Source organism: Schistocerca serialis, chromosome 1 (assembly GCF_023864345.2).
Source record: "Schistocerca serialis cubense isolate TAMUIC-IGC-003099 chromosome 1, iqSchSeri2.2, whole genome shotgun sequence".
In the NCBI taxonomy this organism is placed as follows: domain Eukaryota; kingdom Metazoa; phylum Arthropoda; class Insecta; order Orthoptera; family Acrididae; genus Schistocerca; species Schistocerca serialis.
This window is the reverse complement of record NC_064638.1, coordinates 445366926-445511104: the sequence shown is the minus strand read 5'-3', so window position 1 is coordinate 445511104 and position 144179 is coordinate 445366926.

Genomic DNA, 144179 nt, shown 5'->3' with positions numbered 1-144179 from the left:
CGTCATTTGCTACGACCTAGCAAGGCGCCGTATTCAATTGATATTTATTATATGAAGCATGTATCATCAAGAGCGATGTTCTACAGTTATGTATTAAAGTTAAGTATTCCAAGAACTACGTTCTTTTCTTTATAGGATAATTACTTTACTTTGTTCCAGACCTCACGACAATCTGCGTGAGCTTAAAAGCGTGTATTTCGGCCTCCTCTAGCAACACGGTGTTGGCTCCTCTGCCAACACTTCAAAACCAGTCTCAGGACTGAAGACCACAACAACAACAAACAACGTAGCAGGTGCCATGCATCCTGCGTTTTCGATCCGATTCATTCAGTTAACATAATAACATCTATGTGACAGTGTAACGTTATCGTTACATAAACACTCGAGAGGCGGCATGGCCCTGTCTCACTTTAACAACACTGTCATTCAGATTAACATTTACATTTTAGGGCATGATTTTGGTGTTCCCTTGGTATTACATTTGCTATTGTAGCTATTTATTTTTTTCTACATGAGGAAACTGTGGGCAGAATGTGTTGTGACTTGGCAAGGCAGCCAAGCCACTATGATGTGAAGCCGAAAGGCACGCGTTTAAGCTCACGCAGACTTGCGTGAGGTCTGGAACAGTTAAAGGAGTTGAGACTAGTAAAATAAGTACGTAGCTTCTGGAATACTTAACTTTAATCCATAATTGGTGAACATCGGTCTGACGGTACATGCATCACTAGATAAATAGCAAATGATAATGGCGCCTTGCTAGGTCGTAGCAAATGACGTAGCTGAAGGCTATGCTAACTATCGTCTCGGCAAATGAGAACGTAATTTGTCAATGAACCATCGCTAGCAAAGTCGGCTGTACAACTGGGCGAGTGCTAGGACGTCTCTCTAGACCTGCCGTGTGGCGGCGCTCGGTCTGCAATCACTGATAGTGGCGACACGCGGGTCCGACGTATACTAACGGACCGCGGCCGATTTAAAGGCTACCACCTAGCAAGTGTGCTGTCTGGCGGTGACACCACAGAATGTTCTTGTAACTGCAAGCGTAACATGTAGAAAGTTTGTATACGGGGGAGGGAGGGGGGAGGCGTAGTGAAAGCGACCACGAACAGGGAGCGAGATGAACTGGGAGCCTTACATTCTGAGCGCAGCAATCTGACTGTGTGAGTGATTCTGGGAAACATTGTTCAATGGTTATCTGCAGAGAGACTTCTGGCCAAAGTCTCGCCTCGTTCTGCTCGTGTTCAGACAGAAGAGCGCCGGTTCGCAAAACATTTCGCCTGGCCCAGGCACCAATCCATCACGGAAGACCGTCCGAGGTGGCACAGTGATGAGCACGCTGGACTTGCATTAGAAAGGGCGACAGTTCAGACCCGCATCAGCCATCCTGATTTAGGTTTCCTGTAAGTTCCCCGAATCGCTTCCGACAAATACCGGGTTGGATCCTTTGAAGGGGCACGACTGATTACCTCCCCCATCTTTCCGTAATCCGATGGGACCGATAACCTCGCTGATTGATCCCCTCCCCCAAATTAACCTAACCAACCATCGCGGAAAACGGCTGGTGTCTGAAAGTCGGCGGAGAAAGCCATTTAAGACACTGTTGTAAAATGAGCTTTTGAGCAAATGATGTGAAGGTTACAAAATTCTGTGCATTCTCATGTTAGAAGCTGGGACGATACAGATAGAGAGGTTGGTGTATGTACCTAGTGGAGGAAGTACTGTAACCCCCCTTTCGGTCAGAAAGTCGCCAGATTCCTTTAGTGAGTGGCAAAAACATATGTATTTCATGGGTAATGGCTCTGAGCACTATGGGACTTAAAAGCTGCGGTCATCAGTCCCTTGAACTTAGAACTACTTAAACCTAACTAACCTAAGAACATCTCACACATCCATGCCCGAGGCAGGATTCGATCCTGCGACCGTAGCAGTCGCGCGGTTCCGGACTGAGCGCCTAGAACCGCGAGACCACCGCGGCCGGCATTTCATGGGTAAGCTTAACAGCCTACGATCAGAAATCCGAAATGATCAATCTGGAAAGATTCGCTCATTATGTAAACGAGAGACTGTGGCCCCATCTAATTGGATGCTTTTTGCCAAAACATGGCCATGCTTAGCATGAGCCGGCCAGTGTGGCCGAGCGGTTCTAGGCGCTTCAGTCTGGGACTGCGCGACCTCTACGGTCGCAGGTTCGAATCCTGCCTCGGGCGTGGATGTGTGTGATGTCCTTAGGTTAGGTTAGGTTTAAGTAGTCCTAAGTTCTAGGGGACTGATGACCTCAGATGTTAAGTCCCTTAGTGCTCAGAGCCATTTTGAGCTTAGCATGAAAACGACGCCTCTCCAATCGGTAGTCAGACAAGAGAGATTTGAGTCACTGATTGGCTCCTCTCACTGATACGCAAAGTAGAGGCTTGCTCCCCCAGCGTGGGAACCCCCATGGTGTGTCTGGATTGGCTACCAGGCCGACAGAACAGTCAAGAGGGGAGAATCAACGGGTAGAGTGTAGTTCGATTGGTTTGAACAACGTGGAAGCGGTTTCTTTCTTTTTCTAATTCAGCTCCCGTACCGAGGCTTTGTGAAAAGTGATCGCGATTCTTTGCGTGGCGGCGTCTTCTAATCCTCCCCGGTGGAGAGCTTCAGGTCTTTCTCTGGTGGGTGAGACTTGTAGCCTGTATCTTCTAGTGGACTAAGAACCTGTGGCAGTTTCCATCTGTACCGACAACGGAATTGCTTATCATCTCGGACATGATGATCGTGAGGAATTTTTGGCCGTGAAGCCCCATCCGGGGAAGTCCGGCCGCCGGGTTGGAAGTCCTGTATCAAATGACGCCACATTGGTCAATTTGCTCGTCGGTGATGATGATGATGCGGACAACACCACACCCAGTCCACGAGCAGAGAAAATCTCCAACCCGGCAGGGAGTGGAGCCCGGACTCACTGCATGGGAGGCAAAGACGCTGCCTCTCAGCTAAGCAGCGTCTCGGACATATCGTGTGTCACGAGTGTGACCTTACTCATCCTGAGTCGGTCGTCTGACGTTTGACAATTCCAGCGCGCACCGTAGTGTTTGTGAGTCAAGTTGGTTTGGCCAGACCAGCGAATGAGTTCATCTCACACTGAAATCTGCCGAGATTTCAGGACTCTGACGGGGAAGTTTCCCGCGTTCTGATAATCAGAATGTCAGACCGCGTAGTTTGCGTATGTTCGTGGACGCGTCAGAACATTACACCCACCGCAGCGACCGCTCCTCGCGCGTTTGCTGCTGCCGTCTGAATCCAGGTGAAAGGATAAAATACTGCTGTACCGGTGTAAGTTTGTTAATGATATTCATAGTTCCTTGTTCTGAGGTGAGCCTTAGCTTGTGGTATAGTTGATTGTACACTACTGGCCATTAAAACTGCTGCACCAAGAAGAAATGCAGATGATAAACGGGTATTCATTGAACAAATGAATATTATACTAGAACTGACATGTGATTACATTTTCACGCAATTTGGGTGCATAGATCATGAGAAATCAGTACCCAAAACAACCACCTCTGGCCGTAATAACAGTCTTGATACGCCTGGGCATTGAGTCAAATAGAGCTTGGATGGCGTGTACAGGTACAACTGCCCATGCAGCTTCAACGCGATACCACAGTTCATCAAGAGTAGTGACTGGCGTATTGTGACGAGCAAGTTGCTCGGCCACCATTGACCAGACGTTTTCCGTTCGTGAGAGATCTGGAGAATGTGCTGGCCAGGGCAGCAGTCGAACATATTCTGTATCCAGAAGGCCCATACATGACCTGCAACATGCGGTCGTGCATTATCCTGCTGAAACGTAGTGTTTCGCAGGGATCGAATGAAGGGTAAAGCCACTGGTCGTAAAACATCTGAAATGTAACTCCACTGTTCGTAACGTCCACCGTTCAAAGTGCCGTCAGTGCGAACAAAAGGTGACCGAGACGTGTAATCAATGGCATCCCATACCATCACACCGGGTGATACGCCAGTATGGCGATGACGAATACACGCTTCCAATGTGCGTTCACCGCGAAGTCGCCAAACACGGGTGCGACCATCATGATGCTGTAAACAGAACCTGGATTCATCCGAAAAAATGACGTTTTAACATTCGTGCACCCAGGTTCGTCGTTGAGTACACCATCGCAGGCGCTCCTGTCTGTGATGCAGCGCCATGAGTAACCGCAGCCATTGTCTCCGAGCTGATAGTCCATGCTGCTGCAAACGTCGTCGAACTGTTCGTGCAGATGGTTGTTGTCTTGCAAATGTCCCCATCTGTTGACTCAGGGATTGAGACGAGGCTGCACGATCCGCTACAGCCATGCGGATAAGATGCCTGTCATCTCGACTACTAGTGATACGAGGCCGTTGGGATCCAGCACGGCGTTCCGTATTACCCTCCTGAACCCACCGATTTCATATTCCGTTAACAGTCATTGGATCTCTACCAACGCGAGCAGCAATGTAGCGATACGATAAACCGCAATCGCGATAGGCTACAATCCGACCTTTATCAAAGTCGGAAACGTTATGGTACGCATTTCTCCTCCTTACACGAGAAATCATAACAACGTTTCACCAGGCAACGTCGGTCAACTGCTGTTTGTGTATGAGAAACCGGTTGGAAACTTTCCTCACGTCAGCACGTTGTAGGTGTCGCCACCGGCCCCAGCCTTGTGTGAATGCTGTGAAAAGCTAATCATTTGCATATCACAGCATCTTCTTCCTGTTGGTTAAATTTCGCGTCTGTAGCACAGCATCTTCGAGGTGTAGCAATTTTAATGGCCAGTAGTGTACTTAAATTTCATTTGAATGCTGTTGAGCCTCACACTGGATTCATGTAAACCAAGTCAGATTTCGTTGTAAAAGGGGTTCATTCAGGAGAGAATTTGTGCAGTTTCCACCCTAGTGTATGCTTTGCCTGTTAAACTCCATTTCCTAACTGATTTGGTTTCTCATTTTTTGTGTAAGGTTTATCAGCTGGTCCTCAAGAAATTTGTAATTACTAAAGGTTTACTGAAACTTAAGATTTTTTGTAAACTTAAATACGCCACTCTTCCCATTCAAACGCCCTCTACTATTCATTCTTTTTGTTTCGCGGCAGTTCATGTGTTCACCAGCAAATTAAAATGCAGTATTATTAGATTAGATAATTTAAATATTAATGTGACTTCTGAAAGAGATTACGTGCATAGGGCAACGAAAGTGCCATGAGTGTATTCACTAATTCGTGTTGGAGGCTCCTGTGAGTATCACACGATTTGAAGGTTACTGACAAGGTAATACTTTTGTTCATGTGAAGATAATAATGTTTAGCCTCACTCATACATATATTTATGATTAAATCGAGTAACGGCTTGCACAGTCTGTGTCGTTTTTGTATCATGTGTACAAATAATATCTGTGTAAGTCGCGCAACTTTGTTTGCGATGTTCAGTTATCACATGAAGCTGGTCTAGGAAGTAAAAGCTTGCTCGTGACCAAATAATTGGGAAGCGTTTATCTATTTAATGTTATGGTCTGCCGATAACCAACGGAAAGTTCAGTTTATCATGTTTCTTCTCTAATTGATGGAGATCGCTGTACATGCTACGACCTCGGACAGGCCGTAAGGATACGCACATTCACGAAACCAAAGCCCCGTGTCCGCATTCGATTCGCAGTCATACGTAGGCCGGTAAAGAGACTGTAAATCAGGCAAACATGAGGGCAGAGTGACAGGTTGACCAGCGGGCGAGATGATATAAACGTAGGCGGAGGCCGGCGCGTTTGAAGTGGCGGGCTGTTCCCTGCGCGCCGCGTGTAACATTATTATTGGAACCGCTGGCCATTAGGCGTTAGGCGCGCGGCGCGCAGTGCGTATTACGTATGCCCCGGGGCGGTGGCGGCCTGCGCAAAGGGCACGCCCTGGCCGGCCTGCCCTCTGTGTTGACGCGCAAATAAAGTCCGCCGAAATGCGACTGCAAATAACGCACCCGCGCCCCCCAGTCCCCGGTCCATTGATTTAGAGCGCTTTGCAATATACCGGCTGTCTGTAAATATAATGAGAAAATTAATCTGTGAGCTGCGAGCGGTCGGCTTTGACGATACATTTCCATTCCGGCACACTCTGCTGCGGGGACTGTGTACATACGAGAGCGTCATGTGTGAAAGAGTGTATGTTGAGAGACAGGACACGGGTCATATATTTTTATTTAGATTTAGCGGTCACACGCACCAGAAAATACTTTCCCCCCACCCCCCCCAAAAAAAATACACTTGTGAATAAACGCCGCTGTCCTCTACAAATATTGTGATCCGTTTGCCATCACTTACCGGAGATTTCATTGATTAGTATTTAACGAGAGAGGATTCAGTGACAATATTAACTCTGCTTCTACATCGGAATCAATTACAGGATAAACTTCTTCCAGTCCCGTACACGAACTTGTGTCTCTAGTAGCTCGTATTGCTGCCTAAGTGTTGTAGCCAGACAGAAATAAATACATAGTCACAACTTTCATGGGTTTAGGTGTTCCTGTCCAAAGGTATTTGACATGATATGAGCACATGCATGTAGGCGTGAGAAAGGCAGATGCTAGACTCAACTTCACTGGAAGAATCCAGAGAAAATGTAGTTCGCGAAGGAAAGAGTCTCTTGCAAGACTGGGGTTCGACCAGCACTCGAATACTTTTCGTCGGTCTGGAGCCATTACCAGGTTGAATTAATGGAAAGTATAGGAAATATTTTTAATAAAGGTGCACGATAGAGTACGAATTCATTTACTTAGCGTGAGAGTGTCACAGAAATGCTCAACAAAATGCTGTGGTGTTGCAAGTTTAATGGCTGTTCGTGTACTTCGCCACACCATCGAGATTATGAGTAGGTACAGAATGCACACTGATGCCAAATAATTATTCATGGAAAATTCAGTGGGTTTGCACAATACGTCGAATAGCCTCTCGGACTTCATTTAAGTGATAATCTCCTGTTCTCGTCTGTAGTTCAGAGACAAATATTACACTGCTTTTTTCCTACTGTGGGCTTGTCACGCCAGACGTTATTCCTCTCGCTGCTCGTTCACTTGCGCACGAACAACCGCTGCTGCTGCAGCTTCGCGCAGCTCTGCTAGTGATTTATTAATGATGACCTTTCATGTTAGATCCTGCTCTCTCCGCGCAGTTGTTCAGTACTACGAGCGCATTGAGATCAGAAACGCCTCAAGGTGATTTATCTGAATGTACAGTCCCCTACAACTACGGTGAACTCCGTGTCGTAATCTCGGACCACCAGACAAAGTGCTGGAATCGCCCTTGAACGTTTACGTCGCCGTGTGTCCGACGTCTGCAATAGAATTCCGTTGCTAAAACCCGTAGGCCGGCGATGACGTAGCCTGCGGAAGTGGACTGTACGACCAGTGTTAACTGCGGCCCTATGATGCGTAATCTCGGAGCACTGGTCACGGAGTGCGGGACTTGCCGTGTGAACGAGGCTAAAGGTGGCGAGGGGTGATGGATGCTGGCACCCAGGCGGCCGGCCGGACTCCATTAGCGGGGCCGTGGCACGGCGTGGTTCGATACCTCGAGGGCCATCCATCATCCGCGCCGCATTCCCCACTTGAGTGGCCGCGCGGAGCGGTGACTTACACACGACCCCTCACCCAGAAAACTACCCCAAACGCGGCGCACCGCAGTTTTCACATCGAGGTTCGCCTCTCATTTCGATCGCTATCCACGACGAAGAAGCGTCGGCCTATCGTTAATTTGCTTCCGCGGTCCATTTCGCTCGCTGTTTACGACAAAGAAGCGTTACACTAACATTGCCTTGCTTCTGGTAATTGACCGAGATAGGTGGCTGCTGTTCCGAAATGCAGTCATTTTAAATTGGAATAACGTGATATTTTCATTAAATTGAATTTTACAAATAAAATTATAGGGAAAGGTCAGGTAAGAGTAAGCCGTCTGGCAAGAGTCCGCAGTGAGATTTCCTCTACACTGGGAACGCTGACCGACAACGTAAAACTACATTCAGCCATTGGTTCTATATCGTTGCCATCGCATGTAATCTTGAAGAGGTCCGCCAGATTTGTTGGTGGTAGCTGGTAGAAGTTTCTGTCTCAAATTACGTATAGTGTTTCAGTTGTATGGTGTAAGCAGTAAGCACTGTCTAGGTATGAACTAGAAAATAAAATTACTTGTCAAAAGAATCACCTCTCTGTGAGGAGCACACCATGGCCCGACAGACAGCGCAACCAAGCAGACTGCCATTTATGATATTTTTTTGAACTGTGTGCCTCGTCGGTTAAGAGTACGCTCTAAGATAGCGAGAAACATTACACGCGATCTCTTAACCACCCCCCCGCCCCTCCACCATCACCTGGTTTTTAACGCTTACTAGCCCAGGAATACCCATTAGCCAAACAGATGTGCTTTGTTTCGAGCTGCGTATTCTAGAATAGCCGTAATCCAATAACCTGAGAATTCCTTCGAGTAAACAGGAATAATCCCGTTCAATCCTGATGTTTTCGCATCATAAGGCTTTGCTCCATCAGAAACCACAGAGACAGACGAATTTCCAACAACTCAAGAAGGCAAACGAGGTTAACAGGAGCCCACGTACAAATACTGTTCCTCACTGACAGATCATTTGTCTGTGCAGTCACCAGAAAAAACCGACAACGTAACTCAAATGTTCAGAGAGCTGATGTGCGAACAGTTGTGGGCCTGTCCAGTATTTAGTCACTGCCAAAATACCCTATGTGATCAAAAGTATCCGGACACTTGGCTGAAAATGACTTACAAGTTTGTGGCGCCCTCCATCGGTAATGCTGGAATTCAAATGTTGTTGGTCCACCCTTAGCCTTGATGACAGCTTTCACTCTCGCAGGCATACGTTCAGTCAGGCGCTGGAAGGTTGCTTGGGGAATGGCAGCCCGTTCTTCACGGAGTGCTGCACTAAGGACAGCTATCGATGTGGGTAGGTGACGCCTGGCAGAAGTCGGCGTTCCCAAACATCCTAAAGGTGTTCTATAGGATTCAGGTCAAGACTCTGTGCAGGCCAGTCCATTACAGGGATGTTACTGTCGTGTAACTACTCCGCCACATTCCGTTCATTATGAATAGGTGCTCGATGGTGTTGAAAGATGCAGTCGCCATCCCTGAATTGCTCTTCAACAGTGGGAAGCAAGAAGATGCTTAAAACATCGATGTAGACCTGTGTCCTGTGATCGTGCCACGCAAAACAACAAGGGGTACAATCCTCCTCTATGAAAAACACGACCACACCATAACAACATCGCTTTCGAATTTTACTTTTGGCCTACACATGCTGGCAGATGACGTTCACCGGGAATTCGCCATACCCACACCCTGCCATCGGATTGCCACATTGTGTACTGTGATTCGTAACTCCACCTTCTGTTCAAGCGACGAATGTTTACTCTCCTTACACCAAGCAAGGCGTCATTTGACATTTACTGACGTGATGTGTGGCTTATGAGTAGCCGCTCGACCATAAAATTCAAGTTTTCTCATCTCCCACCTAACTGTCATAGGGTTTGCTGTGGATTCTGACCCTGTTTGGAATTTATTTGTGATGGTCTGGATAGATGTCTGCCTATTAATCATTACGACCCTCTTCAAGTGTTATCGGTCTCTGTCGGTCAACATACGAGGTCGGCCAGTACACTTATGTGCTGTACGTGTCCCTTCACGCTTCCACTTCACTATCACATCGGAAACAGTGGGCCTAGGCATGTTTAGGAGTGTGGAAATCTCGCGTACAGACGTATGACACAAGTGACATCCTATCGCCTGACCAATTTCGAAGTCCGTGAGTTCCGCAGAACCCCCCATTCTGCTCCCTCACGATGTCTAATGACTACTGAGGTCGCTGATGTGGAGTACCTGGCAGTAAGTGGCAGCACAATGCACCAAATATGAAAAACGAATGGTTTTGGAGGTATCCGGATACTTTTGGTCACATAGTGTATGATTGACCTACAACGAACAAAAATATGTCAAAAAATCCCATAAAAAATGCTAAACCAGACAATACCAAGAAGAGACAAAATACCAGTACCAACAACGCAGAATGTCTAGGGATTATCTGGACATCACCGCGCCATCGTCTTCAGGAACAACCAGGTCTAAATCCATGAGGTATGTAATGTTCTGAACTGTCCAGGGCGTGGTGGAGTCTACAAGGAGCCTATTACGGAAGAGTGGATTAAATGTGATAATTGCTCCCAATGGTGGCATGAGGTATGCACAGGTTATGAAGAGCATGGTGATAATTCTTGTGATTTATGTTAGTGCGTACTCTTTGACTGCATGTTCCATAGTGTTACCAGACGATGCGGCTAACAATACCATCGAGCAGTATCTTATATATGTCGCAATTTAAGGTTTGTCTTAAAAGTTAGGCAGCTGTAACTGATACATGTTATTATAAATGAAGCAGCAAGTTTGTTTCAACCTTCTTATCTACTGGGAATGAGCGGTTAAATACCAAGTGCGTAATCTTTCTCGACATTACCCTACCGGATGTTAAAATACTGAAGAGTGGATTTGTTAATTTTGTACAGGGTATCTTATTTATCTCGAACACTTGAACAACACTTATGTTCAGACGAAAAATAAAAATGGTATTGTAATACCCCTTCTCTGAATGCTGTGTTTTGTAAAAAACATTTCTATAAAGATTGCGACCACAGAATCGATGTTGATATTGGCCTTATCTGTGTAATAAACGAAGGTGCGTCCTTCAAATTTTTCGAGAGCACCTAGCAGAATCCTGGTTGCTCGCACTTGTCTTCCTATCCTCAACTTCAGACACATAAACAGCGTGGACTGTAGTAGTAGTAGTTTCACAGTATACTAATTTATTCGGAGTTACTTAAGTGCTGTTTTATTATCAGTTAACCTCTTCACATGTTTAATTTCATTATTCATTGTATCATGAGTTTTAGTTTTCAGCATTTCTAACAGGGAAGATGCAAGACTCCGATATGGCCCAATCCGCCATTGGGGTGATTTTATTAGTAATTTTCAATGCCCATTCTTATTCATTATATGTGCGTAAACGGCTGTCAGTCTGAGAGGAAGTCAAAGTTTTTCAGATGAGTCAATCACCACAGAGCAACTACCAAATCGGGATGTGGAGATTACATTTACTGAAATTCAAGCAGTCCACATCCTCTGTTGCGCCGCTCCCAACACGAATATGGGGCCACAATCTTCATTCTGATTATGAAATTCTAACGTATTTCAGTAGGTGGAGGTGAAAGCCCAAACTACAATGTCAAGGAATGTTGTTTACCTACCAGGGAAACATTTGCTAGTACCATTGCCTTTCTTGTGTCTTTCATGATCATATGAACAGCAATAGGTCAAGTTTTTAAATAGCACTCTATATTTATTATTCGGTAATCCATTTCTTTTCCTCAACACCTGTTAAGAACATATCACGTATGCCATTCACGTAAACATGACATTGCTAAAAACGTAACACAGAATTGACTGTGACATTACAGTACATACGGACAATGCAGTCACCTAGGTATCGAGCTCGTACACTTATTGTAGTTGAGAGTAAACAATTTGAAATCACCGACTGTCATACTGTGTACGACATATCGCCTAAAAATACTGCAGTACTGTACTATGTGCCGGCCGGAGTGGCCGTGCGGTTCTAGGCGCTATAGTCTGGAGCCGAGCGACCGCTACGGTCGCAGGTTCGAATCCTACCTCGGGCGTGGATGTGTGTGATGTCCTTAGGTTAGTTAGGTTTAATTAGTTCTAAGTTCTAGGCGACTGATGACCTCAGAAGTTAAGTCGCATAGTGCTCAGAGCCATTTGTACTATGTGTATTCGTTGTTGTGATCTTCTGTCCAGAGACTGGATTGATGCAGCTCTCCATGCTACTCTATTCTGTGCAAGCTTCTTCATCTCCCAGTACCTACTGCAACCTACATCCTTCTGAATCTGTTTAGTGTATCCATCTCTTGGTCTCCCTCTACGGTTTGTACCCTCCGCGCTGCCCTCCAACACTAAATTGGCGATTCCTTGAGGCCTCAGAATATGTCCTACCAACCGATGCCTCCTTCTAGTCAAGTTGCGCCACAAATTTCTCTTCTCCCCAATTCTATTCAATACCTCCTCATTAGTTACGTAATCTACCCACCTAACCAACGGCATTCTTCTGTAGCACCACATTTCGAAAGCTTCTATTCTCTTTTTGTCTAAACTATTTATCGTCCACGTTTGACTTCCATACATGGCTACACTCCATACAAACACTTTCAGAAACGACCTCCTGACGCTTAAATCTATACTCGATGTTAACAAATTTCTCTTCTTCAGAAATGCTTTCCTTGCCATTGCCAGTCTACATTTTATATCCTCTCTACTTCAACCATCATCAGTTACATTGCTCCCCAAATAGCAAAACTACTTTACTACTTTAAGTGTCTCATTTTCTAATCTAATTCCCTCAGCATCACCCGACTTATTTCGACTACATTCCATTATTCTCGTTTTGCTTTTGTTGATGTTCATCTTATATCCTCCTTTCAAGACACTGTCCATTCCGTTCAGCTGCTCTTGCAGGTCCTTTGCTGTCTCTGACAAAATTACAAAGTCATCGGCGAACCTCAAAGCTTTTATTTCTTCTCCATGGATTTTAATTCCTACTCCGAATTTTTCTTTTGTTTCCTTTACTGCTTGCTCAGTATACAGGTTGAATAACATCGGGGATAGGCTACAATCGAGTCTCCTCACTTTCCAACCACTGCTTCCCTTTCATGTCCCCCGACTCTTATAACTGCCATCTGGTTTCTGTACAAATTGCAAATAGCCTTTCGCTCCCTGTGTTTTACCGCTGCCACCTTCAGAATTTGAAACAGAGTATTCCAGACAACATTGTCAAAAGCTTTCTCTAAATCTACAAATGCTAGAAACGTAGGTTTGCCTTTCCCTACTCTATTTTCTAAGATAAGTCGTAGGGTCAGTATTGCCTCACGTGTGCCAACACTTCTACGGAATCCACACTGCTCTTCCGCGAGATCGGCTTCTACCAGTTATTCCACTCGTCTATTAAGAATTCGTGTTAGTATTTTGCAGCCGTGGCTTATTAAACGGATAGTTCGGTAACTTTCACATCTGTCAACCCCTGCTTTCTTTGGGATTGGAATTATAATATTCTTTTTGAAGTCTGAGGGAATTTCGTCTGTCTCATACATCTTGCTCACCAGATGGTAGAGTTCTGTCAGAGCTGGCTCTCCCAAGGCCACCAGTAGTTCTAATGGAATGCTGTCTACTCCCGGGGCCTTGTTTCGACTTAGGTCTTTCAGTGCTCTGTCAAACTCTTCACTCAGTATCATATCTCCCATTTCATCTTCATCTACATCCTCTTCCATTTCCGTAACATTGTCCTCAAGAACATCGCCCTTGTATAGACCCTCTATATACTCCTTCAACCTTTTTGTTTTCCCTTCTTTGCTTAGGACTGGGTTTCCATCTGAGTTCTTGATATTCATACAAGTGGTTCTCTTTTCTCCAAAGGTCCTTTAATTTTCCTGTAGGCAGTATCTATCTTACCCGTGCTGATAAACGCCTCTACATCCTTACATTTGTCTTCTAGCCATCCCTGCTTAGCCATTTCTTACTTCCTGTCGATCTCATTTTTGAGACGTTTGTATTTATTTTTGCCTGGTTCATTTACTGCTTTTTTGTATTTTCTCCTTTCATCAATTAAATTCAATATCACTTCTGTTACCCAAGGATTTCTATTAGCCCTCGTGTTTTTACATACTTGATGCTCTTCTGCCTTCACTATTTCATCTCTCAAAGCTACCCATTCTTCTTCTACTGTATTCTTTCCCCCATTCTTGTCAATCGGTCCCTAATTCTCTCCTTGAAACTCTCTACAACCTCTGGTTTAGTCAGTTTATCCAGGTCCCATCCCCTTAAATTCCCACCTTTTTGCAGTTTCTTCAGTTATAATCTACAGTTCATAACCAATAGATTGTGGTCACAGTCCGCATCTGCCCATGGAAACACCTTACAATTTCATACCTGGTTCCTAAATCTGTGTCTTACTATTGTATAATCTATCTGAAACCTGTCAGTATCTCCAGGCTTCTTCCATGTATACAACCTTCTTTTATGATTCTTGAACCAAGTGTTAGCTATGATTAAGCTATTCTCTATGCAAAATTCTACCAGACGGCTTCCTCTTTCATTCCTCACCCCCATTCCATATTTACCTACAACGTTTCCTTCTCCTCCTTTTCCTACTGTCGGATTCTAGTCACCCATGACTATTAAATTTTCGTCTCCCTTCACTATCTGAATAATTTCTTTTATGTCGTCATACATTTCATCAATCTCTTCATCCTCTGCGGAGCTAGTCGGCATATAAACTTGTACTACTGTTGTAGGAGTGGGTTTCGTATCTACCTTGGCCACAATAATGCGTTCACTATGCTGTTTATAGTAGCTTACCCGCATTCCTATTTTTTATTCATTATTAAACCTACTCCTGTATTACCCCTATTTGATTTTCTATTTATAACCCTGTATTCATCTGACCAGAAGTCTTGTTCCTCCTGCCACCGAACTTCACTAATTCCCACTATATCTAACTTTAACCTATCCATTTCCCATTTTAAATTTTCTAACCTACCTGCCCTATTAAGGGATCTGACGTTCCACGCTCTGACCCGTAGAATGCCAGTTGTCTTTCTCCTGACAACAACGTCTTCCTGAGTAGTCCCCTCCCGGAGATCCGAATGGGGGAATATTTTACCTCCGGAATATTTTACCCAAGAGGACACCATCATCATTTAACCATAGAGTAAAGCTGCATGCCCTCTGGAATAATTACGGTTGTAGTTTCCCCTTGCTTTCAGCCGTTCGCAGTACCAGCTCAGCAAGGCCGTTTTGGTTAGTGTTACAAGGCCAGATCAGACAATCATCCAGACTGTTGCCCCTGCAACTACTGAAAAGGCTGCTGCCCCTCTTCAGGAACCACACGTTTGTCTGGCCTCTCAACAGATACCCCTCCGTTGTGGTTGCACCTACGGTACGGCTATCTGTATCGTTGAGGCAATCAAGCCTCCCAACCAACGGCAAGGTGCATTGTTCAGAGGGGGGGGGGGGGGAGGTGTATTCTTATAGTAAACAAAAAAAGGCTTTCAACTAATGACCGGTGCGCATTTTTCTTGAGGTGCCATTTGTTTACTATTAACTCTAGCAAGTGGGAGTGTTGCGTTACTTTGGTACTTGCTCTGTTTGCTATTAGAGTAGGACGAAATCAGTTTTCCGTTATGTTTTTAATAACGTCACGACTGCGTGAGTGGAACCCTGTGATACTTTGTCGAACAGGTCTTGAAGAGAGGAACTGGTTTAGCAACTAAAACGTGCCTTTTGTGGAGGTGATAAATTGAGGATAGGTTGTTGATAATTGAAAACATGTTGCATGGTCAGACGGGTCTCATTTCAAATTCTCTCAAGTGGTTGGACGTGTACAGGTATGGAGAGAACCTCAAGAATCCATGGACGCTGCATGTCAGCAGGGGACTGTTCAATCTGGTGGAGATTCTGTATTGGTGCAGGACGTGTGCAGTTGGAGTGATATGGGAGATCTGATACGTCTATATACAAGTCTGACAGGTGATACGTACGTAAGCATCCTGTCTGATCACTTGTATCCATTCATGTCCACTGTGCATTTCGATGGACTTGGGCAATTTCAGCAGGACAATGCGACCCTCGTACGTCCAGAATTGCTTCAGAGTGGGTCAAGGAACACTCTTCTGAGTACAAACACTTCCGCTGCCCACCAAACTCCCCAGGCATGAACATTATTGAGCGGATCTTGAATACCTTGCAACGCACTGTTCAGAAGAGATCTCCACGCCCTTGTACTCTTACGTATTTATGATCAACCCTGCAGGATTCGTCGTATCGATTTCGCCGAGAACTACTTCAAACATTAGTCGAGTCTATGCCACGTCTTGGCGTGGCACTTATGCGTGCTCTTGGGGCCCTACACGATTTTAGGCACGTGTACCGGTTTCTTTGGCTCTTCAGTGTTAATCGGAAACGGCACAACGTATTGAAATTTTTTCTTAATAGTCATATCTCAGTAAAGCGTCCTATGCAATACCATTACAAGGTTCGCAGACTGTTTGTGACCACCATGCACAGAGTGGCACTTAGAAAAGAGGTATTGTTGCTTATATCTGCGTAACGGACAAACGGTTGAAGGGTCCCTGACAGCTGAATCACATTTGTTTTCCGAGAAAAAATTTTTGGGTTGTTACAGATAAATCGAATACCTTGTATACACTGAGAACGTTATTAGACTAAGAAACGGTATTTATAAAATTTTGTGCAGATATTCATCATACAGCTGTAAAGTGTGTTATATAGTTAATCTTTCGTCCATTCAGAACGTATGTCCACTATTAACATCAATTTGAGGTGTGTCCCTACACGTACGACCACACTATTCCTGTGCAGTTTAATGAAACAGTCTCCCAATGTCATCTTTAGGAATTTCGTGCCATGCCTGAAACGCATTTTGCGTCAGTTCACGGAGACTGCTGTCTGGAGGCAAGGGTTGCGGTGTGGATAGGATACAGCAAGGACTAAGACCTCCGGTACACAGTCATCCATTTCCCGTTCCAAAGGTACGCGGTTAATGGCACAGCGACCTGCAAACCGTCCCACACGCTACGTCAAAGTGCGGCAAGACGATGGTAACGATTCGTTGCTGCAGCACTGCGTCAGTCAGTGGTGAATGCTATCGCCGCCGAAAAGCCAGACAAATGGCCTCTGGAGCGTTATTTATACGCGCCGATCAAGCCATCCGGTGGCCATAACCAGGCGGCCCCGTGCTGTTGGACTCTTCAGCATCCGCAGGACAGCTGCTGTCGTTAGCAACGCGCATCTCGTACGCTGCTGCTGCAACAAAGAGTCAGCAAGGGGGTTATAACACGAAAATGTTGATAAAATACCTTCTGCACCATCCAAAATTTTATACCGTATAATATCTCTTGATAACTTGTAATATACTACTATTCCTGAATCTGTGAAGCTTTATTACAGAAACTATATTTAATACTTAATGGATGTAATAGTGTATTTATTTGTGAACATATATAATTGATTGTAATTACAATGTAAGTATTGTAAATGGCTGGTTAATCGCCAAAGGAACTTTATTTAAATGTGTCGACAGCAACGACGAAATGTCAGTAACTGTACCGCTCTTTATTTTTGCGTTTGGAGAGTCTCTTGAAATCGTTTGCTGGGCGCTTCTGCAGACGTACTGCAGAGCTACGATAGCGCTAATGTAGGCGCACCTGTTGTATCAGCCAGCGAGCATCAAGAACACTGTCGGAGTGGACTGCAACTCTAACTGTTGCCTGTTCCATAGTTATCCGTGGCTCTAGAGACGACTCGTGGTTATCAACCAGCAGCCACAGCACCAGCAGTAAAAATTTGGAAATTTGTAGTGAGATCCTAAGGAACCAAACTGCTGGGGCCAGGGCCCCTAAATTTACACATTACTTAACCCAACTTAAACTAAATTACGTTAAGGCAAACACACGCGCCCATACCCGATAGAGGACTCGAACCTCCGACGGGGGAGAGCCGCGCCAACCGTGACAAGGAGCCTCAGACCATGCAAAGCGTCACAAGGCGCCTCATACCGCGCTGCTGCACCAGAAGCGGCTCAGCATTGTCTTCGCCTACATTCTTCGTCGTCCGCATAGCTGCAACATCATAAGACTGTTAACTGACAGAGTATAAAGAAATGTTGTACTGGCATTAACCAGTGGCATTTCTTTGACTAACTTCCTTGAATAATAAGCTGTCATAGTTAAAAGCCGGCCGTTGTGGCTGAGCGGTTGTAGGCGCTTCAGTCTGGAACCGCGCGAACGCTACGGTCGCAGGTTCGAATCCTGCCTCGGGCATGGATGTGTGTGGTGTCGTTAGGTTAGTTAGGTTTAAGTAGTTCTAAGTTCTAGGGGACTGATGACCTCAGATGTTAAGTCCCATAGTGCTCAGAGCCATTTGAACCATTTTTCTAGGGGACTAATGACCTCAGATGTTAAGTCCCATAGCGCTCAGAGCCATTTGTAATAGTTAAAATCTTGTAAGGCACCAGTGTTGGCATTGCCCTCAGAAATTACTACCCAGCAGGGTCCCTTTTCTTTTCATGAAAACTGATTAACTATTAACTTCCAGTGTTGTTTTGTTTGCTAATGACCAGTTTGTCTAACTTTTGATGCCTCCGTAACTGTTCATTAAAAATACAGCAGATATTAAGAACACGCTATTTAATCTATTGTGTATTTAGCTTAGCGAGTGACTTCTGCTGGCTTGGTAGGTATTTTATTATTCTTATATTACAAGTAAATTAGTTACTCACACGCTAAAATGGTTCAAATGGCTGTGAGCATTATGGGACTCGACATCTGAGGTCATCAGTCCCTTAGAACTTAGAACTACTTAAACCTAACTAACCTCTGAACATCACACACATCCATGCCCGAGACAGGATTCGAACCTGTGAGCGTAGCGGTCGCGCGGTTCCAGACTGAAGCGCTTAGAACCACTCGGCCACTGCGGCCGGCTCACATGCTTAAAGTGAATTGAGTTCAATCTTTCAAAAATTAAAAGTAAATTGCTTGCTTTTTTCCAAATGTTGCATTGCGTTACTTTGAGATAAACGAAAGTCATTTTTACGTAAGAAAATTTCAATTATGCTCAGTCACTTATTCAACCAGCAACTTCATTTAACTTTGCTTTCTAAATTTAGTATTTCGGAATAAGTAACTGCAAACTCAGTGTTTTATGATCGTTGTTTTCTCGTGAACTGTCGAGTTGCGGAAAAGCGTGAGAATCTTCTGTTGGTACCCCAGTAATTATTTGCTTAATTTTCTTTGCCATTAGGATTTTTGATATTCATTCCCCTAGTGGGCAGCCCTCCGTTCAATTATTCCTTTTCGTTATTACTCAGTATTTTTTGTATTAAATAATTCATGGTACTCTTTTACCCTCTGTGTGATTCGTGAGCGACTGCACTAAATTCCACCCATTTCAGAATTATTATCAATGTTTGATTAGGTTTAGAATAGGTACTTCCTTCAGAAGGGTCTGTCCTCCTAGTAGCACGTATTACTTTCTTTTGGTAACGATATCCTTACTAACTGTAAAATTTCATTAGGCATAAGCGACCACAGTCATTTATATCGCAATCCAATAGGCCAATTAGGAAGGGGGAAAGATATACAAAGAGTTCCCCGATAGAGAACAGCGGCTCCGTGTGTAATGTCAGGCAGCCTTCTACGACCAGCACCCGACCGTGCTACTAGAGGTCCGAGGTTCGGCGCTACTAGACTACCCACGGAAGCCAGTGGAGCCTATGCGTCGTCACCGCCTGCTGTGGTAAGGGCAGTCACTACGGACTGCAAGAAGGCTGTGCTAGCTTCGATTGCCTGCAGTCACAATCGCTGCCACCAATGCCACACAACATCTTGTGGGTCTCTTCCTCTCAGCAGCATACATGACCTACTCTGAGTCACGCGAAAACAATACGCACATATACAGACGGAGGTAGTATGTCGTACACAAGGTATGAAATCACAATGCATTGCCAGAGCTGTAATTCTAATCAGATGACTCGTGTTCCCGATGTAATTATGGCCGCAAGACGGGAATCAACAGAATTTGAACGCAGAATGATAGATGCAGCTGGATGCATGGAACCTTAAATTTCAGAAATCGTTAGGGAATTAAATATTCCGAGATCGGTAGTGCCAACAATGTACCGAGAATATCAAATTTCAGGCATTACCTCTCACCACGAACAACGCGGTGGAAGGAAGGATTGTAGCCTATCGCGGTTGCGGTTTATCGTATCGCGACATTGATGCTCGCGTTGGTCGAGATCCAATGACTGTTAGCAGAATATGGAATCGGTGGGTTCAGGAGGGTAATATGGAACACCGTGCTGGATGCCAACGGCCTCGTCTCACTAGCAGTCGCGATGACAGGCATCTTATCCGCATGGCTGTAACGGATCGTGCAGCCACGTCTCGATCCCTGAGTCAACAGATGGGGACGTTTGCAAGACAACAACCATCTGCACGAACAGTTCGACGTCGTTTGCAGCAGCATGGACTATCAGCTCGGAGACCACGGCTGCGGTTACCCTTGACGCTGCATCACAGACAGGAGCGCCTGCGATGGTGTACTCAACGACGAACCTGGGTGCACGAATGGCAAAACGTCATTTTTTCGGATGAATCCAGGTTCTTTTTACAGCATCATGATGGTCGCATTTGTGTTTGGCGACATCGCGGTGAACGCACATTGGAAGCGTGTATTCGTCATTGCCATACTGGCGTATCACCCGGCGTGATAGTATGGGGTGCCATTGGTTACACGTCTCGGTCACCTCTTGTTCACATTGACGGCACTTTGAACAGTGGACGTTACATGGCACTACCCTTCATTTGATCCCTGCGAAACCATACATTTCAGCAGGATAATGCACGACCGCATGTTGCAGATCCTGTACGGGCCTTTCTGGATACAGAAAACGTTCGACTGCTGCCCTGGCCAGCACATTCTTCATATCTCTCACCAACTGAAAACGTCTGGTCAATGGTGGTCGAGCAACTGGCTCGTCACAATACGCCAGTCACTACTCTTGATGAACTCTAGTATCGTGTTGAAGCTGCATGGGCAGCTGTACCTGTACACGCCATCCGAGGTCTGTTTGACTGAATGCCCAGGCGTATCAAGGCCGTTATCACGACCAGAGGTGGTTGTTCTGGGTACTCATTTCTCAGGATTTATGCACCCAAATTGCGTGAAAATGTAATCACATGTCAGTTCTAGTATAATATATATGTCCAATGAATATCCGTTTATCATCTGCATTTCTTCTTGGTGTAGCAATTTAATGGCCAGTAGTGTAGATTGAAATAATAGAGAATTGTGAAGGTGGTTCGATGAACCCTTTTCCAGGTACTTAAATGTGCTTTGCAGAGTATCCATGTAGATGTAGATGTGTTTCCAGAGTTTTTGGTTCTTATACTTGGTTTCTGAACCTGGTGAAGATACGAGTATGTGTCCATGCTTCCTGTTGGTCTCTTTGGACTAAAAACTAAAACTTAACTCCTCCCGAAAAGGCCATGAGGGCCCAACGTTACCGACCGGCTGCCGTGTCATCCTCAGACCACAGGCGTCACTGGATGCGGATGTGGAGGGGCATGTGGCCAGGATACTGCTCTCCGGGCAGTATGTCAGTTTCCGAGACCGGAGCCGCTATTTCCCAATCAAATAGCTCCTCAGTTTGCCTCACAAGGGCTGAGTGCACCCCTCTTGCCAACAGCACTCGCAGATCGGATGTTCACATATCCAAGTACTAGCCCAGACCGACAGCGCATAACTTCGGTGATCTGACAGAAACCGGTGTTACCACTGCGGCAAGGCCGTTGGCGGTCTCTTTGGAATGCCTGTCGTTATATTCATGTAAACTGAATGGTAAATTTTAACGAATGTTCTGTTCTTGAAATGTAAGAAAGTTGATATTAATTTTTCTGGTATTATGTACATATTTTTAGAGAAAGCGTGGCATTCTGCAGGAGTGAGACGGGTAATACATGACGCTCTGAAAAGAAAACAGGTAAATAAGAAAAAAACAGGTAAATAAGAACTCCAATCCAAGTGACTTTCCGACGGTGATACTACATTCCGCATCCGTTAGGCGCATTTACGACCATCTGCATCCCTCTGTTTGCGTGTGGCTGTTGTTGGTGTGTGAAGTGATAAATTCATTGCCTTGCAGTACAAATACTGCTGTAAGTAATGTGTAACTGTTTTTATTATTCTATGTGATGAAATAAAATTTGTTCACAATCATTAAAATTTAATGATTATTTAATATACACTCCTGGAAATGGAAAAAAGAACACATTGACACCGGTGTGTCAGACCCACCATACTTGCTCCGGACACTGCGAGAGGGCTGTACAAGCAATGATCACACGCACGGCACAGCGGACACACCAGGAACCGCGGTGTTGGCCGTCGAATGGCGCTGGCTGCGCAGCATTTGTGCACCGCCGCCGTCAGTGTCAGCCAGTTTGCCGTGGCATACGGAGCTCCATCGCAGTCTTTAATACTGGTAGCATGCCGCGACAGCGTGGACGTGAACCGTATGTGCAGTTGACGGACTTTGAGCGAGGGCGTATAGTGGGCATGCGGGAGGCCGGGTGGACGTACCGCCGAATTGCTCAACACGTGGGGCGTGAGGTCTCCACAGTACATCGATGTTGTCGCCAGTGGTCGGCGGAAGGTGCACGTGCCCGTCGACCTGGGACCGGACCGCAGCGACGCACGGATGCACGCCAAGACCGTAGGATCCTACGCAGTGCCGTAGGGGACCGCACCGCCACTTCCCAACAAATTAGGGACACTGTTGCTCCTGGGGTATCGGCGAGGACCATTCGCAACCGTCTACATGAAGCTGGGCTACGGTCCCGCACACCGTTAGGCCGTCTTCCGCTCACGCCCCAACATCGTGCAGCCCGCCTCCAGTGGTGTCGCGACAGGCGTGAATGGAGGGACGAATGGAGACGTGTCGTCTTCAGCGATGAGAGTCGCTTCTGCCTTGGTGCCAATGATGGTCGTATGCGTGTTTGGCGCCGTGCAGGTGAGCGCCACAATCAGGACTGCATACGACCGAGGCACACAGGGCCAACACCCGGCATCATGGTGTGGGGAGCGATCTCCTACACTGGCCGTACACCACTGGTGATCGTCGAGGGGACACTGAATAGTGCACGGTACATCCAAACCGTCGTCGAACCCATCGTTCTACCATTCCTAGACCGGCAAGGGAACTTGCTGCTCCAACAGGACAATGCACGTCCGCATGTATCCCGTGCCACCCAACGTGCTCTAGAAGGTGTAAGTCAACTACCCTGGCCAGCAAGATCGCCGGATCTGTCCCCCATTGAGCATGTTTGGGACTGGATGAAGCGTCGTCTCACGCGGTCTGCACGTCCAGCACGAACGCTGGTCCAACTGAGGCGCCAGGTGGAAATGGCATGGCAAGCCGTTCCACAGGACTACATCCAGCATCTCTACGATCGTCTCCATGGGAGAATAGCAGCCTGCATTGCTGCGAAAGGTGGATATACACTGTACTAGTGCCGACATTGTGCATGCTCTGTTGCCTGTGTCTATGTGCCTGTGGTTTTGTCAGTGTGATCATGTGATGTATCTGACCCCAGGAATGTGTCAATAAAGTTTCCCCTTCCTGGGACAATGAATTCACGGTGTTCTTATTTCAATTTCCAGGAGTGTATTTGCTCACGTCAGATTTCACAGTGTTGCAAAAATGATAAAACTAAATTTTCGTTTTGAGAGTGTTCTTTATTAACATTTTGCAGTACAACTGGGTTTGGCCGTTTTGTAATATTCAAGAACTACTCGTAACGTATTCAAGAAACTTGTAAATATTAGACATATACACTGCAACTCATGAAATATGGTATGGGAAAAATATGTATGACACATTGTTAACGTCAGACCAAATAAGGTAAGCATATACTTTGCGTATATCGAATACGGGTCAGGTCATGAAGCACTTGTTACACAGAACTGAATGGTGATATCGGGCTGTACTTCATTAAATGTTGCCATCGATTACAATTAATTATGAATGTTATTTCACAACGTAACAGAAAAAATTAAGATTTTTGCTTGTGGTATTTTTATGATGCATGTTTACGTTATGTGGCCAAAATAATGGGACTCGTCTTTGTGCACAGGAATAATACGTTACGACACGACCTGACAGTGTAATTTTGTTTCAACTCAGAGAGTGATTTAAATGTTATTTTCACTTATAATTAAATTTGCAAAGATAGTGCCTAAATACTTATTGGGTAAATTTGCAAATATAGTGACTAAAGTCCTACTGACTACCACACTTTAATAATTATGCTATATAGACTCTAAGAAGCATACCATGCTCCATGATGAGGGAATTATCATAATGGGACGTAAATGGGACGTAATGTGATTTACATGTTACATGTACAGACGAACAGATGATTATAATACACTACTGGCCATTAAAATTGCTACCCCACGAAGATGACGTGCTACAAAAAAATGGCTCTGAGCACTATGCGACTAACTTTTGAGGTCATCAGTCGCCTAGAACTTAGAACTAATTAAACCTAACTAACCTAAGGACATCGCACACATCCACCCCGAGGCAGGATTCGAACCTGCGACCGTAGCGGTCGCTCGGTTCCAGACTGTAGCGCCGAGAACCGCACGGCCACTCCGGACGGCTGACGTGCTACAGACATGAAATTTAACCGACAGGAAGAAGATGCTGTGATATGCAAATGATTAGCTTTTCAGAGCATTCACTAAAGGTTGGCGCCGGTGGTGACACCTACAACGTGCTGACATGAGGAAAGTTTCCAACCGATTTCTCATACACAAACAGCAGTTGACCGGCGTTGCCTGCTGAAACGTTGTTGTGATCCCTCGTGTATGGAGGAGAAATGCGTACCATCACGTTTCCGACTTTGACAAAGGTCGGATTGTAGGCTACCGCGATTGCGGTTTATCGTATCGTGACATTGCTGCTCGCGTTGGTCGAATATGGAATCGGTGGGTTCAGGGGAGTAATACGGAACGCTGTGCTGGATCCCAAAGGCCTCGTATCACCAGCAGTCGAGATGACAGGCATCTTATCCACATGGCTGTAACGGATCGTGTAGCCACGTGTCGATCCCTGAGTCAACAGATGGGGACGTTTGCAAGACAACAACCATCTGCACGAACAGTTCGACGACGTTTGCAGCAGCATGGACTATCAGCTCGGAGATTATGGCTGCGGTTACCCATGACACTGTGGTATCGTGTTGAAGCAGCATGGGCAGCTGTACCTGTACACGCCATTCAATCTCAGTTTGACTCAATGCCCAGGAGTATCAAGGTAGTTATTACGGCCAAAAGTGGTTGTTCTGGGTTCTGATTTCTCAGGATCTATGCACCCAAATTGCGTGAAAGTGTAATCACATGTCAGTTCTAGTGTAATATATTTGTTCAATGAATACCCGTTTATCATCTGCATTTCTTCTTGGCGTACCAATTTTAATGGCCAGTAGTATAATAAAACAAAGGGGTCCTGCTATGAAATGAAATGCCACCCCAGAACCATTACTCCTGGCTGTCAGCCGTGTGGCGAGCGACAGTCAGGCTGGTACCCCACCGGGGTCCAGGGCGTCTCCAGAGACGTCTTCAGCCTGGAATCTCAGTAACTACAGTAGAATTGTATTCAGCGTTGAGTTTCGCTTCGAATTGTGACGACTAGCGGAGACGTGTCTGGTGACACCCCGGACTGCCATACGGACCGACAACAAGGAGTGATGGTCTGCAATGCCCTTTTCTTTCATGGCAGGACGTCTTTGGCTGTCATCCGCGGCACCCTTACAGAATAGCGGCACGCGGTCGATAATCTACGCTCCGTTTTGTTTTCCTTAATAGGTAGCCATTTTGAGCTTACAAAAAATGGTTCAGATGGCTCTGAGCACTATGGGACTTAACTACTGTGGTCATCAGTCCCCTAGAACTTAGAACTACTTAAACCTAACTAACCTAAGGACATCACACACATCCATGCCCGAGGCAGGATTCGAACCTGCGACCGTAGCAGTCGCGCGGTTCCGGACTGCGCGCCTAGAACCGCTAGACCACCGCGGCCGGCTTTGAGCTTACATCTCAACAAGATAATGCCCAGCCGCACACAGCAAGAGTATCTGCTGTTCTGTTTTCGTGCTTCCCAGAACCTACCTTAGTGAGCAAGGCTATCTATAATAAATATGAGCACATGTGTGGTGTTTATTCTGTCGGACGTGTCGGATCTCTCTCAACTTGATTCCCGTGATATCCTCATTGTGGATATACAGTAGGGACTGTCCGCCCCGATAGATGAGTGGTCAGTGGAACGGATAGCCGTCCTACGGACCCGGGTTCGATTCCCGGCTGGGTCGGGGATTTTCTCCGCTCAGGGACTGGGTGTTGTGTTGTCTTCATCATCATTTCATCCCCATCCGGCGCACAGGTTGCGGAATGTGGCGTCCAATGTAATAAGACCCGCACCAAGGCGGCTGGATCTGCCCCGTAAGGGGTCTCCCGCCCAATGACGCCAAACGCTCATTTCCATTTTTCCCATAGGGACTGTACCGCTTGTGGGAATACAGGAAATACTGCGAGCAAATAAGGTACATGGAGACCGACACTGGTTAGCAGTGTGCGATATGTTGAGAATTTGGGTCGAACGGAAAACGTGGTCGGATAGCTGAGAGGGTTAATGCGACCACACGCGTAAAGCGGGGAATTCGGATTCGAGTCTCGGTCAGCACAAATTTTCAAGTTTCACAATTGAATTACAGCATTTCAGCATTTCAGTCCCCAGTTGCGGCTGGCGTCGGCTCCTCCCTTGAAATATTTTAGTAATATTGTTTAATTACCATTTTAATAGTGGACGTTAACTCTCTGAACGATGTTCAGTTTCTAGCGATGAGCCTACAAAGCGTGACGCAAGTCTTACGAATAAAATTATGCACATTGTAGAGGACCATAAACTGTTAGAGAAACAGTCGAAAACGTGCAACGTGAATATCAGTTACAGTAATACAGATCTCTTAAACCCCGTTAAGCTGCAACGAGATATTGATGTAAATAGTATTACGCTTTTGATTACTCGAGTTACAGTTTCCCAACATGTTAACCATTAGGACCTTGAACAGTAGACGAGACAACCTCAGCGGATCTATAAAAGTAGAGCGGAGTTAGGATACGTGAGGAATGTAGTGTAGAGAATGTTAACGGAGGTGATACAGTGCAGAATCTGTCTCACTCACCATGTGTAGCATGCGGTGCAAGACACATACTGGTAATGTCGAATGCGAGTGACGCCCATCGGCACCACGAAAGTCAGTCATGAAACAGCAGTTGCGCATTTTGTTAGTGTATTGCAGCTGAGCCTTATTAGCAGTCGTAGACATCCAATTTTGCATGGAAATTCTGGCAGAAAATTTTTGACAGATGAAAACTATGTGTCTGATCGAAACTTGTACCTGGGTTCCTGTTTACATACGCCAAAAGATTTTACGGACTGAGGTGTCCAGGAAACGCTCACGACTCGCCTCCACAGCATCAATGCTACTAGTATCTCTCTCTTACTTGCTAAACTATGAAGCTCTCTTGCATTCTGCGCTGGATGAGCATACCACGAAGAAAGGGAATTGTGTATCAGTAGCATAACCACAGCCTATGTGTTGTTTCCAAAATATCGGAGCCTTCTTTCAATAGGAGTCTGGAAACACACTTCTTCCGCTAACCTATACCTTGCGTAATGATCTTGAGAGGAAAAAAATAGACATATCTGGGCGTGTACAGAGAGGTATTGGCGATCACTATTCCCGCGTTCTGTCCGTGAATGGGAACGGGCAGCTTACTGCTCAGACATATTGATGTTGAGGGGGAACATGCGGAAGGCATACACGTTTTACGAGCTTTCTGCTACCTTGGCCCTGTGCCAGAAGAATCATCCGGACTGTCCCCCATTGGGCATGCAGGTAATGTGCTTTGTCCACGATGCATTACAAGTAAAAGTCTTGAGAGATCGCAACAACAAATGATATGTTGTGGAACACTCGTAGTGTATCTATGGGGCCGTTGACTCACTTTTCAAGTTTTTGGCGTTAAACGTTTCTGCTGGCTGGACGCAGCAGTCTCTGGTAGTCGTGGGTAGTTAAAAACTCTAAGACAGAGAGGGGGTGGGCGTGAAATACAAAAATACTATTTGGCACTGGCAGAAAACTCGACAGATGGCAGGAAATTGAAAGTAAAATTTTCAGTTAAAAAAAATTAAAAAATTGGTTGTACAAGCGATGTCCACACTCACTACTGTTTGATAGTAATTTTTATTCCTTTACTAGAAGTCTGTTTTGGCTAATACTGCCATTATCGAGTGACCTACGGTACGATGTGTGTGACATTATTTTCATTATACACATTTATGTTATAGTAGAATATTGAGCACGGATTGCTACTTGCACGTAGATTATCTATATGGTCTGACGTACATACAACATTGTGGCAACTGTATTTTGATTGCTGTTATCTATGGACATGTTCCTTCCCTATCTTGTTCTGCCACAAGCATCTTTGCTAGTGTTGCAATGAATGTAGTTCTCCTAGTGCATTACCAAAATACGTAGTTTAACCGCTGTACTGCAATAAAAATCACTCCAAACATCTTCCTTCTTCTCTAAAATCGTGTTTAGCCAGTTTGTTAGTCCTTTGGTATGTAGTGTGTGTGTGTGTGTGTGTGTGTGTGTGTGTGTGTGTGTGTGTGTGTGTATGTTTTAGTTTTATAAAACGCGAATTTGGTTAGCATATGGGAAATACAGTATGTAAACGTTTTAAAGAGAGTCGGCACTGGTAAATATTACAACATTCCTCGAACCTCTATTGCATCTAGTTCTGATGCAAACAAAAAGCAGTATCAGGAAGTTAATAACATTGACTATATTTTTCTAGTTTACAACAGGATGCACTGTCTTTATCACCCCTATTTTGGTGCTCGCTAAGGTGAAGCATTATTGAGAAATGTGAAAACGTTAGTGACGTAAGTTGATTCTATAAACAACCAACAACATACTTCAAACAGAAATAACAACACCCTTTACGTAATTTAGATGTGGAGAAACCAGTGTAACACTTGACAAGCATCCTAGAACGGTTCAAATGTGGGAATATTTCATCGCATGGCACATTGTGTCTTACATCCAGAGTACGCTTAAAATTATCATCTGGAATCTTATTTTTTTCCACGTGTGTTTTAAGATTATTTAATGACAAAAATACTATTGAGGCTTTTAATTAGAGGGTTCACTATCTCACAGTCATGTTTTAGTTAACAGTTGGTTTGATATACACGATTGGTAATATTTTGTGTATTTTGTAATCCTAATACAGATAAGTTAAATTTTGGAATCTGTTTTGTCACACGCTGTCAGACTTTTTGTCATGTAATAATCCAAGCTTTTTAAATTACTACATAAGTGAGAATTGTAGAACTGTTGAGAAGTTCACAGATTTTGAAGTTAATGTAAAATGTTTCATGTCAGATTTTTCTAAGGAGAAACTTTATATTGAATACAATTTTCAAACTGAAGCATTTGGTCTTAGGGTATCCCTTTGTCAGTACCTCATCCTCTTCGAAATGGGGTCTGTTGAAACCCAATAGATATTCTTTTTAAAGAAATCATTTTTCAATCAGAGTCGGAAAAGTATTATTGTGCTAGAATCAGAAAAGTATTAAGGTTTGTAACAACTTCAATGCGAGCAGCATTGCACAGCGCTGAGCCAATAGCCAGAATTTTCACTGAACATTTCCAAGGTCATTCATTTATCAACGAATCTTTTGATATTATTTGTACGAAGCTATTTTACGGTTGGCTTTGCACTTCGCTGTGCCAAGATTAAATATTTTCAATGCCTACTGTGGAGAGAACAGAATTCCAAGATTACACCCGTTGCGACTCTAGAACTAAGGAAAATTTATTTCATTGTTTATTCGCACAGAGAATTTTGTCGGTATATTGTACAGGGCCATAGAAGTCGGTGCTCACGAGACTGTGTAAATTTCAGAGGGATTGATTTCATTATGAAAATTGCGTATTGGTTTTGCAGATTAAGTCATCACACAGTAAATTTGCGTAAGACAAACATTACGCACTGGATATTCATTGCAAAACAAGAACACAAAAACTTTATAAAAGAACGCTACACTTGCAAACAGCTCTGCCAGTCGTTCTTTGATATTAGTGGTAGAATTAATGCGATTTCTGCATAAATGATTAGAAAAGTTACAGTGATTAGAAAGAATTGGAGGGAGAATGGTATTCGTGCTAATCTTTTCGGATCAAATCGTCATTCAAATGATGTTTTTTCTCGGTGATTGATTAATTTTTTTGATAGTGTTGCTGCGAGGATTATAATACACTCCTGGAAATTGAAATAAGAACACCGTGAATTCATTGTCCCAGGAAGGGGAAACTTTATTGACACATTCCTGGGGTCAGATACATCACATGATCACACTGACAGAACCACAGGTACATAGACACAGGCAACAGAGCATGCACAATGTCGGCACTAGTACAGTGTATATCCACCTTTCGCAGCAATGCAGGCTGCTATTCTCCCATGGAGACGATCGTAGAGATGCTGTATGTAGTCCTGTGGAACGGCTTGCCATGCCATTTCCACCTGGCGCCTCAGTTGGACCAGCGTTCGTGCTGGACGTGCAGACCGCGTGAGACGACGCTTCATCCAGTCCCAAACATGCTCAATGGGGGACAGATCCGGAGATCTTGCTGGCCAGGGTAGTTGACTTACACCTTCTAGAGCACGTTGGGTGGCACGGGATACATGCGGACGTGCATTGTCCTGTTGGAACAGCAAGTTCCCTTGCCGGTCTAGGAATGGTAGAACGATGGGTTCGATGACGGTTTGGATGTACCGTGCACTATTCAGTGTCCCCTCGACGATCACCAGTGGTGTACGGCCAGTGTAGGAGATCGCTCCGGGTGTTGGCCCTGTGTGCCGCGGTCGTATGCAGTCCTGATTGTGGCGCTCACCTGCACGGCGCCAAACACGCATACGACCATCATTGGCACCAAGGCAGAAGCGACTCTCATCGCTGAAGACGACACGTCTCCATTCGTCCCTCCATTCACGCCTGTCGCGACACCACTGGAGGCGGGCTGCACGATGTTGGGGCTTGAGCGGAAGACGGCCTAACGGTGTGCGGGACCGTAGCCCAGCTTCATGGAGACGGTTGCGAATGGTCCTCGCCGATACCCCAGGAGCAACAGTGTCCCTAATTTGCTGGGAAGTGGCGGTGCGGTCCCCTACGGCACTGGGTAGGATCCTACGGTCTTGGCGTTCATCCGTGCGTCGCTGCGGTCCGGTCCCAGGTCGACGGGCACGTGCACCTTCCGCCGACCACTGGCGACAACATCGATGTACTGTGGAGACCTCACGCCCCACGTGTTGAGCAATTCGGCGGTACGTCCACCCGGCCTCCCGCATGCCCACTATACGCCCTCGCTCAAAGTCCGTCAACTGCACATACGGTTCACGTCCACGCTGTCGCGGCATGCTACCAGTGTTAAAGACTGCGATGGAGCTCCGTATGCCACGGCAAACTAGCTGACACTGACGGCGGCGGTGCATAAATGCTGCGCAGCTAGCGCCATTCGACGGCCAACACCGCGGTTCCTGGTGTGTCCGCTGTGCCGTGCGTGTGATCATTGCTTGTACAGCCCTCTCGCAGTGTCCGGAGCAAGTATGGTGGGTCTGACACACCGGTGTCAATGTGTTCTTTTTTCCATTTCCAGGAGTGTAGTTATTGGGATAAAAAATCTAATAAAAACTCTCGTAGACATAACTAGTACTGTTTTCCTTGATTTATATCAATTTTTCTGACTGGAAATCAAATGTGCTATTTATATTAGAAAAACATTACGCATTGTATATATATTCTGTTCTCTCAACCACTATGTAGAGATTATAGTAATTACATTTCTTTGGCGCAACGCAATTTTTCTAACTTGTACAAAATTTCTTCCACAGTTCGTCGGCATTCTTTTGGTCCACTGGGTTTCTATTGACCTTATTGTTCAATGTTTTTTGCCTTTGGCTTTGTAAGCTATATATCATTTACGATACGCGTAAAAATGTTAAGATTTCGGCGCGTATTTGAACAATTAGAAATACCGAAATCGACAATTCTCTGATAATTGACAACAATGCTGAGAATGATAGTGACCGCTCTGCGGTGCACCAATTTCAGTGCACCACAGAAAACGTGTGTTCCGCTTGTCAAAATTACGAACATATTCCTGACACTATAATTTCACCAACTAATTAGACTAGTAATCAGACGGTCGATTCCGGTATTGCGGACGTCGCTTATCTGCGCATGGCTGACATTCACAATTCAAAGCTTGATTGTTTACCGGAAGAGGTCAGTGATTTGCCTGCTTTTTACACAATTACTTTGAATGTCAATACTATGTCAGAGAATACAGTAGTGCGGAGTACTCAGTCTGTTTTTAAAAATACGTCAGATTCCATTAACTGTACTTATGCAAGTAATGCAACAAATGAGATGTCCATGGTTGTAAATGATCTCTCTGCACCACAAAACACAACAAAGGTGACACCCGACACATCAATCGAAAAGGATTCGGAAGCGATGCTTCAAAATCTCATGCAAGTAATGGTTAAACTGAATACTCATGTCAATGAACAACTTTTTAGCATACGAGAAAAGCAAGATGCCTTCACTGCTCGGATCGATGACGTTTCAATAAAATGATGAACAATTCGCCAGCAGTTCGACTGATAACTATTTCAAACAGGTAGATTAAAACACTAAGACCACTGAAAATAATTCAGTAGAGCCCGTTAAAGACGCTGCCACGTCGGGAAACTCACAACCTATTGAAAATTATATCGACAGTACAGAGCAAAATTTTACTGAGGAATTAACTACGACCTTTATGAAGCAGCACGAAAACATAGAGGCCACGGACAGACGGAGTATGATATCTGCAGCAGGTAAGTGCCATGCCGTCCTTGAAAACAGCAGCAGCTCGGTCAACAATAACGTCGGACCGCTGTCAACGGCACGCCACAGCTTATTTCAAAGCAATGTAGCATTACGCCGACTAAAACAAAATCTTTTCAGCATATATCTGGCCCACTGACATCAAAGCTACTTCCGTTTACTCTTAATATCCATCTGATTTAACATCAGTGCACAGACCCTATTAGATTAATCGCGAAGTTAGCAGCAGCAAATCACTCAACAATACAATAACCAAAGCTGAATACCACGAGCACCAAACTGTCAAGCAGATTTATTTGAGAACATTGGTTTCCAAAACTAAACACATATGCATTCACCTCAAAAATATTATGCCAAGCCAGCAACAGAGCTGTAAATACAACACAGTAGATTCTGCCATCACATAACTTACTCTCCTGGACTGCTACGTTACATACGATTTTGACACTGATATGCTGAGTTTGTCTATTTCCTTACGTTTTTTGTAGCTGTGCAACAACTGAATGATATGTACTGAATTTCACTTTCTATCGTATAGCAATAATGAGAAATTACTGAAATGCTAATAAGGTAAGTTTTAGCGCCAAGAATACGGCTGCGATTATGAACGTAATTATATGCACGCTTATCTCAGCAGCAAGAATTTGAAAAGAAAATTTTACAGCATTTATTCTATGAAATTTCTATGTAACCAGCTACTTTATTTACACTACAGATATACACCACTTTGTCATTATCGCGCACCCTCAGCAAGATACTATCACTAGTAATATTAAGGATTTTGTCTGTTGAACTATTATTAAATTTTTTGTTAGGTTAGTCACCCTTTGTATTTAACATTATTGCCATGTTTCATGTATGTCGAGTCTTGTGCTCTATTTTGCTAAACATCTCTTGTACTTGACGATGCCTGGTTTACTTGATTTTACCTGTGTAGATTTACGAAATCAATTTACCTTGTAACTCATGTCCATTGCATATACTCATCTACACCACTGACAGTTCTCACATTGTTTCCTGGCAGGCTTTTATAAACATTTTCCTGTTAGTGTACTTGGTAAATAAGGCAGACTGCCTATAAAGATTTAGCATTAAGGATATTTCTCTCTGCATTTTGTGTTAGATACAAGAATGTTCGGACCTTGAGCTGCAACAAATTTTATGGAATATTGATGGAACATTGATGTTGAGTGTTCATGCCATGAGCTGCATTCCAATAATGAGGACTATATTAATATATTTATGATTTTTCTATACTGATATAGTATGATGCTAGTATATAGTTCTTGTATGTTGTGTCCTTTCTAGGAAAATTTGTCTTACCTTGTGCCATACAATTGGAGGTGTTTGTGGAAGACTGTCACAGAAGCTTTACAGCTAAAAACATTTTTTCACCATTCCTTATGGGATTGCATATGATACTGCCTTCTTATGTTAGCATGGATGACTGCTTTTTTTCAGGTTAATAACCACATTTCCAGGTTCCACTATTTCTGCAACTCACACTCATCTTTGCATATTTATCTCATTATTTTCTGTGATATGGTACATTTACATAGTCAGTAAGCTATATTGCACTTAGTACTCCTGTCTTTATGCTTGCATATACTATAATCACACTTTTTCTTTGCTTTGGCCATAGCCATTCTTGACTCAAGACGAATAACGATTGACTGTTAATCACTGTCTTTACAGATCAAACATTCCCATATCCTTCCCTGTAGCTATGCACATCGTTAGAAATATAGGTCATTTGCTAGAGTGAAATTTATGAAGCCCTGAAGGTGCTACACAACCTATAAATATTGTGTCTTTACTCATATGACATCATAGTTTGATTATATTTTATATTTATCGAATATGTACTCATACAGGCCATACAGAGCCATACTTCCATATAATACTGCATATTGTTCTTGTAAAAGCCATACTGAGTTACATACTTTCATTATGAATTATGCATAGGCATCTGAGTGCCATATAAAGTTATAGTTAATGATATTTTATGATAGTTTCCGGGCTTTGATGTTTATGTAATGTAAAAAGGCCACTTAGAGCCTCTGCTTATATTTTCTATTCAATTGTTTTTAAATATTAAGATTTGTGTGTATTCCAAGTAGAAGGCCACCTGGAGCCATTCAGTTCTTTATTTTACTGTTAGGTTTTCTGAAGTAACTATGTCACAATATTACATAAATAGGGCCACTGAAAGCCAGCATCCTAATTTTCATGACATTTTATGAGGAGTTTGTGTAAGCATTTATGTAAAATGGCCATTGAGAACCAGCAACCTTAAATTTACACTGCAAGTTTAGGTAGCTATGGACTCACACATACTCTATAATGGCCATTTGTAGCCAACTTATGACCTTCCATTAATATGTATACTTTATACAATGACCACATGCAGCTATACCATGAGTATTAATTTCTTAAATATATTTGTCTGGATGTATTCTATGTAAAATGAAGTTGTAGACATCTCACTATTTTTCTAATATGTCTAAAAACTGCAATTTGCATTATGGTATCTATATAGGCCGTTGTAGGTCACTATGTGGGCTTATCCATTACCAAGATTTTGTCTTGCCTTATTTGCTTAAATCTTTATGTCTTGTTTATTTAGCATGTATGCTAGTATTGATATACTCACAGACAGAATAATGCCACATTTCTTGAGAATTATTATACTTACAGGCAGACTGTTGCCACACTTCTTATTATCTAATATAGAACTGACATGTTATAATGTACAGCATTATTGCTTAGACCAGTTCATCGTTTTCTAAGGATATTGTACCTTTAGTCTTCACTGTTCCCACATTTAGTAGAAGTTATCATGTTGCAACACTCAGTATAGGCTGGTTTAGAACTGATGTAGACATTTTGCTACATTTATTAGAATATGTTCCACTACCTTACCTGTCCTACTGCTTCACAGCTTCCATCATCCAATTTCCTCCCTCTGCTCATGGTACTGGAGCTATTGGATATCAGCATTCATACTTAAGTGTGGCTATGCACAATATGGATGGATGAAGAATCTTTAATTTTAAATGTTGTGATGATGATGATGATCATCCCATACTGATATACTGAGAGCAACTAACTCTGGGTGTTGGTAAATATAGTGCCAGGTATGAACTGTACCTTTATACTGGAATGAGACTGTGGTGATGTGTTTAGTTGTTCTTGGACACTAGACCAACCTACCAACCTACTATGGGTAATGCTCAGATGTGAGACTGCAAAGAAATGGACTTTATAATGCAGCCACATCTACATGGTTATAAGCTTCAGCCATGCACCAACCTTTCCTTAACCATTTTCCCAATTTTTTTTTTGACAAATAGGGATATACTTTACTCTGTTTCACTAATGTTATGCATTTTCTAGCAACATGAATGTGGAATGTTCTGTATATCATATGACCAGACCTTAAATTTACTGCTCATGCATCAGAGCACCAGTTTGCTCAAGAGCTCAATGAATAATACTGTCTTTAAGATTATATTGTAATGATTATTTAATACTAATTATTCATATTGTAAATACTGATGTAAAATTTGGCCCTACATTTGGTGTCCAGTGCACATCCAAATGGTATGGCAAATTTAACAAAACCCACTGGAGGGTAATGTGAGGGGTCCACTTGTACAAGGAGACACATTTTGTAATATAATTCACGAAAAATGACCTGAAACAATTGTCACATGTATTTTGACATCACTGAACCAAAGATGTTGCTTGAGTGGCAGAGTCTATTGTAAGTAGGCGTGCATGGAGCACAGCATCACTTGCTGTTGCACTCTGTCGTAGGTAGGATGTAAGATTTAAAGCTAGTGGCTAGCTGTGAGAATTTAGTTGTTTATGTATGGACGCAGCATGATACAGTTTTTATAAAATAAAGTGATGGATGGTGTTGTTTGTGCTAACACAGAGCCCGTAAATGTTAGGCCATAGTTATATCTGTGAAAGTGGAATGTGTGTATCATTAATTTGTAAGGTTATAAGATTATCAAGAATCGATGTGTTACTGATCATTAACAATCTTGACCATTGTCCATGGCAATTAGAGGAGAGTAATTAATTGATATTGTAACTCAAAAGTAAAGCAACTGAAACAAATTTGTAAGGTAAGATAATTTTGTATATTTTGTTTTAAGTGTACAACAGCATAATGTAGATTTCGCCAATTTTTAAAGTGCTGACCTCTGAATGCCAGAACAAAGTGTTTCCCATCAGATTTAATGTATAGGTTGATTAGATATACCCGATTTGTAATATTTTGTGTGTTGTAATCCTAATACAGAGAAGTTAAATTTAGAAATCTATTTTATCACACTCTGTCAGACTCTCTGTCATGTGACAGTCCAACTGTTTTTAATTACGACAGTAATTGAGAATTATAGAACAGTTGAGAAGTTCACTAATTGTGAAGTTAATGTAAAGTGTTTCATATCAGATTTTGTGAAGGAGAAACTTTATTTATTTTGAATACAGTTTTTAAACTGAAGCATTTGGTCTTATGATATCCTCTTCTCAGTATCTTATCCTCTTCCATGTAGTGTTTATTTGAACCCAATGAATATTTTTTAAATGAAATCATTTTTCAATCAGAGTCAGAAAAATATTAATGTGCTAGAATCAGAAAAGTATTAGCGTTTATAAGAGCTTCAATGTGGGCACCGTTAATCAGCGCTGAGCTAGTACCCAGTATTTTCAAAGAACATTTGCAAGGTCATTCATTTATCAACGAATCTTCTGGTAGTATTTGTATGAAGCTGTTTTACAGCCAGCATTGCGCTTTGCTGTGCCAAAATTGAATATTTTATATGCAAGAACAGAATACCAAGATTACACCCTTTGCAACTGTAGAACTAAGGAATATTTATTTCATTGTTTAGTTGTACAGAAAATGTTGTCAGTATATTGTACAGGGCCATAGAAGTCGGTTCTCACGAGACTGGGTAAATTTCAAAGGGATTGATTTCATTTCGAAAATTGCGTATTGGTTTTGCAGATTAAGTAATTTTCTGAACAACTCATCACACAGTAAATCTGCATAAGACAAACATTACGCATTTCATACCCATTAACAAACAAAAACTTTAAACATTTAAATAAAGAACCTTATAATATTAACATAGCACTTTTTGTGTTGGTGATACATTTTTGCAGAACTTTTAAATGTCGAATTAACATTACAAACTTGACAATTATCCTAGAAATTTGTTGTTGTGGATAACGTTAATTTGAGGCTCCCTTGTACCCTTCCACATGTGGTACAGAAATAGGACTTCGCAAATTCACTAGTGCAGCTAATCTAGAAGTTAATGGCATAGCCAGTGTTTATGCATGTGAATCTGGTTGTAGAAATACAGCAAAATACACCCTATGGGTAATTTTTTTGCAGATATGATTTTCAATGTGGCACAAAACATTTAGGTTGTTCAGATACTTTTGAGCACAACCAAATGAGTGCTCTGGAATTAAATTGTCATTGATCATCTCATTTTAGTAAACTGTTAAGTACTGGGGTGTGAATGAAGGAGTGGGAGGCAGAGGTGCGTGGGATAGGGAAGTGTTACAAACCACATTTGGGCTAGTCCTGTCATATTTGATTTTTCAATTTCTCGTTTTTTTATGTACCATGGGGCCTGCAGCGAAGTATAAGTCAGCAGGTGACAAATTTGTTCGTTTGTGTTCAGACACGATGCTGTTTGATACTAATTTTTGTTTCTACCACTAAGATCTGTTTCGACTAACTGGCGTTGTCGAGTGACGTGCAGTACAAGTTTGGTGACATTATTTCCATTATACTTTTTTTGTTACAGTAGAATATTGAACATGGATGGCTGATTACGAATGTATTGTGTAGATGGAAAACTTAGATATAAGATCGTGGCACCTGTATTTTGACTGTTGTTCTATATTTGATGTATTTATGTAGTAATAAATTTTTTATGACAGTAATTTGAGAGTTATACAGCTACAATATCATATGTTTACAAAGTATAAGCATTGTTACATGTAGGGTATATATATATATATATATATATATATATATATATATATATATATATATATATATGTGTGTGTGTGTGTGTGTGTGTGTGTGTGTGTGTGTATGTGTGTGTTGTATGTTTGCTGTATGTTAGTAATAATCTGTTTATTGCCATCGTAGGTGCTGTTAATTTATAGGTCTTTATTGAGTAGGCCTTTTTCTATTTAAATTATATGCTTTTGTTTATTTCTATTTTCGGTAATTTTTCGTAAATTATGAAAAACTCATACATATAGTTTCAATACTCTGAACTGTTGTTCCAGAGTATGTGTATCAACAGCGATGTTAAGGTTTCAGTTTGGTGTGAGTCATCTTTGGCTGTGCATTGCGCTTCGAATTTATCCATTTTCTTATGGCGGTGACCGTCTGCTTATGGAGATTTCTAGAGCACATTGCTACATGTAATTGTAAAATTAGTCACTAGATTGAACCATCGATTAGGAAACATTAGGTGTTCCTAGGAGCACTATCATGCAGGTAGAATAATCCCTCCCCTACTTGAAACATTTCGTCGAACTGACTTCTTATGATACCATAGATTCCTGCTAAGGTAACTGATGTAACTGATCATTAATTACAAGTCACTGAAAGACCCAAAATGATTTAACGAAGAAAATAAATAAATAATCTACACTTCGTGGCACAATTAGGTCAATATTCCGTAGTCTTACCACTGTGCTATAATTCGCTCTTTATGGAGATGTCCAGAGGCAGAAAATGAATGGTGTCTGGTTATGACAATGGTTATTAAAATTCACAGTTTTTTGCAATAGACACAATACATAAAATGAAGTAATGAACTTTTTAAGAGCTGTTAGCATCTTGCATTTCATGAGTTACGTCAGTAATTTGTTGAATATAATAGCTTTTCTCCAAATTCGTACAGATTGTGCAAGACACAGACGATCGCTAGAATTTTCATGAATTTGTATTGATTAATTTTTTCCAGTTTATTTCAGTTTAGATGAGTTACTTTCTCTATAGTAAACTCAGCGTGATGATTATCAGAAGGACCGCCTTAAATAACCCAAATGAAACCAAATAGCGGCAACAGTCTCAGAGGAATTCCGTTAGTATGCCTGAAGAAAACATTTTGCTTGTCACTTCAGAGTCTTTTCTCTAACTAAAAATTTCGACTACAGATGCATCACAAATCAGGTGTGCGCTCTCAGACAACAGCCATTAGTCACTGCAAGGTTCCTGCGTTTAAGACTAATAATAGCACCCTTGTGACAAGCCACACTAGTTCAGGGATATTAAAGAAATCTCTCAACAGTTATTTACTTACTAACAAACTGCTTCAAACTAGCAAGTGAGGTATTGTGGAGGTTAAGACACATTCCACTTCTGTCCTCGACAGAGAGGACGCGGCACGGTGGAGCCATACTGTTGACAGGTTTGGCCACAGAGCACACCGACCCGTTACGTTGGGCTGTCAGAAGCACCCAACTACCATATTTAATCAATCATGGGAAGTTGCATTGCTTTTCGAGTTCGCTTTGCCCATAAACTTCCAATAATTCTCGACATTCACTCATGTATGTCTCAATTCATATTGTTACCGTGCTGAGAGCTGACGGGATTATACATTGGTGTGTAAAATTTAAGAATGAAAGTAACTTTCGCGTGATGTGTCAGTGCGAAGTAACATTGGTCGATGAAACGTATACGGTACATATGAAGAATTGCTGCTGTGTACTACAGAATTTAGCTGAAAGAAGTACTACATGAGACGAACAGAAATGACACCTGTGTTCAAAGATAGTAATTACACTGAAGTTATCGCGATTCATGATGGTCATCTAGACATTAGTAAAGGCGGGACATGGCTTTTAACACGCCGTGTGATCACCGTGAAAACAGCCATGTTACATGTATCCCTCTTATGATGAGTGTCAGGAACACGTAATGCACCTAGAAAGGTCGTCGAACATGAGCGTTTTGGTGGTCCAGGTGCTACTGTGTGTGGTTGCATAGGTGTACAGACACCCAAATTTTTGAACACGGTACAGTCACCGGGCAGCTTTATTATGGCACTGTAGTCCTGCCTCACGTGCGTCTTTTCAGGGACGCAGTCGACCATGGCATTGTTTCTATGGACGAAAACGCGCGACCGCATCGAACAGTGCATGTGGAACGGCTCCTGGAACGAGACGATATTCGGCGAACGGACTGGCTTCTCGTTCTCCCGACCTAAATCTCGTCAATGATACGTTGAAATGGCGTCTTGCGGCACGTCCACATGCACCAATGACCATCGAGCATATGTCAGCCTGCTGACTGAGGAATGGAACGCCTTATCGCAAGAACATCTTACCAACCTTGTGGCCTGAGTCGCACTTTTCATGGCATGCACTGTCGTTCGTAGTGATCACACCCTATTAAGAATCATGTATTGCCTTTCATAATATTCAGAGCATCATCACGAATCGCTGTGACTTCGATGTAATTATTATCTTTCAATAAAAATATTCCTCTCATTGCGTATTTATTTTAGTTACCTTTGGTACTGTAGTGTAGCAGTTCTTTCTATATATGATTCATGTTTCATTGAGCTGTGTTATTCTGTACTGACACATCGTGCGACAGTTAATTTCTTCCGTAAGATTCCCACACCAGCATGGTATGATTTTTTGCCGAACGCCTTTCAAAATGGTTCAAATGGCTCTGAGCACTATGGGACTCAACTGCTGTGGTCATCAGTCCCCTAGAACTTAGAACTACTTAAACCTAACTAACCTAAGGACATCACACACATCCATGCCCGAGGCAGGATTCGAACCTGCGACCGTAGCAGTCGCACGGTTCCTGACTGCGCGCCTAGAACCGCGAGACCACCGCGGCCGGCGCGAACGCCTTTACATTAGGTTGAGTAATGATGCTGTATACACGTATTTTTTTACATTTTCATGTGAAATAAGTAGATCTCTATTACACACGAGGGTTAGGACTTCGTTCAGTTAATTCTCATAACATGTCATTCAAAATCCAGACAAAACGTTTCGTAGCTACAGTGTTGTTTTACAATAACTTACTGCATGCGTTAGGAAGTAAGCTAATATTTCTATTTCTACGAATAACTACAGGGAAACATTCCACCACCAGTTTTTAATAAACGCTCAATCAAAACCATCCCACCATCTTAAACATTACTGACTTTCAATTGTTGATACATACTTTATGCCATTGCCATCGAACCTCTTCTTCCTAACTCCACCATAGCTCTACATGCTTTGCTTGCCTTGGGGTCGAAACTGCGGTTCAGTCGTGCGCAGATGACGTTTATCTTATTTCTTAGAACAAAGAAGAAGTACAGGGAACGAAACACATGATGTTTGAATGGAAATAAAACAGCGAAGTCCGTATAAATACCGTAAAATTGGGTGAATAGGATCATAGGGGTGAATGGGAACAATTCTGACGAAAAAACTTTAAAACAATAGAAACTACACACGATCGCTATAAAATTTGGAAACCAGTGCGTCAATCGGCAGTATTGCTCTTGAGGAACACATTCACGAACATTTTGTGTTTCAATACTGGCTACCCTGGCTTCTAGAGCACTGTAAACATGTGGGCGGGAATTCCCATGTTTATGTATGTTCCGAAAACTTGTTGGTATACAGTGGAGTGTGGTCAGGACTTGTGTATCACCAAAATCAGTGCTTCTACCGAGAACCGTGTTCCGAATTCAGGTCCTCCTTTGTTTTTGGTGAGTATTAAATATACACTCCTGGAAATGGAAAAAAGAACACATTGACACCGGTGTGTCAGACCCACCATACTTGCTCCGGACACTGCGAGAGGGCTGTACAAGCAATGATCACACGCACGGCACAGCGGACACACCAGGAACCGCGGTGTTGGCCGTCGAATGGCGCTGGCTGCGCAGCATTTGTGCACCGCCGCCGTCAGTGTCAGCCAGTTTGCCGTGGCATACGGAGCTCCATCGCAGTCTTTAACACTGGTAGCATGCCGCGACAGCGTGGACGTGAACCGTATGTGCAGTTGACGGACTTTGAGCGAGGGCGTATAGTGGGCATGCGGGAGGCCGGGTGGACGTACCGCCGAATTGCTCAACACGTGGGGCGTGAGGTCTCCACAGTACATCGATGTTGTCGCCAGTGGTCGGCGGAAGGTGCACGTGCCCGTCGACCTGGGACCGGACCGCAGCGACGCACGGATGCACGCCAAGACCGTAGGATCCTACGCAGTGCCGTAGGGGACCGCACCGCCACTTCCCAACAAATTAGGGACACTGTTGCTCCTGGGGTATCGGCGAGGACCATTCGCAACCGTCTACATGAAGCTGGGCTACGGTCCCGCACACCGTTAGGCCGTCTTCCGCTCACGCCCCAACATCGTGCAGCCCGCCTCCAGTGGTGTCGCGACAGGCGTGAATGGAGGGACGAATGGAGACGTGTCGTCTTCAGCGATGAGAGTCGCTTCTGCCTTGGTGCCAATGATGGTCGTATGCGCGTTTGGCGCCGTGCAGGTGAGCGCCACAATCAGGACTGCATACGACCGAGGCACACAGGGCCAACACCCGGCATCATGGTGTGGGGAGCGATCTCCTACACTGGCCGTACACCACTGGTGATCGTCGAGGGGACACTGAATAGTGCACGGTACATCCAAACCGTCATCGAACCCATCGTTCTACCATTCCTAGACCGGCAAGGGAACTTGCTGTTCCAACAGGACAATGCACGTCCGCATGTATCCCGTGCCACCCAACGTGCTCTAGAAGGTGTAAGTCAACTACCCTGGCCAGCAAGATCGTCGGATCTGTCCCCCATTGAGCATGTTTGGGACTGGATGAAGCGTCGTCTCACGCGGTCTGCACGTCCAGCACGAACGCTGGTCCAACTGAGGCGCCAGGTGGAAATGGCATGGCAAGCCGTTCCACAGGACTACATCCAGCATCCCTACGATCGTCTCCATGGGAGAATAGCAGCCTGCATTGCTGCGAAAGGTGGATATACACTGTACTAGTGCCGACATTGTGCATGCTCTGTTGCCTGTGTCTATGTGCCTGTGGTTCTGTCAGTGTGATCATGTGATGTATCTGACCCCAGGAATGTGTCAATAAAGTTTCCCCTTCCTGGGACAATGAATTCACGGTGTTCTTATTTCAATTTCCAGGAGTGTGTATCTTGATTTCATTTTATTTCGCTGGAACGAACACACTTTTTTAAAAAATCGGGTGAATAGGATCAGTATAAAATAACACTACTATCGGGCTTACATTTGGTTATGGGATAATACCTGCTTGTGTTTAGAGTGTTTCGTTCCGTTTTAATTTCCAGACCGATTAAAATGCCCAGAAATTACATTCCCGATCCTCGTGGGAAACCCTACACAAAGAGAAGCAAGGATGAATTAGCCCAAGTTATTGCTGCTGTTAAAAGAGGGAGCAGCATTAGGCAAGCCGCCAGAAATTTCAGCATTCTATACACAGTTCTCCACCGACACTTGAGGAATAAGAATGTGCGCCCCAAAGGGGGACAAACTGCACTCTCCGCAGATGAAGAGGCTTTGATTGTGGACAGGCTCGCTATTTGTGCCGAGTGGGGCTATCCCTTCGACCGGTTGACTCTGCGATTGTTTGTCAAAGGATTCTTGGACCGGAGAGGTGAAGTTGTTTAGAAAGTTCAAAAAATAATTTACCTGGTCACGAATTCACTGTTAGCTTTTTGAAGAAGCACAAAGAAAAATTGAGTCTAAGACTGTGCCAGAACATAAAAAGAGCACGCGATTCTTTGTCGAGAGCTGTCCTGAGGGAATATTTTGATAATTTAGAGAAGGAAATTAAAGATGTTCCACCAAGTAATATTGTGAAATTCGATGAAACGAACTTAGCAGATGATCCGGGACATGCGAAAGTGATTACGAAAAGAGGATCAAATATCGGAAACGAACTTAGCGGATGATCCGGTACGTGCGAAAGTGATTACGAAAAGAGGATCAAATATCTTGAGAGCGTCATGAATACCTCCAAAGCAGAAACGTCAATTATGTTTGCTGCTGCAGCAAATGGAAAACTGCTGCATTTGTATGTTGTTTATCGCTCAAAGCACTTGTATGCTTCATGGATATATGGTGCTCCCAAAGACACGAGATCTAATAGAAGTGAAAGTGGGTGGTTTGATGCTCTGTGTTTTGATGACTGGATTACCACAATCGTTTTGCCTTATTATAGGTAGTTAGAAGGCCCCAAAATTTTAATCGGTGACAACCTTTACACTCATCTTTCAGTGGATTCAGTCAAGTCTTGTGAAGATAATGGTGTAAGAATGATTTTTCTTCCCAAAAACTCTACGCATCTCACTCAGTATCTTGACGTGGCATTTTTTCGTCCACTGAAGACCAGCTGGCGAAGCATTCTCCAAAAATGGAAGTTGGGTTCCGGTCGTAAAGAGACCACCATTCCAAAGGATATGTTCCCCCCCGATTACTAAACCAGCTTGTGAGGGCTTCGTAAGTAAATGTTGAAAGAAACATCCAGGCTGGCTTCGAGAAATGCGGGATTCTACCGTTCAATCCCAAGAGAGTAAGTAGCACAGTTCCTGATGTCGAAGATGATGGTGAAGGACCCGCAAAACCACAGGATGTTGATGGAGCCCTAACAGAATCGCTCCAAGAATTTCGAGGGAGCGATGAATGGCCTGTGAGACAACGGCGAACCAGGGTTCCAGTGCATGCTTAGAGAAGTGTGTCAGTACATGATTTCCCTGATGATGAAAAGAGTGACGCCTCAGACAAAAGTGACGATGTTTCTGGAGATAACGGCTCACCAACTCTCTCCACCAACGAACGTGAGAACCCAGACGAGGGCACAAGCGCAAACAGTGGATTTGAAGTCTTTTCGCCTTACGAACTTCAGCCTGGTGACTTTGTCAAGGTTAGATTTGACACGAAAAGGGACACAGGAGATTCATAAGTCGAATTGTCACTGTAACTAAATAAACAATGACTATTAAGTGCCTTCGAAAAAGGGTTAGGAAAAGGAACACTGTCTTTGTTTTCCCGGACGAGGACGATGTATGTGAGGTGACCTATTAACATTCAAAGGGGTTAACACACCTTTTTGTGGATCCCATGTTTTTAGAATATGTTGTAGCATTATTTTAAGTTTTCTACGTAAAATGTATTTCTTTTTCTCAATGAAATAATTATAATCGTATGTATACTTCTTTTTTCTATTTTGCAATCATCTTTTACTTTAAAAAAAATAAGCCAGTGATCCTAATCACAGAAGAAGCGTCTTAATGGAATAATTTATACTATGACTGATCCTATTCACCCAGACCTTCAGAACGATAGGATCAAATCATTGAAAAACTATTAAAAATCGTTACAAACCATAAGGAGAAAGCCATATATTGGATTCAAAACTACAGATGAAGACACATAAAATGGCTTTTGTTTCATGGCTTTATATCACTTGGTTGAAGAGATACACATCTTTGAACATGAAAAGTGAACCTATTCACCCCGTTTTTTGATACCGCCAGATCGGCAACCTTACATTTGGAACATAATCTACGTGCATTAATTATTGACTGCTTGCACACAGCAACCGTAAGAAAGCAACATGGAATGTAAAGCACTCGAAACTACCACTGTAATTATTTTTATCAAACACTGACCTACAGAATTTTCTCTGTCAAAGACATCTCAAACTTTACCTATTCATTTATTAGCCACAATATACCAGGTTCGATTCCCGGCCTGGCTGAGAATTTTCTCTGCCCGGGGACTGGGTGTTTATGTTGTCCTTATCATTTCATCATCGTCACCGTTCGTGATAGTGGCTAGATTGGACTGTGTAAAAAACTGGAGTGTGAAAAAAATTGGGACTTTCTACGGGGGCTGATGACCACGCAGTTGAACACCCCTCAAACCAAACATCACCATCATCATCATCATCACCCGCAATATACAAGCCCAACGCAATCTGACTGCTGTACCTTGCCAACATGACTTCCAACAATGAATGCAAGGCGCAAAAGCGCTGTCAGGGATATTAACACAGTCTATAGCGCTGCCAACATGCAAACAGGCTACTTACGCACTGTACGACTCCAACCTTTCGTTGACGACAATTTCCGTTCCTTGAAATCCTATTATGCGAACAGAAGATCAAAGCATTAGATCGTTGCCAACAAGATTACTTCGAGAAGGCATTTTTCTTACACAAAGGCCCCACCCCCACATTGCGCCCATCTTACCATTCGCCCAGTGACAACGTACGTCACACACTCTCTGCTACTACTTGGTATTTATCGAGCTTATATGTTTCTAAACTTTTTCACTATAACCACCCCGTCAGTAACGAAGGTCTGACGCTCAATAATCCTGAGCTTCGTTGTATCGTGAATGACCTCAAATGCACGCACAAGATTATTGCTACTTTTACAGGCTCACGATCTCACCCCTCCATTTTTCATCGTCCTTCTGAAACGAACATTCGTCTGTATCGAGATCAGAGATCTTTGTAGGGCTGATGTATGTGGAAGAATCAGTTACAAAACACTCAACCTCTTTAGTATCTTATGTGTCCACCGAAAAGAAATACACACATTGACCTCCAGAGGAACTACACTGCAGCCGACACCTACCATCAGCAGCTACACCCAACGGAATCGCAGTATGTCGAAGCACCGTTGTGACGGAGGGGCAGTACGTCTCGGTATTTAAGCATGGCGCTAGTCCAACGCCACCTGGACTGCAGGCCTGCTCGCACCCAGGACCCACGAGATAGACCGGCCATGGCGCGCACGTCACAGCACGTGACACTGCAGGTCTTAACGAGTGCCAGCAGCCGTCTCCCTCTGGGTGCGAGTAATTGTTTCTGACGAGTTTAATAATATTAGACTGCGTGCTTACATGCGTACAAGCTCTCGACAGCACACGACAAAGTTAAGACAATTAGTGCATACCTTCTCAATTGCATATTGATTTCCCATGGAGCCGAGCGTTCGCGTAGTGTGACTGACAAGCCCATTATTGTAACCTTCCAATTTCGTTGCGGATACCGTATTTCTCGTAGGCCCCACTTCGACCCTGGTGACGTCACAAACAGATGACAGTCTGTGTTAGAACTGCGTTGTGACGTACGCTGCAGCTACAGTACATGGACTTCAGGAGTTTCAGGTCTGTAACTTCATCGGAATATCCGTGCTTTCGTCTCCTACACAGCGTTGAAATTAAACTAAGGAAATGCATACCATTACGTAAAATATCGGGACAAAGATTCACGATCTGTTTGCTTGTAACATTGTTTTCTCAGCGTACTGCATATGTACATCTGTAGGCCTGAAAACAAATTATTTTAATTTCGCTACTTCTCTCTCACTTCGGGGATTTAACTTTTCTTGCAGTATAAAATCGGCCATTTGCAACAATAAACTGACGTTTTCCTTTTGAAAGTAAGCAACAGGGTTCCTACAGAATATAAGAACTTTTTTAGGGTTATTTCACGAAATTTTCGTCTCTACTTATCCTTCAAAACGTGCTGACTGCACACGAAACCCGTATCAAATGAGCAATATTGTGACCTGGAAGTTACAAACCTGTGTTCAAAGATTCTGATAAAATATAGAAGTCGCCAGTAAGGTACTCTTTTAATTTCTATTGAATATCTTGGGATTTCTGCCTGATGTCTTTCAATGGCATGTTAGAATTTTTAATGAAAGTATGCTGGCAACTTTTCTCTGTCACCACTTCAGTTACCTCTGAAATGTTTTAAAGGAAAAATGGATTCATAGCACCGTAAGAACATTCTTTTGGAGAGACATCTGATTCTCATTTCCTGTGTGTTCTTAATAGACTTCCTCCCATTATTCAAGTAGTAAATTCTCTCTGAATGCAGTAGCCAAGTCCGCATTTATGATTCTGTTTCACTGTAATTCCTCTCTTTAACTAAACAAGACGGATGAAGAGGGTTTATTGCTGCCCTATTACCATTACAGCCAGGTAATCCAGTCGCTCTGGAGTTCACATCTGTCTCGTGAAAGGCAGCTGGAATCAGTGCAACACTGACTGATAATTTAATCTACGTTCTTTTTTAGTTGTGAGTATTACTATGGCAAAGAAACTAAAGTTGGACAACAAAGCCCTCAAGTCCTGCCTCTAGATGACTGGTGTTTGTGTTGGCCTCATCATTTCATCATGATTCCTGAAAAGTGGCGTGACTGGACTGAGAAAAGGTTGGGAAGTTGTATGGGTGCTGATAAACGCGCAGTTGAGCGCCCCACAAACCAAACATCATCATCATCAAAGCTCTCAACCAATACTTTTAGAATAATCAGAATTAACCGAGACGAAATTATTATTCGAATAGGCGCATACGATGATTTCCTAGTTGTTTCTATGTATTATTCGATGGAATGGAGTATCTCATGAGACAGTGTTTATTAAATCAAGAAATACGACAAAGACCTTTTACTTCTCTGATTCCAGGCCGTGGAAAGTTGTGCCTAAGTCAAGCCACTGAATTGGGGGCCATATACAGGGTGTTACAAAAAGGTACGGCCAAACTTTCAGGAAACATTCCTCACGCAAAAATAGAGAAAAGATGTTATGTGGACATGTGTCCGGAAACGCTTAATTTCCATGTTAGAGCTCATTTTAGTTTCGTCAGTATATACTGTACTTCCTCGATTCACCGCCAGTTGGCCCAATTGAAGGAAGGTTATGTTGACTTCGGTGCTTGTGTTGACATGCGACTCATTGCTGTACAGTACTAGCATCAAGCACATCAGTACGTTGCATCAACAGGTTAGAGTTCATCACGAACGTGGTTTTGCAGTCAGCGCAATGTTTACAAATGCGGAGTCGGCAGATGCCCATTTGATGTATGGATTAGCACGGGGCGATAGCCGTGGCGCGGTTCGTTTGCATCGAGACAGATTTCCAGAACGAAGGTGTCCCAACAAGAAGACGTTCGAAGCAATTGATCGGCGTCTTAGGGAGCACGGAACATTCCAGCCTATGACTCGCGACTGGGGAAGACCTAGAACGACGAGGACACCTGCAATGGACGAGGCAATTCTTCGTGCAGTTGACGATAACCCTAATGTCAGCGTCAGAGAAGTTGCTGCTGTACAAGGTAACGTTGACCACGGCACTGTGTGGAGAGTGCTACGGGAGAACCAGTTGTTTCCGTGTGCTGGCACTATCAGCAGCTGATTGGCCTCCACGGGTACACTTCTGCGAATGGTTCATCCAACAATGTGTCAATCCTCATTTCAGTGCAAAAGTTCTCTTTACGGATGAGGCTTCTTTCCAACGTGATCAAATTGTAAATTTTTACAATCAACATGTGTGGGCTGACGAGAATCCGCACGCAATTGTGCAATCACGTCATCAACACAGATTTTCTGTGAACGTTTGGGCAGGCATTATTGGTGAAGTCTTGATTGGGCCCCATGTTCTTCCACCTACGCTCAATTGGAGCACGTTATCACGATTTCATACGGGATACTCTACCTGTGCTGCCAGAACATGGGCCGGCCGGCTCTAGGCGCTACAGTCTGGAAACGCGCGACGGCTACGGTCGCAGGTTAGAATCCTGCCTCGGGCATGGATGTATGTGATGTCCTTAGGTTAGTTAGGTCTAAGCAGTTATAAGTTCTAGGGGACTGATGACCTCAGCAGTTAAGTCCCATAGTGCTCAGAGCCATTTGAACCATTTGCTAGAACATGTGCCTTTACAAGTACGACACAACATGTGGTTCATGCACGATGGAGCTCCTGCACATTTCAGTCGAAGTGTTCGTACGCTTCTCAACAACAGATTCGGTGACCGATGGATTGGTAGAGGCGGACCAATTCCATGGCCTCCACGCTCTCCTGACCTCAACCTTTTTGACTTTCATTAATGGGGGCATTTGAAAGCTCTTGTCTACGCAACCCCGGTACCAAATGTAGAGACTCTTCGTGCTCGTATTGTGGACGGCTGTGATACAATACGCCATTCTTCAGGGCTGCATCAGCGCATCAGGGATTCCATGCGACGGAGGGTGGATGCTTGTATCCTCGCTATCGGAGGACATTTTGAACATTTCCTGTAACAAAGTGTTTGAAGTCACGCTGGTGCGTTCTGTTGCTGTGTGTTTCCATTCCATGATCAATGTGGTTTGAAGAGGAGTAATAAAATGAGCTCTAACGCGGAAAGTAAGCGCTTCCGGACACATGTCCACATAACATACTTTCTTTCTTTGTATGTGAGGAATGTTTCCTGACAGTTTGTCCGTACCCTTTTGCAACACCCCGTATAGCCTCACCCTGCTGAGCCCTCATAGCGTTTAAACGGCTATGACCCAGCAGCTGTGGAATGAAGAAATTGTTAATGATGGCTGCACACCGCTCGGAATTCTTACTGACTGACCGGCAATTGTTGTCTTAAAAAATGACCCAACGATTCCAAAGGACTATTCAGTAGCACTCTAGACTACGACCTTGGGCCTTTTTATGGATGACTTGCGGCTGGGTTATTGTACGAGTACCGTGGGAAGTTTTTTTGGTTGAAAAACTCATAAAGATGAAAGTTTGCCTCATATGACATTATCACAAGAAGTATAAAAAATGCGTCATTGTGGTCAGTTGCGTTCAGTAATGTTTTGCAGAAATTACGCATATTCACTTTATACCCCAACTGTTTCTTTTGAGCGACTTGCAGCTTATAAGATTGAAATTTTAAATCTAGTTTTATAATTCTCTGCAAAGACGTGCAATGGATCTGTAATGTTTTTCATATAAAGTCACTCTTTTATCTACCTTCGTGTTGTCCTTATGTCTGAAATGTAGAAACAGCGGTCTCCTCCAAAGTATACTGTGCACTGGACAGCCACAACACTCTGCACTCGACAGAACTCCTCTTCTTCACCAGTATAGACCTGCAATCGCCAACGATCCATTCCGAGCTAAATGACAATCGATGAGGGTCAGAGGAGATGCGGTAGATGGCGCAAGAATACTTACATCTCAGCAGGGTGCCCAACGGAAAATGTTCTATTTCCCGTGGGCTACCCTATATGCACATTTCACAATAATTTTCTCCGTTAACCCTGTTTTTCTAGCTCACCGTTTTTGAAGAACTCGCTATTTGCGTATGGCCAGGGGGAATTATATGACAGTAAAACTGCGATGACGAAGGCAACAGGATACCATCGTATTATTTCCTGAACGTGGCAGCCATGGAAACATATTGACATATTTTTGACACGTATGTGTATCTTGTGCTTTTAACGTTTCTTGTTTAGGGGGGAATAAGTTACGATCGATCGAGGTGGCGTATTGGTTAGCACACTGGAGTCGCATTCGGGAGGACGAAGGTTCAAACTCGCGTCCGGCCATCCTCATATAGGTTTTTCGTGATTTCCCAAAATCACTTCAGGCAAATGCCGGAATGGTTCCGTTGAAAGGGCACGGCTGACGTTCTTCTCCAACCTTCCCAATCCGATGGGACAGATGACTCGTTGTTTGCTCCCCTCCACCAAGTCAACCAACCAATAACTTGTGGTTGCTGCCAAGAGAGAACCTTCAACTAGTGAAGTATTTATAAGGGAACTATAGCCGACATGCTGTAATTCCACGAATGAGTATGTATTGCAGTTTTGTTATTAATACAAAAAAATTGTACAAGAACCTTTTGCGGTTTCAGGACAAGCCTCACCTGCTCTGGTATCTTTCGCTATAGATCAGAATATGTGCTGGGTTATTTAACAAATAATGTCGCATCAGTCACTGAAACTGCTTTGTATGAACGCCTCAGGCTTAATCCCCGCTTCAGTTGCTGTATCTCGTATACCTGCCAATGGATGCTAATTCGGATTAACAATCAACACATGACACGTTTCAGAATTTGCATGGTGAACAGATAGCGTAATGAAATTGGCCAACACTATCAAGAGGGATTACTTGCCACGCACTGCGTTGCTGCACGGCGCAGTACCGCCTCTGCTTTATGAAAGGCAGCTAGGCCCTGTTGCATTGGAGTACTATACGCACAGCTGTGCATTTTGTATCCGTAATCTAGTTGTAGACGGGCCGTGTTTCCTTTACGTCATTAGTAAGGCTATTAACCTGTCACACTAATCGTGATTTATTATTCGATAATAGCAGCGCCACACAGTGTTACCTGTAATTAAACATTTATTTATATAGAAATGTTAGTAAAAAGTTATGTCTGTGAGGTTTTGAAGTGTGAACACCTTGCGGCCCAGCGAACCGCGTGGCATCGGAAAAAGCCAAAAAATTATGAGCATGTGCAATTCACGTCTATCGGTAAAAAAACCACCACTGGAAAGGTCATAACAGTCTTGGTGTGCATGGAGAACGAGAAATCTAATGTAATACGTTGCTGACACAACGTTCCGAGACTCCTTCTTCTCTGCGTATATGTAGAGATTTCCGATACACGCGAGCAGGCAACGTAGAACTTTCTGCACGGAAAACAAAACCGAGCGAGGTGGCGCAGTGGTTAGCACACTGGACTCGCATTCGGGAGGACGACGGTTCAATCCCGTCTCCAGCCATCCTGATTTAGGTTTTCCGTGATTTCCCTAAATCGTTTCAGGCAAATGCCGGGATGGTTCCTTTGAAAGGGCACGGCCGATTTCCTTCCCAATCCTTCCCTAACCCGAGCTTGCGCTCCGTCTCTAATGACCTCGTTGTCGACGGGACGTTAAACACTAACCACCACCACCACGGAAAACAAAGTGTGACCAGATGAATACTGGCCGCTTTCAGAGTTTATCCTTGACTCTTATTTACAGTGCTCCCGATAATATCACAGTCCATTACACTTTCAAAACATTCTACACGCTGCGAAATATTTTCATAGGCAAACGATATGTTGTTAAGGGCCGGCCGCGGTGGCCGTGCGGTTCTACGCACTGCAGTCCGGAACCGTGGGACTGCTACGGTCACAGGTTCGAATTCTGCCTCGGGCATGGATGTGTGTGATGTCCTTAGGTTAGTTAGGTTTAAGTAGTTCTAAGTTCTAGTGGACTGATGACCTAAGATGTTAAGTTCCATAGTGCTCAGAGCCATTTGAACCATTTTTGTTGTTTTAAGGACTATGGTGATGATTTTATCTTAGAGGAGTATTTCAGCTGACCTAGATTTATATGCCTACTTATTTCATTCCGTAAAGCATACAGCTGTGGTGCCCTATGGTTCATTTGCAGCATACTCTTGCATGCATATTCAGAAAAGGTGTTGGACTACTTGTTTACTACCTGGTTAGCCTGATCATTGTAACCAGCTGTTGGGTCTCTCTATAGTTTTTGTAGCTGCACTGATTGGAAAAAATCCTCTACTTTCCTTGTATAATCTGTTTTATTTAACAGCACTGCAGTCCCTCCTTTATCTGTGATAGCCACAATCACATTACTGTTTTCAATCCTAGTTTTGAGTTCCTTCATGACTAAGAACTCATTGTTCTTACTAAATTGAGCTTCTTGTTGTTGTTGTTGTTTCTGTGCCTACTTGATTTCTTCGGCACACTGCACTTTTGTTACTATATCTTTCTGTAGGGGTAGTTACAGCTCTGAACTTAAATGGTCTAAGACTTGAGGATTTGTTATCATGTCTGGCGTGTTTTTGTGGCCTTTTGATGATAACTTTTCTTCTGGTCCAGAAAGGATTAATGTTGATCAATTAACATTTCTATCTGCAAACTGGATCGATATTTGTGGGGTTGAGGTTCTCTCTTTCACTCATAATAACTGTTCTAACTTCTTCTTTTGACACTGAAACTGTCCCGAAACTGTTTCCCAACAGTATCGTCCAGCCACATTAATTCACATGGATGAAGCAGGTGAGTAAACTGCATATGTACTAATTGCAGATGCGTACTCACATTATCACGAACACTGCACCAACATGACATTCCTTGTTTAATACATAGTTTTTCTGCTGCCTTCTTCACATGTCTTGATGAAGCTAAGGTTTATTTGACCTTGATGGTAGAGTACTTTGATGTTATTTTGTAATTTAGCACTGTTTATTAAACGAAATATGTCGACATGTTTTTGTCTCCTTGGTTAGGAATCACCTATAAAGCAGAGTTAACGTTGCATTCAAAATCATTTTAATTGAATCAACTGTGGATTCTAGGTGAAACATTGTAAATTAACTAAACAAACAGTGTTTTTATCTTTGTTTCATATTTTATTATTCGTGTTATTTCACAACCTACGTTTGGGGTTATAAGCCCACTTGAAAATGGGCTTATGACCCGAAACGTATGTTGTGCAATAAGATAAATAATAAATTGTGAAACAAGGCTAAAAACAGTGTTTGTTTAGTTAAGTTAACATAATATATCCTTGGCTGACAACATTTATTTTTATATATTTTTTTGGTAACAACAGGTCCGCTTTGGAAAACAGGTAGGAAAATTGAAGTTACGAGTAATTTGCTATTACCAAAACGAAGGTGCTCAAAATGGTAAATGAGACAGCCGTGGAATTGCAACTGTAATAATAACACACAAATTCAAAAAATAAGACCTAACAATATTGGCCCACTAAAAATTTTGAAATTAAGCCATTTTAAATAAACCAGCCAACTAAAATAATAAAAAAAGTTTTAGATAAATTTCTGGAAGACATTAGACAGGCCCCCAAATGGTTTACACGGAAAAGTATACAATAAATCTTTGAACATAGATACAATGTTTGTTAAACATTAAAGCGAAAACTTTTGTGAAGCCAGCTAATCAAAAGCCTCTTCGCTGATAGCAAAATTTCGTTTACAGTGCAAGTCAGATAACATAAGATACTCATCTTGACCACTGACGGGCAGGATACGCGACTGCAAACAAATAGCAAGCCGCGCTACGAAATGCTCGAGAGCCACGCACAAGGCAACAAGTAAGCCTGGCATAAGCGGAAAGACGCCGCCGATCTCCGGCAACTTAGAAAGTGTTGCTAACAAACAAGAAAGATAAGTGTCTGACTGGATTCTACTACAAGTAAAGTTGTTGTTTAACCGTTATTGCACTCATAAAGCGTTTCCAATAAGACGGTACGCCCTAGGAAATAAGCTTTGTTAACAGAGAACTTCTGAAGATCCGCCCTAGGAAATAAGCTTCGCTAATAGAGAACTACAGAAAGGGGACTCTAAGTTCGCTGGGGTCTTATCATTAACTGAAGCTCACAACAGTAGCAGCGAGTTGGGGTTACCACTCCACACTTGATATCCAAATGATATGCAACTTAATTAAATTGATCAATTATTCCCCCCACTCCTAGCCCCCCCCCTTCTCCCGGCCACGCCCATCCCTGCCCCCGGATGAAGTTACGAGTTTTTCTCAGCCTGCACTTGGGCACCAGACCGTCCCCCAACGTACCCTATTGGTGGATGTTTTGAATTTTGGTGGGAATTTCGAATTTTGGTGGGAATTTAGAATCTTGGCATGGCGACGGGTAGGGTAGTGATCTTTCAGAGATACCAGCAAGGGGGGAAACACGGTGCATAAGACCATCGCTTTTGGAAGCCGTGTTCTCAGTAAATGCGAGAGAAAGCACTCTGTGATTGAGACGGAGGCTTTGGCGGTCGTGTTTGTTTTCGAAAAATTTCGACTTTTCTTGTATAGAAGAAAAACAAGATTCTTCACTGGTCACAAAGCGTAGGAATTCTTACTCAAAATGAAGCACCGCAATAAGAGACTCAGAAGATGGCACTCATGTTACAGGAGCATGATATTACAATCACGCACGTACCAGGAGAGGAAAATACAATCGCTGGTGCACTGTCATGTTCGTCTGTGGGATTGGAAACAAGCAACTCAAACCCACTAGAAGAAGAACACTACAGCCTGTATAATCTTAGAAAGGTGACGTTTGAGAATTATGTCACCACGAGCCTAAAGGATATCAGCGGGAAACAGGAAGAGGACCCAGCTCTACGTGCTCCGAAGACGAGTTTAAAGGATAGGATTTAAACCAGGCTCTGATAATTTTACCTACTGGGAAAGAGTATCTTGCTCTTTTGCAGTGAATGGGAAGGAGTAGTCTGGCGTGTTTGCATTATAGATGAATTTGTGAAGAGGAGCATTTGGTACACCCACCTTAGCTAAGCACATATTTGAGCCGGAAAATGTTATCTGAAATAACGCACGCTGTGCCACTTTAAAGACATGGGCAGAAGAATTCGGAGGGTTTTAGTATATCAGAAATCAAGGCCTGTTACAGAGACCTCTGCATCCCATAATTCTAGATAAACTAAAATATTTTGTTGCAACCGATTTAATGGGCTCATTTCTGCGCACAAGTAGGGTATACAGTTACATCCTTGTGTAAGTGTAGCTGACATTTAAATGTGTCTTCTTAGTCCCCCTGGAAAAGGCAACTGCACAGACGGTGTACAGAGCCTTCTCAAAGAATTCCCAACCCAAGTAGGTCATGTAGAAGGAATTATTTCCGAGAATTGGCCCCAGTTCCGGTCAGAGAAATGGAATGCAATGGTAAGAAAACGAAGGATAAAACAATATATGCATCCATACGACATCCCCAATCGTCCGTGGCAGAGAGGATATGAAAAGCCTGGGAAACCATTGCCGTGTACAATGCGTGAAACGACACGCCAGCTAGAACTGTTTCCTACACGACTTCCAAAATATGATGAATGATTTGCCACACGGAGTCACTAAGACAGCACCAGTGATTGTTCTCAAGAACAGGTAACCCAGAGACCTAATCCGTGCAGTTGTAGACTTTCCCTCTGAGAACCCGAGTGCAAAACAAGCGAATTGTTGACCTGGCACTCAGGAGATTGCGTGAGGCTGGTTTGAAACGAAAAGAGACCTGGGACTGAAAGGCGCGTGTAAGAGAAGTTCTCATTGGTCAAAAGGTGTTGATTAAAATTTTCCGTCTGTGTAACAAACAGAAACAGCTGTGCCCAAATTCTATTTGTCTACAGTGAGCTTGCCTGAAGCCGCGGAATCGCTCACGTGAACGTACTGGAACTTGAAAGTAAATCAAGGAAATCTATTCGTATTCACCATATCTGTCATGTGGAACTATTTTTAGAATAGGTGTATACAGTAGTTCATGAACCATGGACCTTGCCGTTGGTGGGAAGGCTTGCGTGCCTCAGCGATACAGATAGCCGTACTGTAGGTGCAACCACAACGGAGGGGTATCTGTTGAGAGGCCAGACAAACTTGTGGTTCCTGAAGAGGGGCAGCAGCCTTTTCAGTAGTTGCAAGGGCAACAGTCTGGATGATTGACTGATCTGGCCTTGTAACAATAACCAAAACGGCCTTGCTGTGCTGGTACTGCGAACGGCTGAAAGCAAGGGGAAACTACAGCCGTAATTTTTCCCGAGGGCATGCAGCTTTACTGTATGATTAAATGATGATGGCGTCCTCTTGGGTAAAATATTCCGGAGGTAAAATAGTCCCCCATTCGGATCTCGGGGTGGGGACTACTCAAGAGGATGTCGTTATCAGGAGAAAGAAAACTGGCGTTCTATGGATCGGAGCGTGGAATGTCAGATCCCTTAATCGGGCAGGTAGGTTAGAAAATTTAAAAAGGGAAATGGATACGTTGAAGTTAGATATAGTGGGAATTAGTGAAGTTCGGTGGCAGGAGGAACAAGACTTCTGGTCAGGTGACTACGGGGCTATAAACACAAAATCAAATAGGGGTAATGCAGGAGTAGGTTTAATAATGAATAGGAAAATAGGAATGCGGGTAAGCTACTACAAACAGCATAGTGAAAGCATTATTGTGGCCAAGATAGATACGAAGCCCACACCTACTACAGTAGTACAAGTTTATATGCCAACTAGCTCTGCAGATGACGAAGAAATTGAAGAAATGTATGATGAAATAAAAGAAATTATTCAGATTGTGAAGGGAGATGAAAATTTAATAGTCATGGGTTACTGGAATTCGAGTGTAGGAAAAGAGAGAGAAGGAAACATAGTAGGTGAATATGGATTGGGGCTAAGAAATGAAAGAGGAAGCCGCCTGGTAGAATTTTGCACAGAGCACAACGTAATCATAGCTAACACTTGGTTTAAGAATCATGAAAAAAGGTTGTATACATGGAAGAACCCTGGAGATACTAAAAGGTATCAGATAGATTATATAATGGTAGGACAGAGATTTAGGAACCATGTTTTAAATTGTAAGACATTTCCAGGTGCGGATGTGGACTCTGACCACAATCTATTGGTTATGACCTGTAGATTAAAACTGAAGAAACTGCAAAAAGGTGGGAATTTAAGGAGATGGGACCTGGATAAACTGAAAGAACCAGAGGTTGTACAGAGTTTGAGGGAGAGCATAAGGGAACAATTGACAGGAATGGGGGAAAGAAATACAGTAGAAGAAGAATGGGTAGCTTTGAGGGATGAAGTAGCGAAGGCAGCAGAGGATCAAGTAGGTAAAAAGACGAGGGCTAGTAGAAGTCCTTGGGTAACAGAAGAAATATTGAATTTAATTGATGAAAGGAGAAAATATAAAAATGTAGTAAATGAAGCAGGCAAAAAGGAATACAAACGTCTCAAAAATGAGATGGACGGGAAGTGCAAAATGGCTAAGCAGGGATGGCTAGAGGACAAATGTAAGGATGTAGAGGCCTATCTCACTAGGGGTAAGATAGATACTGCCTACAGGAAAATTAAAGAGACCTTTGGAGATAAGAGAACGACTTGTATGAGTATCAAGAGCTCAGATGGAAACCCAGTTCTAAGCAAAGAAGGGAAAACAAAAAGGTGGAAGGAGTATATAGAGGGTCTACACAAGGGCGATGTTCTTGAGGACAATGTTACGGAAATGGAAGAGGATGTAGATGAAGATGAAATGGGGGATATGATACTGTGTGAAGAGTTTGACAGAGCACTGAAAGACCTGAGTCGAAACAAGGCCCCCGGAGTAGACAACATTCCGTTGGAACTACTGATGGCCTTGGGAGAGCCAGTCCTGACAAAACTCTACCATCTGGTGAGTAAGATGTATGAAACAGGCGAAATACCCTCAGACTTCAAGAAGAATATAATAATTCCAATCCCAAAGCAAGCAGGTGTTGACAGATGTGAAAATTACCGAACTATCAGTTTAATAAGTCACAGCTGCAAAATACTAACACAAATTCTTTACAGACGAATGGAAAAACTAGTAGAAGCCAACCTCGGGGAAGATCAGTTTGGATTCTGCAGAAACACTGGAACACGTGAGGCAATACTGACCTTACGACTTATCTTAGAAGAAAGGATTAGGAAAGGCAAACCTATGTTTCTAGCATTTGTAGACTTAGAGAAAGCTTTTGACAATGTTGACTGGGATACTCTCTTTCAAATTCTAAAGGTGGCAGGGGTAAAATACAGGGAGCGAAAGGCTATTTACAATTTGTACAGAAACCAGATGGCAGTTATAAGAGTCGAGGGGCATGAAAGGGAAGCAGTGGTTGGGAAGGGAGTAAGACAGGGTTGTAGCCTCTCCCCGATGTTGTTCAATCTGTATATTGAGCAAGCAGTAAAGGAAACAAAAGAAAAATTCTGAGTAGGTATTAAAATTCATGGAGAACAAATAAAAACTTTGAGGTTCGCCGATGACATTGTAATTCTGTCAGAGACAACAAAGGACTTGGAAGAGCAGTTGAATGGAATGGACAGTGTCTTGAAAGGAGGATATAAGATGAACATCGACAAAAGCAAAACAAGGATAATGGAATGTAGTCGAATTAAGTCGGGTGATGCTGAGGGGATTAGATTACGAAATGAGACACTTAAAGTAGTAAAGGAGTTTTGCTATTTGGGGAGCAAAATAACTGATGATGGTCGAAGTAGAGAGGATATAAAATGTAGACTGGCAATGGCAAGGAAAGCGTTTCTGAAGAAGAGAAATTTGTTAACATCGAGTATAGATTTAAGTGTCAGGAAGTCATTACTGAAAGTATTTGTATGGAGTGTAGCCATGTATGGAAGTGAAACATGGACGATAAATAATTTGGACAATAAGAGAATAGAAGCTTTCGAAATGTGGTGCTACAGAAGAATGCTGAAGGTTAGATGGGTAGATCACATAACTAATGAGGAAGTATTGAATAGGATCGGGGAGAAGAGAAGTTTGTGGCACAACTTGACCAGAAGGAGGGATCGGTTGGTAGGACATGTTCTGAGGCATCAAGGGATCACCAATTTAGTATTGGAGGGCAGCGTGGAGGGTAAAAATCGTAGAGGGAGACCAAGAGATGAATACACTAAGCAGATTCAGAAGGATGTAGGTTGCAGTAGGTACTGGGAGATGAAAAAGCTTGCACAGGATAGAGTAGCATGGAGAGCTGCATCTAACCAGTCTCAGGACTGAAGACCACAACAACAACAGTAGTTCATTTGCGCCAGAATGTTTCTACATAGAACTTAAGTGTATTAGCAACTTCTAGGTGATATTCTGTAGCGTTCTCTAGATTGTCCTTTTATTGAATTTCTGTATTTGATAGATCTGTAATTGTCATTTATTAGCTTGAGGTATGACACCTTGTGTAATGCGGTCGAGCGAGCCACGTGGTTGTTACATCATGGTGCCAACGCGTCCACTGCCTGCTTGAAACTCAAAGTCAGGGCTGAATAGAAATTAGTCGAAAGTGACAGCTCCTCGTATAAACTGACACTTTCTTTCTTTCCATGCACGTTGATAAACTTAGGTCTTCGTCCAACCACCATTTCATCTGTGTTACAAAACGCCATTATATCTTTGGTCCGTTATCGCGCTCCACCGAGAGCAGGAACATTAGTCACGAAACGATCGCATTATGAACATCTAACTCATCTGTATAATTATCGTAGCCGTGCCTTCTCTAATATCAATATGGTCTGTGAGATTTTTTCTGTCTTTTCCATGGTATATTGTATACTGCCCAAGAGGCGAGTGTACGTCGCTTCCCGCTGTTTTGCAGTGACGAGATTGCGACTATTTCACTGCGCGTATTTGTCTCGATCTTCGGGTGTTTGAAGAGTGGTATTAGCTGCCCACACATTATATTCGTGGAGATGCTAATTCTTCCGGGATTTTGGGCCATCGCCAGTCGTGTGATGAAGACTTTCTCGAGGTCTTTGTATTTTGCCGGTTCCACGAGAACACCCTGGGGGAATTGTTCAAAATGGTTCAAATGGCTCTGAGCGTTATGGGACTTGACTTCTAAGGTCATCAGTCCCCTAGAACTTAGAACTACTTAAACCTAACTAACCTAAGGACATCACACACATCCATGCCCGAGTCAGGATTCGAACCTTCGACCGTAGTGGTCGCGCGGGGGAATTGTGTATGAAAAGGTTTGAGCGCCTACAGTGCGTGTCACGGTAGTGTGGCGTACCTCAGGCTCAAGAAAAGTTTGACACTAGTAAGGAGAGGATTGATGAGGATGAATAGCAGCCTACATCGGAGCAGTAATTTGCCTTTTCGTATTCAATGGCGATCCAACAAGAGGAGGACTGGAAGCATTTTCGTATCGTGTTAAGTAACATGTATGCAAGAATAATGACATTAATAAGTGTAAGATGTGTGAATATAGGAGCAGTTGTTATGAGACAGAGCATCTATGCAGACGAACGAGAGTACAGTTTCAGACCACTCTGTAACTAGGTGACAGCGCTGCTGGAAGCACTAAGAACAAGAGGATTATATGTACCATCTACATCTACATCTACATGGATACTCTACAAATCACATTTAAGTGCCTGGCACATGGTTCATCGAACCACCTTCACAATTCTCTATTATTCCAATCTCGTATAGCGCGCGGAAAGAATGAACACCTATATCTTTCCGTACGATCTCCGATTTCCCTTATTTTATAGTGGTGATCGTTCCTCCCTATGTAGGCCGGTGTCAACATTTTCGCATTCGGAGGAGAAAGATGGTGCTTGGAATTTCATGAGAAGATTCCGTCGCAACGAAAAACGCCTTTTTTAAAATTATTTCCTGCCCAAATCCCGTATCATTTCTATGGCACTCTCTCCCATATTTCGCGATAATACAAAACATGCTGCCTTTCTCTGAACTTTTTCGATGTACTCCGTCAGTGCTATCGGGTAAGGTTCCCACGCCGCGCAGCAGTATTCTAAAAAGAGGACGGACAAGCGTAGTGTAGGCAATCTCCTTAGTAGGTCTGTTACATTTTCTAAGTGTCTTGTTAATAAAACTCAGTCTTTAGTCAGCCTTCTCGACAACATTTTCTATGTGTTCCTTCCATTTTAAGTTGTTCGTAATTGTAATACCTACGTATTTAGTTGAATTTATGACTTTTAGATTAGACTGATTTATAGGGTAACCGAAGTTTAACGAGTTCCTTGTAGCACTTATGTGGATGATCTCACACTTTTCGTTATTTAGGGTCAACTACCACTTTTCGCACCATTCAGATATTTTTTCTAAATCATTTTGCGGTTTGTTTTGATCTTCTGATGACTTTATTAGTCGATAAACGACAGCATCATCTGCAAACAGCCGAAGACGGCTGCTCAGATTGTCTCCCAAATCGTTTATATAGATAAGGAACGCAAGAAATCACTTCTGTTTTACTCGATGACTTTCCGTCAATAGGAATGATCTAAGAGTTGAGAGGGTTTAGAGGTAAAATTGACAGATGTTGGGTAAAGAAAATAATTTAATACTAATTGTTGTGTAGAGTGAGCATGTATGACTTATGAGTCGATGCAGTGCCGGCCTAACATAGGGGTATGCATGACAGAAAATGGTACTAACGTAACTATCACACACAGACCAGAGATATCTCACACCATATTTTTAAGACAGTTGTAATTGTTAACGACGTCATGTTTAGTCAATATGATAACACTTATTTCTTCTTTTCATTTTGCTACAATCACTGAAATAATCATACTGCATTTATTCAATGAGCACATTTTGTGTTGTTCCATTAATAAGAAACTATTCGTAAAAAATCGATATAAGGACAAAGAACTGAAACATACTATGAGGACTGTGCAGATCTTCACAGCTGTCAAACCCAGTACCGAGACGTCCTGTGGGGCGTCCTGAGGCAACACCCTGTGGCCGCTGGTGACGACCACGAGGCAGCTTGAAAGAGAACACCTGCAGTGAGGATGGTACAGAACGCTGCTGAGTGTAAGGCCCGTAGGCAGTGCTGAATGAATGCTGAGACTGCTAGGAACCAGCTAGTCGCCTTTGCAGCCAAACGAGAATGAAAGCAAAGGGGAAGCGGCCCCACATGCCAGGGCTGCCATAATCGAGCCCACCCCAGGTGGCTATGAATGAAGGTGGCCCATCAGACAAGGCAGCCCACCGCTAACGTGACGACACACCCTCGAGGGCCTTGTAGACAGCCATGCACTGAATAACTGACAGCCGACAGCAACCACCCACCAAGTGGTTATGAATGGGACTCACCAGGTAGGAGGCTCGTCCCTGACGTCCTACCACAGTCTTGGGGGACCTACAGACAAGCTAGCTCTACAACAAGTACCGGAGGAATCTCTCAGGCAGACACATCTCTCTACAGACGACGTGTGGAGTCTGATGGCCACAATCCGGACGAGTTGAACTTGCAATCATACACTGCGATGCAGACGAGCGCTGGCTGTTGTGGAAACAGAACACGGCAGCCACTAGAACACTGAGAGAGAACATGTCATCACTAGGATATGGGTTATGCACCAAATGTAACGCAGTCTCCCTACATAATCCTTCACCTACAGGATTCAGAGACATGATGGGCGCTGTCCATCAACACTGGTGTGTCACTTCCTCCTACCAGGTGTCATGTCCGTCACCCCTGACAGCGTGCAAGTGAAGAGCAACCCTCACTTCATCTTGATGTTCCAGCCATCCCAGAGACAACTTGTGCATATGTCTGGTGCCATGTTTTATCCGTGTGACTTTGTGAATGTAAATTGACTCCCCAGGGTCTCTTGCAGAGGATGTTTCGTGTAGTTTAATTTTTGATACAGTTGTGCTTGTAAAGATAATCTGTCATGCATATATGTAGATTGTTTTTGAATAGTGTGATATGCAAATGTCTTGCAGATAATAGAAACAGTATTACACTGCCCTAGGAAGAAATCATGACAGTTGATACACGTTACTTGCTTGTTTAGATTTTGAGAATGAGGGTGTTTCTTAAATTATGTTTATGTGTTATGAATGACTAAAACGTTGTGGTTACCTGAGCAGTATAAATCACTGAGCCAGAGTACGGTTCAAACTCCACAGAACTGTAATCTGATTAGGGACATTAGTCGTCTCTGAACACAGAAATTGCATGAAAAAAATACAGCCGCAAGACCTTTTTAACCGCTTAGTAGTTGTTCATCTGTAGGCTGTGGTGTAGCAAAGACCGTAGGTTCCACATAAATCATACTACACACAGCCGTGTTTATATGTTCTTCTTGCAGGCATGCAGCTTTGTATGTGTGAATGACCCATGTGCTCAATGATGTACGGATGCCTTTTTGTTGTGCGGTCTAGGTTGGCAAAGTCACCACTATCACTCGTGTTATAATTTCAAGATCTCATTACTATTTTGTGACTTCCTCTGTTTCGTGTCACACTATGACATTTTCATGTGAATCACTACCCGGCCCGAAATCAAACGTAGGTGGCGGGCAGAGAAAGACAGGTAACACTCTCACTTATTTTTGTAGTCAAGGCTATTCTTTAATGTTGTTATCACACCACACACAGCACTTTCTGTGAGACAAAACGAAGTTATCAACATGAGCAGTCTTTGATAGGAGCATGTACATTGTTAATGCTGTAAGTAGGCTGTTTAGGTTTTTGTAGGCTGTTTAGGTTTTTTTATTGGTAACGCCACCTCTGTATGAAAATCACTGGCTGTGCTGTGTGCAGTCTGTGGCTGCTTTGCATTGTTGTAATACTCGCCATTGTAGTGTTAGGCAGCTGGCTGTGAACAGCGCGTAGCGTTGCGCAGTTGGAGGTGAGCCGCCAGCAGTGGTGGATGTGGGGAGAGAGATGGCGGAGTTTTGAAATTTGTCATGAACTGCTATATTTATACATGATGATATCAAGGTAAATACATTGTTTGTTCTCTATTAATATCTTTCATTTGCTAACTATCCCTATCAGTAGCTAGTGCCTTCAGTAGTTTGAATCTTTCATTTAGCTGGCAGTAGTGGCGCCCCTGTATTGCAGTAGCTTGAGCAGCGAAGATTTTTGTGAGGTAAGTGATTTGTGAAAGGTATAGTTTAATGTTAGTCAGGGCCATTCTTTTGTAGGGATTTTTGAAAGTCAGATTGCGTTGCGCTAAAAAAAAAAAATATTGTGTATCAGTTTAAGCACAGTAATGTATAATTGTTCAAAGGGGACGTTTCATACGTCGACCTTTAGCCTAGGATACCTCACTGGGATCTTCTGATTTTTTCTTGTAGTTTGTGTATTTAGTGTAGCTTTTGATTATTGCTAGCGCGTAATTGTAGAGAGAAACTCCTTTGTAGTTGTAGCCTTTCATTGTTGTATAGTAAAACAGTTGTGGCATGCATGTAGATTTGCACCAAGTATTTCGCAGCTGCAATTAACTAGATATTATTTTCAGTGCTATGTTAATGTGTTCTCTTATTTTTGCTCTTCAAATTGTGCTTTTCTGTGTTGTCGTGTGAAATATTGTGACAATAATGGCGTGTGAAAAACGTAATACTAGGCTCCAAAGTAAACTGAGAAATGACAGTGAAGACGAAAGCAGTGTGATAGCGCCGCAGAGTAATGAATTAACAGACATTCAAAGTAGTAATTTGGTAATTGTGCATAGGGAAATGGAGCGGCCGGCAAACAATGGCGTGGACAGTGAAACAATTAGTGAAGAGGGACGCATTATCGATCGATCGGTCGGCAACAGCTTGCCTCAGGAATCGGGAATGACAGGACACAATTTTGCAAATACTGTTGACTCAGGTTTTGGGTTCTCACCGTTTTCTCAAATGAGTCAAGACACATTTTCTGCTTGTCAAAATGTGAATGTTGCCGGTGCAACTTCACTGCCGAAAAGCACTGAGGAACATGTTTCAGACACCAGTGCATTGTTATTACAATTAATGCAACAAATGGGACAAAAGCTTGAAAAGTTAGACACAATGGAACAACACCAGAGACAAACACAGCAACAGTTAGACACAGTGGAACAAAATCTCAAAAAGTTAGACACAGTGGAACAAAATCTCAAAAAGTTAGACACTACACTTGAACAAAGACGTGAAGATTTAACCACTGAGTTACATAACATCGAATCGAAATGTCAAAAAGTCTGTAATGACGCAAAAACACAAATTTGTGAGCATTTTCAACCTATTTTTTCGCGGCATGAAAATGCATTACAGAATCACGAAGCAGCCATAAAAGAACTGCAAACCGTTGTTCATGAAAATCATGAGACCTTGTGGGCTAAAATTGACTCAGTTGCATCTACCGATTCGGTTAAGCAACTTGCAAAAACTCAGGAAAACTTAAAGGACACAGTAGATTCGATTTCAACACAAATGGACACTCTGAAACTTGGTTCAGAAAAACACATTGAGGAAATGTGTTCACTATCGGAGAAAGTAGCCGAACTTTCGGATCAGGTTACTAACTTATCTACAAAGGTAGATGATGATCTGAATGACACAAGACCTGTAGCCTTCACTGACACAGAAGAGTATGAACAAATTAGAAAATTCAAACAGAATCAAAATCAAATCAATACGCAGTACAAAAGAGAAATCCGGGAAGTACAAGATCAGCTGACACAGGTAATACAAGAATTACGTATTTCAGAGAATACTCGCGCCCCAATACGGGAAGAGGGACACAGAAATACGGAACAGCCACAAAATAATAACACAGGGCATTTCGGAAGTTATGAAAGAAATTGGCAATGTGCACCGAATTTTGAGATGGAACGGCCGACACGACCTAACAATGACCGATATGCGACTCGCCGACATGATGACTTTGACTATAAGCTGTTCATTACTACACGTAAATTCAAAACATTTAAGAATTCTGGCAACGACATTCATCCACAAGCATGGCTCCATCAATTCTCGCATTGTTTTCCTCCCAACTGGTCGTTAGAACACAGATTAGAATTTATGTGTGGCTACTTGGAGAATGAACCAGCTGTAAGAATGCGATCGGTAATTCACGATTGCCACAGTGAAGGAGAGTTTTACCATGCCTTCCTCTCAGCATATTGGTCTCAAGCCACACAAGACCGAGTAAAACATAGCATCATAATGATGAAATGTTTCGAACAATCTGAATTTTCCAGTCTTATGAAATATTTTGAAGACATGTTGCATAAGAATCAGTATCTTTCAAACCCATACAGCCCCTCAGAACTCATCCGGATTTGCTTAATCAAACTGCCTGAACATTTACGACATATTATTTTGGCAGGACGTTGCAAAGACGACATTGAAGCATTTCAGGGACTCTTACAAGAATTAGAAATTGACACTGACAATCGCGGAACGCGAAACCAGGAACACAACAATTACAGGTCACATCCGTCGCAATTCTGCGATGAAAGAAGTAATAACTTGACACGACAAGTCTATTCTCACAACACAAATCGTGACCAAAACAGACACCACCCGTATGACAACCGTTGGCAGAGTAGTAATAACTACAGGGAAAGATCACCTCTCCGTGGTAATGACTATCACAGAGACAATAAGAGAAACAGACAATATGGGAACCAAAATAAATACTATCAAGGGAGACAGAATAACTTTAGACGCAATGGACCAGCGCGCAGTTACGATTCAGGGAGAAATTCTCGACCATGTGACCGACAAGAAAGAAACTGTGGAATCTACCGACATGACGACAGACGATATGATCGTAACGACAGACCTGAATTTCATCAGAACTGGCGGGATTCAAACAGAGCAGGGCCCTCTCGTCACGGTGAATTTGTAGAAGTTAGGTCTCCAAATCCCAATAACGGCGCTCGCCACCAAAGAGACAGACAATGACTCACGCAGCAGGCAGCCACGTGCGCCCGCTGGCTCCGAGAAAAATAACATAAGATGCTAGCCTTCAGAATAATTTTAGCATTCTTTACCGATGTATACCACATGATAATTGCGTTGAAGTTGAAACTCTGCGTACTAGGAAGAGTAAAGGTTTACACCACATTTCACATGTAAAACCGTTTATTGAAAGATAATCTGCCTTTTAACTTTGTCTTTGCCATATAACTTTTCACTTTACATTACTAGTATGTTTTGTCAGACTTAGAATCTGTTAACATACAACAATGTTTGAAGTTAAATATACAGTCAAGAACCAAGAGAACTTATTGAAACAGAAATGACGAATGCATTGTTATAGTGAACAGACGTCACAGTGTTATTGTGTGTGTACATTCCTGCTTGTTAGTTGCACGATTATGGAACGACTATAAGGCTTACATACTTAGGACACATACTGGTACTGCTAATGAGATTTTAATGCAACGTTTTGGTTTACTTGAAAATACATTCTGGGTTTAAAGTACTTTCTGTGAGATACCAGAGGACACAGTGGTTAGTTTATGTGACAGCTACACGATGTTATCACGACGCTACTAATGAGTGACAATTTACAATGTTGCTTTTGCAGTGTATCTGTTTTATATCTGCACAGTTTTCTGAATTCTTCTAGGAAGAAAAACATGTTTTAGTAGTAACTTTTGTGGTATAGCAACAATGAGACAGCCTTTTTCGTGGCATAACAATACGTTATTGTACAGTACTTTCTTCATCACGCCAATAAGCATAATAACTACGATATCTATACGCAAAGCATTTCACTTTTGTTTATCATGTGGTAAGTACATTGACTTCTGCAGAACTTAGCTTTCGGAGGAAGATAACTACGACACTTCCACAGAGATTATGTTGCGACAAGATGCACAGTTTACCGCTACAGTACACGCATTTGAGTGATTAATCTTATACTTAAAACACTTATTTTTAAAGATTTTTTTAATTACAAAGAAAGTTTTCCGTGATACATTTCATTCCGTTGCTTTAATTTGTAACACCTGGGAGTATAATTACATTTATCCTCAGGGGGGTATACGCTTACTTTGTGTACCATGTGTGTGGCAACCACAAGGAACCCTAGCTAATATGGTATTTGCTTATACAACTTTACACATCGGTACCATATTTCTCTAACACACAAATTACACAGCTATCTGATCATTTAACTGAGAGATAAACTTTTTTTATTACATCAGTGACAGATGTTTACGCAATTACACAGTTGGATAACTTCACACTTATGAAATTGTATTTTGTCTGTACTTTGTGAAATGCTCATATTTTTTCGGAACCATTGTGATACTATGAGAGCTTTGAATGACGTATTTGGTACGGATTCATGATTTTTAAAGTACGTTTGAGGCAGATGACACTTTTGACATGAGCAGAGAATTTTTTTAATTATTGGAGGAAGCTACGACGATTTTGAGATTTGACTGAGGTGTTATGATGTTATTTTTACGACGACGATGTGTATTATGCTGCTGAGGTATGTTTACGATTAATAGGCTGAGGCTATATGAGTTATTTGATTATGCTTCATATTTATAATGACGAAATATTGACGAGTGTCGATGGATACGTATATGTGTAATAAGGTAAGGAGTAATGAATAGTGATTAGGGACTCTGACTTATGGAAAAGGATGTTGGAAACCAAGAATCATACTTTAGAATTATGAAATGTGTGTACATGTGTGAATCATGTGTGAATGTATCACAATGCCACTGAAAATTTTTTTGGACACTGTTATATTCATAGGATTTTGTTTCTACACGTTTGCAACGCAAATTCTCGACCCGTGAAATTTTGTGTATGAGACTGTCACTGTAGCGGAAACTGCTGTCGTAAATATTTCCGTAAGAAAGTTAAGTGACCACCTGCACGTAATGCGTCGCGGGCACCCACCTGGGCGACAGCCGCCCGAAAGAAAAAAAAAAAAAAAAAAAAAAAAGAAGCCATTAGCCTTTCAGCGGCACAGGTAGAAAAAAAAAGGGGAGGCCATTATCCTCCCTATTGACGTTCCTTTGTAGAAAGCATCGCAAAAACGACACGGTCGAACTTGGGAGCTCTTAATTTATTATATTTACTGAAATGCTTATGAATTGATGGGAAATATTCTTACATCTGCAAACCTGGTAATGACAAGTGTCTTTCTACGAGAGTTGAGAGCTACTGACTTACAAAATGCCACATAGCTATTGAATGATATTTTTATGCTTTGGTTTGCGTAATTGCTTATTTCATTTGATACCTGTTTTCCAGCTGTGTTACAGCATTATTTTTATAAAATAAACTTTGATGCATTTGCTAATGTGAACACTTTCTGTCAACAGATCTATTAAATGATAATTTTGTAATCCACATTCTTTTTTAAAAAAAAGGAGCACTTGGAAAGGAATGAACAATAAGAAGGGACTAGTAACAGTAACACATAATTTTCTTTTCAAGTACATGGTGATATTTTTTTTACAATAAGTTGTTGTGGTGCACCACTTTAATTTACATAGACATTAAGATGTGAATATACACTTCCCTTATCTGCAGTGTTGTTTTTACTGTAATATCTTTTCTACTTGAGCTTTGTCATGTATAGATATAAGTTTTATATTTTTTATATTTGCTGCTGCTGTTTGCCAGGCATAGTGCTACTGAATTTTAAATTGTGTTACTCTGTTAAGCTAGTTTTACTACTGACTTATTTTTCTTGTTACTGTACATTGGCTCATATTAGTTGTAATGTTGCATTGCTTGGTAATTTATATTTACTGTAGCTTGCTTTGCAATTTTCCATTTTTTTTGCATTGCTGTTTGTGTTAATTTGTTATGTGCTGCTGCATTGCCTCATCCCTTAGTTTAGTATCTGAGCTCAGTAGATTTAAGTTAGCTTAAGAGGGGGTAGACTATATAAGAAACTACCTATGATGAACTGGAAGAAGTGCATTGAGAATCTATAGGAAAATGGTTTGGCCAAATAAAAGAAGTAGTGTATAGTGGAGAAAAACTATTTTTGAAAGAGGATATGAACAGAATACAGAAAGCAGGCTTAGATAGGACTTTTTGGGAATAATGATGAACAAAGGGAGATCTCCATGCAAAATACTGCAGTAAAACAAACCCTGTCCTTTCCCTTTTGTGTTAGCCCACTATATGTTTGTGTACCCTTGTGTATTTGTTTTCTTCCTGTCTCTGTGTAGTTTCATAGAATTTTTTCTTCTTTTAATATTAGGCTACATTCATTATGATGAGGAATACTGTTATCCTCGAATATAATTGGCATTAATAATATGTTATTTACTTTGTAAAGATGTTAGATATTATTTATTCTGTTTTGTTTTAATGCTCATATGTGAAGTTGATGTTTCAAAAGTTATTCTGATCTTTTATGTATTTACTTATGTCATAATTCCTGTAACACTGATGTATATATTTATTTCTATTCTTTTGTAAAGTCCCTATTACTACAAATGTTATCTGTATTATTATGTTTTTAATGATGTGTTTTGTACCTTTGTTATTGTATTCTTATGTTATAAAATTGTATAGACACCGGTTCTTCAAATTAAGTTACATTTCACTGCACACGTTTCTGTTGGTCATAGTATATGGACAATATGTGAGAAGTAGGGACTGATAGTGTTTGCATGTGTATTAATGATTCAGTAAGGGACTGGATAACAGCATTGCTGGTTCTAAGGACAACTTCAAAAACTTTGTGAGTGCACAAGTGGTGGTTTATGGACTTGCTATATTGTCCGCAAGACTCTTCAGTGGTGATTGTGCACCTGCACAGTCACGACAGATGGCTGCTGGCCATCTCTTCAAGGACTACAGTGGGTCTACATCTTTGATGATCCATCAATACCATTATTTCTACAAGGACTGCAGTGGGTCTGCACCTCTGGTGGCCCACCAATACCGTAATCTCTACCAGGACTACAGTGGGTCTGCTCTGTGATGACCTACCTACCAATATTCTTCAAAACTTCGAATGACTCTGCTGTGGGTTTGCTCTGTTGTGACCCATTACTTGTCTGCATGTCGAGAGTCAGCACTGTCTTTCCGTTGGAAGGACAACACTACTTCTTCAAGACCGCATGGAAATCCACTACTTCCGTGTGCATTTTCTTCTACTGCTCAGACTTTGAGAAAAACACTACTATTTTACCGTAATGAACGATCAGGACTGTCTTTATGGACTGTGAGAAAATTTGAGCTTTTGACCAGCATTGTATCAATAAGTGTGTGCATTCTGTGAGAAAATTTGAGCTTTTGACCAACATTGTATCAATAAGTGTGTGCATTCTGTGAGAAAATTTGAGCTTTTGACCAACATTGTATCAATAAGTGTGTGCATTTGATTTCTTTGTTATTGTAATTATGAAAAAAATTTTCAATTCTGTATTGGCCACTGCCCAAGCCAATTTGTAAAATTTTTTTGTGGGGAGCATGGGGGCTATGTAAGTAGGCTGTTTAGGTTTTTGTAGGCTGTTTAGGTTTTTTTATTGGTAACGCCACCTCTGTATGAAAATCACTGGCTGTGCTGTGTGCAGTCTGTGGCTGCTTTGCATTGTTGTAATACTCGCCATTGTAGTGTTAGGCAGCTGGCTGTGAACAGCGCGTAGCGTTGCGCAGTTGGAGGTGAGCCGCCAGCAGTGGTGGATGTGGGGAGAGAGATGGCGGAGTTTTGAAATTTGTCATGAACTGCTATATTTATACATGATGATATCAAGGTAAATACATTGTTTGTTCTCTATTAATATCTTTCATTTGCTAACTATCCCTATCAGTAGCTAGTGCCTTCAGTAGTTTGAATCTTTCATTTAGCTGGCAGTAGTGGCGCCCCTGTATTGCAGTAGCTTGAGCAGCGAAGATTTTTGTGAGGTAAGTGATTTGTGAAAGGTATAGTTTAATGTTAGTCAGGGCCATTCTTTTGTAGAGATTTTTGAAAGTCAGATTGCGTTGCGCTAAAAAAAAAAAAATATTGTGTATCAGTTTAAGCACAGTCATGTATAAATTGTTCAAAGGGGACGTTTCAATGCATGCGGGATCTTTATGGTAGCTCTCCTACGAATAATATTTTTTGGAGTTGAAAGAAACTAGGCGGTTTGGTTATTTAATAGTAAAACTTGTAGTGGACATTCAGGCTTCAGAAGCCATACGCAGCTGCTAGGGAGAGGAATACCTCAAAGCACTTACCAGGGAAGAAATGCCGGTCCGAAGTATTTCTCGCACTGGTGTGCAGACAATGCTTTTAGCCGAAGAGGTGAAAAACGGTCTACCTTTATCTACTTGTCAGGCTTTTCTGGCCAGAACAGAGGTACAGGAGTTTCGACAGTCTGGTGACTGCTCATTATGTATACAGTTGGCATCCAATAAATTTCCGGGAGTTTACATGTTCGCCTTGGACTGCATGCTATAGTGGGAGCACTGGTCACGACCGGGGAGCCTGTGGTGAAGTCTTACCTGTATCGACAGTTTGGCCCTCAATTATCTGTGACAACTCGCTGCGCAGAGGCCAGTTTTATTCATAATGGGTCTGCTACCTCGACGTTCGATCTTGTGCGCTCTGCCGTATAAGTGAGTCAAAATGGTTCAAATGGCTCTGAGCACTATGGGACTTAACATCTGTGGTCAGCAGTCCCCTAAAACTTAGAACTACTTAAACCTAACTAACCTAAGGACATCACACACATCCATGCCCGAGGCAGGATTCGAACCTGCGACCGTAGCGGTCACGCGGTTCCAGACTGAAGCGCCTAGAACCGCACGGCCACACCGGCCGGCCCAAGTGAGTCAAGTTAGTCCATGGTATGACAGACTAACAGGATGCCACACGGTGAAATTTGCCGAGATTTCCGGGTTCTGTTAGAGAGTAATTGCGACCCGTCTGACAGATCGCCTACTCGCGTCTTTGCATATTTCGTGCCCGCAATAACGAATTACGAGCACAGAAAATCGCTACTCTGCCAATGCTTACGCCATGTCCGTTACCTGAGACAGCGCTAATCACCGAGAAAGGGGTATATTATTACTGATCCGGCTGGTCAGGACAAACAGAATCACAATCTTTTATTTGATCTCAGCCCACCAGTCTAGATTAGCTTCTGTGTAAAATAAATCCATCAAAGTCTATTCAGCGCTAGATAACTTCATATTGCGTTATCCATGTTTTGAACCAGAATAATTAAGATTACACAGTCTTTTCCAACCACACCATTTCCAGTGGAGGACTAATTATTTGTTGCTTCTACTTGTACTGCCAACAGTTCATGATTTATTTGCCATCTCGCTTAACTTGCGTTGTTTCTCACATTTTATGATTAATAAACTCTCGTCATTTTCATAAAAATGTTGGGAGATGAAAGCAGAGCTCATCATTTGTAGCGTAGTCGACAGGATCGATTGCGGACCTCTGGCACAGAGCCGAGTGGAGGGTCTGAAACAGAGGCTCAGACGGTTCGCGACCATGTAGGCTGCAGATTCCTCAACTTGCTCCGTAGACTGAATAGGTCACGAGTCCACTACACGCAGGAGGCGCTAATGGGTAACAGGGGCAGTGTGGCGTGGACTGGGCGGTTTATAGGTTAGAGAGTCTCGGAGAAACGCAGGCAGAGACGCTATGCCGACGAGCAAAATATCGGCGCACGAAAGAATTCTGAATGTTTGTCACTGTACGAGGCACAGCAGTACGAATGTAGTGCTGCAAAATTCAAGTGAGGGTCTGCTTCTGTGGCCTGTGTAATTTTTCTATAGTGCAATGGAAAGGTCTGTAAAAGTTTAGTTTCCTGCACATCGATCTGACAACAAGATGCGGCAGTACCATCGAATTTAGAATCAGGACAAAACAGGAAGGCGAGAAGGGTGGGGGGGTCAGCATTTGCATTCTTCGATGTAGACTGGTACAATATTTCTTACTGATGCTGTCACAACAACAAAGCCCAACGTTGCAGTTTCTGTGCCGTGCGTGGCGGAACAGGTCTGGATGGATAAAACAAAGACTAAACAGATGATGGTGAAATTTGTCACGCCATAGATAACAGCGAGCGCTTACTTCTCGATCTGAGAATAGTTACATTGAGTGTTGGTCAGTAACTTGGAAGCGAAAGCAATCAGCCTGTCCTCTGAACCAAATATACGTGAGAGGACAGCGCCGAATTCGTAGGAAGAAGCGTCCACTGCCAAAAGCGACCTTACCGGGATCGAAACTAACAAGGCGTGTGTCACTCAATAATGCATTTTTAAGTTTCTGGAATGCATCCTGACACTCTTCGGTCCAAAAAAAAAGGCACATTCCTTCAGCGCAAACGATACTTCGGAGCCGCAGACCGGCCTGCTTGGGTTTAAACCGGATATAATACGTCACCTTCCCAAGAATTCCTGCCGTCCCATCACGTTCCGCAGGGCAGGGAGGTCTGGGATGGAGAGCAATTTGATTGAAGGGAACGAATACCTTTGCTATTAAGAACATCGCCTAAATACTAATTTTCAGGCTGAAAAAGGTACATATGTCCAGGCTACACTTGAAACCTGCAGCTGAAAGCACTTGAAGAAGCATACGAAGGTTACTGATACGTTCCTCTAGTGTTCTTCCGAACACCATAATATTGCCGAAGTAATCTGAACAGAATGGAACTTTTGCAGTAAGGTTTTCTAAGCAGTGTTGAAGTGTGGTTGGTGTGGTAGCACTGCCAAAAGGTAAGTGCAAAAGTGTGTACAACCTTTTGAGAATCCGCATCTAGTGGAATTTTCAAATACGCATTGTGTTAGTCAATTTAAAAAAAAAAACAGCGGCCTGCACCAAGCCTGTCCATTAATTCCTCAGAGAGAGACAATGGATAAGCATCAATTATTACTTGTCGATTCACAGTTATTTTGAAGCCATCACAAAGTCTTCCAAAAGGATTTGGCAAAATTACGAATTGAGGAGCGCACTGACTAGCCTGGATAGGCGCAATAACACCATTGTTTTGCCATTCTTTAAGTTCACTTGTAACTTTGTCCCTAAGTGCATGAGGACAAAATGTGCCCAAACAAGTTAGGTTATGCATTCTCATTCATCTTCACGTGCGCCAAACAGTTATTTGCTCTGCCAAGTCTTTCAGAAAATAAATCAGGAAACTCCTCCATCTATCAAATAACCTCTGCCTTTTGGGTTGAAAGCAGAAACAGAAAGTACCTTGTCCTGAATACAAAGACCAAAGAAATCAAGTGAATCCAATCCAAAAAATATTTTCAGAGTCTCATGAAGGCAAAATTGTAAATGTTGCTGTTCTGGTGAGAGACTGCAATGTGGCAAGCAAACTACATGTACCAAGCACTGGGATGTCCTAATGGCCGCGCAGGGTTAGCCGAGCGGACTAAGGCACTGCAGTCAGGCAGGGACTGTGCGGCTGGGCCCGGCGGAAGTTCGAGTGCTCCCTCGGGCATGGGTGAGTGTGTTTGTCCTTAGGATACTTTAGGTTAAGTAGTGTGTAAGCTTAAGTCCCATAAAATTTCACACACATTTGAACATTTTTGGATGTCGTAACAGTTATACGCAATAAGCTGCGTGCAAGATTTTGTCAACTGTAGCGAGCCCAACTGTTCATAAGTCTCACGGTTAAGCAATGTGACACAATCGCCAGTGTCTAACTCAACTCACACACAGCATCTGGCAGGGACTAAGTTCACAAACAGTTTGTCTGGCTGCCACAGCACAATACTTGGGCAGGGTGAAAGGACGTACTGAATTTGGTCATTACCAGCCCTGGTAGACGGTTTAGAAAAAGCTACATTCACTGAGTGATAAGGTGCTCCGCACTTACGAGAGAAAACTCGGTAAGAGTTCTTTTCTGCTACAAGCTGATGATCTGGCTTTCCACAAGCAAGCAAGTCGCATTCCGCGAATGTCAGGTTGAAACGTCCCCTTAAAACAATTATACATGACTGTGCTTAACCTGACACACAATATTTTTAGCGCAACGCAATCTGACTTTCAGAAATCCCTACAAAAGAATGGCCCTGACTAACATTAACCTATACCTTTCACAAATCACTTACCTCACCAAAAATCTTCGTTACTCGAACTACTGTAAAACAGCGAGCACCACTACTGCCAGCTAAACAAAAGATTCAAACTACGGAAGGCACTAACTACTTATAGGGATAGTTAGCAAATGAAAGATATTAATAGAGAACAAACAATGTATTTACCTTAATATCATCAAAAGTCATAATATATACAGCAGTTCATGACAAATTACAAAACTCCGCCATCTCTCTCCCCACATCCACCACTGCTGGCGGCTCACCTCCAACTGCGCAACGCTACGCGCTGTTCACAGCCAGCTGCCTAACACTACAATGGCAGACAACAATGCAAACCAGCCACAGACTGCACACAGCACAGCCAGTGATTCTCACACAGAGCGCTATGTAACGTTGCCAATAAGAAAACATAAACAGCCTACTTACATAACGCTGCAGTGCAGCTAGAAACTAGATATCAAATGAAATAAGCAACTATGTACAAAGCAAAGCATAAGAACATCGTTCAATAGTCATGTGGCATTTCGTAAGTAGCAAAAAAATCTCTCATCTAGAAAGACAGTAGTCATAGTCAGGTGTGTAGACAAACTATTTCTTGTCATTTCATTAGGCATTTGAGTAAATATCAGAAAGTAAGATGTGTTTCCAAGTAATTAGCGTGTCGTATTTGCGATGCTTTCTCTAAAGGAATGACAATGGCGAGGATAATGGCCTCCCTTTTTTTTTCTCCACCTGTACCTCTGAAAGGCACACTCTAATGGCTTTTTTTTTTTCAGGCGACTGTCGCCAAGCTGGGTGCCCACGACGCATTACGTGCAGGTGGTGACTTAACTTTCTTACCGAAATATTTACGACACCAGTTTCCGTTACAGTGGTAGTCTCATATAAAAAAAAATCACAGGTTGAGAAATTGCGTTACAAATGTGTAGAAACAAAATCTTATCAATATAACAGTGTCCAAAAAATTTTCGCCAGCATTGTGATACATTCACGCATTTACACACATTTCATAATTCTAAAGTACGATTCTTGGTTTCCAACATCCTTTTCCACAAGTCAGAGTCCCTAATCACTTTTCATTACTCCTTACCTTATTACACATATACATATTCGGCGACACTTCTTCAATATTTCATCACAATCAAATTCCTCATATATCATCAGCTTATTGATCATAAACATACCTCAACAGCATAATACACATTGTCATCATCATAATAATAACATCATAAAAACTCAGCCAAATCTCAAAAACGTTGTAGCTTTCTGCAATAATTTCAAACACAAAAAAATTCTCTGCTCATGTCAAAAGTGTCATCTGCCTCAAACGCACTTTGAAAATCATGATCCCATACCAAATACATCATTCAAAGCTCTCATAGTATCACAATGGTTCCGAAAAAATATGAACAGTTTACAAAGTACAGACAAAATACAGTTTCATAAGTGTGAATTTATCCAACTGTGTAATTGCGTAAACATCTGTCACTGATGTAGTAAAAAGAATGTTTGTTTCTCTGTCAAATAATCAGATAGCTGTGTAATTCTGTGTTAGAGAAATATGGTACCGATGTGTAAAGTTGTATAAGCAAATACGATATTAGCTAGGGCTCCTTGTGCTTGCCAAACACATGATACACAAAGTAAGCGTGTACCCCCCTGAGGATTAATGTACTTATACCCTCAGGTGTTACAGATTATTGCAATGGAATGAAATGTATCACGGAAAAACTTCGTATCATTGAACTTCAAATATCTTTAAAAATAAATGTTTTAAGTACAAAATTAATCACTCAAATACGTGTCCTATAGCGCTAAATGTGCGTCTTGCTGTAAGATAATTCTGTGGAAGTGTCGTACTTATCGTCCTCCGAAAGCTAAGTTCTGCAGAAGTCAATGTACTTACCTCATGATAAACAAAAGTGAAATGCTTTGAGTATAGATATCTTAGTTATTACGCTTATTGCCGTGATGAAGAAAGTACTGTGCTGTAACGTATTGTTGTGCTACAGAAAAGGCTGTCTCCTTGTAGCTATACCACAAGAGTTACTACTAAAATATGTTTTACTTTCCAGAAGAATTCAGAAAAACTGTGCAGATATAAAACAGATACACCGCAATAGCAACAAGGTAAATTGTGTCACACATTAGTAGCGTCGTGATATAGTCGTGTAGCTGTCAAATAAACTAAGCACTGTGTCGTCTGGTATCTCTCAGAAAGCACCTTGAATCCATAATGTATTTTCAAGTAAACCAAAATGTTGCACTAAAATCTCATTAGCAGTACCAGTACATGTTCTATGTATGTAAGCCTGATAGTCGTTACGTAATCATGCAACTAACAAGCAAGAATGTACAAATAACAACACTGTGTCGTCTGTTCACTATAACAATGCATTCATAATTTCTGTTCAAATAAGTTCTCTTGGTTCTTGACTGGATATTTAACTTCAAACATTGTTGCATGTTAACAGATTCTAAGTCTGACAAAACATACTAGTAATGTAAAGTGAAAAGTTATATGGCAAAGACAAAGTTAAAAGGCAGATTATCTTTCAATAAACGGTTTTACATGTGAAATGTGGTGTAAACCTTTACTCTTCCTAGTGCACAGAGTTTCAACTTCAAAGCAATTGTCATGCAGTATACGTCGGTAAAGAATGCTAAAATTTTTCTCAAGGTTAGCGTGTATGCTATTTTTTCCTGAGCCAGTCGGCGCAGGTGGCTGCCTGCGGTGCGAGTCATTGTCTGTCCCTTTGTTGGAGCGCGTCGTTATTGGGATTAGGAGACCTATCTTCTACAAATTCACGTTGTCGAAAGTGCCCTCCTCTGTTTGAATCCCGCCAGTTCTGATGAAATTCAGGTCTGTCGTTACGATCACATCGTATGTCGTCATGTCGGTAGTTCCTGTAGTTTCTTTCTTGTCGGTTAAGTGGTGGAGAATTTCTCCCTGAATCATAACTGTGCGCTGGACCGTTGCATCTGAAGTTATTCTGTCTCCCTTGATAATAATTATTTTGGTTCCCAAATTGTCTGTTTCTCTGACTGTCTCTGTGATAGTCACTACCGCGGAGAGGTGATCTTTCCCTGTAATTATTACTACTCTGCCAACGGTTGTCATACGGGTGGTGTCTGTTTTGGTCACGATATGTTTCGTGAGAATAGCCTTGTCGTGTCCAGTTATTATTTCTTTCATCTCGGAATTGTGACAGATGTGACCTGTAATTGTTGTGCTCCTGTTTCCGCGTTCCCCGATTGTCAGTGTCAATTTCCAGTTCTTGTAACAGTCCCTGAAAAGCCTCAATGTCTTCTTTGCAACGTCCTGCTAAAATAATATGCCATAAATGTTCAGGTAATTTGATTAAGCAAATGCGGATGAGTTCTGAGGGGCTGTATGGGTTTGACGGGTACTGATTCTTGTGCAACATGTCTTCAAAATATTTCACAAGACTGGAAAATTCAGATTGTTCGAAATGTTTCATCATTATGATACCATGTTTTACTCGGTCTTGTGTAGCTTGAGACCAATATGCTCAGAGGAAGGCATGATAAAATTCTCCTTCACTGTGACAATCGTGAATGACCGATCGCATTCTTACAGCTGGTTCATTCTCTAAGTAGCCACACATAAATTCTAATCTGTGTTCTAACGACCAGTTGGGAGGAAAACAATGAGAGAATTGATGGAGCCATGCTTGTGGATGAATGTCGTTGCCAGAATTCATAAATGTTTTGAATTTACGTGTAGTAATGAGCAGCTTATAGTCAATGTCATCATGTCGGCGAGTCGCATATCGGTCATTGTTACGTCGATTCGGCGGTTCCATTTCAAAATTCGGTGCACCTTGCCAATTTCTTTCATAACTTCCGAAATGCCCTGTGTTATTATTTTGCGGCTTTTCCGTATTTCTATGTCCCTCTTCCCGTATTGGGGCGCGAGTGTCCTCTGAAATACACTCCTGGAAATTGAAATAAGAACACCGTGAATTCATTGTCCCAGGAAGGGGAAACTTTATTGACACATTCCTGGGGTCAGATACATCACATGATCACACTGACAGAACCACAGGCACAAAGACACAGGCAACAGAGCATGCACAATGTCGGCACTAGTACAGTGTACATCCACCTTTCGCAGCAATGCAGGCTGCTATTCTCCCATGGAGACGATCGTAGAGATGCTGGATGTAGTCCTGTGGAACGGCTTGCCATGCCATTTCCACCTGGCGCCTCAGTTGCTGGACGTGCAGACCGCGTGAGACGACGCTTCATCCAGTCCCAAACATGCTCAATGGGGGACAGATCCGGAGCTCTTGCTGGCCAGGGTAGTTGACGTACACCTTCTAGAGCACGTTGGGTGGCACGGGATACATGCGGACGTGCATTGTCCTGTTGGAACAGCAAGTTCCCTTGCCGGTCTAGGAATGGTAGAACGATGGGTTCGATGACGGTTTGGATGTACCGTGCACTATTCAGTGCCCCCTCGACGATCACCAGTGGTGTAAGGCCAGTGTAGGAGATCGCTCCCCACACCATGATGCCGGGTGTTGGCCCTGTGTGCCTCGGTCGTATGCAGTCCTGATTGTGGCGCTCACCTGCAAGGCGCCAAACACGCATACGACCATCATTGGCACCAAGGCAGAAGCGACTCTAATCGCTGAAGACGACACGTCTCCATTCGTCCCTCCATTCACGCCTGTCGCGACACCACTGGAGGCGGGCTGCACGATATTGGGGCGTGAGCGGAAGACGGCCTAACGGTGTGCGGGACCGTAGCCCAGCTTCATGGAGACGGTTGCGAATGGTCCTCGCCGATACCCCAGGAGCAACAGTGTCCCTAATTTGCTGGGAAGTGGCGGTGCGGTCCCCTACGGCACTGCGTAGGATCCTACGGTCTTGGCGTGCATCCGTGCGTCGCTGCGGTCCGGTCCCAGGTCGACGGGCACGTGCACCTTCCGCCGACCACTGGCGACAACATCGATGTACTGTGGAGACCTCACGCCCCACGTGTTGAGCAATTCGGCGGTACGTCCACCCGGCCTCCCGCATGCCCACTATACGCCCTCGCTCAAAGTCCGTCAACTGCACATACGGTTCATGTCCACGCTGTCGCGGCATGCTACCAGTGTTAAAGACTGCGATGGAGCTCCGTATGCCACGGCAAACTGGCTGACACTGACGGCGGCGGTGCACAAATGCTGCGCAGATAGCGCCATTCGACGGCCAACACCGCGGTTCCTGGTGTGTCCGCTGTGCCGTGCGTGTGATCATTGCTTGCACAGCTCCCTCGCAGTGTCCGCAGCAAGTATGGTGGGTCTGACACACCGGTGTCAATGTGTTCTTTTTTCCATTTCCAGGAGTGTACGTAATTCTTGTATTACCTGTGTCAGCTGATCTTGTACTTCCCGGATTTCTCTTTGGTGTTGCGTATTTATTTGATTCTGATTTTGTTTGAATTTCCTAATTTGTTCGCACTCTTCTGTGTCATTAAAGACTACCGGTCTTGTGTCATTCAGATCATCATCTACCGTTGTAGATAAGTTAGTGAACTGATCCGAAAGTTAGGCTACTTTCTCCGATAGTGTACTTATTTCCTCAGTGTGTTTTTCTGAACCAAGTTTCAGAGTATTTACTGTGTCCTTTAAATTTTCCTGAGTTTTTGCAAGTTGCTTAACCGAATCGGTAGATGCAACTGAGTCAATTTTAGCTTGCAAGGTGTCATGATTTTCATGAACAATGGTTTGCAGTTCTTTTATGGCTGCTTCGTGATTCTGTAATGCATTTTCATGCCGCGAAAAAATAGGGTGGAAATGCTCACAAATTTGTGTTCTTACGTCATTACAGACTTTTTGACATTTCGATTCGATTTTATGTAACTCAGTAGTTAAGTCTTCACGTGTTTGTTCAAGCGTATGTTCCACTGAGTCTAACTTTTGAAGCTTTTGTTCCATTGCGTCTAACTGTTGCTGCGTTTGTCTCTGGTGTTGTTCCATTGTGTCTAACTTTTGAAGATTTTGTTCCATTGTGTCTAACTTTTGAAGATTTTGTCCCATTTGTTTCTGATTGTGTTCAAGTGTTGTGTCTAACTTTTGTAGCTTTTGTCCCATTTGTTGCATTAACTGTAATAACAATGCACTGGTGTCCGAAACATGTTCCTCAGTGCTTTTCGGCAGTGAATTTGCACCGGCAACATTGACATTTTGACAAGCAGAAAATGTGTCTTGACTTATTTGAGAAAACGGTGAGGACCCAAAACCTGAATCTGCAATATTTGCAAGATTGTGACCTGTCATTCCCGATTGCTGAGGCGAGCTGTTGCCGACCGATCGATCGATAATGCTTCCCTGTTCACTATTTGTTTCACTGTCTACGCCATTGTTTGCCGCCCGCTCCATTTCCCTATGCACAATTACCAAATTACTACTTTGAATGTCTGTTAATTCATTACACAGTGGTGCTGATAAGCTACGCCCGTCGTCACTATTATTTCTCAGTTTACTTTGTAGCCTAGTGTTACGTTTTTCACACGCCATTATTGTCACAATATTTCACACGATAACACAGAAAAGCACAATTTGAATAGCAAAAATAAGAGAACACATTAACATAACACTGAAAATAATATCTAGTTAATTGCAGCTGCGAAATACTTGGTGCAAATCTACATGCATGCCACAACTGTTTTACTGTACAACAATGAAAAACTACAACTACAAAGGAGATTCTCTCTACAATTAGGCGCTAGCAATAAACAAAAGCTACACTAATTACACAAACTACAAGAAAAAAAATCAGAAGATTCCAGTGAGGTATCCTCGGCTAAGGGTCGACATATGAAACGTCCCCTTAAAACAATTACACATGACTGTGCTTAACCTGACACACAATATTTTTAGCGCAACGCAATCTGACTTTCAGAAATCCCTACAAAAGAATGGCCCTGACTAACATTAACCTATACCTTTCACAAATCACTTACCTCACCAAAAATCTTCGTTACTCGAACTACTGTAAAACAGCGAGCGCCACTACTGCCAGCTAAATAAAAGATTCAAACTACGGAAGGCACTAACTACTTATAGGGATAGTTAGCAAATGAAAGATATTAATAGAGAACAAACAATGTATGTACCTTAATATCATCAAAAGTCATAATATATATAGCAGTTCATGACAAATTACAAAACTCCGCCATCTCTCTCCCCACATCCACCACTGCTGGCGGCTCACCTCCAACTGCGCAACGCTACGCGCTGTTCACAGCCAGCTGCCTAACACTACAATGGCAGACAACAATGCAAACCAGCCACAGACTGCACACAGCACAGCCAGTGATTCTCACACAGAGCGCTATGTAACGTTGCCAATAAGAAAACATAAACAGCCTACTTACAAGGTCTGTCTTTTATGCACGGAAAAGTAGCGGGGACATGATTTCGCAGCAGACACACGCATTGACACTTGTATCCTCCGTTCACAGAGTGGTGGCCTGATTGTGCATGGTGGTCGGTGGCAAGACGAAATTCCACTCACCTGGTGGAGAATATCTTCTCACATGCATGCCTCCTTGAAGTTACTGAAAAGCAGTTCTCAATCAGCAAAAGCTGTACAGAAAACAGCTGTAACCACAAGTCGCAGTAAAAATAGTTTTATAAGTGGAAGGAATAGTTAAATGAAAGTATTTATGTGCATAAAACTTCAGTCTATTACAGTAAGCCCACATACACCAGTCACTATCGAACTTTATTCTAAGCTGTATGAAGTCTGAAAAGGCCACACGCACCTCATTCATAACCATAGCTAATATATTGTAATCATTAATGATACTTCCCAGAATGTTTACAAACGGGTTGTTTCTTTTAGAATAGTTCGCTCAGGTGTTGTTATAATCAGTCTCACATAACAAAAGTCCACATTCGTGAGTAAGAAACATGTCACGCGAAATTTAGTTATTTAAAATGTCACCAAAAGTTCTCGATGTCATGCTGTGCATTAAATCGAACTCTCTTCCACACTTTATGGCACATCTCAAACATTTCGATACCGAAATATCAGTGTATTCATAATTTTCATCCGAGAAGTTACCAGTAGTTATAATCACTATGATAGCCAAGCCTTCTACGCAAAAGAAGTTTGTAGTTCCCAAAATACCTGCGAATATACTAATTTCTGATTGGCAGAGAAGTACCACAGCCTGTCGTAAATCAGCATCGAATCCACTCACTCCCACGCATATATACAGAACCAATCAAAATTTGTCACTGAATCCAAAAAGTAAATGAACGTAAATAAATTTTGAAAACTCACAAATTTGAAATTAATTATACCTGAACAAATCTCATATCCCCAGTACGATAATCTGACGATATAGCTTATAACAAATTCCCCAGTACGAATGACTAACACACACGTCATTCTCGAACAATCCTCTCGTGTGCAGTTGCTTCAAAGCATAACATAAAAACTTTATATAAAACATTATTTCACATTCAAACCTTCAGTTACTCTCATAGCTGAGCGTAATTATAGCAGTAATTAATAAACAATTAAAAATTAAACAAACGTAACTGCAAATAAAAGTGGCAGTATTTTTACTGCAGCTCAAACAGTGTCGTCAGCTAGTGCCCTTCGCCAGATCGCATACAAACTTCACACGCACCAGCATCTGACGCCGACCTGTCCAGCGTGTGACTCTTACTGCACGTCTTATCACTGCTTTAATGTCCCATCTCAATAGGCAGGATGTAAGGCGCTGCGCCTCAGTACCTGTTTGTCACTTTGCATTACACTGCAAATGGGAGCTACCTCTAAGTTTTCCGCAGCACTGTGACACGATTCCTGATGTTCAATAATTTGTAAAACTCGTTTCAAAGTACGATCAGAATGTTTAAGAATTTGTTCACCAATCCAACTGACTGCAACATTGTACGTAATTGCACTACGAATCATTGTATCACTATAGCGCTGTCAACAGTCGTTTGTCGTTTCTTACAGAAATACATAGTCATCGGCAAACATGTATTGAACAACTTGTAAATTGGAAATTTGTATTAAGATCTTATGGGGCCAAACTGCTGAGGTCATCGTTCCCTAAGCTTACACACTACTTACTCTAACTTAAACTAACTTATGCTAAGGACAACACACACACCCACGCCCGAGAGAGGACTCGAACGTCCGATGGGTAGGAGGGGGTGAGGGGGGCGCGTGCGAACCGTGGCAACACGCCCATAGACCGCGCGGCGTTGAACGGCTTACTCAGCACTGCTGATATCTTTAAGTAGTCTATCAGTGGCTTCATGCTCTTTCACCTACAGGCTAACTGCTTGAAACATAGGAACTGTATGATTTTATTTTCAACGGCACTGAATGGTGAGCTGACGACGTATAGATTTTTGTCAATGTATTGGATTAAACGCGGAACCTCTCATCAGAGTTCAAATGTGTGTGAATTCCTAAGGGACCATACTGCTGAGGTCATCGGTCCCTAGACTTACGCACTACTTAAACTAACTTATGCTGAGAACAGCACACACACCATGCCCTAGGGAGGATTCGAATCTCCGGCGGTCATCAGAGTTTTACTGTAACAGGGCATTACACTTTTAGATTTATCGGTGGCTGTCTGTAGTTTCAAAGAAGGGTCGGACGTTTACCTGTTTTTGTCCTTTCTGTTGTCGTTTTATATGACCACAACGACTAAAACAGATGGCTACACATTATGAGTACTCATTGCAGCTATCCAAAATGTGTACCATTTGACATACCATCTATTCATCGGGGGTTGTAAATAGTAAATCACCTTCGCTAACACCTTACCAAAACTAAATTTCGGAATTATCACTTCCTCCGAATCGCTCACTAGTGAGCGCAATGTCGGCTGACATACTTTTTCGTAAACTTTAAAATGTGAAAATATACTGATTTCAGCAACAATGTTAAAGGCCTAATTGTTATGGCCCGGCGTCTGGTAACGAGGATCTCGAAAACGGCGAAGCTGGCGACTGTTCGCGGGCTGTTATCACCTATGCAAAGTTGTTGAAGGGCGGTGAATCCACTACTAGGCGACAACACAACGTGGAGATGGGAGTTTTACGCTCTGTAAAGCACGATACGCGGCCATCTATGGCAGATCTGGCGTCAGGTACAATGCTGCAGTCACAAGCGTTTCCGAGAACGTCGTTGCATGGACATCGTTGAAAGTGGGGCTCCGCAGCAGTGACCCGTATGTGTTCCCACGCTGACCCAACGGCATCACCAATTGCGATTGCAGTGGGCACTGTATCATCGAGGTTGGACAAGTCTGCTGATTCGACGAGTCACGCTTCTTGTTACAGCAGTTTCTTGCGTTCGGATACACCCTCGCCCAGACGAAAGGTTGCTAGAAATTTGTACCACGACACGGGCACAGGCCACTGGGAGCAATATTGTACTATAGGGGACGTATACCTGGGCTTCCGTGGGTCTTGTTGTACTAACCGAAGGCGCCATGGCAGGTAGGGTCTACGTTAACATTATTGCCGATCCGTGCACTTCTTCATGCTTCATGTCTTGCCCTACGTCGATGGCGTCTTTCAGCAGGATAACTGCCCATCTTACAAGTGGAAAATCGCGCTACGGTGCTTTTACAAGCGTGATAGTAAGCTCACTTAATGTCTTGGCCACCAAATTCACCTGATCTGAAATGGGTAGAACGCACCTGGAACGCTATCGGGAGCGATCAACACCCCCTCAAACCACATGAATGTCATTTACGGGAATTACATGACTTGTACGCAGGCATCTGATACGACAGATATGCGGATACCTACCAAGTACTTGTCTAATTCATGCTACGTAGAACTGCTTTTATACTGCGTCCCAGAGGTGCAATATTAAGCAGGTGATTCGTCGTGTATAGTAAGTCTGAATACTAGAAAAAGACTGGTAGAAGACTGGCTCATATATACACTACTGGCCATTAAAATTGCTACACCAAGAAGAAATGTAGATGATAAACGGGTATTCATTGGACAAATATATTATACTAGAACTGACATGTGATTACATTTTCACGCAATTTGGGTGCATAGATCGTGAGAAATCAGCACCCAGAACAACCACCTCTGGCCGTAATAATGGCCTTGATACGCCTGAGCATTGAGTCAAACAGAGCTTGGATGGTATGTGCAGGTACAGCTGCCCATGCAGCTTCAACACGATACCACAGTTCACCAAGAGTAGTGACTGGCGTATTGTGACGAGCCAGTTGCTCGGCCACCATTGATCAGACGTTTTCAAGTGGTGAGAGATCTGGAGAATCTGCTGGTCAGGGCAGCAGTCGAACATTTTCTGTATCCAGACAGGCCCGTACAGGACCTGCAACATGCGAGCGTGTATTATCCTGCTGAAATGTACGGTTTCGCAGGGATGGAATGAAGAGTAGAGCCACGGGTCGTAACACATTTGAAATGTAGCGTCCACTGTTCAAAGTGCCGTCAATGCGAACAAGAGGTGACCGTGACTTGTAACCAATGGCACTCCATACCATCACACCGGGTGATACGCCAGTATGGCGATGACGAATACACGCTTCCAATGTGCGTTCACCGCGATGTCGCAAAACACGGATGCGACCATCATGATGCTGTAAACAGAACCTGAATTCATCCGAAAAAAATGACGTTTTACCATTCGTGCACACAGGTTCGTCGTTGAGTACACCATCGCAGGCGCTCCTGTCTGTGATGCAGCGTCATGGGTAACCGCAGCCATCGTCTCCGAGTTGATAGTCCAAGCTGCTGCAAACGTCGTCGAACTGATGGTTGTTGTCTTGCAAACGTCCCTATCTGTTGACTCAGGGATCGATACGTGGCTGCACGATCCATTACAGCCTTGCGGATAAGATGCCAGTCATCTCGACTGCTAGTGATACGAGGCCGTTGGGATCCAGCACTGCGTTCAGTGTTACCCTCCTGAACCCACCGATTCCATTTCTGCTAACAGTCATTGGATATCGACCAACGCGAGCAGCAATGTCGCGATACGATAAACCGCAATCGCGATAGGCTATAACCCGACCTTTATCAAGGTCGGAAACGTGATGGTACGCATTACTCCTCCCTACACGAGGCATCACAATAACGTTTCAGCAGGTAACGCCGGTCAACTGCTGTTTGTGTATGAGAAATCGGTTAGAAACTTTCGTCATGTCGGCACGTTGTGGGTGTCGCCACCGGCGCCAACCTTGTGTGAATGCTCTGAAAAGCTAATCATTTGCATATCACAGCATCTTCTTCCTGTAGGTTAAATTGCGTGTGTGTAGGACGTCATCTTCGTGGTGTAGCAATTTTAATGGCTAGTAGTGTATTTACACAAAACAGTTCTAATGCAGATTCTCTTCAAAGCTATTACACTGTATTAACGTATGAGATCATTCGTAAGCATGGATGTCTAGAGCCTCCTTTTCCCATACAGCAGCCGCGCGTGATAGCCGCGTGGTCTCAGGCGCCTTGTCACGGTCCACGCGGCTCCTCCCGTCGGAGGTTCGAGTCCTCCCTCGGTCATGGGGGTGTGTGTTGTCCTTAGCGTAAGTTAGGCGTAGGGACCGATGACCTCAGCACTTTGGTGCCGTAAGAACTTATCACATATTTCCAGTTTCTCTACACTGTATGACTACCTTATATGTTTAATGGTGACTATGGTGTATGAGACAATCGCTTAATAACGGACAGCTAACGCTATAGGATTGTTTGAGCACAGAAGCTAAACAGTAATCTATCTGATAAGATGGTCCCGCCTTGAAGGAACCATCAAATCAAAATCCTGCACCAGACGCGGGATCCGATATGAAGAAATTTTTGATTAACCTCTCATTGATGTGTAATTTCAAGTACGTTACTGTTTATTTATCCAATTTCAACCGTGGGATTGGATGGAAAAGTTCAATCAATTTCTCTCATTTCTAATTCTGTGAGACAGGTGTCACTCTGGCCATCTACGTTCGGTGGGACTCGGAGCTTGAGAGCGATATGGATGACAGTACTGCACTAGGAGGTTAATCTTCACAAAGCGTCAGTGTTGTCCTTATCTCAGACGTCCATCCGAGTTCCAGCCTTCCCCTCTCTCAGCGTTAATTTCTGAAGGGAGTTGTTATCTCAGGCGAGAGAATATAGTACGGGACGTGTTTGTTATTGCACGGCCTTACGGGGACTCTCCATAACTTGGCCGAGTAACACAGAGTGCCCTGCATAATACATGCAAATCCTTTCTCTCTTCCGCGGACGCTCACAATTACAAAAACAACGTGACGTAGACGGCTCCGGCAAAGGCGCCTAATGCCTCCATTCAACTTCATGCTCATGTTTCCAGTTAACGTTTATTTAGGTCAGTTGTTAAGGACTCCTGTGTATTCGTTATATTCGTAAATTAAACTGTTGCAAATATGGAAAAAATTCTAAAACATGTTGTAAGTATTACAGTCATCTGTAAATGTCTGTCATTCGTGATACATTGCAGCACTTAATTTGCATTATATAAATAGTAAAGGAATATCATAGCTTTAATTAATGGCGAATTTAATTGCCTTTCTGTTTGACTCTGTGTGAAATCAGATGTAGTCATTCGCCTGTAGTTGATACTTAAATTAGAGAGCTTCATATGATTCACTAGATGTCTTTCGCAGAAGTAATTATTGAAGTAATTGTCCGTATTACCTCATTGAAGGAAATGATAAAATGGTGCTTTAGTTTTAAAAGTGAAATAAAACTATACTGATTTTATCTTTTGCTCGGGTGAACAGCCCTATGGAACACTGCATGAACAGCAGATGCTGGTGAACTGTGAATGCAGAAGAACCGGGTTGTTCGGTTTTCCCAGAATTCCGATAGATATTCGACATTGTACTACATTGTCGACTAACGCAAGGTACAATCATTCAGTTTCTTTCATGTTCACTCAAAGCTGTATATGAAGAAAGACAGAGTCAATCTGTCGCACACCTTGTGACAGGATACCACCAACATGATGGAGGTTATGGAGTTTTACATTTTCTTAAAAAAAGTAGAAAGGTGTCCTTATTGGAAATACTGAAAATCAATAAACATATGGCACGGAATGCCAACTTAATACTGAATGATCAAACTCACTTCTATTTTTCCCCTTCGTTAAATTAAGTTTCAATTATACAAAAAGTAGACTGCAATTGAAAATTAAACTTTACTTTTCATCTGTTCTTAAACGTAACGATAGCCACAAAAAAAACTTGATTTTTTATTTTTAGTGATATGTAACTGTTTCTGAGTGACATAAAAATGTAATACTTTGTTTTGCAAACAGTCTACTCGTCAGCATTTCGTTGTAGTTTTTGTATCTTCTGTGTAGGTAAAATCCATGTAACCTGCACGTCTTTTTATCTGTGTTTGAGTTATTCAGTTGTTAACTTGACGATGACCTAATAAGCCGAAGGCTGGTTCGTGATCAAACAAAACTGATTTTGCAGAACATTAGGAAACTGTTTTCTAGTTATTACTATTGTCATGTCCTGCAAGTACCGACGGAGAAATCGGTTAATGTTACCCCACGCACATAGATGCCCGAGGATATCATTCCTCCAAATGGTGTCGTCGGTTCTCTCAAAGTCACAAAGAACACCAGATAAATTATAGTTGTGTAGGAAAGCCCATTATATAGCCGTCTCCACCAGTTGCCGGTTACCTATGGTGGAGTAATACCTCCTAAATCCACGCTACAACGTGGCGACTGACTGTCTGCTCCAAGGTTTCTTCCACAGAGGTAGTAGTGAAAATACTACAATAGCTTCTTGGGTATTTCCGGTTTTCCCTGCTTTTATGACGTGGAATTGGTCTTGAAATTTTCCAGTATCAAGTTAAAAACTTTGAGGAAGATTTCCTTAGTAGTCACATGCCGCAAGATGATGTAATAGATTTATTCCTGCACTGGTGTCGTGTCGCTAGCTGCAGTCAATGCTAAATCAAGCGCCCAGAAAGAGAGTGGGCACCTATAGATTTCACCGTCTGAGAAGTCCCTACTGCCACTCGCAGAGAGCTGTATCTTGGTTGACATTGGCGGTGAACTGAGCGAAGTGCACTGTTGTTGTATGTAGAATGTCTCTCTTGCTGTTTAGAAACCTCCCATTCCTCATTACATTAACAGGACACCTGCGATCTCTCCTTATAACCCTCAAAATGTCTTTCCACTCTTCAATTGGATTTTTTGGAACGTTTAATGGAGTTTCCATACTGTTGGTTACGATTTTTTTTGTCCTCTCTAATTCTTCGACAGCTTTTGCTTTCGCCACTCGAAAGGCTGCGAGGGTCTCATCAGATGGACAGCACTTCAACCTCGCTCTTGCCCGTGATTTGGACGTGGTGATATGTTCCGTCCAACGCTGGACGCTGTCTTGACGCTCAAACACAGCCAGTTGGATGTTCAGTATCCAATCAGCTAGAATGACCAGCAGTCTAGGTGGCATCCTATTGGGCAATGCTTTTTCTGGTAGATGAAGTTAGATCGGTACGTGGTCACTGGAATATAGGTACACGTCTCACTCAACAGTGTGCGCAAGGGCTGGAAAGACCAGTGGCAGACAATGGCGCTGTGGCTGTGCTGAAGTGTGAGCGTTTTCTCATGTGCAGGCGGCAGACATTTTCTTACAGCAAGCAGTTCTCAGTAGCTCGAACCCAGGGGCATCTCATGGTGGAGTCACAGAGCACATGATATGCGTTGATGTCTCAGCAAATGAGAAGTCATTGGCGCAGTCGTGTGATGAAATTAGGTGGCCTGGTCCTGTAGAGTTTCATTAGGAGACAAGTAGAGGAAAGATATGGTCATCATGAATGACACGTGTACTAGTGTAACAAGAGCTCGAAAGTTAGTGTGTAGGGGGAAGTGTCGAGGAATGGCACGCGCCATCTACTCCTCCTTCAGCTCTCTACCCTCTTTGGCTGTCCTTTCTAAAGGAGTTATAACACCTTAACACAGGAGCAAACGATGCTTTAAAATGTGTTTCATGTATACACAAACAGAAAGGTCTGCTCTGTGCTGAGTTCCTCTACAGGTGTCCTGAATTACCTGTAAAATGCTTGAAACGAATTCGCAGTCTGAATATGGACAATCATCAGCTGTATAACGGATTGACGACAGTGAAATTTTGTGCCGATTCGGAGCTCAAACCTGGATTTCCAGCATATCGCAAGAGGGCGCCTTGCCATTAGGCTATCCGAGCGTGCTTCACTGCCAGACCCAAGCTTCCACATGCCGTTAACCGTGTGTCACAAATCGCACTCGTACAGCCATTATGCATATTCATATACATGAGACACGTTTAAACTGAAATACATGAAATTTATGCGCAGCTTTATAATGGAATGATGACGATGTAATCGTGTGTCGAATGGGGACTTGAACTCAGATTTCCCTCTTATCGTGAACTGTCGCCTTATTTTTCGACTACCGGAGCATACTTCACAGCCAGATCCAGACTTTCATATATCGTCAACCATCTGTCTACAACCTGAAGTCGTGCAACCAGTATGTGTATTCTCGTATACGGGAGACATTTTAACTGAAAGTCACATACATGCATCCATTTCCAAAGGAATGTTGGATCGTACTTCTGAACAAACCAGACACTACAGTATCGTAACTGTAAAATGGTAAACATTTCATCAGTGGTGCTTTGTGTTCCTTTTGCCTGGGTAAGCCTTAAACAACTGAGATTCTCAGGCTCCCCAGAGGCTGTTAGCTAGCGGCAGTTTCATCTCAACAACCCAGCCTATTATCAACGTAGAACACGTTGAGGTTGAAGGGATTTTCATAGAGGTTTGTGTTATATTCGAAATCTGGGTCGTTAAGCCAAACTTCTCGTTCCCTTTGAAACTCAACGTTCCACCAATAGGCTGCTTGTTGGTTACTGACGCATGTCCAGAGATTACACTTGCAGACGGAAGGTGGCGCTCAATCGTCACCACCTCAGTAAGTCAGGTTTTGTAAAAATCGTATCCAGCCAACGAGGACTGACCTCCCTGATGTGCTCGCCGTGTGGCACGGCCCGGTAGGCGCTTGTGCCTTATAGAATGCCACGGATGCGAGCATAACCCGTCCTTTGAGCCGGTAAACGTGACAGCAAACAGAGAAGGAGTTAAGGGACGTGTTGCTAGGTTTACAACAGATCCGTTTAGCCCATACAAAAGTAAAATATACAAGCTGAAGCAACATAAACGGCTCGATTAGAGAGATCGTGGAGCCCACGAAAGTATGTAAAATGGTCCAGAAAATCGCTAATATTGGCAAGATGTACCCTTCTCAATGAATTTATGTGTTTATATAAATGTAGATGCGAATGTTGTAATGAGGAAACCATGACGGATGATATGGTGGGGGCTTACCCCCTGGAAACAGACAGATACAGGAAAAGTCTACAAAGAAGGGCCCCAAAACTCTGTTCGGGAACGGACAAGACTTGATCCCAATGCTTCTTTGTGACATCTGACAAACAGTCACATCAGTGACACGCAGGGTGTATTGATACCTTACAAACTAAACATAACAAGTAATTCAAGAATTACATCACTGAGAAATTCTCTTAATAAACGTGACATTCAGCGTGAACAACAATAAAATATTTTATCAAATAATTCGACTGGAACGATGAGAAACCCTAGCTGTCCAATCAGATGATCGACATGCACATACAAACTTCAGAGAATGTAAGTAGTGACAAAGAAGAAAGTTTGGGAGGCGAACATCTGGAACATAGCGTTGCGTATGAATGGTACATGAGCCTTCATAAAAGTGTGACTTTAATTTAAATTGCAGCCATTACAAAGATATGGTCATCAAGAATACTATCATAGTGGTAGGTCGGGATACCTTGTCAGTTGCATGTCAACATAGGGAATGTTCGCTGCTATACTGCATTCTGCGAGTGCAGGGCCACAACAGCAGACCACGCTGCTTCTAGTGTTCATCTGCGAAGCACGAAAGTCTGCCAGTAGTACCACATATATGTATTTTTTGTCGTAACATGTTTGCTCTGGCAACGTTTACCACCTTACACAGACAAAAAAACAGCAACAAAAACTTTACAATTCTACGCTCACAAGGAACAGCAACATGTACCAATGTTACATGTAAAATAATGATTAACTGCCTGAAAATGTTACTGTGAAACAACACCAAGAACATCGCAACCTTATTTGTATTCTGCCTTCATGCCCGTATAGTCACTGGCATCTTCACTACTGCAGTGCTCATAAGATGATAAAGAAATTAATATATTTGATTCGTTTCATCTGTTAGGCTTTCTGTTAGTTCCACTTCATTGATCATTTGTTCTTGGTTCACATGCGACGCACGATATTCTTCCATTTATCTTGTGATATCTGTGTGACATCTCGTTCATCAGTCTCACTGCGTCGCGTAATATAAATGTATATCATAGCTCCGCGACACCTGCTCTTATTAGAGCCCATTCAAATCCATTGGCACTGAAGTGACAGTGATATGGTAAGAGAAGAATAATTTCGTATCCGTAGCTCGGAGTTAATGAATCACTTGTACAGGGCTGTAACAAAAGATGTGGCCAAACCGGAAGGAAACATAACTCACACCTAGAGGAAAGAACTGTATTTCCATGTTAGAGCTCAGTTTGTACAACTCTTCGACACGTTGACATTCGTATTGAAGTTGACAATGTCGAGTTAACCATTCGCAGAAGTGTATCCATGCTACAAAATCAGCTGCTGATAGCGCGTGCGCAAACTATCCATGGTATGGATACAGCAGCTTCTCGTGTGGAACTACCCGGACAGCCATATACTCAACATTATTTGTTGCAACTAATTGTTTTACGCTGACAATGGGGTTGTTGTCAAATGCACGAAGAAATTGCTCCTACAGGTGAGATCTCCTCGTCTTTCTAGGCCTCCTCCAGTCGCAAGTAGTAGGCTTATACGTCCCATGCTTCCTATGACGATGGTTAATTGCTTCAAAGTCCTCCTGTCAGGGCAATGCCGTTCCCCATGGCCATTACCAACTATTAATCTGTACGGAAAATAGGCATCTGCCGATTCTGCACATGAGTATATTTCCATTTCACTTTAATGGGGAAAAAGTCCGTGATGAACACTAAATGCTAGGTGCTTGATGCTTCCAGAAGTGAGTGACATGCCACTACCTTCGTTCAATTGGAACAAAAACAATGGCTGTTAACCTAAGAATTATTACAACTACTGTACATTCTAGCCAGACGTAACCAAGAGGGTATTCTAAACATTTCATTTAAGACAACGTTGTGTACTATACTGGTACGTTCTGTTTCACATGATTAATGTGATTATGGTGGAAAGTGGGAAACAGGCACTAACATGGAAATGAAGTGTTTTGAGACCGATGTCCACATAACACACTTCGTACCTCTGTGTATGAGGAATGTTTGCTGAAAATTTGGCCACATATTTTTGTTGCACCCTGAATACACATATTTTGTATCGTTTTAGTGGTTCAAAAGTTCTGCTTTACGCCAATTTAATTCAAACTACTCGTTACTTTCGTTGAACCAGACAAAAATATTAATCTCTCATTGACATGTTAGTCGGTACCTTATCTTTAAATCCATTAGCATTCATCTAGGCATTGTAGTGAATGGTCTTTTATTGAAAATACAGTATGTTTCAGGGAACGAAAGCGTTTACGGAGACGGTGTGACCAAGTCCCAGCCCGTCCCTGTTGGCACATTAATGCTCATTTGTTATCTGCACAAAAGGTGGCTTGTACATTGCAGAAGTTAAATCATATTGTATTCCTTAGATTAACAAGCAGCTGCATCTCCAGGAGAAACTGACTCCGCGTTCCATTAATACCTAACCGCTTGTAAAGCTTGTCGAACTGATATATTGCTATTTGCTAACTCTTGCGAATAAATTGCTTACCGACAGTGAATGAACGAGGTGAGTGTGGTACCCACTTTTCTGCTCTAATACGCATTTGTTTATATGCTGCCTACCTGGATTTCTATCAATCCTGCCAATGGCCTATCTGTTACATGGTGAAATTACTTCCTTGAATTCTCCAGAATCACATGGAAAGAGCTTCTCGCTGACACCAGAGTCACTTTCATTTACTCCACTCTCTTTACCGTTACAGCAGAGATATTCCCACTCCTGTCCTTCCGTCGATTAATTTAGTGCCTGACATCGAAGAACCAGATTTGACCATTTGTTTTCCAAAGAAAAATCATGCCAGAGTACTATATTACTGAGTCTTCGCAGACGCTGCAGTTATCCATACAGAAAATAAGTACGATAAAAGTTGTAACAATATAAAGGTCGATCAAACGGTTTGCTTTCGAAGGCCGTGAAATCCAGAAGCAGTATGACAATAAGGCAAAATCGCTGTGAGCATTGAGTTCATCATCCCACCGAGAAACCAGATTGAAGATCCCCGTTTGGTAAAACTCCTTGTCCTGCTGAGTGAAGAAGTCTGTTAGTACTTGCTATACGTCCTCGTTGGAGGGGAGTTGTCGACCAATGGAGGCCTTTTTAAGGGACAAAAGGCGTGATAATCGCATGGAGAGAGACCAGAACTACAGGGCGAGTGCCCAAGTGCCTCCGACATGAGTTGGCGTAGTGTATGAGGCTGGTCTCCCAGACTGACCGGCATCTCGTCTCGAACTGCGACCAGTAGGGAACTTGGCGCACCATTCCACAACGGCTGTTTTTGAGGGTCATGATGCTCCATACACATTCTTTATTCTCCGATGGTTGTCTACCGGTGTTTGTTTTTCGGCATCCAGAAAAGGATAACAGCACGTTGGTCCTGTTTGGAACGTCGCCACAGTTAGCGCATTGGAAATGCGCTATGTTGCATATAAGCTGCAGCAACACCCTCCAACGGAAGCTTTTTAATCGCCCCTTATATCTAGTTATATCTCAACAAAGTAAAACCCTTTGGCAACGACTGGCAAGTAGTTCATAATGTAGACACGTCAAAAAATCACAAAAAGTAATATGTGGTACACCAAGACTACGAGATTGACGAGGATCAACTAGTCAGTTATATCATACAAATACGTGGCAGCGCTATTTTCTAGACATATGAAGGTACCATTCACTGGTCAGATACTAGGAACCACAGTGTGACTACAAAAGAGTTCGGATACAAAACATCCCATACTTGAACAGTTCTCCCACTTATCAGGTTTTAATGACTACTAGTGGATAAACAACGTATACAAGATGTTTCAAATTTTTGTATCAGACATCTAGGGCTGGCAGATCACGTTACGGGGAGAAACTTTTGTTAGAGACAGAATGCTTGCTGACTTTTCCCGGCGACGTTGCGCGTCCTTTAGTATTCACCAAAGCTGGGACAACGAGAGTTCATCGAACTAGTAGGATCTACTAACCAGGAGTGCTGCATGCTACATATCCCAGTAAATTCATACAGTGATTTTTTCAACAAGAAGGCCTTAAGAATGAAGGTCTCAGAGCGGAGATGATATCTTAGAAGCGAATCACGAACCTTTGTTGGCTTGTCCTACCCCCTTTCACAGGAGAGAAAGCGATTATATGCAACACCCATTTCATATGGACGTCGCAGTGTGCCTATGCCCTGCCGCCTTTTACGCGCATACCAATAATAAAAGAGGTCTAACGACGTTTGCAGCTCGTGGTCGTGCGGTAGCGTTCTCGCTTCCCGCGCCGGGGTTCCCGGGTTCAATTCCCGGCGGGGTCAGGGATTTTTTTCTGCCTCGTGATGACTGGGTGTTGTGTGATGTCATTAGGTTTAAGTAGTTCTAAGTTCTATGGGACTGATGACCATAGCTGTTAAGTCCCATAGTGCTCAGAGCCATTTGAACGCCTAACGACCCAGGGAATCATCAGCGAACATTTTGTCTCTAACAAAAGTTACTCTCCATGACGTGTTCTATCAGCTCCAGAAGTTTCATGCATATTTTTGTGACACTCAGTATACGGTAGAGCAGTGCGAATGATTAGCGGCTTCTATCGTAAGTTAATCGTCTAGCCAAATGGTATATTCATAGTCCAGCCGATGGATTGGCAGATAAATGTTGGAAACCTGAACCAGGAGACTTTCACAGACAAACTCTGTACATTTCGGTACAAACTGCTTACAAAATTCAGAAGGAACCATCTCTCATGGAAGAAAGAAAAAGGATTTGTCAGCCTCCTAGACATGTGTCCTGAACAGATTGTACGGATTAAAGTACATAAATAACATCTCACATTGACGCATGCAGGCAGAACATCTTCCACCAGCCTATAAGTGAATGGACCAGGTAGAAACATTAATGTATGGTACAACAAAAAGTATCCTTTGTCTCATATCTCTTACTGACTCGCAGAATCCAATGCGCCGATGAAAATTCGATATTATGGTATTTTAGTGCAGTTCATTTGGCAAAAATCCTCTTCGCTGTTGCACAAGAAACAATTTCCAAGAAACATTCCAAAAAACTTGTCTAAGGATGCATGGAATTAGCGCATTTACACGCAGAACTTCCGAATGCCAGCGACACGCTGACTGAAAAAGACTGTCGCCTAAAACCGTAGCAATAATGAGGCGTTGCTACGGAAACGTCACGTGGTGGCCATGGCAGAAACGCGAAGCTCCTGCTCGAAGACTACAACGGTCATAGATCTTCTCTGGCCGAATGCAGACCATTGTGAGTTGACACATATGTAGCTTATTGGTTTAGTGTATTCAGAAAACTTTCTTATTTGCAGACAGTATTGTTGCGAGTGGTGTGTAACAGCCTCTTAAAATTACATCATGAACTTGTTTATGAAGCATCAATGATTAGACCGAGTGCGCACTGACAGTTGTATTTACGTAGCTAGTTGATTGCGCCCCCCGACGAAAAAAGACATAGAGTACGGCCGCCTTCGAAACAACACTAAGCGGACGTGGATTTCGGTTCCGATCATCGGTAAAGTACGTGACTCACCCACTGCAGACTTCAACTAGTCCAAATGAGAGTAACTTTCAAGAATGATTGCCTAGCGAAGTCGCAGGGTCCAAGCGATACATATCGAACATGCGATCGTAAATCGATCATGCGATTCCGGTGGCGGGTGTTGTGATAAATTATTTGTGATCGTCATTTTTATCTGTTTTCCGTCGTTCCCTTAGTTGCTCAAAATTACATACCACCGAGTACTGTTTGTGAGTTGCGAGGGAAACCCAGACGTTTTATGTCGTTAGTGAGTGGGATGTCTGGTGTTCTTGACGTTTCTTCAGCGGATTCTCTCACATGGAAAAATCTTATTTCACGTTTATCCTGCGTAGAAAATTTTTCGACTTTTTGTCGCAAATAAAGGAGTACTACCGGGCGAGGAAAGAAGGTACTGTGGAGACTGTGGTGGTGCGAAGTGTGTAAAACTTCGTAAGAACAGTTACGATGCTGAAATACCGTTACAATTTCATTGCGGACAGTGCGGAAAACGAACGAGTATCAGGAAGAATACATGGTTCGACTCGTCCAAATTATCCATCCAGACCACCGTAATGGACTTCCACATGACGACAACACAGACGACGAGCAAGGTACGTCGTCTCCTTTGCAATTACAAGTATTTTCGTAACGCTCTTCTTTTGTCGTTTCTGCAGTGACCACTGTGAACATACTCACAACACCCTCCACCGAAGTCGCATTATCGATTTACGATCGCACGTTCGATATGTATCGCTTGGTCCACGCAACTTCGATAGGCAATCATTCTTGGAAATTACCCAAATGAGTGACAGTTTTGTGAAGTTTACGTCATTTCTCGTACACGACGTGTTTTAATGGTAAAGTTTAGGGATACTGAGTTGCTAACGAGGAGAAACTCAGTTGTGGCTGAGCCATCTATTTGGAAATCTTTTCTTTGTTCTTGCATATTATATGTTCTGCCGTACGCTCATTCACCATTTTCAAGTATGAAGACAGTTATCTACAGTGTTTGATTTTTATTCTGACTGTGTGGCAATCAGAAACGTGGGAAAGCAGTGTCGCACTGTCACATGGCCTACTTGTCGAGATTAGCATCAAGGGCAGCTCTGATCTCAAAGTGTCACCGGCCGACAGAAAGACCGCCGATCACAGTATTACATGCTCTCATTACAAAGGCACATATTGAGTTACTTGCATTTGATTTAGAAAAGCGACTCATGTTATACTGACAAGGCCCTCCCGCCGGAGGTTCGAGTCCTCCCTCGGACATGGGTGTGTGCGTTGTCATTAGTGTAAGTTAGTTTGAGTTAGGTTAAGTAGTGTGTAAGCGTAGGGACTGATGACCTTAGCAGTCTGGTTCCGTAAAATCTTATCACAAAATTCCTGTATTGAAAATGAATTGAACACAGTCGCCTCAGCAGCTGTGGGTTGTCAAACCCTTGAACAAAGCTTTCATAAGTTTCAATGCGATAGGGTCCGCAGCTGCGACGAATTTTTGACTGATTTCTTGAAGCCTTCAGCTGCCATCTTCTTTATTTACTGTACGATTGTACGTTTTCGGTCTTAGACGATTTTCAAGTATTTTTTGGATTATTTTTTGGTAACAGGTTAAAATAGCGAGCACACTTCGTACTAATTTATGAGCATAACATGATGTCGTAGGAGCAACGACGTATATGACATAATCTGTTACAAAAAATCATCCATAAAATATTTGAAAATGGCCTAAGACCGAAATCGTACAATCGTACAGGAAATAAAGAAAATGGCAGCTGAAGCCTTCAGGAAATCATTCAAAAAAGCTTTCATACATCGCCAGCTAGTTCTTCACGGCCGAGCGCTACCGTATCGTCGCACTTTAGGAACGTTGCTTGGAAAGGTATTCGTGGTAGTAATTTCATTGAGTCACTAATTATTACTAATTAATTGTGCCCCAGACTATGGTAATGTCGAGTGACATTTCATGAATGATGGAACAACAGTTAAAATTTTGATGGTAGTAATTTTGGTGTTTCATCTACAAAATATTCAGTTTTAAAGTAACTCAAACGTGCAATGAAGCCAACGAAACTCTCCAGAATTGTAACTGTTCCAGGAGTCAAGTTTGTTATGAGTAGCGCAATTTTTTTTTGGTCTTATGTTTTCGCAGAGAACGTGTAAGCGTAAACAAAAACACAAGTCAAAGAAGGCTGAAGTAGAGATGAAACAGTGTTAAATTCCAGACAGATTTTCTTGAGAAAAATCGTCCCGTGGTACTTGAAGAAGGAGACTAACGGTATTTCCGCAATACCTTTTATCTGAAAAAGTATCTAAATAAGATCAAAAATTGTGCACGGTGACTCCGTCACGTCTTAACTACTGAACGTAACCAAAAACGATTGAGCATTTCAGCTGCACTGCAGGGAAGATTAGATGTTTAAGATTAAGCGCTACTGTAGCGTACGGACTCCATTCAAGGAATGTGGGTTATAAGTTATGAGTCATTGCTGATGTCATAATTTAATTAGCGCGCGGGTTTAATATTTACTATGATAAACATGTTATTCAATCTGTATATTGAGCAAGCAGTAAAGGAAACAAAAGAAAAATTCGGAGCAGGTATTAAAATCCAGGGAGAAGAAATAAAAATTTTGAGGTTCGCCGATGACATAGTAATTCTGTCAGAGACAGCAAAGGACTTGGAAGAGCAGTTGAACGGAATGGACAGTGTCTTGGAAGGAAGATATAAGATGAACATCAACAAAAGCAAAACCAGGATAATGGAATGTAGTCGAATTAAGTCGGGTGATGCTGAGGGAATTAGATTAGGAAATCAGACACTTAAAATAGTAAAGGAGTTTTGCTATTTGGGGAGCAAAATAACTGATGATGGTCGAAGTAGAGAGGATATAAAATGTAGACTGGCAATGGCAAGGAAAGCGTATCTGAAGAAGAGAAATTTGTTAACATCGAGTATAGATTTAAGTGTCAGGAAGTCGTTTCTGAAAGTATTTGCATGGAGTGTAGCCATGTATGGAAGTGAAACATGGACAATAAATAGTTTGGACAAGAAGAGAATAGAAGCACTCGAAATGTGGTGCTACAGAAGAATGTTGAAGATCAGGTGGGTAGATCATGTAACTAATGAGGAGGTATTGAATAGGATTGGGGAGAAGAGAAGTTTGTTGCACAACTTGACTAGAAGAAGGGATAGATTGGTAGGATGTGTTCTGAGGCATCAAGGGATCACAAATTTAGCATTGGAGGGCAGCGTGGAGTGTAAAAATCGTAGAGGGAGACCAAGAGATGAATACACTAAGCAGATTCAGAAGTATGTAGGTTGTAGTAGGTACTGGGAGATGAAGGAGCTTGCACAGGATAGATTAGCATGGAGAGCGCATCAAACCAGTCTCAAGACTGAAGACCACAACAACAACAAACAAATCTTTGAGGCGCTCAATGAGAGGTAAAAAAATTTCTTTGTTTATGCTTCATCAATAAAACATCACAACAGACAGAGGTTTGCACCTGGAACAAATGAGACAGCGGTTTTTAATGACTTCTTGTGAGAAGTGTGCAGCAAATTCACACAAAAAGACGTAAATTACTCGTGGCCACACAACTCGTTTTCCAGGACAACGTTCTTCTACACGTAGGAAATGCTATTGAGACAACACGACAATGTGAGGCACAAGTATTACTTCACACCCCCACAGGCCAGACAAGAATTTACGAAAACAAGAAAACGAACAGTTTCGACTCTAAGATGCCCATAATGCTTACATGTAAAGTTCAGCTGCGGTTTCGACTCATGGACGATTGGAGAAGTAACGTGAAATCTCCAGATATGTGAAATTGTCCAACACACACACTGTAGATGTCTTTCACGCAAAAAGGGGAAAAGCATTTGGGACAATAACTATATACATTGCAATACAAAAAAACTTTTACTTTACAAACAAATACGTATGTACGTAGCTGCACTGGAAAATATAATTTGTATGTTGCTCTTACTTCAGTACAACATTGTTTATCACGAAAAGGAGTAAGAATACATATAGTTATAAAGGCTGTCCATCTTGAGGAAAATAAGTAACAAGCAATGATGGAGAAGTTACATACTAGACATCATAAAAAAAGCTTCACAGTAATGCAAGGAATCGTTTCAATAGAAATTTCAGAGTTGCTCAAAACCTAGGGAGATTTCACAGAAAATTTTGCAGTTTGAGGTGCTCTATCTGTGTCTGTTGGACAAGGACAGTAGCAGAAACAATGTGTCGCCTGTATGATCAGTTCACACATCCTAGAGACAGGAGGTAATGGGTATATACAACTTCTGACACCAAATACAGTGGGAAGAGGTAGAAGGCACCGTATTAAGACTCGTCCGAGATTTCCGTGTGATTTATTGATTCCAACCACAGTGCTGTATTCCCCTTGGTCTGCGTCACCGGGTCCCGCAATGCTGAGGACACCACTTCACCAACTGCGAAATGGCTTGGCGCGGAATGCCTGCGTCAGCGACCCGTGCAACACCCCACTGTGTGTATGGCCGTGGAGTTGCGTCGTCGTCACAATGCACCGGTAGCCGACTCAGCGCCCTTCGCCTCTGCCGTCTCAGTGCTTCCCACTGCAAGTCGACCTGCAGTGCGCTCTCTTGCCAGCGTGACTAAGAACACGGCGACAACGAGCGCCTGCGACCAGCAGCTGAATCTACGGTCCTCGCCCTGGATGTCTCTGGTGCGTGTTGGGAGCTAAGACGACTGCCAGCAGTAGCTGTGGCATGGTCCCCTGGTGGTTGGCTAGAGACCCCGTGTCGGCCTCAGAGGGTCGAACCAGCGACGCTCCGTGGACTGGAATGCTGGCGCCCCATCTGCTGCTGTGTGTAGCTGGTGGTGTGACACACCCCACCATCCAGGCGAGCTGTGGCACTTGAATGCCTTGTTAGAAAACCAGCACCTATTTATATGCAGCTGTGTGCCTCTGTTTCGCTAATACGCTGCTCTGAGTCATGTACTCACAACAGCTAGGCCGCGCCAGTGGGCCCCTTCTACCTGCAACTCGCGCCAGGCAAACCGCTGCGTTTACTCTTTTCAGTGGTTCGATGGCCCTGTAGCCTCCATTCTGTTTCGTAACTGCTAGTCAGCGTAACATACTGTCAACAGGCCCACGCCTGGCTGTAACGTGTGCGCTCCAAAATGTTGCACCAAATCTAACTTCCCTATCTTAAACTGTGGTGCCTTTACAGTATCCATTGTGAATTACCTGCATCCATTCACATCCATTGTGCATTTCGACGGAGTTTGGCAATTCCAGCAGGACAATGCGACACTCCACTCGTCCAGAATTGCTACAGAGTGGCTCCATCAATACTGTTCTGAGTTTATACACTTCCACCGGCCACCAAACTAACTAGACATGAAATTTATTGAGCATATCTGGGGTGCCTTGCAATGTGCTGTTCAGAAGAGATTTGTGGACAGCACTGTAGGATTCATGGTATCAGTTCCATCCAGCACTACTTCAGTCATTAGTCGAGTCCATGTCACGTCGTGTTGCAGCACTTCTGTGTGCTTGCGGGGGCCCTACACAGTATTAATTATGTGTACCAGTTTCTTTGGCTCTTCAGGGTATATGCGGTCTCCTCCTTTACCGATAAACCACACTTTCCCAAAATTCTGCCAATAAACCAAAGTGGACCATTCGCCTTCCCTAGTATAATCCTTAAACGCTTGTACCGTTTCATATCCTTTTGCATCGGTACACCTAGATATTTAACCGACGAGACCGTGAGAAGCAAAAAACTACTGATACTCCATTCGCATATTACGAGTTTGTTTTTTCTACTCATCTTTACAATGAACTTAAAAAAAAAGCAAGCTTAAATATAATATTGTTACAGCATGAGACAGCAGTCCACAATTCTAGATTGCTAGTCGACTAGCTGGTCATCCAGAGGAAGTCAGAGAAACAAGGAAAAAACAATTGGACAACAAATAAAAGAAATCGAGCACCTAGACACTGTCAACTCATGACAAGCGGAAAACCATCTTCAGAATTACACTGGGGAAATTGTAAGTAACCATGACGGACGAGAGATCCGGATGCAAATGCCGTTAAGGGCGGAAACTCGTACCCCATCAACATTGGGGAGTGATGAGCATGCAGCTTGCAAGACAAGCTGCAAGTGTGTGTGATTTCAGCAGTTGAGATTGGCGCTTACATACTCTCGTAGCCATAGCAGAATCATGTCTACGTGATTCTATACTCGACTGATTAAAAAGTAATGGAAACTAGCTCATGTCAACAAGATCTGGCCGCAATTTTTGCACTAACGAGTTAATTACACTATCACTTACCAACAATTCATTGGGCTTCGTCTGAGGTCCGCGTAAGACTGGGCTTGGAGACAGAGTCTTTATGGCTTTTTTGTCTCAGAGTAAACAAAGTGGAGTTAATATCCCAGAAAAAATAATTTCTTCAGATAAACCTTCCGAGGGGCCAGCACTAACCGTTCCAGCACCTTTGACCAGAGAAGTGGGAGAAGGCTCCCTGGCTTTTCAGTCGGCCGTTCTGCGGTGGCGCCAGGATGGCGATTTCGGAGAATGAACAGAATCCCTGTTTTCTGGCGTGTCTACATCACGAATGTGACTGCAACAGTTCTGTCGTTTACCAATTTACGCCATCTTGTGACTATTTCATATTAATTATTTGGGTGATATTAAAACTGATTCGCCCCCACCATCAGATCGTCTATCACGTAGGTAACACATGGAGGGCGAGGAAAATTTATATTATTTCTAATATTTGCCTATGTTTTCTGGCTTGTTCAGTGTTAACTCAGATGACCTGTGATTACTGTCTTCAAATTCGTAAGTATGCCTCCTGTATGAAGAAAAAATTGAAAATAGTATTAGTCAACCGTTAAATAATCTTTCTTTACAATGTACGAGACTACACACTCACTGATGTCTCTCCAAGTGTAGGTTATACCTCGCTGAAAATCTAAGGGTTCACATCTTCACCCCTTGAAGTGAACTATCGGTCGCTGTCGAAGACGTAATTGGCTGCATTATTGTGAGCTACTTGAATGTTTAATACGCTGCGAGAAACTCAGATTTCACAGAAAGACGGAGCCTGGTGTGCATTGTACAGTAGGCTCCTCAAGTACAGAATGTAGCGCAAAAGTTATCCACGACGTCGTGCGGGTGCTGCTAACAGGCCCGCAGCGGATGACCACAGGGTTAATCAGAGACACTGGCCGGCTCAGAGATAAGGGCTGCCCAAGCTGGGGGCGGCAGGGCCCGTGTCTGATCCGCCGCCGCCCCCACCGCCGCCGCCGCCCCCACCGCCGCCGGCTACTGAATCAGCTGATGACGCTAATGAGATATCGGGCCGGATAGCGCTGCGCGGCGTGGCGGTCTGCGAGCCAGGAAATTGCTCTCGGCGACGGCGGCTGCGGATCCCCCCGCCTGCATCCGGCGTCTGCAAATAAATGGGCTGTCCACAGCCCACGGGCTCGTCACGTCGGGCTGCCAGGCGTCAAAGAAACCACGCGGCCGCTCCTCTTTTCATCCTTTGGCATCCGCTATTATCAGTCACATTTGGTACCCGTTTAAAACTCTGATCTATACATAGAGAAATCTTCAGAGAGTGATATGATACGCAGTATATGGGATAAATCAGAAGACGTTTCGTCATCAGTTTTGTGGAGCGTACAGAAGACGCGACGGCTGCTACTTGCACGATCGGTGTGCACTGGAAAATATTGAACATCACTGCGACGGACTCGCCACAAGTTTCAAATGGAAATCCTAATGAATTCGCTACACAAAACAAAAATACAAGAAACCCCTTGAGTCCAATGTCGCAAGTTCAATCTTTAGAAATGCTTATTTGGAAGTGTTGTGTAAACTATTAGGAAAGGAAAAATGTTAGCTGCTAATGATTTACCACGTCCATCAGGTGGGCGAGAAAAAATGAGTGTCTGGAAGGTGGTGCAGAGACAGTCCTTCTGCTGGATGGGTGTATTACTCGTCACAAAAATCACATCGTCGACATCCTAGGAATGTTCAAGACAAACCATTAAATTGCGTCACGAATACCAAATGGAAAATAGCGCGCCATGGTGATCACAAAGATTGGCACCGTCAAGATCGAAGGCGAACTCCTTGGGTGTTACAAACCGTGTATGACGTTCAGCTAGGTATCCATTCATAAAGCATAAAGAATGCAAATAGAATCATATTGGTTTAAAGAGGCAATGAGAACTGATGGAATGTGATGCCATGAAACCGAATACGAAACAGCCTGTCATTGAGCTCATCGTGAAACTGGCTATCCTTTCAGGCGTAGCTGCGGATAGTGCGATAACATATTCTATAAGCACGGAAAAAAAACAAATATCCAGATACTCAGTTTGTCCAGTGATTCTAGGTGGTACAACTGCAGCATCACACACTTTTCAGGAGGGACAGTTTGCTGTAAGGGAGTATGATTTTTTTACGCAGACGAGGAATCAAGCAAAAGCAAGTTATTTCGACCAGCTATTGGCCAAAGGCAGTGCTCATACCGCAATTGTAGTTCCCTTACGCCCATTTTCCCACTCTTGCATGCTGTGACGTAAATAGTCCCTGCTACCCTTGCAGGATCTTGCAAGCGGGGAAGAATCGTAGGTGGTTTGGCACCTCGAACTTCTCGCAGCGCCATAAATTACTTTCCAGCCAATTTAGCATCCAGATTAATGGTCGGCATAATTTTACACGAATGCGTTAAGGCATTGATATTAGTTTACCTTGACACAACTCTCTTGGTACTTCTAATTTTCAGGGTTCCTTTCAAATGCATTTCCTCCTCAAATCCCGAACGGTGGGATATGTTTGGTTATCTCGTCTACAAATTTTCAGGCCGTTTCCTCGGTTTTCTGTGCATCTTCAAATTGACGCTTTGTTTGAAAATCGTTATCTAGCGTCTCCTAGTTCTGTTGTACGGTCTGAAGTTATGCAGCCATCTACTGCTTCCTTGAAATCACTGTAATCAACCTCGCTCAGTTTGACGTGCATAACGTAGTAGGTCGCTATAAGCACATACTTTAAATTGCATCAAGCGTCGTTTTTGTATCAAGTTCGACTTGTCCTCACTTGAATATCCGTAATTTATCGTATGCACTGCATGGTCATATTGCCGCGGAATTACTCAAAATCTGTTCATAATTGTTTTTCGACTGTGCTGAGCTTGGTCTTCCATATGTGTAATTCTGTTAAGTACCCGCTCCTTGGACAAAGACTGTCCTTTACTACGCTTCACTAGAGACGGTATTTGCGGCTCCCTGTCCGACAAGGATGATGAACTGCAAGGCTCGACAACTGTTTGAATAACGCTAATATTTCATCTACCACTTCTTTCTTACTTTGCAAAATACTTGGGTTCCTTTCTGACGAAATGACAACTTCGGCAACTGTTGTATTCGACACAATGCAGTGTTTGCTTGGTGTCAATACCACTTTCACTGTAGCGCCGTTGTGGGTTACTTGTCGACTAATTCAACTGTGCTCCGTAGCCCACGCTGTGCTTGCCATTGGATACCTGCAGTCCCGCCTTCTGTTACCAAAAGCATCCATTATTGTGATTGCGTGGTAGACAATACGTGAGGCGTCGAATGCCATAAACATCTTTGGCCGCTTGCGACCTCGCACCAAAAGGGTTCCTTGTTAGTACAAAACAATCAATTCCAGATTCCATTCTCCACGAATAAGATGATTTTAAACTTTCTGTGATTTTTCTCTTCAAAATTTAATATGATATAAGTGCTTTATACGTCCAACTTTCTGTGAACTCGCATCTGATTCCCTTCCGTTCTCTTTATTTTTATTTGCTCATCTTGTGATACTACATTTATATAATAAGGAAATTTATTTCTAAATTTGAGTACAGAACCTACTCTCCGGGTCTCCTATGTGTCCCCAACAAGAAAAGGAGACGGAAATTCCATATTACCATTCCGTTTATACAAGAGTAATTTTGGGCCACATTAATTTTAATGTAACGCCTTTCAAACTGTAATTACTGATGGTTATCATGAGGGCGGTGAGCCTTAGACAGATTATTTGGTTAGAAGAAAGACACCGGGAGCACCGGTAGGAAGCTGACGGTTAGAAACAGCCAGGAAATGGCAACCTAATATATCTGGAGAGTTTCCCCAAAACTCGCTTGTAAGGCAGTAATAGCTTCTTGTGGGATCCACAGAAAACACTGTCTACTCTGGCAGTCTGCTGTTCCCATGCTGGGACCCAGCACGATCACATAGCCTCATTTTTGTCGGTGTCCTTGAGCAGTCAACACGTAACGTCCTCATTGGCAATGTCAATCACGGAGGACCTAGTGGCAGAGGCCATATTGGCAAAAACCTGGCGTAACCTTGCATTCGAGGGGACGCCGGTTCAAATTCTCGGTCGGCCATCCAGATTTTAAGTTTGCCGTGATTTCTCTAAATCGCTCCAGTCAAATCCAGGGATCGTTCCGTTGAAAAGGGCAGGACCGATTTCCTACTCCAATCTTTCGTAATCCGAGCTTATGCTCTATCTCTAATGACTGCACTGTCGACGGGATGCAAACATAACCTTACTTCCTTGCAAAGTCTGCCTCTAAGGCCTCAAACACGTATAGAAGTAATGAGAGACTTTTAAAAGCGTGTATGGTGTTTAGTATTCGCCAGACGTAAATGATCTACGTGATTCACTCGATCGGACGCGCTATAGGAGCGCGACGGGCGGGAGAGAGAAGATTAGCAATGAGGAGCAACAGTAGTGCATGATACCATGTTATCTGGCCCGCAGTCTGAAACATCTCAACGTATTGTGCAGACGGGCATCTTCTGCATTATGCATTGAGATGTTTCAGCCTACGGGCTGGGTAACACGGCACCATGCACCACTATTGCTCATCTTTTCTCTCTCGCTCGTCTGAATCCGACAGTGGAGTCCCACGGTACGCATGCTAGAGCATGCCTTACCTAACTACTATGTTCCGAAGCGCCGCACATACAGGTTGAAAACAAAATACCACACTTGGCGGTCGGCATGTGATTACTCATCCCAATTCAAAACAAAAGTGTACGTTGGAAAACATAGTCCTGCATAAAGGTTTAACAGAAATGCGATTTAAGAAACAAGGCTCCGGCAACTCTGTAACTGCGTGTAGCGTGGCCAACAGCAGGTAGCATGAACTCTGTTATGTGCCCGAATGCCCCATTAGCTTAGCCGGTATGGTAGAAAATGTTCAAATGTGTGTAAATTCCTACGGGATCAAACTGCTGTGGTCGTCGGTCCCTAGACTTACACACTTCTGAAACTAACTTACGCTAAGAACAACACACACACCCATATCCGAGGGAGGACTCGAACATCCGGTGGGAGGGGCCGCGCAATCCGTGACATAGCGCCTTAAACTGCGCGGCCACTCCCCGTGGATCGGTACGGTAGCTCAGCGTTTTCGGTCAGGGAGTAACTGCCTTCTGTAATTAAGAAACTGAGTGAATGGATCGACTTTGAACTTAAACGGGTGTCACGGGACGTCCGTCCAGTGCAACTAACAATAACTAATAAAATGAGAAACACACACAAGAAAAATGACAGTGAGACGAGGCAATGCGTTGGGAAATGCGCGCCAAACAACTGTTTTTTTTTTTTCAGTTAAAGCATAAAATTTTATCCAATTTACACCTCTACAATACCGTATCGTCTGTATTTCTTTCTGGTACTGTTATTTTTATTTAAACATCAAGCTATCATATGAACTTCTTACTTATGCAAATGACCACTTTGTTTCGTGAATAATAGTGGATAAAGTAACATCCTCCGTATTTAATGAGGTACAAAAGACACAGTAGGTAGGCTACACTAATTGCACGCTATGCTACGCACAGTAATTCCATTTTGTACGTTTGACATCACCGTTTACCTTACAGAGTCGACATGTACGCACAAAAGCAACGTTCACCATAGAGAAGAGTTGCAAAGCGACCATCCTGCATTCGCAGACATTTTGCTAATCGCTGGATTATACGTTCCTGCATCCGAAGCAACATACTTGCATGCAACATTGCCGAAGCGGTATGCACGTGAACTAATAGGTCGTGTACGTCCATGGGTGGAATATTATAAACTTGTTCATTTAAGTGTCCCCACAAATAAAAATCTAGTGGATTATAGTACGGGGAACTTGGAGACTAGAACGACGGTTTCCTTAGAAATGCTTCATTTAAATAGTTACGCACATTCATTCCCAAGTGTGGCAGTGCAACATCATGCTGAAACCATAGCTATCACCGAAAACCAAGTGGAACATTTTCTAATGCGTCAGGCAAAGTATTGCAAAGAAACGTACATTACAGGGCCGTATTCAACTTGTCCGGCAATAGATAAGGGAAGAAAAACACTCCTCCCACGATTCCAGCGCACAGGTTTTGTGGCAAAGCGTGCGCGAAAGCCACGTTCACGGATGACATGTTGGTTGTGTTCCGACCAATAATGGTTGCTGCAGAAGTTAAAAATACCTTCACGAGTAAAGCTAGATTCGTCAGCCCGTATCACGTTAGCCGGCTGAAGTGGCCGTGCGGTTAAAGGCGCTGCAGTCTGGAACCGCAAGACCGCTACGGTCGCAGGTTCGAATCCTGCCTCAGGCATGGATGTTTGTGATGTCCTTAGGTTAGTTAGGTTTAACTAGTTCTAAGATCTAGGGGACTAATGACCTCAGCAGTTGAGTCCCATAGTGCTCAGAGCCATTTGAACCATTTTTGAACCGTATCAAGTTATTTATAAAATTTATAAAACGCTCCACTTGACGCAAAATCCATTCACAACACTGTATTCGTGGAACGCGGTCTTCTGGCCGCTGCTGTTGAGTTAAAGTGTAATGATATGGATATAGTTCTTCCTCGAGCAACACTTCAACAACCAGTCTTTCAGATACCTGGAACTACCTTGTAATATCACGGGTACTTCGTCGACGTCATGGATGTTCAAATGTTCTAATGTGTGTGAAATCTTATGGGACTTAACTGCTAAGGTCATCAGTCCCTAAGCTTACACACTACTTAACTACTTAACCTTATCCTAAGGACAAACACACACCACACACACCGATGCCCGAGGGAGGACTCGAACCAAAAACATTCTTATTGGGGGGTAACATGCATCATACGCTCGAGAAAGAGCAGCAGCAACAGCTTGGTTCTCGGATGCATCGAGCGCCAAAAACGTATCGACGTACTCATCGTTTGTGTACTCCATCGGAAAGCCGCCCTACGTGAATTTGACAGTACTAGTTCTGGTAGCACACCTTACTGTTAGAAGACACATACATGTAGTTTATTAGACCCCATTGTCATGTGGTTGGCTAGTGTCATGTGACAAAATGATTTACTTGTTATAAACGATGAAAATTAGGGATATGATGTTTAAAAAATAATTTTAAAAAACCGGATCTCATGAGGATTAGCACCACAATTTCGCGGTGGATGTCGGTTGGACGTCCCAACAGTCTACTCAGTGAGCTGTGACGGCTGGTATTGTACTGCGGAGTGATATGCGTTCCTATGAACATTCCGAAACGCTGCACGTTTTCATACGTGGATTTTCAAAATCTGTTTTGCTAGATAAACTTTTGTCTCGAATCTGGAAGGGGAGTTCGTACCTCGGGTTCCATGGGACATAGAAAGGTAAGATCAAGTGTTCTGGATAGCCCTTGGGCTAAGGACGATTTGTATACCCAACAGCAGGATCGTCTCACTGTAACTACCATACAGTACAGGGTCAAATTTTGAATATTACACTCTTCCTCAAGCTTAGGTAAATATAGCAAATAAGTTGGTTCTTTTTGCATTATGTGCGGTTTATGTTGAGCAGGGCTTATGTAGGCGGTACTGAAAAGACCCGAAAAACATGGTTTCTGGATACCAGACCCGAAACGTGGATTCCAAGACGGCTACGCATAGAAAATGGTTGAAATTTTTACGCTATATGCCTAATATCACGATCTCGAATAACGTTGACAATTTTCTTGATACTTTTATCCGTCTCCGAGGTACAGAAGTTCCGTGTTACATTACTTGTATAGCAAAATACGCATGTAAACTTCTGCATTAGAAATAAACGTAGTTTATAAAATGATGTAACGCAGAGAAATATGCTGTAAAGTGTCTCCGTTATCATTGAAAGGGTTCTGGGAACCCAGTTTTGTTACAGTACTGAAGCACATGCAAAATTTTTGGGCATATAAAATCCTGTCTGAGGTGTAAAATTACATAGTTTTGTGCTATTCCAATTACAATAAGTAAACGATAAAAATTTGTTGATTCGTAAAGTTCTTTTCATGAGGGTAATGTGCCCTGCTGTAGAAAGAAAATGCACCTGTCGGACCACAATTAAGGCGAATATGATCCGACTAAAAAGTGGGGTACAAGATGCTTCAATCTATTTTCCTTAGTACCTTTAAAATTTTTCCCATAAATTTGGGAGTGCTAACGTATTCGTGCTTTATTATGCTGAGAGAGAGAATGAGTCAATAGCAATGGCAAAGAGGTGGAAAAGTAATAAATACTAGAAGATAGTAGACAGAGAGCGAAGGAGACAATGGCAGTGTGGATGAAAGAGAGGGACATGGTGACATTGGAACACAGTTGACAGTGACAGAACTGTGCTAGGAAAAGAGTGAAGGAGACAATGCCAGAGGGAGAGGAGAAAGAGCAGGAGAAAATGGAAGTGGGTAGAGCCAGTTGTAATGGGAGGCAGAATCTACGAAAATCACATCGAGATAGAGATGTATAGTGACAGTGAGTTGAAGCAACGTTACCGGGAATGAATGAATGGCATAGTAGCAGTAAGAGAGAGCAAGAGGGAGACAGCGTCAGCGAGAGGAGACAGTAGTAGTAGGAGAGAACGAAGGAGACTGTTGCTGTGAGGCAGGAGACAGTAACAGTTCGAGAGACACAAAGACATAAAGGTAATGAGTTGAGCTGAACAAGTGAGTGAGAATGGGCCAGTGACACTGGATGGGTATAAGCAACCTATGGCGATGGACTAGGGGGTGTGAGCGAATGGCAGTTAGGGGAGCTTGCGGGAGTGAAAGGTGCGTTGCACGTTAAGGGCTCCAATACGTTCGAATGCCAAAACTTCTGGGTGAAATTTATAAGGTGTTGAAGAAGTTAGAATGGAGCAGCTTGTAATCCATTTTTCAGTCAGAATCGTTTAACAAACATAACCATATTCGCCTTCTTTGTGTTTTGATAGGAGCATTTTACCACTGGAGACATCATTTTCTAACTTTTAAATAAGCCTTGATCACATTTGAAACCTGATGTTGAACACTAGTGCACCCTCTGCTCCCGATTTCAGTGCTTAATATTTGATTTTCTGACTGTAAAACTTAAACGGAGAATAAATTTCAGTTAAGGAGTAAAATTTTGTCCCTTATTATTGTTATGGTTGTTCTGATGTCCTTCCTGTTCATCTGCAGTCACATGATAAAGTTTGATTCCGATGTTCAGACTGATAGCTTCATTCACATCTGTAAGCTAGATCGAGTCAGATACTTCTAAGCACACAATGCACTGCCTCACCTTCTTTGGGTCCGACTTCGTAGCCGAAGCAGGGGGACACGGGGGGAGCATGACTTTTGAAATTAAATGTGGATCGTGATCTATTAACTTTATCTGTAATGGGAATAAAAGCTATTTCTGACACAGAATCATTCATAAAAATTTTGTTTGTACAGTTACACCCTTTTCGTAACAATTTTTAACCATCACTTTCACTGACACATCCTCTACGGAGCGGTTTTCGATACGGAGTGACGGCTGTCTGTCAAAAAAACGCTGAAAGCTGTTTTCCGAACAATGCTGTCGCGTGTCGTTTTAGAGGCCGTCCTCGCCACAAAGAACGCGATTAGCATTTTATTGTGTCCTTTTAAAGCATTCTAAATAAAATAACCACAGCCTTTTTAACTAATTTAAGTACTGCAAATATTTATTTAATGTCACCAGTTGCCATATCATACTGTTGTCATATATACATACGTCCCCCCCCCCCCCGCCCAGTCAAGTCCCCGCTCCCCTCTTGGGACAATGGAATGACAATAAAAGAAATCACTTAATCAAAAATCGACCAGCTATCTAGTGTGAGCCTGTGGATATATTTATTAGGCAAGACGGATCAAGGTATGTTAAACATAGAGAACAAGTCTACACTGAGGTGGAGAAAGTCATGGGATAGCGATATGCACATAAACAAATGGCGGTCGTATCGTGTACAGAAGGTATAAAACGGCAGTGCGTTGGCGGAGCTGCATTTTGTACTCAGATGATTCATGTGAAAAGGTTTCCAACGTGATTATCTAACGTCCACAGTGACATCTCTGGTAGTGGTCTCCAATCTGTAATCAATGCGCTTTTGCACATTGTATGGATAAACAGTGTGAGAATTGAATGTTTTGTTTCGTCGGTTGCAATTTAAAATGAACGCAAAATATGGGAATTAACAGACTCTGAACTCGGAATGGTAGCAGGAGCGACACGCATGGGATATTCCGTTACGGAAACCATTAGGGAATTCGAATTTCTGAGATCCACAGTGTCAAGAGTGTGAAAAAAAGACCAGATTTCAGGCATAACCTCTCACCACGACAACGAAGTGGCCGACGGCCTTCACTTAATGACCTAGAGCATTTGTAGCAATTCATGGACTTCATGTTTCCTAATAATGATGTCATGTCACCCGGCTACAGCTGTTTCACAATTGGTTTGAAGAACATACTGCAAAATTCGAACGAATGATTTGACCACCCAGATCTCCCGACATGAACCGCATAGAACATTTATAGGACACAATCGAGAGAACAGTTCGTGCACAAAATCCTACCGCTCCAACACATTCACAGTTATGGACGGTCACAGAGGCGGCATGACTCTGTAACTCTGAAGGGGACTTCCAACGACTTGTTGAGTCCATGCTATTCTAGTGCTGCACAAAACCCGGTAAAAGAACTTCTGACACGATATTAGGAGGTGTCTCATGAAATTTGTCACCTCATTATATGTGAATACGTCTATAGTGTTGAAACCAGTCCAGAGTAAAGGAGGTGTCCCATGAAATTTGTCACCTCATTATATGTGAATACGTCTATAGTGTTGAAACCAGCCGAGGGTAAAGGAGGTGTCCCATGAAATTTGTCACCTCATTATATGTGAACACGTCAATAGTGTTGAAACCAGTCCAGAGTAAAGGAGGTGTTCCATGAAATTTGTCACCCCATTACATGTGAATACGTCTATAGTGTTGAAACCAGTCCAGAGAAACAAGCTACTTGTGTCTGACATCATGCAAAAACGTATGGGCGTGTTTGTTTACATGGTCTTCTTACAGCACATGGTAAAAAATTTTAAGTGGTCTTCTTACAGCACGCAGTAATAAATTTTAACGATCCCATAGCAATTATAAACTCAAGTAGTATTCTAAGAAATATATGGTGCATATGCAGTAATCTCGGTTAAAATACAGTCAGTTACATAAGAAAGTGTACGTCATAATTTTGAATCTAACGTCCGCAGCGACATCTCTGGTAGTGGTCCCCAATCTGTAATCAATGCGCTTTTGCACAGTGTGTAGATAAACAGTGTGAGAACTGAATGTTTTGTTTTGTCGGTTGCAATTTAAAATGAACGCAAAATATCTAAAGCGTCACTCATTCATATTTATATATCTATCAACAATGCCTTCTGAGGTCCGCTAAGAAACTATTTGGTTCGAACGAGACAGACTGGGTGCTTCAACAGGATAATGATCCGAAACATTGCAGCCATCTGTGCAGAGCGTGGTGACAAGACAATGGGATGTCCACGATGGATTGGCCTGCAATGTCTCCGGATGCAAATCCTATCGCAAATGTTTGATCGTATATTAAGATGAAGCATAAAGTAAATCCAATATACACTCCTGGAAATGGAAAAAAGAACACATTGACACCGGTGTGTCAGACCCACCATACTTGCTCCGGACACTGCGAGAGGGCTGTACAAGCAATGATCACACGCACGGCACAGCGGACACACCAGGAACCGCATTGTTGGCCGTCGAATGGCGCTAGCTGCGCAGCATTTGTGCACCGCCGCCGTCAGTGTCAGCCAGTTTGCCGTGGCATACGGAGCTCCATCGCAGTCTTCAACACTGGTAGCATGCCGCGACAGCGTGGACGTGAACCGTATGTGCAGTTGACGGACTTTGAGCGAGGGCGTATAGTGGGCATGCGGGAGGCCGGGTGGACGTACCGCCGAATTGCTCAACACGTGGGGCGTGAGGTCTCCACAGTACATCGATGTTGTCGCCAGTGGTCGGCGGAAGGTGCACGTGCCCGTCGACCTGGGACCGGACCGCAGCGACGCACGGATGCACGCCAAGACCGTAGGATCCTACGCAGTGCCGTAGGAGACCGCACCGCCACTTCCCAGCAAATTAGGGACACTGTTGCTCCTGGGGTATCGGCGAGGACCATTCGCAACCGTCTCCATGAAGCTGGGCTACGGTCCCGCACACCGTTAGGCCGTCTTCCGCTCACGCCCCAACATCGTGCAGCCCGCCTCCAGTGGTGTCGCGACAGGCGTGAATGGAGGGACGAATGGAGACGTGTCGTCTTCAGCGATGAGAGTCGCTTCTGCCTTGGTGCCAATGATGGTCGTATGCGTGTTTGGTGCCGTGCAGGTGAGCGCCACAATCAGGACTGCATACGACCGAGGCACACAGGGCCAACACCCGGCATCATGGTGTGGGGAGCGATCTCCTACACTGGCCATACACCACTGGTGATCGTCGAGGGGACACTGAATAGTGCACGGTACATCCAAACCGTCATCGAACCCATCGTTCTACCATTCCTAGACCGGCAAGGGAACTTGCTGTTCCAACAGGACAATGCACGTCCGCATGTATCCCGTGCCACCCAACGTGCTCTAGAAGGTGTAAGTCAACTACCCTGGCCAGCAAGATCTCCGGATCTGTCCCCCATTGAGCATGTTTGGGACTGGATGAAGCGTCGTCTCACGCGGTCTGCACGTCCAGCACGAACGCTGGTCCAACTGAGGCGCCAGGTGGAAATGGCATGGCAAGCCGTTCCACAGGACTACATCCAGCATCTCTACGATCGTCTCCATGGGAGAATAGCAGCCTGCATTGCTGCGAAAGGTGGATATACACTGTACTAGTGCCGGCACTGTGCATGCTCTGTTGCCTGTGTCTATGTGCCTGTGGTTCTGTCAGTGTGATCATGTGATGTATCTGACCCCAGGAATGTGTCAATAAAGTTTCCCCTTCCTGGGACAATGAATTCACGGTGTTCTTATTTCAATTTCCAGGAGTGTATACTTTGAAGCAGCTGTCATATCATATCAGGACGATATGGAGATCGTTACCGACAGAACATGCAGAAAATCTCGTGAAAAGAATGCCAAAAAAGTGCCAACCTATAACCGATAATGGCGGCAATTGGATTAAATATTAGGTAATTGTGCAATTAGTTCAAAATGTGTTCAAATGTATGTAAAATCTTATGGGACTTAACTGCTAAGGTCATCAGTCCCTAAGCTTACACACTACTTAACCTAAATTATCCTAAGGACAAACACACACACCCATGCCCGAGGGAGGACTCGAGCCTCCGGCGGAACCAGCCGCACAGTCCATGACTGCAGCGCCTGAGACCGCTCGACTAATCCCGCGCGGCGTGCAATTAGTAATAACACGTATTTTCAGGTAAATCTATACTTATAGAAGTGTCTTTCATTTCGTACAGATAATGGCGTACGCTTTCCACTATATATGGAATTCATGTATCCCTATCGAGATGGCAGCTCGGTGCTCCGAATTGTTGTCGAAGATACCAGGCCACGTAAAGATGCTTGTATGGTAAAAAATTTCACCTTTATGGGACAAACATATTAGTTACTGTAATGGAACAAACGTTCACAAAAAAATCAAGAACATCGTTTCTAGAGGCCTGTAAGTTTACAGTGATATTTAGAAAGATATGAAGGGTTATGCCTCCACCTAAAGACATATCACCACATACACCTAGGCACTCCTTTGTCCGAAGGCATTTCCTCTTACAGATGTTTTGTAAATGCAAAGAGTATACTGTTGCAGTTCACTGGCGAGCATCTCCTTTTTGGGAGAGAAGATGCAACAATATACGGTTTAGTGCCGTTACCAACTTGATTATTATGATTATTTATTTGAAATTGCAAATAAATAAGTATCCCACACAGCCACGAATCCCAAATGTAGCCATTATGGTCGAAAATAATTTTAATTATTATCTTTGGCGATGATAGTTCTCTGTCAAGGAAACTAATTTTCAACAGTGACGACAGCCATGTCATTAACTTGCAAAATCGTTACGAACACTTTGGTTTCAATTCATAAGCATCCCTCTGGCGGCCACGGTTCCCTACCACATCCTTTCCCGTATCGGTGCTATTCCCATGTAATGAATGCTATACCTTCTGGTCAATGTGTTCATAAGTGACAGGAGTGAAGATCAGTGACAACGAAAATTTTAGTCAGATCTGGAGACGTGCTGATATAGCCTGCTAGTTAAAGCAACAGGTGCGATAATCAGAAAACGCAGTTTTTTACCTGGTCTGGCACAAATTATCATTTTTCATAACATCATGATCAACGTCGTGTTGTCGTCGTCGTCGTCAAAAGCCAGTTCGATCACTTTGTGATGTAGCTTCTTTGAGTAGGCACGCAACATAGGCTCCCTGTAGGTTCTTCCACATCTACTGATCATGAGATTCCCTTTGCCTGTTAAATCCGGCTGCCTTTTTTAGGTCTATGTCCGGTCTGTCCGGTGGGCTTCCTCGTCGTATTTTTTGCTAAACTGGCTCCAGTGTAGTACCTATTTTGACCACCTGCCATCTTTTCTTCTAGCTACTTAACAAGCCCACTTTCATTTCAGGGTATTCACTCTTTCCATTATGTCACTGATCTTCGTTGTCTGTGTGATGTCATCTGCTTTCCTTCTATCTTTTCTTTGTGCAGCTCAACATCAATTTTTCCATTCCTCTTTGCGCTGCTATTTGTTTCCTAACAATGAATTCAGTTAATGTCTATGTATCACAACCTTAAGTTATTACTGGCAGTATACATTGGTCAAAAACTGTATTCTTCATCTAGGCCGACATCTTAGACTTCAAAACTAAAGAGTTGACCCGGGTAGACACATTCTGTGACCCTCTGTAGTTAGGTATTTTCAACAGACATATTTCCCTCCGCTGTCCATTCATTCATCGTGATCTTCGTTTTATTATAGTTCATTTTTAGGTCAACTTCAGAACAGACTAACGCAGTTTCAATAACCATTGTTTGAAGTTCTTCTATACTATTCGCAAATTGAACATTAGCATCGGCGAACTTCAAGTTACTTAATCTCTTTCCCAGAATTTTGATTCCCTTTGTTTTCCAATCCACTCTAGACATTACTTTTTGGAGGACTGCTGAAAATAGATGCGGTCAGTAAAGGAGTGTACTGGAGTTGTATGAGAACATATGGGTCGGCCTCTTCGGTCCAAAGTGCTCCACAGAAAATATATTATTATATTTCTACATATAGAATCTCCATAACTGTTGTAATTGTCCCACTGTGAGTAATGTACTGTCATGGCACCAACGTGACTGCGCACCGGCAAAATTTAGCGTTCAATTTTGAGACTGTTTAAGCCTCGAACGAACGTGGCGGTTTTCATAACATGAGCGGGCGCGCGGCCTACTTTTTGTTGAGTCATCATCAGCTTTCTGACTGGTTTGATGCTACCCACCACGAATGTCTTTCCTGTGCCAACCTCTTCATCTCAGAGCAGGACTTACAACTTACGTGCTCAGTTATTTGTTGGATGTATTCCAGTCTCTGTCTTCCTCTACTGTTTTAACCCTCTACAGCTCCCTCTAATACCGTAGAAGTTATTCCATGTGGTCTTAACAGATGTCCTACCGTCCTGTCTTTTTTTCTTGTCAGTGTGTTTCATATATTCATTTCCTCTCCGATTCTGTGCAAAACCTCCTCTTTCTTTATCTTATCAGTCCACTTAATTTTCAACATTCGTCTGTAGCACCACATCGCAGATGGATCGATTCTCTTCTGTTCAAGTTTTCCCACTGTTGATGCTTCATCCCGTACAGTGTTGTACTCCAAACGTACAGATACAGATATTTATTCCTCAGATTAAGACCTATATTTGATGCTAGTAGACTTCCCTTGGCCAGGAATGCCCTTTTCTGCCATTGCTAGCCTACTTTAGATGTCCTCCTTGCTCCGTGTGTTATGGATTAAGTTGCTGCCTAAGTAGCAAATGTCCTTAACTTAATCTACATCATGACAATCAGTCCTGATATTAATTTGTCGCTGTTATCATTTCTGTTACTTCTCATTCCTTATTATTTATCTAGCTTGCAGTCTAATTGAAGACCTCAGTGACTGTGCAAGAGAAGTGGAAGGTTCTTGAATCATGTTATATGAATCTGAACATTCCCTTCGGATTCTTAATGAAGGAACAGCAACTTGCGTCCGTGACATTCCTCCGGAATTGCTGAAAAATTTCCATAACATCGTGAAAGGCCTATTATTCAGAGTAATAAATGATAGCTACGAAAGAGGAATCGTGCCAGAAGACTTCACAGAATGCAGAACCATTACCATGTCTAAGACTGAAAGGCAGTTTATTGCACCAATTAAAGAATACTATCAAAGTTATCTAATGCTTTCAAAACATTAATTATAGTAGTTAAAAGAAGGATAAAAGAAAAGCGGATAAGTGTATTACAGAAGATCAGTTGGATTTAAACAAGGCAGACGAACAAGAGAAGCAATTTTGGCCGCGAATGTGTTGTAGGGAAGAATGATAGATATGAATAGAAGAACTTATCTTACCTTCCTTGTCCTAGAAAAAGCTTTTAACACTGTGAACTGGGAGCTACTCTTTAGAACTATGAAAAAATTGAACTTAACTGGAAAGATACAAGAATCGTTCATCACTGAATCAGAACCAAAGCACAAACATCAATATCAATAAGATAGTGAAGGTCAGGATTAGAAAAGTAGCTAGACGAGGATATCCCCTATCCCCTTATTTATATTGTATGCTCATTAAGGAAGGCATTGAAATCATGAAGAAGAAGACAAAGGGAGTTAAAGGCAATGGTGGAAGGATACGTTGTACTGGGTTCGCTGATGTCGTCCTGATAGTTGCAGAATCCGAAAAAGGAATGAGTAGAATGTTGTAAGTACTATCAGGCACTCTTGAACTAAGAAATTAAATGTTAACAAAGGGAAAACAAAAGTAATGATAGTACGGGAAAATATGGGAGAAACCAAAACCCATATAAATTTGATGACGTCAGAATTTATTAGGTGAAACAATTTTGTTATTTAGATAATATAATCACAGAGCGCAGTAAATGCTTAAAGGAAGTGAAGAGAAGGACTGCATTGGCATAATGGGCGTTTATGAGAAACAAAAACATTTTATCGGTAGACAAATCGATGTAGATCTCAGTAAATACTTTGCAAATTTATTTTAATGGAATACACTGCTCTATGGGAGTGAAAGTTGGACTCTGGATAATTTGTACAGGGACTGCTTTGAAGCTGCTGAAATGTGGATATAGTGGAAAATGACAAGAACGTCCTGGACAGAAAGGAAAACAAATCTGGAAGTCTTGAGGAAAGTCAACGAAGAGAGAAGTTAATTAAAGACAAATGAAATTAGTTGGACACCTTATCAGACACAATACCTTCTTCGTTAATATTTTGAAGGAAATGTGCTGGGAAAGAGAAGGAGGAAGGCGACATTGGAAGAAGTATTTGGAAGACATCGAGAAGAAGATAGGAAGTGACAACTTCATGGAACCGAAACGAACAGCCAATAATAGAAGAGATAGGTTACATTGACAAGACATTAGTCTTTTGAAGATGTATGTATGTACGTATGTAGCTTAATGGTTTTTCTCAGTACTACAACAATTACCTTACGCTTCAATGGAAAGGAGACAAGTCGGACAACTCAATTTCAGGGAGCTGTAAGACCTTACCGAGAAATTCTGAGCGTTTGCGTCACTGGTAGAGCATCGCTTCTCATAGAGGCTTTAGAAATTTCGAGAAGCATTTGTGAAGTACGTAAAGCCCCGTAGTAATCCCGTCGTCAGTTGTTACTCTTCTTGTTAGCCTTACAGAGCCTCAGCTTTTGAAATGAGTAATGGAACACGTCCTCTGCTTGTCTAGAAGCGTTGCTTTCCTATTAAGAGGCATCCATACCACAGTAACTTTGAAAGTAGGACGTGCGCTACACCTGTAGTTACTTCAGACATATCATGTGGTGCTATTACGAGCCTTTGTGCTATACTGTGCTGAATTGTGAATTTGTATGTGTTGTCCTTTCCTTATTCCACGTCGGCAGGTAGAGGCGCTGATTGAAAAATTGTATAAACAGCGTGCTTCAGGAAGAATCATTTCGGCGCACACTCGGCGCACAGTCAAACACTCATTCTGAAGAATAGATATTTTAGGAGTTGGTCGTACAGTTTAATCGAAATAAACCATTACATATAACATGTGTCTAATTTTTATTGCTTACAGAGATTGATATCGTTCCGAAAATAAGTTTGCATTTCGCGCGTTGGTACTCCACTTGCTATAGGTTCGTTTATCCATCGTAATTTTTGTTCTAAAGCTGTGAATTTGTGCTTGCTTTATGTAACTCAATTTTTCGACTGCGATTGCGATTGTTTTATTGGCCACTTCTACTGTATCGTTTCAGTTCGCCGCACGTATTTGGAAATGCTTAGTATGGGTATTGTGATGGCAACGCTGCCGCTGCTTGTGGAGAATGCGTAGCCCATTTCCTAACCACAGAGTACTCGATTCAAGGACGTGTACCCGTGTTTTCTCTGAACTGCATGAGAGAGTTGCAATGGTTGGCAGACGCTTATCATCTGAACGCGCAAAAGAATAGAGTGCGGATGAAATAAATCATATTATTCAGTTGGTAGGACGTAGTTCTCTCTCTGTGTGTGTATGTATGCGTGTGTGCGTGTGTGAAAAATGCACTTGGCCAGGGATATATATGTGTGTGTGTATGATTTTTTTTCCACCGTGTACGAACTAAAGGGATTGATCAATGAGAGGATACGGAACAAAAATGTCTAACGAACGTATGTACAGAAATGAATGGTTTCCATGCTAGAGACCATTTATTCAATCAGACATTGTTACTGTTTAATACGCACTGTACCATGCAGCTACAATTACTATACGTATGGTTCTTCCTAGAGTCTGCTACGACTCCTCATACATCATGCCCTAACGCCCTCTCCTGCAATATTGATTGGTAATGTTGTGTCCAATTCACTTCTCTTGCTGATTCACCTTATAGTGAATGTGATACAAAGTTGAACACAATAGTTGTATTCGAATCGAGAGCTTGCCGACATGGTGTTTATTTATGGAAAGGCAAATGCAATGGCAAGCGGGCAGCAAGGTTGCATGAGGAGACCTATCCCCGCTGACAACAACCACAGCATTCAATATTTGCAACAATATTCTGCGATTTGGTTCAAATGGCTCTGAGCTCTATGGGACTTAACATCTGAGGTCATCAGTCCCCTAGACTGAGAACTACTTAAACCTAACTAACCTAAGGACATCACACACATCCATGTCCGAGACAGGATTCGAACCTGCGATCGTAGCAGCAGCGTGATTCCGGACTGAAGTGCCTAGATCGGCTGGGCCACAGCGGCTGGCTTTGTCATTTTTCTGAGACATGGTCGTTTCAGGAAATCAGGAAGGATGTATCCGAAATGTTCAGGCACAAGAATTGGACGAAATCGTGATTGACATGGTAGGTGGCCCGCCAGTACAGGGTAAGCCAGTCGACCATGAGGAACATTCTCCATCACATTTGCTACTACCGTTGTCATTTAAAGTGTATGCAGGGCTTACTAGACACAGACTTTTTACGTCGGTAGTGGTTTTCTCACTGGCTCCTTCACTAAGCAACCATGATTCCAGGACTTTTGTCATACATCTTATTCATAGATGAGGCCATCTTCAGACGGAATGGTATCTTTAACTTTCATAAGAGTCATCTGTGGGTAGTATGCAGAACCCCGTGGTATGGTGACAGCAAACTCATTAGCCGGAATGTGTGGGCCAGGATAATAATTGGCGACCATATTTTGGGACCAGTCTCTCCTCCACGTAGCCTAACAGTCCGGAACTATCGGCCTTTCTTGCGGGTGACTTTGCATCCCCTGCTGGAAGAAGTGCCATTGATGATTCGAGGTATTATGTGGCTGCTACCTGATGCTGATCCAGACCACTTCTACGTTAACGTCCGGACTCACCTCAATCTTGTTTTCCCTGGTCGATGGATCAGACGATGAGGTCCACTTGCGTAGCCTGCACGTTCACCGGATGTCAACCCGTGAGATTTCTGGTTATGGGGCCATCTCAAAATTATCGTGTGTGCAGAGCCCATCCCAGATTTAGAGAAGTGGAGCAACGTATTCATGCTGCCTTTGACACTGTTCAGATGCAGCCGGGCCAATGGGAACGTGTGAGACAGAGCATCCCACGGCATGTACACGCATGCGTTCTGGACACGGAAACCATTTTCAACACATACTGTAACTATGGCTGCAAGGTGCAGCGCTTATTAGATCGCAATCTCTGTAACAATGTATGACTGAATAAATGGTCTCTTGCATGAGAACCATGCAGTTCCAGACGTTAGTTCACAGGACCTTTTCTGCTCCATATCCTCTCACTGGTAGAAGCCGACTTCGGGGAAGATCAGTTTGGATTCCGTAGAAATATTGGAACACGTGGGGCAATACTGACCCTACGACTTATCTTAGAAGCTAGATTAAGAAAAGGCAAACCTACATTTATAGCATTTGTAGACTTAGAGAGAGCTTTCAACAATGTTGACTGGAATACTCTCTTTCAAATTCTGAAGGTGGCAGGGGCAAAATACAGGGAGTGAAAGGCTATTTACAATTTGCACAGAAACCATAAGGCAGTTATAAGAGTCGAGGAGCATGAAAGGGAAGCAGTGGTTGGGAAGGGAGTGAGACAGGGTTGTAGCCTCTCCCCGATGTTATTCAATCTGTATATTGAACAAGCAGTAAAGGAAACAAAAGAAAAATTCGGAGTAGGTATTAAAATCCATGGAGAAGAAATAAAAACTTTGAGGTTCGCCGATGACATTGTAATTCTGTCAGAGACAGCAATGGACTTGCAAGAGCAGTTGAACGGAATGGACAGTGTCTTGAAAGGAGGGTATAAGATGAACATCAACAAAATCAAAACGAGGATAATTGAATGTACTCGAATTAAGTCGGGTGATGCTGAGGGAATTAGATTAGGAAATGAGACACTTAAAGTAGTAAAGGAGTTTTGCTATTTGGGAAGCAAAATAACTGATGATTCTCGAAGTAGAGAGGATATAAAATGTAGACTGGCAATGGGAAGGAGAGCGTTTCTGAAGAAGATGAATTTGTTAACATCGAGTATAGATTTAAGTGTCAGGAAGTCGTTTCTGAAAGTATTTGCATGGAGTGTAGCCATGTATGGAAGTGAAACATGGACGATAAATAGTTTGGACGAGAAGAGAATAGAAGCTTTCGAAATGTGGTGCTACAGAAGAATGCTGAAGATTAGATGGGTATATCACATAACTAATGAGGAGGTATTGAATAGAATTGGGAAGAAGAGGAGTTTGTGGCACAACTTGACTAGAAGGAGGGATCGGTTGGTAGGACGTGTTCTGAGGCATCAAGGGATCACCAATTTAGTATTGGAGGGCATCGTGGAGGGTAAAAATCGTAGAGGAAGACCAAGAGATGAATACACTAAGCAAATTCAGAAGGAAGTAGGCTGCAGTACGTACAGAGAGATGAATCAGCTTGCACAGGATACAGTAGCATGGAGAGCTGCATCAAACCAGTCTCAGGACTGAAGACCACAGCAACAACATCCTCTCACTGATCAATCCTTGGAGTTTGTATACGATGGTTTATATTCAGGTCATCTTCCGTTTCCTAACTTCTTAATTCAGCTCGTATATATAATGAAAATCGAATTTAGCTATGATACGTTGAAAGTGTAGCCACAAATGTGGGGAATGGAGGGGGAGACAGTAATAAGTTGTGCCCCCATCTGGAACAAACCCTGGATCGGCGTCTACTGGAGTTACCACGGTCTTTGATCTACGAAGAGAAGGTTCTCCGAGGCTGCGTGCCCCGCACGTGTCGTGGCCCGCACTGCTTGGCGCCCAACCGGCTGAGAAACGGTACTGTATTTCTGCAGGTCCGCCGAACTATGTGGGCTGGAACTGCGCCGCCAAGTATTCCCATTTGCGGTCCCGCCTTCAGACTCTGGGCCGCGACTTAATTAGCGGCTTTCCCCTATCTCCGCCCCCGCTCCTGCCACCGCCGCACGCGCTTCGGCCACACCCCTCACCGTCGCCACCTAGTGCGGCAGCGGGGGCCGCTCTTAGAATCCTCTGTTCTTGTCTCTCTCTCTCTCTCTTTGTTCCTCTGCCTCTCTTCATTCCTCCCACCACCCCCAATTCTACCTCTGTCCGATCGCTAATACCTTCTTCCGGAGCAGGTCATCTTCCGATTCCTAAGTTCTTAATTCGTAGCCGCGCAGCTCGTACTTTTTCTCGTTCGCCGACGTTCTGCGCGGAGGAAATTCGTCTCGTCTCCGGCCACGTGCGCGCGGGCGCGCATCCCCTTGTACCTTTCCACCCTCATCTGCTTCTGCCCCCTCCGCCGCCAAGGCAACTCGGCGGCCAATCCGAGGCCTTTCTTGAGCGCAGCATACGTGTCGACTGAAAGTTTTATTAGTTAGCTAACACAATTTGGGCGCCCTCTTCGGATTTTACTTCCCCACTTCGCACGGTGATTGGCGTTTCGCTCCTAACAAGGATGCTTGCCTGCTCACCATCCGAATCCCTCCCTTCCCCTCTTGCCAATCCACCATCGCAACGCCAGAATCACAGAGCGCAAACGTCGACGGGTTGTCAACCGGAGTTACCTGCGGGGCAGGTTTATTGCTGTGATGAAGCATTCACTCGCGTGGAACTTTCACCAGCACATATTACTTTCTTATGAGTGAAATCTCGGTTTATTTCATAAGGGGTGTTGAATTTTTGAATATGTTCGCTCACTAGGCAAGACTAGAGTCATATGGACACATGCCCTCTAAGTTAATTTAATCCGAAGTGAATATTTTCTTTTAGTTGATATGCAGATTCCTTTCGAATTACAGATAAAAATGACAAATTGTAAGCGATGTTAGTAAAATGGTTCAAAAGGCTCTAAGTACTATGGGACTTAATATCTGAGGTCATCAGTCTCCTAGACTTAGAACTACTTGAACATAACTAACCTAAGGACAGCACACACATCCATGCCCGACGCAGGATTCGAATCTGCGACCGAAGCATCAGCGCGGTTCAGAACTGAAGCGCCTAGAACCGCTCGGCCACAGCGGCCGGCGATGTTAGTAAACCTTGCATCATGGTCCTCGGAGTCGTTATTACCTGCTGTCAACAGATACGTAGCAGGTACATTTTCGTTGCCCATCCTTAGTAATCTCGGAGCCGTTCAGTCTTCAAATGTAGACTCCGTTGTTTACCTGTAAATTATGTTGGGCTCAGGGATTTTTGTAAGCCACTTAAAAAGAGAGCTTGCTGTAGAGGTTTATTCTGATGATAGTGTGACTAAAACATGTGACTAACAACGACGTCCTATTACCACTGGCTCAGGAAGAAATAGCAACGGCGATAGCCACGGTAAAACGTGTCAAAGCACCCACCCCAAATGGGATTTGTACGGAGAACAATTGCCTGGGAAATCCCGGTGGATAGATTCAGCCACCTGATTATAAACAGTTTTCATCTTCCATGCACAATGGGCCCTTGCCCTATGGCTATTTGAGGACTGCTTGTTATGTGTATATCTTGAGTGTGTAGGAAAGTTCATTGATACGTGTATTGCGTGGTGTCATGTTTGTGTTGTATGACGATGATTATGATGATGATGACGATGAGAGAAGGGAGAGAGTGAAACGCAGCGCTGGTCCATAGCCTACTCGTCTCGAATAGCACCAAGGGCACCGTCGCGTCGGGCCTAACAGCCCTATTCAACGGACGCATCACCATTAACAGTGCGACACGCCCTCTTTTGACGAGGCACTGCGATGAGGACTGGAATTTAACACAGTCGGGTGATCAGGAATTTTACCTCCGAGTCGGGAGTGCACCACAGGCGAGCATTAGCGACCTCAACTATGGAGGCTGGTTGGAGATGATGCAAATTGCAGCATTAATCACGATGCCATTTAGGGTGCGCCTCTTGAATGAGGCATGGAGACATGGAGACAGAGTAGGTCAACGGTGAATTGAGAGCATTGCTGTTATAAGGAAAGTCTTCGATTAAAAACAAAAGAGTCCGAAAGCTACAGGGCATAAACAATAGATATTATGCAATAATTACTTATGATATAGCGTGTGCCTTTCACAGTTTACAGTAGCCATCCATATTCAATCGCCAAAGATGCTCCCGGGATCAAAAATATATCTTATTTTCGTGGACTAAGGGTAACACAGTCACATGGCTTGCTGGGCGGCACATAGTGATATAGTGACAGAGAAGACAACAACGGGCAGCCCGTACGAATCGACAAGAGAAACAATTTTCTTGGAACTGACGTTTGAGCTGCTGATGGAACGCCCGCATCTCGTGGTCGTGCGGTAGCGTTCTCGCTTCCCACGCCCGGGTTCCCGGGTTCGATTCCCGGCGGGGTCAGGGATTTTCTCTGCCTCGTGATGGCTGGGTGTTGTGTGCTGTCCTTAGGTTAGTTAGGTTTAAGTACTTCTAAGTTCTAGGGGACTTATGACCACAGCAGTTGAGTCTCATAGTGCTCAGAGCCATTTGAACCATTTTTTGCTGATGGAACTGTCGATGGGATTGATAAAGTGGACTGAGCTGTGGCTTGCGCTGATGATACCCTGTTGACCGTCCGTCGATATTCCAGACAGAGGTTTGAAGAAATTGCAAAACAAGTGCAGTCTTAATGCTGGAACAAGAGATTGATGGTATCTACAAATAAAGATGTATATGTATCGCTTAAGGGAAAGGTTTCTCTAGATAATCCCCCCGTTACGTGTAGCAATGTTTGCAGGTGTTCACGTGATAAAGTAACAGCTTAAACGGAGCCTAAAATTTAAAAAAATGAAATTCATCTTTAACCACAAAAATCGGTGTAAAGATATCGACCAATAGGACGACTTTTAATTTTTTGATACCCTCTAAATGTAGTGGCGTAAATAACCATTTTTTATAAAGTGCTGTATGATTACCCAGAAAGTTTAGTGCGGCGAATATGACTGTAATATTCTTAGGGTCAATAATTCTTAACTAAAATTCTGGATCGTAACATACGCACGGCGGACATTTATCAGCGGTTCTCTGTCCGTCTTTTTGGATGACGCTGGAGCACCGTGTGGGCGAGCAAGCCTAGAAAGGTTGGGAGTAGAAGGCAGGTAAGCAGTGTATGAGAAAATTGACCTGTGACATGTCCAGGGAGGTGAAATTTTAATAGCTGCCCATACTGGGTAGACTGAAATGATATTTGGTTTAGCTGTTGAATTTATTGTGTAAAGTCATCTCTCAAAATTACGGGACGCTGAGTGCAAGATTTTCTGGTCATAACATGGCAGCTTCAAGAACAATGGCTTCTGCAGGTAATGTGGTTAACCACGTAATGTTCCATCAACTTTTAGACAAATTATATCAGCCACCAAAAATCTGCGACTGCACTACAACCTCTTCAACAACTAATGCAACAACTTTTTCGTTAATTTAATTGGGTTTAGAACTGTTCGGAATAATACAGTCACTTAAAATTGTGAAGCTTTTGAAGATAGGCAGATATCAAAAAGTTTTAAAATCATTCTCCTAATGTCACTTACTTAATATTTACTATTAAAAACAGAAAACAGAAAAAACAGTAAATAATGTAACGTATTGATCATTGTCACTCCCATAATGTATTCAAAAGTAATTCACTTACTTAACCTTGTTTCCATGTCATAAAATTTGCGACTGATTCTGTGTAAATTGATACCATTTGAAATACTGTACTAGAATCCAATTAAATTTAAATATAGCTGTGCTACGCAATAAAATGTTATTGTCGTTTCATTTATGTATCGTGGGCCCTTCGAAAACTTGCTGGTGGTTTTTACTTGATTACAACTTCACAGTTTTTTAAGTAATTTTATTTCACCTCTTACGTAATTAAAAACTTTGAAGATGGTAGCCATTGTGCTATGTATTATTTTCACAGTTTGCCTCAATTCTGTCTCCAAGCAAAAGTTTGACAAAAGACAATTAACTTCGTTTCAGAAATAATAATATGACTCCTGAAACATTTAAGTTAAATTGCTCAATTACATTTTTTACAGTGGTATTGTGATACGGTAAGGCAATAGCAGTTTTCTTCAAGTCTTCAAGCTACATATTGCTCTACGATATTGCAGTGTCTGTGATGTTAAGAAGAAGTATGCAATATTCTTTCGAACACGCATGCACGCATGCATGTTGTGCTTAGGATAAAACCCAGTTGCAAGAAACAAAAATAAGTTAGGCAGTGAAGTGTCATTTACATGTCAGCCAAAGTTATAAATCGGACCCCATATCCTAATCGCCCTTTGGAAGTTTTGTAATAGTTCTGGTAGCATTACAAAGAAAGTAGATTCCAGCTAGGCTCCACACAGTCAAAAATAATCAACAACATTCGAAATGCGTTAAATAAAGTGTGTGGAAAGTGTGGAATGAATACAAATACTCAAATGCGTGATAGAAAGCGTTAGCATCCTTACAATGGGTACGTTCCGAGAAAAGTACATTTTTGTGACTACAAACGTGCAGACGAGCCACGGACCACCCGAGCACAAAAGCGGACAGTCAAGAGGCTAGTTTGTACGCATCAGCCAGAAACCGGGACTGTGGTTTCGAGATATTAACCGTCTTATTCCTTATAGTATTTAAATACTGCTGAAAGTAAAAGTACAGCAGTTAATACAAACGAGTTTACACTTACTACTTTTCGTCATTGAAAACTAGTTACCATTACGAAAAATTTATAGATTCGATTTCAGGCGATCATCATCATCTTCCTTTTAAACATTAAGCCTGTTATTGCGTTGCCTGTTACGGTACCCATCGCTCTCTCCGTCTTCTTTGACTATTCTGCCAACTAGCTTAAATCTTTATATCTGAAGATGTAATGTTTGGCCGCTGATTCTATAGAGATGATCATTCCAGTTTCTCCTATTTTCCCGTGTTTTATTGAGAACGTTAAATATATTCAGTTCTTCCCTAATTTTATAGTTTAGAAATATGTCGTCTCTCGTGCATCCGTTTACTGTTGTTAGGGATCACGTTTCTGTTGCTTTCTGTTTCGTTAAAAATTTAGCCGATGGTTCACATGGGAATGCGGTGGGTTCGGTTGTATGGTGTTTTCCTTACTTAATACTGTACAGCACTGGACGAAATTCCTATCTCTGGCTTTGTCAGCAGCTGCCCCCTGAAGGCTAAGAAACTGCTCGGTGTAGTCTTGATTTCCATTGTGGTCTTTGTAGCAAATCCGTCTGGAAGGGCGCGGAGCCACCCCAACAAGCACGTCGCTAGAAGTTCTCCTAAGGACGACAAAAGTAATTGCTAGCACTCCAAAAGATGATCTCGCTGTCATACTGTCAGTATGTCCAGCTGACATCACAGTAAGATATCTTGTCACAACATATTGATTACGATGAGGTAATCTGGACAGAGTGCTAGAGATTACGGAAACCAGATTAAGTTATATCTTCGAAACCATGCACTTTATGAATAGCAGCAGAGTTACGGCAATAGACACATGGGATACCAAACATAATAATGTATTTGTGAATATCAGAGAGAGAGAGAGAGAGAGAGAGAGAGAGAGAGAGAGAGAGAGTAAAAATGGATCAGACCAACCGCATAAGAAGTATGGTTCATTACATGACAGAACACAATTTCTGTCCCCACTATTTAAAATAAATTATGAGGGAGACAATTTGCATTGTATCTCTGTGGTAGTTTAGGATCCTCGTGTAACGGTTCTGCTAAGACGAGATGTTTTCCTTAGTAATGCTAAGCGATACATAAATAGACGTATTCTCGTATTTTACGCAACACATGCGTAAATATTAGTGCGACTTTCACTCAAAGTAACAATAAGCAGACCACTGGTGGAAACGCTACGAGGCAACTTCCAACTTGCTTTACAACATTAAAGATTTGCAATGTTCGTAACTACGAACAGGTAAACAGACGGCGAACATCACTGACGCTATACGCAAAAGAGGGCTAACGTTTTATGGGCAATTTTACGGAATGAGCGAAAGCAGACTGACATAGAAAATCTTCACCTACAGGACCAAACTAAACTAGGCCACAAAATTGGCTGAGGAAATAAGAATGGACGTTAAAGGGATTGAGATCAATCAGAAAGAGAAGTAGGATAACAAGATATTTAGAATGCAGGTCGACAACTTCAAGGAGTGCATACAAGGACAAAGATCATCTGGGCAAACGAAAAGAGGAGGCACCTCAGCTGAAGACTGAAAAGATTCTGGGAGGAGAAGAAAAGACTAACTAGCATAGGCCGAAGTTGGTTAGTAATAATTTAAAAATTATTTAAATAAAAAATTTAATATAATAAGTTTTGAAATCCCACTAAAAAGTATAAAAAAATTTCACCTAGCTTGATACAGATTCGTAACGCCATAGAGATAGTTATGAAAATTTGTGAGTGTGAATTTTTAATTGCTATGATCATGGATCACTTGTGTATAGCATTCACCCTACTTTTTTGTTGTAAATCTTGCAAGTATTTTCGTAATTATTAAACACTCACAATCTGTATGGGGTTGTAAATCCTTATGGGGCTGTAGCCTACTTTAAAAACGTGTTACATTAAAAATCTATTTTTATTTAAATAATTATTTTCTGCTTTTTATTCTTCTGCATCTGAAATTTTTCAGTCAATTTCAAACATCTTGATGGGATTAAACAGAAACATGTCGTAAATATCAGGTTCCTTTCAGCCTCTCTTCGCCTGAGTCAACTAATATCTTGCTGCCTCCTACATACATCTCGCGATAAGACCGTGAAGGTAAAAACTAGAGAGATTCTAGCTCCCATGGAGGCTTCTCAGGACCATCCTTCCTGGGAAACACTCGCACCTGAAGAGGAAAACGGTGAAATGGCTGTGGTACGCGGAGTACTCTCCACCACACACCAGACAAGAAAAAGAAATAATGTTGCACTGACATCCAGTTCTGATCTTATGTTGAAGGTTTCAAGTCTCCAGCTCACTGGAAAACGACAGTAGTAAATAAAGTAACATCCTGCATACTCCACACGAGAATGTGAGTTAACAGTGCATTGTCAAAAATCAAAAATGGTTCAAATGGCTCTGAGCACTATTGGACTTAACGTCTGACGTCATCAGTCCCCTAGAACTTAGAACTACTTAAACCTAACTAACCTAAGGACATCACACACATCCATGCCCGAGGCAGGATTCGAGCCTGCGACCGTAGCGGTAGCGCGGTTCCAGACTGAAGCGCCTAGAACCGCTCAGCCACACCGGCGGGCCAGTGCATTGTCGTCCAGCTCTGAGCTCTGATGAAAGTTTCAGGTGACTGGCACATTGATAAGTTAGTTTAAAATCAATTGCAAAATTTTTATTGAAATCAAGAGAGTGAGTTCATAACAATGTGTTAAAATGAGTCATGTACGTACCAAATTTGGTTGAAACTACTACAGGTCTCTATGAGTTATGCCTGCATATCACAGCTTTCACCCCCACCCTCAGCTGCAGAAGTGCTAGGGGGTTCTTAATGTCACATTTATTATTTTCCAGGTTGAAAACTTTACGTGCGCCCAATTTGGTAGAAATTGCTTTCACCGTTACAGAGGTGGCACCTATAAATGAATGAGTTCTCGCAGACTATTTCTGCAGGCGGTACTTCAAACACATTGGGCTTGTAGGGGCTGTTACGCTGTCTACGCAGCACCGTCATTGTACAAGATTTCCAATTTGATAGCCAAAGTGCTGCGCTACTCCTCTTTTTTACCCCGCTTCGCTCCCACTCCCTCGCCGATTACAGGTAGGTTGTTCTTACCCCACAGTATTGCATTCATCCAGTTCTGAGCTATGCTTAAAGTATTAAGTCTCTAGGTCATGAGGAAGTTAGTTTAAAATCAATTGCAAAATTTGTATCGAAAAGAAGGGCAGACAAGAAAGCGAGTTAGAAAGACAGGTAAGACTAAAATGATATGTTTACACAAGGAAATAATACCCTAACTTTTGATAAGAACATGAATCACACAAAGGTTTAATTAACTAAATGAAAATATCAATGTAAAAAGCCACCAATCAGAACTTTTTTCGGTGGGGCCAGCGTGGTGGAACTAACACCGCTCAAATAGTCCTCAGAAGACGAAGTTGTCAGGTTGTGAGAAACGAGACAAGTAACAGCGAAGGCAACCTGCGGGGTGCCGATCGCGTTTCTACAGCTTCTGGGGACCGTTGCTGTTGCACACAACAGCTGAGGACGGCCATCTACAGACATCGGCGAGCCAGACTGTCATCTCCTAGGCTCCAGCTAAAATTACGAATTATTCAAGCTTGTAACACATGTACCTACAGAATTTAGACTTGTTTCATCTTAAATGTAAATGTCGTCGGTTTCCCTGCATGGAAAAAGAATACCACAACTATTTTGAAAACTGCCCTAGTGAAAGTCAATGACATTCCGCGAGGGCAGCTTTAATTACTTGTGGCTTTGTAGCAATTGTTCATATTTATTCTTTAGTACTTCACAATGACTGCAGAATATAACTGACTTAGAACAAAATGTACGTAACTGTAATTTGCGGAGATTTTCCCGAATGCCATTGGCAACATCACTGATTGCACTTCTTTTCAGATGTTCTTTCTAAACGCGTAGCTGGAAACAATTACTGAGCAGGTAGCATGCATGTTTAAGTCGACTGACCGAATACAGCGCCAAAAAGACGTATAAAAAGAAATGGGTAATGAAATATATAAAAAGGAACAGTGACCAACAAACGCATATAAAAATACCACTGTAACTCAGATGATTATTTGTCAACCATTTTAGGATAGATACTGCTTACAAATTGAAACAGTTTGTATTTACTGTCTCTTGTTCTGATACCAAATTTTACAAGTGTTTGAGAGTTTCGTGTTCGGGTTAATCTGGAGTATTGCGTTAAAGATTGCAAGTTATACTTTACGGCAAGTCAGCCACACCTAAAAACAAATATTGCTTTTGTGGGCCTCACACAGAACACGGAGTGAAAGCAGAGGATGGTTACGGCCTGTCCGTCGCCGTCAGGAAGGGAAAGTTATTGTATTGTTTATACACTGCTTGACAATTGATAAGCAAGAGAAACATTATTAGAGAGGAATAATCACAGGCAGCAACGGACGATTTGAAACACAGTACATACGTACTACAACTTTTGAAAACATTGCTGGGCAATATCAGCGATCTACACTGAAGCCAAAGAAACTGGTATAGGCACGCCTGTTCAAATACAGAGATACATAAACGGGCAGAATACGGCGTTGCGGTCGGCAGCGCCTATATAAGAAAACAAGTACCTGACGCAGTTGTTACATCGGATACTGCTGCTAGAATGACAGGTTACCAAGATTTAAGTGAGTTTGCATGTGGTGTTATAGTGGGCGCACGAGCGATAGGACACAGCACCTCGAGGTAGCGATGAAGTGGTGATTTTTCCGTACGTCCCTTTCACGAGTGCACCGTGAATATCTGGAATCTCGTAAAACTTCAAATCTCCGACAACGCTGCGGCCGGAAAAATATCCTGCAAGAACGGGACCAACGACGACTAAAGAGAATCGTTCAACGTGGCAGAAGTGAAATGCTTCCGCAAATTACTACAGATTTCAATGCTGGGCCATCAACATGTGTCAGCGCGCGAGCCATGGGCTTTCGGAGACGAAGGCCCACTCGTGTACCCTGATGACTGCACGACACAAAACATTACGCCACGCGTGGACCCGTCAACACCGACATTGGACTGTTGATGACTGAAACATGTTGCCTGGTCGGACGAGTCTCGTTTCCAGTTCTATCGAGCGGATGGATGTGTACTGCTATGGAAATAATCATATGAAACCATGGACCCTGTCTGTCATCAGGGGACTGTTCAAGCTGGTGGAGGCTCTTTGGTGGGTGTGTAGTTGGACTGATACGGGACCACTGATACGTATAGATACGACTCTGACAGGTGACACCTACGTAAGCATCCTGTCTGATCAACTGCATCCAATCATGTGCATTGTGCATTTCGACGGACTTGGGCAATTCCAGCAGGACAATGCGACACCTCATACGTCCCAAACCGTTATAGAGTAGCTCCAGGAACACTCTTCTGAGTTTGAACACTTCCGCTGGCCAACAAACTCTCCAGATGCGAACATTGTTGAGCATATCTGGGATGCCTTGCAACCTGCTGTTCAGAAGAGATCTCAATCCCCTCGTATTCTTGCGGATTCATGGACAGCCCTGCAGGATTAATGGTATCAGTTCCCTCTAGCACTACTTCAGACATTAGTCGAGTCCATGCCAAGTCATGTTGCGGCACTTCTGCGTGCTCGCGGGGGCCCTACAGGATATTAGGCAGGTGTACCAGTTTCTTTGGCTCTTCCGTGTAGAAATAATTAAGACACTGATCGGTCTTGATCGCAAAGATTCATTAAAATTACCATTTGGACGTGTGATTGTTGTTGTTGTTATGGTCTTCAGTCCAGAGACTGGTTTGATGCAGGTCTCCATGCTACTTTATCCTGTGCAAGATTCTTCATCTCCCAGTACCTACTGCAACCTACATCCATCTGAACCTGTTTAGTGTATTCATCTCTATAGTCTGATTTAAAGTAGTTGTCACTTGACGTTTGCGCTGCGAAGTTGTGGCGTTGTCACGTCAAGCACTGGCTGGAGGCAGCCGCCTCAGCGCAGCGCTACCCCCGGCGATAGGAAATCGTTTTGAAGCCTGTATCTCCTACAAAAAGTAAGTAAAAAATTTCAAACCCACATATGATGTATATCTCTACAATGTCTCTCAATCTGTCAAATACCTACTCTTAATTTTAATTAGGACAGGAGTTACGTTAATTTGTTTGAAACCATTTAAATTCTCGATTTCGCAAACAGCTTCTAACTTATCATGTCGTTACTGAAAAACTATTGGTGTCACCGCGAACTATTTTTTTCCATTCATTACCAAAATAATGCACTCGGCAAAGAATCCTTAAAAGTTTTCGTAGTGCATCGCGTTTCCTGTATATAAATTTCTGAAAACATCATTTATAAGCAACTCTATCAGTACTGAACTCGAAACAAGTATGACGTTTAAAATCTCTATCTCCTATAAATATTATGTAAATAGTTTGAAATTTACGTACAGAATCGGTCTCAGTGATATCTATAAGCAATTCAAATATATTTTCTTAATTTTAATTAGGGCCGTTGTTACATTATCTATTGAAGTGTGAGAAATTTTCGCGTCCGGAAAAGATTTCTTCTTTAGATTGCAAATCTCGAAAACTATTACACACATTGAATAACATCTTGGTGCATATACAAAATGAAATAGAATTAAAATTCAGTAAGGAGATGACGAGAGCTGACCAAACAGTATTTCTTAGTCTCACAACAAGAATAAGAATTAATCGAAATAAATTCACAAACACACTATTTAATGGCAGTAAGTACACTACACACTAATCAGGCAATGCGAAAACACCGCTTAATTCAGAGTCAGAGTCAGTGGAACTATCAGTCTCACTGCTCGTATTGACTCGACACTTTGTTGTAAGATACCTTCATTGTTCCATGCGTCCTGTATCACTCCTTTCACGTGATGTACTACCTTCTGCCAGTCTTCAGATGTCACAATTTCAACTGCCTCTTTCAAAAGGCGTTCCACTTCGGTTAATGTGAATTTCTTATTTTCTGCAGCAATATGCCGTTTAACCTGAGCCCAAATCAGCTCTATTGCGTTGATATGGCAATGGTAAGGAAGCAATCTGAGCACTTTATGCCCGTATTTTTTTGCTACTTCATCCATGTAATTCGGGTTCTTTAACTTGTGCTGCGATACAAGTTCTAATAATTGTGCCCTTGTAAAATTACTGTCGAACTGCACCTTATGTTTCTGTAACCAGCTAACAATGTCGTTTTTCCTCGTTGCCTTTGTGGGTGCTTTGTCTTGTATTACTGACTGATAAGGAGCGTTATCCGTAACAATGATAGAGTTTTTTGTTAAGTTCTGGAGCACACAGTCTTCAAACCATTTCACAGAAGTATTGTGGTTCATCTCTTCGTGGTAGTCGGAGGTCTTATTTGAACTGAATAGCAGCAGACAATTTGGAATGAAACCTTTTGAATTTGGGGCATGTGCTACAATTATCCTTTTTCCTCTGCCGATCGGAGCTGCTATACTTCTGCTGATGGTGCCGTCTGTCCAGCCATTTTTTAAACTGTGTCCTGCATTCACCCACGTTTCATCAAGCCAAACGATATCATCAACATTTGTCCCCACTAATTCTCTAAGAAAGTGGTATCGCCAGGCTGCAATATCTTGGCGTTCCATTAGTAACTTTCTGCCAGAGATGGATTTATAGCGGACTCCTAACATTTTCACGACTCGTAACAAAGACGATTTACTACCCTGAAACAGGTCAGCCGCTGTGAGGGTAGCATGTAGTTTTTTGAGTGTTGGATACTCCTTCCTCGAATAAAATGCGTATATTTGACGACGAATGCCATCTTCCTGAAAAGAGTCAAGTTTTGTGACCCTCTTCTGTAGTCGCCTCCTTTTCCCAGGTGTATCCAATTTAGATGATTCACTTGAGCCTTCTTTCGTGAATTTCTCCTTGCAGATTCTTATTACTGATCGTTCGCTTACTTGCAGAGAAGCTGCAGTTCGCTCCACCACCTTATCCAAAGGATCGAGAGGCCCTTCTGCATCCCTCTCTCTCTCAAAATACTCCCTTAAGGAACACACGTATTCACGCGCCTGACTGCGTATAACGACGCCATGTCCGCCACTTTTTGGAGGTTTCCGAGGAGTGTGCAGCCTCGGCCTCCCTCTCTTGCGACTGCTTTCATCAGACATCGTAAACACACAAAGCTACAAGTCGCTCAAATCTCTCACCCGCACGTCTACAACGGCTCGCTGAGGACTGGCTGGCACAATGCCCTAGTCAGCTCAGCAGAGCGAAGTGGCAACGCAGTGGCAGCCGACAGCGCCGACTGCCATTGGTTTATTGGGGGCGGGAGCCCTGCAGCACGTTGCCTGTCAAGTGACAACTACTTTAAATCAGACTATAGATCTCCCTTTACGATTTTTACCCTCCACGCTGCCCTCCAATACTAAATTGGTGATCCCTTGATGCCTCACAATATGCCCTACTAACTGATCCCTTCTTCTAGTCAAGTTGTGCCACAAATTTCTCTTCTCTCCAATTCTCTTCAATACCTCCTCATTAGTTATGTGATCTACCAATACTATCTTCAGCAGTCTTCTGTAGCACCACATTTCGAAAGCTTCTATTCTCTTCTTGTCTAAACTATTTATCGTCCATGTTTCACTTCCATACATGGCTACACTTCATACAAATACTTTCAGAAACGACTTCCTGACACTCATATCTATACTCAATGTTAACAAATTTCTCTTCTTCAGAAATGTTTTCCTTGCCATTGCCAGTCTACATTTTATATCTTCTCTACTTCGAACATCATCAGTTATTTTGCTCCCCAAACAGCAATACTCATTTACTACTTTAAGCGTCTCATTTCCTAATCTAATTCCCGCAGCATCATCCGATTTAATTCGACTACATTCCATTATTCTAGTTTTGCTTTTGTTAATGTTAATCTTATATCGTCCTTTCAAGACCCTGTCCATTCCGTTCAGCTGCTCTTCCAGGTCCTTTGCTGTCTCTGACAGAATTACAATGTCATCGGCGAACCTCAAAGTTTTTATTTCCTCTCCATGGATTTTAATTCCTTCTCCAAATTTTTCTTTTGTTTCCTTTACTGCTTGCTCAATATACAGATTGAATGACATCGGGGAGAGGCTACAACCCTGTCTCACTCCAACCACAGCTTGCCTTTCACGTCCCTCGACTCTTACAACTGCCATCTGGTTTCTGTAAAAATTGTAAATAGCCTTTCGCTCCCTGTATTTTACCCCTGCCACCTTCAGTATTTGAAAGAGAGTATTCCAGTCAACATTGTCAAAAGCTTTCTCTATGTCTACAAATGCTAGAAACGTAGGTTTACCTTTCCTTAATCTATTATCTAAGATAAGTCGTAAGGTCAGTATTGCCTCACGTGTCCCAACATTTCTACGGAATCCAAACTGATCTTCCCCGAGGTCGTCTTCTACCAGTTTTTCCGTTCGTCTGTAAAGAATTCGTGTTATTATTTTGCAGCAGTGGCTTATTAAACTGATAGTTCAGTAATTTTCAAATCTGTCGACAGATGGGATTGGAATTATTATATTCTTCTTGGAGTCTGAGGGTATTTCTCCTGTCTCATACATCTTGCTCACCAAATGGTAGAGTTTTGTCAAGACTGGCTCTGCCAAGGCTGTCAGTAATTCTAATGCAATGTTATCTACTCCCAGGACCTTGTTTCGACTTAGGTCTTTCAGTGCTCTATTTATTAATTTTTAATAAATCATTGCCGGCCAGTGTGGTCGAGCGGCTCTAGGCGCTTCAGTCTGGAACTGTGCGACCGCTACGGTCGCAGGTTCGAATCCTGCCACGGGCATGGATGTGTGTGATGTCCTTAGGTTAGTTAGGTTTAAGTAGGTCTAAGTTCTAGGGGACTGATAACCTCAGATGTTAAGTCCCATAGTGCTCAGAGCCATTTTTTTAATAAATCATTGCGAGCAAGAATGATTATTATTTTAACATGTGTAATAAAAGTGGAGTGACATACTTGCAACGAAAATGATTTCGCCACATGGCTGTGCAGGATTACAGATGTAAATTATGTTTTCGTTTGAAACAGATCAGACTCCCAACATAAAGGTCGATATCGGACTGCCAGTAAGGAATACGCCGTTCTTGAACACTAATTCACG